Here is a 102,449-nt window from a genome sequence, read left to right on the forward strand (position 1 = left end):
GTCATGCCTAACACAGTGAATATCAGGGTGTGATCATGTCTCTAGATATTAGTGGAATTATCTGTGATGTCCATCAATAATAATGTCCCTCCCAGCCACCTAGTCCTCTGTGTCTGCACTGATTCCTTGCAGAAGCTTATACAATTCTCTTCTGTGAACCACGACATTTTCCCCTCACACTGGCTTCTGTCCTCTTCCCAAAGCCTTTTTAAATCCATACACAATGCACAGTCAGAACTGCAGGCACCGATTCCGAATGGCCGAGAGGGGCGCTTGCAAATCAGGTGGGAACTGAGCAGGTTTGGCGCGGGATGCACATTGCACCAGAATACTGTACTTTCCAGACACTGTTCAGGGAATCCCTGCATAAGGTGCGACCAAAAATAAACAGTGACTCACTACTGATCGCTAATAGCTGCAGACGGCCGCTTGTGTGTGCAAGCCAGGCACTTCCCCCCCCCCCCCCCATAGCTTTCCGTTTGTCATTGGTTAGGAGCGAGGGGGTAGAGGGAGCTAGAGTCACATTGGCAAGGCGCTGTACAATAAAGCATAATCAGTCTGGGCAGATGTATGCAAGGTAGTGACGGCAAGGCTTTTATGGGGAGTGTACAAAAGCTGTGAGAGAGACCAGCAGCTCAGACACTGCGTGAGTAGAGAGAGAGAGAGCGTGTTTACTGCTGTCCAGGAACATTCCACGGGTTTAAAAAGAAGACTGGGCAACGACATTCATTCATGGCACCCAGTAGGTTCTTTTCCCTGGGTAAGTTACAAGCTTACGTTATATTTAATACAAAGTCTAACTATCAGATACTGCTCTTTATCTCCCATTGCCGCTCCCCCCAACCCCCAGCCCTTACCCATTCTCCTGTCTCTCGCATTTGCTTTTCTTGATGAATTATTCTTTTTGTTGGCACTCATTCATTGGGTGCAGTGACAGGGTTCAGAGAGCCCAGGTTTGATGTGTTAATGCAATAGTCCGTGTTCTTGCATTGGCTTTATTTGCCTCTGCTATTCATGGAAGGTAAGGCTGGGGGCTTACTGTACCAACAGGCATCATTAGGTATGAGGGAGAACAGTCATGGGTTTTCCAACTGGATGGTTGGAATTGGTCAGCGTACACCCTGCACGTTTCATCAGGGAGTTTTTTGAGGTCATGTTAGTCATTTTCTCGTAATGAGCAAATAAATTTCCAGAGAAAGGGCTGGCATTTCTAAGCACCTTTCTTAACCATTGGCTTTACTGTCAAATGAGATACCTGCGTCTAACACAGAGCAACAACCTCAGTCTTGTGCTGGGTTTTCAGCCTGGAATTGTGAGCGCCACTCCAGGGAATCTTTGACTTTGTGAATCTAATGAGCCGCAGCCAATAAACACTCAAAGGCACACACATACACAGATACATACATACACACACATACACACACACACACACAAACACACACATACACACACACACACATACACACACACATTCATACACACAGACACACACACAAACACACATTCATTCACACAGACACACACACACAGACACAAACACACACATACACACACACACATGTATACACGGACAAACACATACACACACATAAACAAACACATATACACAAACATAGAGTTAGTAAGAACTGCCAATGGTGGAGTCTGAGATAACACAATGTGGACCTGGAGGAACACAAACACACACATATATAGACATACACAGATGTAAACACACACATACAAACATACACTCACACAGACAAAACACACAAGTGCAAACACACACAGATACACACACACACGTACACACAGATACACATACAATCAGTACACAAACCCTGTGCAAGGCATAGACAGACATACACACACAAACAACACACGCATATTACCTACACACACCTACAAGGGGCATACCTACACAGACACAGTCTCACACACACACACCCACGCACGCACACACCTGACAGTGGCATATCATGAAGCAAGATTGTTAAGACAAAGGACAAAGGTTTAAGGCAAACATAGTATGAGATAAAGAGGCAAGACAAACAGGAGAGAGTGAGTGAAGGCAGATTGAAGTGAAACAATGTAGGGATAGCAGAGAGTATGAGGAAAGAGTGGACAAAGGGAAAAGGGAAAGGATGAAAGAGGGGAAAGCAGATCCAGAACATAAGGAGAGAGGGATGGTGAGAACAATAAAGCAAGAAAAGAAAGAATAGATCAGAGGGAGGATGCAAGAGAGCAGATGGCGGTGAACAGACTGAAAATGATTGGGGAAAAGAGCAGTGATCAGCCAGAAGACAACTGTGTTGCTGCATGAGGCATTAAAAGATAATCCAGAGCAGGAAAGTGTGGAACATTACGTTCTCTCCTCGATGTGGATTCAGAAACTATTCAGGGAAGTAGTCAGGAAATTCATGAATAGTACAGGAAGAGGAATAAGGCAGGCAGCCCGTGCTGATACGGGACCACAAGAAATGATCCTGCATTGTAGAATGCATGGAAGCCGTGATATAATCTTCCAGGTTCCTGTTCTATATTAGTGACACTTGGCACAATCCACTCATGCAGCTACCAGTCTGACTCAACTGATCGACAAAGACCTAGCGAAATTTTCTGGTAATGAGTCAAGACATCAAATATATCAAACACTTGATACCAGGTAACCACATCAGAGATTCATGCTGTTTTATTTTAGTTGAATTCTGCTGTAAGGGCATTTTGTGTGAAAGTACCCATGTCAGTCACAAGCATAATTTTGGTGGTCTGTCATAATGACTGTTAACCCTCCACTTGAACACCTTGCATGTTCAGGCTAACACTTTGCAATGGGGTTCGACCAGATCTGATTTCTCAACCTCCTTGCCTTGATCCCATTATTGTCTTCCTTCTGTTTCATCTTCCTCCATATGACCCCAGTGTACACTTGTCACATCAACCTACATGATACCCAGGGTTGGTTTATCACTGGGATGTGGCATCACCATGGCTTTTCTGAGGCATCTTTGGCTCTTGCCCCTCAACTGGTTGGGGACAAGGTCTTCTCCTTGGAGCAGTCTGTTCCCCATGTTATCAAGGAAATAGTCCTGGGATTTGGAACTAGTGATGTTGAAGGAATAGCGATATATTATCAAGTCAGTATGGCATGTGGTTTCAAAGGGAACATTGAGATTAAAAGGTGATTATGTTTCCATGCCTCCAGGAGCTACTGTTGAATAAGTCTTGGCACTTTGATCCCATCCATTTCTCAGATGGTACTTCTGTTAACTAATGATGGGAGTCAATTTGTAAAGGTACAGTAGAGCTGGGATGAAATGGGTGTCCTTTTCTTGGGTGGTGTTGAGTTTAAATGTTGCTAGAGTTGCACCGAGAGACAGCTTTCTGGAGTGTGTTCCGTCTTACCCCTGGCTTATGCCGTGTAAATGGTTCTGACTTTAGCAGAGCCCTGCAGAATTCCCAGCCCCCGACCTTCAGGCGTTGCAGAAGGTGCTTAGAATCTGTATTGCCGGAGATGGCCATTGCTTGTGTCGAGTGAAACTTATTTGACTTTTATCCATCATTGTCCAGGTCTTGCTGCATTCAGAAATTGATCATTCAGGGAGGAACGCGAGCGTGAGGGGTATCAGATCAGCCATGAAAGGTGGAACAGTCTCAAGGGGCTGAATGGCCTGTTTCAGTTCCTATTTCTTATGATCTTATCATCAAACATCCCACATCTAACCTTATAACAGAGACAATACTGTTGATGAACTGTTGAATATTAGAATAGATAGGTGGTTGTTTCTGACTATCACAGACTCGATGGGGTGAAGGGCTGAGCTGTAGGCCTCCACAATTGTAAGAATATTCCAAATCTTTTATCAATTGAAACTTCAAGCTGTCCATTTCTGAACAGGTATTACTGATAGTGATTGCTCTTAGAGACTCAGGTTAAAATCAGAGCCCGTTTGCACCACCTCCTCTATCCCAAGGTCAGTCGAGGTAATGCAGATTTTAAATTTGTGAAGGAGCTTGATGTTGGGGGGTGGAGAGAGGGGAGACACCAAATCTTGGCATGACCTATAAACAAAGGACAGTCACCAATGAAGCCAATGAAGAACTCAGGTTGGCCGGAGACTGGTGATTGAAGATTGTGCCAGCTCAGGGAGTGGGTGAGGAGAATTTATGGACGTAATTCAGGATAATCTAGAACAAAATGAAAGAGGGGAAAGAGTTGCAGTTAGAATGAGGCAGACCGTGTGCAGCATATGCATTTCTCATGCTGATCTGAGTGGGTTGATTGTAGTCTTCAAGGATGTACGCAGGGGGACCGAGATGAACTAGGGCTGATATGAATGCCTTTGTAGTGTGGTGCCAGGTGTAGCAGAATATAAAGAAACCACACACTCATTCTGAAACAGCGACATGAAGTTTAGCAATGTGATCATTGGAACATTCCGCATGCACTTTTCAACACGCAGTCCTTTCAGATCTCGATCAGAAGTTCCACGTGCATTCTGAAATGGCACTCGGAAAGATGGAAACTTTCTACAGAGAGCTCTGAGAGGTGATAAATATCTAAGTAATGACATTTTCTGCTCTAAGATTAATCAGCTTCGTGTCAAACCAGAGTACGCAGCAATCTGCCAGGAGACATTAATAGCCTTATTTGACTGGGTTTTCTGTTTGATGGGAGGTGGGCATCAGTGGCTGGCCCACCATTTATTGCCCATCCTTAACTGTCCCTTCAGAATGTGATGGTGAGCTACCTCCTTGAACTACAGCAGCCCATTTTGTGTTGGTTGACCCACAATGCCATTAGGAAGGGACTCGCAAGATTTTGACCCAGCAACGGTGAAGGAACAGCGATATATTTCCAAGTCAGGATGGTGAGTGGCTGGGCAGGGAACTTGCAGGGGGTGGTGTTCTCATGTATCTGCTGCCCTTGTCCTTTGAGGGGGGGGGGCGTGGTTAGGGAAGGTGCCGTTGAAGGGAGCTCAGTAAGCTACAGCAGTGCATTCTGTAGATGGAATTCACTGCGGCTGCAACCGTGGGTTGTTTGGTGGAGGTAGAAGGTATGTGAGGTGCTGGTTAGGGTGCAGATAGACCAGGCTGCTTTGTGTCGATGGTATTCTGGACCTTCACTCCTCTGGACAAGTGTACCAGCTCACTGGTATGAGCCTAGATGGTACAGGCTTTGGGAAACATAGGAGCTCTGTACTCAATGTCAGAATACCTCCCTCTGACCCACCCTCGTAGCCACAGTATTAACACAGCCGGCCCATTCGCTGCTTTTTGTCGATAGTAACCTGAGGATTCAGTCAGGGTCGAGCAATTAAGGCAGCAATTTCGGTCACAATGCGACAGAACCACTCTTAAGATTTCCAGGAAATGTAACGCAGTTTATTTCTCAAGAAAGCAACAGTAAGCAGTCACGGCCATCACTCCTGTTTCGTTTGCCCCAGCGATTGCCAGGCACAGAGCGGTGACAAACAAGACGAAAGCACTGGGGGCCAGAGACGGGTCTAGCAGTGTCCCAGGAGAGGTACGCGGGCAGTCGGGAGTTTACTCTCTGTTACTACAGGATCGTCTCACCCTCCCTTCCCTCCCTCCCTCCCTCCCTCCGTCTCCCGGATTCCAGCCTATGAAGCGTTGCCAGGAACCTGTTGTTCTGTTCAACACGCTCTGATTGTGTTGCAGCCTGAGGAGGTCAGGCTCAGAATTGCTGAATGCGCATGGGAAGAAGCGAAGGAATGCCAGCCCTGTTGCTACTTTGTGCTGGTAAATATGCCAACCCCCTCTTCCCCCCCACCCTCCCCCCACCACCACCCCCCAGCCCCAAAACTGGGGCAGTGATTAACTTCTGATTGACGTCAAACTCTGCCCGGATCATAGGGGCATCAGAGGCTGAGCAGTGACCTTATAGAGGGTTGTAAATAAGGCAAATGACAAAGGCTTTTTCACTAGGGTGGGGGAGGCAGACTTCAAAACTTAAAGGGGAATGTATTTTTGAGGTGAGGCGGGAAAGATTTCAAAAGGACACGAGGGGCAATTTTTTTACACAGAGCGCGGTTAGTGAGTGGAATGAACTTCCAAAGGAAGTGGTGGATGTGGGTGCAATTACAATGTTTAAAAGACATTTGGATAAATACATGAATAAGAAAGATTCAGGGAGATAGAGGCCAAACACGAACGAGTGGGACTAGTTTAGTTTGGGAATCTTTATTTATGCTTTCATGGGATGAGGGTGTTGCTGACCATGCAACATTTATTGCCCGTTCTTAATTGCCCAGAGGGCAGTTAAGAGTCAACTACATTGGTGTGGGTCTGGAGTCACATGGAAGCCAGATCGGGTAAGGATGGCAATTTCCTTCCCTAAAAGACATTCGTGAGCCAGATGGGATTTTCCCCCAGCAATCAACTTTGGATTCATGGTCATCATTAGATTGTTAATTCCAGATATTTTATTGGATTCAAACTCCGCCATCTATCAAGGCAGGATTTGAGCCCAGGTCCCCAGAACATTAACCGGGTCTACTGGATTAACAATCCAACGATAATATCACTCGGCCATCACCTCCCCCTTATGGCTAGTAACGATGAAACAAACCAAAGGGTCTGTTTTCCTAGCCGTATGACTGTCTGACTCAGGCAGGGGAGCAACGATGATGTTTTTCCAAGCACTCCCCATGACCTTCTGCAGACATTAATGTCTATCAGCTCCACATGCCTTTATTAGAAAGTTGAAATAAAGGCAGAAACAAATAAAGCTGGCTGTCCCAGAGGGGATAAACCAGGAAGGCGAACAAAAAGATTAGCAACTGCAGGTAACAGAGTTCCATTTGGAAGTGTGCCAGGTGATCGGAGCCCAGGGTGTGATCATTGCTGGCAGAGAAATGGACAAGATCATCCAGGCATGATATTTTCCCCAGGGCACATGGGGTAAAGTCCCTCTCGCAGGCTGTTGGAGAGCTGGTGAGAGATGAGTCCTGCCCACCTTCATGCCAATGTGGCAGTGGTGGGACCAGGTGGTAATGACCATGCCACCCTGCCTGGCGACAATTTCCAGTGGTCCAGAAACCGACAGCTCTCGCCCCCGTCAGTGCCACTGAGCAGGCAGCGGCCTTCTGCTTGTACGTCACTGGGGATCACAGACAGCGAAGAGCTGAGGGAGGTGTGTCGCGGGAGTGGGACGTTCGGTCGGTTGATAGGGGGACTGTGGCTACACTTTCTAGGTTTTGAATGGAAGACAGCGTGGTGCCAGGGTCTCAGATGCAAGGTCAGATCTTGTTCTCAGAGCTAAAGTGAACAAAGGGAAATGGCGGGTGAGACAAAGCTGGAGCAGGGGCCTGGGTTAAATGATCAGCCGCGATTGTATCGAAAGGCAGAACATGTTTGAAGGGCCAAATCTACTCCTGTTCCTATTTTCTGTGTCCATCAGCAAGGACCATCTGTCCTACATCCTCCCTCCTTCTCGCATGGACATAGTTTTTTTTTCCCAAGGGCCATTCTGCCTTACCCAGCTGACGTTATGCCTTACTCTCTGGGATCTTGCTGTGCATGAATTTGTTGTATTTCCTTTAATGCTGACTGTATCTCCAAGAGTGCTTCCTCGGTTCTGCTATGATATCTCAGGATGCTATAATGTTGTGAAAGGGACAGTCAGGTCCTTTCCTTAATGTGCCAAGTGATTTACAGACCTTGGGTGAAGGGTTGCTCTGGTGGGGCTGGATTTAGCTACCCTGGCTCACGTCTCCTAAAGTCTGTATCTCGTTGATCATTTTGAGCTGAGCTGGGGGCCGGTTCGAAGAGAAGCGCTGACCAGATTTCCTCGCACTCCTTGAGGAACCTCTGAAACATGGTCCCATCGAATCCCCAACCTTATATTCCAGCTCCTTTCCCGCGATGTGGGAATCTCCGGCACTGACAGCATTCGTTGCCCCACACTCAGCACAGTTCCCCTTTATTGCCCCAGAATACCACTGACTGGGTTACCAGGCCATTTCAGAAGGCAACCAGGTATCGACCTTTCGCTGCAGGACGCACATATTGACTCATGGGTAAAGATGGCATTTCTCCCTTTCATCTAAACTAGATTGGATTTTACAACTGGGTCAACAGTTTAAAGATGTGAAGGTTAGATGGTTTAGCCATGCTAAATTACCCATAGCGTCCAGGCATGTGCAGACTAGGGAGGATTGGCCATGGAAAATATGGGGATATGGGGATTGAGGAGGGGAATTGAGTCTGGAGGCCTTCAGAGGGAAAGTGCAGACTGGATGGGCCAAATGGCCTGTTTCTGCACGTTAGGGATTCTATGAATCTATGAGCTTGCTAATGTTTCATTTCAGATTGATTTAGTTACATGAATTTAAACTCCTGGCCTTTTCTAATGGGATTTGGACTCCAATCACCAAACCTTTAGCCTCATGACAACTCAGTTTCCGTCAAGTAGAATTGGGTAATGCAATTATCAGGGTGGGGGAAGGGGCAGTATTTAGGTGCACAGACATCTTTCTTCTCTCTAGGGACTGATGAAACTTCATCAACCTTAATCACAGCCTCAGTTTAACACCACAGGGCTGTAGTCCATTCACTCTAAGGTGACAAGGGAAACATGCTAATCCCTGTGAATCTGGGCACCAAGTACAATCCAATACAATGCAGTGCAGCAGAGAAACAGGCCTTTTGGCCCATCAATTTGCAACAATTCTTAATCCTTATTTGGACCTACTACTTATTGTCCATGCCCCCTTTCTATTCCTCTGTTTCCCCCCGGTCATGTATCTATCAAGATATGCCTTAAACGTCGCTCATATGCCTGCTTCCACCACCTCCACAGGCAGTGTGTTCCCGGCACCCACCACCCTCTGTGTGAAACATTATCTCTGCACTTCTCCCCCGAACATTTCCCTCTCATCTTGAACCTGTGACCTCTTGTAGGTGACCTTTCCACCCTGGGGAAAAGCCTCTGACTATTCACCCTATCTATGCCTCTCATCATTTTGTGGCCCTCTAACAGTTTGGTCCTTCAGCCTTCAACTTTTCAGTGAAAACAGTCTGAGCGTATCCAATATCTCCTCCCAACTAAAACCATCTCGATCAGGCAGCATCCTGGTAAACTCTCTCTGCAGGCTCTACAAAGCATCCACATCCTCCTGGTAGTGTGGTGGCCAGAACTGTATTCAGTATTCCAAATGTGGCCCTAATTAAAAGTTTTGTACGGCTGTAACATAACTTGCCTATTTTTATAAAAACCGAAAGAACTACGGATGCTATAATTCAAGACCAAAAACAGAAATTGCTGAAAAGGCTCAGCAGGTCTGCCAGCATCCGTGAAGAGAAATCATTATTAGCATTTCCAGCAATTTCTGTTTCTGTTGCCAACTTTAATATTCAATACACTAGTCAATAAAGGCAAGTGTGCTATATGCCTGAGGTAACAAGGTGTGAAGCTGGATGAACACAGCAGGCCAAGCAGCATCAGAGGAGCAGGAAAGTTGACATTTTGGGTTGAGACCCTTCTTCCGAAAATGCTGGGCTGTGTGCCTTCTTGACTACCTTGTTCACCTGGTTTGCCACTTTCAGAGATCCGTGGATCTGTATGACCTCCTCCCTCTGTATGGCAACTTGCACCAAATGACCTTTCACCCATTAACTGGGAATGCCAACCAGCTTTGGTTCAAAGGTTTATATCAGGTTTTCCTTTACTCAGGGATCATGCAGCACAGAAGATCCTTGGGCCCATCATGACATTGATGACTACATGAAATAGCCCATCTATTGTTTTTAACTCATTCATGGGTGTTGTTGACCCAAAATCTAGCCCTAACTCACTTCCTCAAGGTCTATTAAGGAATGATGGTCCAGGTCGTGATATCCATATCATGTGAACTAAATTAAAGTCCCAGACCTCCTGCAATTTCTTTTTCTCTACAAATTAATAAATAATTGGGAGTACAGAACATCTCAAAGGAGATAGGAATTCGAAGCTCTTTATCTTGAATTTATGAGCCACTTGTGGAACACTGTGTTCAATTCTGATCTCCCTTCTATAGGGAGGATGTTGTTAAACTTGAGAGGGTTCGAAAAGATTTTCAACGATGTCGGTGGGATTGTGGCTTTGAGCTGTCGGGAGAGGCTGAATAGGCTGGGGCTTTTTCTCCCCGGAATGTCGGAGATTTAGTGGTGACCTTACAGAGGTTTATAAAATCATGAAGGGCATGGATACGGTGCATAGCCAAGGCCTTTTTCCCAGGGTGGAGGAGTCCAAAACTAGAGGGCAAAGGTTTAAGTTGAGAGGGGAAAGATTTAAAAGGGACCTAAGGGTGGTGTGTGTATGGAATGAGCTGCCAGAGGACGCGATGGAGGCTGGTACAATTACAACATTTAAAAGGCATCTGGATGGGTACATGGGCAGGAAGAATTTAGAAGGATAATGGCCAAATGCTGGCAAATGGGAAAAGCAAGCATCAATGTACCCCGAAGGAAGCCGCTGTATAAATTGTAGCTTGTTGTTTTAATTGGAGTTTCCTTTCTCTCAAATCCAACTCGTTACATTCGGCTCTTGCTGAATGATAGATTAAAATTAAACTTTAACTTTTAGTAATCCTAAATTTCGAATGAATCACCAATTTCCTGAAGAGAGTTATGATTGAAATTGTTTCTGACTCATTTCCAGCACTGCATTCCAGATTGTAACACCTTATTCTGTTAAAATGAACCTCCTTGTCTCTCCATCCTTGCTCCTTTTGCCAATTTTCTTCCATTTGAGCTCTTTGTCACGACGTCCCTCCCCAGGGAGAACAATGCTTCTCTTTCTGCTCTATCAAACTGTTATATCTGCTATAAATTAGTAAAGTGTGGTTATTCAAATCCCATCTGTTCCATTTACAGCACACAGCTGCTTTTTAAGGCACTCCTACCAAGAAGTTCGGAGCCCCATGAGTGACAGCAGTGCCGCTATCACCAGAATTCAGAGGCTGTTCACAATGCACTGAGCTCCCCAGGCAGCACTATCCCCATCTTCCAGTATTGTGCAGTGCTGAGTCCTATCACATCCACCACTGGCCCAACATGAAGCCCTGAGCTCCGCTGATAGAAGGTTTCATTCAGGCAGATAGCAAAGGCTGGCTTCATTGCTCATTGGTCAATCAGCCGTGTCTATCTGAAGCAAACAGAGCAAGGGTTCTTGAGACCGCAGCCACTCTGTTCTCAGTAAGAACGGGCTGACAGGCCTCTCAGGCTAAATGACTGCATCCTGTCATTTCCAAGAAATAAGGGTGTCAACTCTAGCCCACGTTTAAGAGTTGGGTGGGGTCAGGTTAAGGGGGAACATGGTTCCTAGAGAGGCCATTATTTGTGACTCAGTTAATAGCTCTCTCCATTTTGAGTTTCATTGTTTAAAACCCTGCTCCAGGGCTGTAAGTGGAAAAGGTGGACCACAAATGCAGGGCAGTGTCACTGTCGGAGGGTGTCTCTTTAGGTTGTGATGTGAAACTGAGCCAGTCTTTGCCTTTGTGATGACGCAAGGTGGGGTAAAAGATTTGATGATGCTTTGTCGAAGACTTCTCCCTGGGGTCCCAGCTAATCTTTATCCCTCAGTCAACCTCACTAAAAGAGAATGCCTGGTCAACATTGTGTCACTGTTTTGGGGGACCTCGCTGAGAGAGATAAGGATATCTCAGTTCTGACATTGCAACAATCGCAATTATAAAGCACTCTGAGACATCCAATGGTCACACGGGCTGCAGAAATTAACTCAGCTCTTCACAAGAAGAACGACGACTGGACCCAAGACGTTAAATCTGTTTTCTGTCCCCTCAGATACCTCCAGAGTTTCTCCAGAAATTTCTCCTTTTCAGCTCGAGATTTCCAGCAGTTCCATAACTTAACCTGCTGGTTGAGGAGCTGATGGATTTACAAGCTCTTACATCCCATCCTGTTCTACTCTTCGCGTATCAGAGAGCGAGGCAGTGCAGACGGAGCTGTTCAGCCTAGCCTGTCCCTACTGGCTGTTTGAAAATGCTATGAATCCATGGTCTCTGTTCTTTTCTCATGGATTTCCCTGTCAAGCTCTTGTCCAATTTTCCAATAATTGAATCAGCATCCCATATCCAATTGCGGCAATGCATTAAGCAAAAAATTATTTCTTTTGCCAACCCAAGACCATTTGGTTTCCAACACTTTGCCACTGGAAACACTTACTTCTTTCTGACTCTTGAATTCTCGCATGATTTTGAGCCTGTTACCTCCTGCTGAACCTACGGGGCACAGCTCCCTTCATGTTGATAAAGTCTTAAATCGCTGGGAGTACACATGTCAAGTTCCTCCACACTCTCTTGATGCCTTTTCTAAAACCCAAAGGCCTAAATAGGCTAATATCTGCAGTATGTATAAAATGCAGGCTCCCACCCAATCCCAAGGGGTTGGGGGGTGGGGGGAAGCTTGTGGTTCATGTTTGAATTGCTCCATTTGATGCTAAAACATCTCTGGAAACTGCAAAGAGGAACGACTAACCAATAGGAGCACTTATTCAATATATTTCTGCATTTTTGACTGAAAATGCATGCAGCCACAGAAAGAGTGTGCAATGCTTCATGTGTCCTTGATGAGCAAGAGCTCTCTGGATTGAAATGAAACGGACATTTGGTCTTGTGGATCTAAGAGGACACTTTCAATTTGAGGCGCTGTGCTTTTAGAACAGAAATAATGTGAATCGTTTTATCATCTCTGGGAGGGCCACTGTGTGGCTTTGAAACTCTCTGCCTCAGAGAGGGGCGAAGGTTGGTCGTTGGGTATTGATCAGGTGGAAGTAAGTGCATTCTAGCTAGGCAGCGAACTGAAAATTATCGGAGGTCATTGGGAATGTGGAATTCAAAAGAAAAACAAAGAGATCAGACATGAGCAAACGTTATGAATGTTGGAGCAGGCTCAGGAAGTGAAATCTGCTCCTATCATGTACTCTGTCCACTGCCTACACATAGCAGTATTTTGTATTCATAAAGCCCCTACAGTGTGGAAACAGGCCCTTCAGCCCAACAAGACCACACCTATCCTCAGAGCATCCCACCCAGACCCATCCCTTGACACTACAGGCAATTTAGCTTGGCCAATCCACCTAGCTTGCACATCTTTAGATGGTGGAGGAAACCCGCACAGACACAGGGACTACATACAAACTCCACACAGGCAGTCTCCTGAGGCTGGGTTTGAACCCAGGTCCCTAGCACGATCAGGCAGCAATGCTAACCGCTGAGCCACCACGCCATTCTCCTGGGGACAAGCCCAGTCTTTAGATTTCACCCCTATCTGACACATCAAGCAGATCCTCTTGCCTTTTTCCCAGTATCGAACTAACAGCACATTGCGAGATGAGCTGGGTGAGAGGGTTCGAAGCTAGGAATTCTGCAGTAGTTGAAATTGCTGTGCCGAACTTTTACCCTAAACCTAAGGTCTATCTAACCTCCACCCCTACCTTATACTATCATCCATATGCCTATCTAATAGCTGCTTAAATGCCCCTAATGAGGCCGACTCCACTACCCTCTCCAGAAATGCATTCCACACCCCTACCACTCTCTGAGTAAAGAGAATGTCTGATTAAAGAAAGTATCCTGGCTCAAGTCAGTAATGCAAACTTTCAAGTCAAGCCTCTAAAGCGTTTAAAAAGGTAGTCACTTATCATGATTGAAAAGTCAAAAGCATAAAGTCCTCCTGCTAGTTTTAAATTTCCATCCTATGATGAAATGTTCTGTTTTTTGGAGGAAACAGTCTTGCTTCCTCACTAAGGTGCACTGAATGCAAGAGCAAACGTAATAAAAATCACTGAGCTAAATGTGTCATTTATCAATAAATGAAAACATTCACCTCTTTGTACCTCCATCAGAAAGACCTATCCCATTGTTCCAAGCTTCTTTAACTTATCGATGTGGACTAAACCCATCAGAAATGAATCAGGTGCCAATTTCTGCTTAAGTCTCCTGTCACAGAATTGACAATCATAGTCTGATGCCAAAGGGGTTTTTACTAGTGTGGAGTCTCACTCCCTCTACGTTTAATTGTTTTTCAAATGTAATTCAATAGCACTTGTAAAATTTCTCTTTTTTTAGTTCTTACCCCTGATCGAACTTTTACCCTCTCTATTTCATGTTCTGTGCCTGATTTAGCATTGAGCGTGTTAACCTCACAGACTCTTGTAGCCTCTTTAGACTCTGCGCGGCACACTGATCTCTCATGAATCTGGTTGAGATGCGCAGTTGTGTGCCCTGTGCTCTAAACTTCTAGATGCCCCTGTTAGGGCATCAAGCAAGGAGCTGTGCAGAAGCCCTCCATGAGTCTATGATAAGGTGCAACTTTAACATATATCGGCAAGTCATGCAACTTGGAAAAAGACCCTTCGGTCCAACCAGGCCACACCGACCATAATCTCAAACTAAACTAGTCCCAGCTGCCTGAATTTAGCTCACACCTCTCCAAACCTTTCCTATTCATGTACTTACCCAAATGTATTTTAAACGTTGTAACTGTACCCACATTAACCACTTCCTCTGGACTTCTTTTCAACACATGAACCACATTCTGTGAAACAAGGTTGCCCCTCGTGTCATTTTTAAAATCTTTCTCCTCTCACCTTAAAAATATGCCCCTTGGACTTGAACCCCCACCCCCCCCCCTACCCACCCAACCGCGGGGAAAAGGCACCTACTGTTCGCCTTATCTATGCCCCTCCTGATTTTATAAATCTCTAAAAGGTCACCCCTCTTAAGCACTGTGAAAGAAGTCCCAGTCTATCAAGCCTCTCCTTATAACTCTATTCCCAGCAGCATCCTGGGAAATCTTTTCTGAACCCTCCCCAGCTTCATCATATCGTTCATATAACTGGGTGACTGGAACTGGACACAATACTCCAGGAGAGGCCTCTTCAATGCCCTGTACAACCTCAACATGACGCCCCAACTCCTATACTCGAAGGTAATGAAGGCAAGTATGCTAAATGCTTCCTTATCCACCCTGTCTACATGTGACGCAAGCTTCAAAGAATTATGTACCTGAACCTCGAGGTCTCTCTGTTCTACAATACTACCCAGGGCTCTCCAATTAACTTGTTTAAGTCCTGTCTTTCAACCCCCACAGCAGAGATCAGACCATGTAACCTTGACAATTCCAGACAAAGGAAACAGAGAGCTTTATAGTGCATTAAAATTTCTCTACTCTGTGCAAACAAGTAGATTTGTGTGGAAATAGGGAACACTTTCACCCAGAGCCTTATCTGATTGTACACATGGAAACAAGATTGGGTAGCAGCAGTGTCACATGTATTGTTTTACGGTTTGCCTTATCAGCAGTTCCCGATGATATGTTAAGCTCTCATTCTGGTAAACCTTGATCCTGATATGAACTGTTTTGTTCAGATTTGGGTGCAACAGGAAAACATTGAGTGTCTCAGACTCCCGGTGCAATCGAGCTGTACAGTCGACAGACCCCCCCTTCAGAAATCACAGCCCATTCATTGCTGAGTGTCTGACTCATCCAACAGCATTCCAAAATCCATTGTGCGGTGGGGCTGAATAAAGCCACGTCAGTCACAAGCCAGCGTGCAGTGAGTGTCTGATCCATCAACACTGCGAGCCCTTTGTTTTCTGTTTCTCAGCCCTCAGCGATCACAATTCATCGCTGCTCGACTGTCTGAGTAACTCGACAAGAAGGGGCACGCATTTATGCGAATTGAAGAGAGCTTACCCAGCACTTTTCGCGATCTGAGAACGTCGCAAACAATTCAGAGCATTGTTTGAAGCGCAGCCGCTGCTGTGTGGAGTGTAGGAAAAGTAGCCTTCAAATTGTACACAGCAAGCTCCCACAAGCAGCAATGCAATCACCTGTGACTGTGATGTTGTTTGAAGGATAGATAGCACAGCTATGTACCTGAACCTCGAGGTCTCTGTTCTACAATACTACCCAGGGCTCTCCAATTAACTTGTTTAAGTCCTGTCTTTCACCATGGATCAGCCATGACCTTGGGGGAAGTGATGGCCTAGTGGTGTAACACTTGGATTGTTAATCCCAGGTACTGTTGTTGGGACCTGGGTCCAAATCCCACCACGGCAGATGGTGGAATTCAACTCAATGAAAATGAATATCTGGAATTAAGTGTCTAAGATTGTTGGGTAAACCCATCTGGTTCACTAATGCCCCCTTAGGAGAGGAAACTGGTGCTGGAGTCAGAGATAACACAAGAACACAGCAGGCCAGGCAGCATCAGAGAAGCAGGAAAGCTGGAGTTTGGGGTCAGGACTGCCATCCTTACCCTGGTCTGACCTACGTGTGGCTCAAGACCCACAGTAATGCAGTTGACTACCTCTGGGTAATAAATACTGGTTAGTTAGCAACGCCTGCATTCTATGAATAATTAAAAGTAGGAAAAATATTCCATTGAAAACTAGAGCCGTTCTGAAAGGAATATTGAAACTCATGCTCATTGAATTTTCTACATCCACATGCAAGGTGCAGATAGAGCTCAGCTTTAACAACTATTCCAAAAACTGGGACATTTGACAGCACTGCATTGAAAGGACCAGCCTGGATTTTAGGCTCAAGTCTTCAGGAGTGGAGATTGAACCCCAGTCTTTGGACTCGGAGACAAAGAAACTGAACTCTGTGTGAATTAGACCATTTATTGTCAACCTGGTGGTAAATTATCACTCTGAGACGTTACATCATGGAAACCTGACAGGAATTAATTTGATGGAACCTTCCAAAGTTAAATATTTTGTGTGGTAGGAGTCTAAAGATGGTCCTGGCCGAGCTCTCACGTGCCTATTGTGTGTATGTATTAGGTGTGTGTGAGTTTGATGATTGGGCTGAAGACAGGGTTAGCTTTTGTTTCTTATCCCCATTTACAAAGGCTGCACACAGCACCATCAGTGCATTGAACAAGTGACTATCAGGGCTAAGTCCAGAGTCAACCACATTGCTGTGGGTCTGGAGTCACATGTAGGCCAGACCAGGTCAGGATGGCAGTTTCCTTCCCTAAAGGACCATACTGAACCAGATGGGTCTTTCCCCTGGCAATTAATTCATGGTCATCATTAGACTCTTACTTCCAGATATTTATATTGAATTCTCATTCCACCATCTGCCCCGGCAGGATTGGAACCCAGGCCCACCAGAACATTACCCTGGTCTACTCAATTCACAGTTCAGTGAAAATGCCAGTAGGCCGCCAGCTCCTTTAGCATTGTGGCTTTCTATGTTAACATTATTAACAATTAGATGGTCAAAATATTTGAAATCTTTAAAAAAAAGGAAATTGCTGGAAAACCACATCAGGTCTGGCAGCAACTATTGAGAGAAATCAGAATTAATGCTGCTGAACTTCGTCAGTCTGTACCTGAAATGTTAACTCAAATCCCTATCCGTAAATGCTGCCAGTCACTCCAAGTCAGGATGGTGAGTGGGTTGGAGGCGGCGGTGTTCCCATATCTTTAATGCCCTTGTCCTTCTAGATGGAAGTGGTCATGCATTTGGAAGAATCCTGTCCGAGGATCTTTGCGATAGGAGGCTGCCCTGCCTTTCAAGAGGATCATGGATGATCCAACACTCCTAACCCATTTCTTGTCACCCTAAATCCCCTGCTTATCAAGGACCTATTTACCTTGATGGCCTGTTCAACTGCATTAGCAACATAGAGTCCCGACTGTGGGGAAGCAAGTCGTTCAGCCAATCAAGTCCACACTGACCCCTCCGAACAGAGTCCCACCTCCCCAGCCTCTCTCCCTGTAGATCCCACCTAGCCTGCACATCTTTGGACTGTGGGAGGAAAACGGAGCACCTGGAGGAAACCCACATAGACACGGAGAGAATGTGCAAACTCCACACAGACAGTCAGCCAAGGCTGGAGTTGAACTCAGTTCCCTGGCGCTGTGAGGCAGCAATGCGCACCACTGAGCCACCGTGCGACGTTGAGGGACCTGTAGCCCCCAGCTCAACTGGTTCCTGTTCCTCCCCACTAATGTGAAGGGCCATCTAGAGGGTTCATCCACCCCATTCTATTTAGATAGCTCCCAGTTCCAATCATGAGCATTAGAATGTCGTTGCTGTGTGGAAGATCAACATCAAAAGAAACAATTTGATTGCAGGTACAAGTGTCAGATTTTTAATAGCAGGAGGATGTGAGAAAAGTGCAAAACTCCTGAGAAAATACACATATGTGGTTAAATTAGAGATAACAGGAACTGCAGTTGCTGGAGAATCCGAGGCAACAAAGTGCAGAGCTGGATGAACACAGCAGGCCAAGCAGCATCTTAGGAGCACAAAAGCTGACGTTTCTGATGAAGGATCTGGGCCCAAAACGTCAGCTTTTCTGCTCCTGGGATGCTGCTTGGCCTGCTGTGTTCATCCAGCTCTGCACTTTGTTGTATGTGGTTAAATTAGATGATATACAATTGGAGATTTTGTTGGATCTCACTGCAAGTTTAGGATGGATCACCCTATCTCTCCTCTGAACACTTTTCCCCTCTCAACTGTCACTGTCACAAAATCTCTCCCCTACTGCCCCATGCCTAACCTCTGCACACCCTACCTCCCACCCACCCCCCCACCCCTTCAGTGTCAGCCCTGTAGATTCTCTTCCCCTCCTGTGGCTCTCCTCCTCTGCCATCTTTACCAGTTTACCACTGAGCAGAGCCTTCACTGCTTTTCTGTTGTTGTGATTAGGCCTGGTGGAGCGAGATAAACTCAGGAGCGGATCAACACACAGACGTCCAGAGAGCGAGCATCTTTTCTTCTCTTGGTCCTCGGCTCAATCCAACAATGGAGCACATTCCCCTACCCCATCCCCAGGGGTTAGGATGAATGAGGGCACGCCTCATACTGTTGTTCTCGTACAATAACTCAAATTGTAGAGGATATTAGATAACTGGCTCCAAGCGAAAGTAAGGTTGGCAGGAACATCAGTAAAAATATTAAACCCTAGTATTGTTTTGGTGCAGGAGGAGGCTATTTAACATGCTGTGCTTGTACTGTCTCTCTGAACGAAAGTCATGACTTAGTGCCAGTGTCTGACCTTTGCCCTGTAATCTCACACCTTGTTTCTATTCAAGTGACCACCCAGTGCCCCTCTCGATTGACTCAGTTGAATTTTCCTTTGCTACATTTCCAGGCAGTGCCTTCCAGAAACTGCCCAGGGAATTTGAAGCTGAGCCCTACATATTCCTGTAAGAATTGGCAGGTTGTATTGTTGCATGTTAATTTGACCCCTTGCTGATTGCTCTTTTGATAATTGCTATAAACACATGCACTTTGGAACGAGAGTCCCTCTCATCGCTGACTATCAAAGAGTTAATCTAATCTGACCCCTTCCAGATGGCAGCAGTGTTCCTCACATGGAGCTCACTTGCTCTGTCCATTTCCTGTTTTCTTTCTTTCTTTTCATGCTTTATTTTTCACTTGTTTCCCTTTACTTATCTCAAACTGGACTCATACCTCAAGATGAAACCCAGGATGGACTCCCTTCTTTAGCACTTTAGGACTATAATGCTGAACATTTACCTTCATTTCTGTATTTTTCCAATTTATACCTATAATTTTGTACCTCGGTATCTTTGTGTCTAAAAATGGCGTCAGAAATGGCCACTTTGTACACTTTTCTCTGTACTCCTAAACTTGAGTAATGTGACAGTAAAATCTCGTGCTTATTCTAATTCTGGCTCTAATTCTAACGCTAATATAAATTACTGTTGATGCATTATTCTTAACTTTTTCTTGATTTATTGCTGGCAAATGGGGTTCGATTTATCTCAGATATCTGGTAGGCATGTGCGAGTTAGGCAGAAGGGTCTGTTTCCATGCTACACAGCTCCATGACCCTATGAAGCCAATGGAGTCACGCATGGAGCAGACCAGACCAGCAGATTTCCCTTCCTTAAAGGACACGAGTGAACCAGATGGTTTTTTACTTTGATCATCACGAGACTAGCTTTTTATTTATTGAATTCAAATCTCTGCCAAGCTTAGGATTTGAACCCGTTAGCCCGGGGTTCTGGATGATTAGCCCGATGACAATAACATGATCACTGCTTCCCCTGAACAAATTTCTTCTGATCTTGAGATCTTTGTATTTAAGTATTGCTTTTCTGATCTTCAAAACAATTCTGATTCAACACTTTCTGAATGCTTAGCACTTTGATTGATCCTTGCTCTGGACACTGCGTTGAGAGAGAGACCTGATACAATCACAGATAGCTCTGCCAGTATACCAGAAGCTATTTCTGGTGTATGGACTGGCAGAACTGTCACCGCCTTGCTTATACTGACCTAAAGGCACAGCAACTGCACACCTAAACAGAGCCAACTCCCTGAAGTGCTTGTGTAATCCAATCACCTTCAAGGCATAGTGCAAGCAACGATCTTATACAGTCGGTCCTGCTATACTGTGATCGTTCCGTTCCTCTGCAACATCACAGTATAGAAAATCGTGCTATAGAAATAACAGAGCCCATGGGAAAAAGTGGCTGACCACAAAAAGAAATCACTCAAAATCGCTCAAAAATCACTGGAAAGCCAAGCATAAAGGATAGCACAATTTGAATAAATGTTTAATTCATACCTAATAATGAAATAAAAGTAAATCTAACACATTGCCTTGAAATAATGTCAAGATGACTAGATGGGGGTGGAGGTTGTACAGTACCTCGCACAGAAAACACTTCATGACAAAGCACGAGAAGTGATCACAGAATATCCGTACGGGCCCTCTCTCTCTCAGCACTAACGTTGTACATATTCACGGCAAAGACCGTGAGATGATCGTGTGACGTTGACACCTACTCCTCCGCACACCAATGGAATTGCATTATAGCCAACATAAGTTCGTGTTTTAGAAATAGCATGCCCCCATGTCACTCGTGTTACAGCCAATTCGCACTGATAGAGCACGTGTTACAGCAGAACCGACTGTATCTGAATGCAGCAAGTTGTAGCACGCCAGCTGAGGTTACCGTGGAGGACCCTCCTTCTCTACCTCTCCCCTTGTCTGAGGTGTGATAACCCTCAGGTTAATCCACCACCAGCCACCTCTCTCTAATGAGAGGCCAGCCCTACAGTCTGGTTAGACTATGGCATCGTGACTTGGCTGTAGCACTGTTTCCCTGTGTTCGAGTTCCAAATTGGGACTTCATCACCAAGGAAGGTCCTTCCCTAATATGGCTAAGATTGAGTGAGTGTCAACTTTCAAATCCTTCCAACATACTCCACAAATGGACTATAAAAGCTGAAGAGATTCCTTGTCAATTATGTAACGGAGCCTCTAAAATCCATAGCTCCTGGTTACAACATACATGATCAAGCATACATTGCCATGGCAACCTGGTCTCCCCGAGCAAAATAAATTTGTCTGAATATACTTGAAAACAATAAAACATTAGGGCATAACTTACTAATATCTACCAACTCCGGTCCTTTGTCTCAATTTAAGAGATATATATGTAAGTTCGAATGTCATGCTGAGGTTGTATAGGGCATTGTGGTGAGGCCTCTTCGGGAATACTGTATCCAGTTCTAGTCTCCCTGTTATAGGATGGATATTACTAAGGTAGAGAGTGTCTGGAAAAGATTTACAGGATGTAGCCGGGAATGGACGGTTTGAGTTATAAAGAGAGGCTAGGTAGGCTGGGACTTTTTTCATCGGACCTTGCTGAGATTTATAAAATTATGAGGGGTATAGATAAGTAAATGGCAAGTGTCTTTTCCGTAGGCTGGGGGAATTTCAAGACTAGGAGTCATATTTTTATGGTGAGAGGAGAAAGATTTTAAAAAGGGCACGAGGGGCAATTTTGTTCACACAGAGGATGGTTTTCGTGTGTGGAATTGAGTGCCAGAGGAAGTGGTGGGTGTGGGTACAGTTACACCATTTAAAAGACATTTGGATAAGTAGATGAATAGGTGAGGTTTGGAAGGATATGGGCCAAGCGCAGGCAGGGGGGATTAGTTTAGTTTCGGATTATGGTCAGCATGGATTGGTTGGACCGAAGGGTCTGTTTCTGTGTTATATGACTCTGTGACTCTACTCATCTAAGTGCATTTCTACCATCCTTTTCTGATTCACTTTTTTTTTTATTTTTTTCAAGCCATTATCCAATTGCTTTAGCAGTGAGCTACAAGGCCTACAGCAGTGCACTGCTTTGCTCTCCTCTTCCCTTTACACAGTTCCTTATAATCTCTGCCTGTAATCAGGCTGTGGTGAGCCTGCCTTGAGCTGGTGGCTCAGGCTTCTTTCTGGAGGATGTCTACACCTCCAGTACTTTGTGTGTGCGATGCTTTCCACTTATTAATGAGTTGTTGATATACACGATTGCATATCAGAGATAATGGGAACTGCAGATGCTGCAGAATCCGAGATAACAAAGTGTAGAGCTGGATGAACACAGCAGGCCAAGCAGCATAAGAGGAGCAGGAGAGGCTTGACGTTTCAGGCCTAGACCCTTCTTCAGAAATGGGGGAGGGGAAGGGGGTTCCCAAATAAATAGGGAGATGGGGGAGGTGGATAGAAGATGGATAGAGGAGAAGATAGGTGGAGAGGAGACAGACAATTCAAAGAGGCAGGGATGGAGCCAGTCAAGGTGAGTGTGGGTGGGGAGGTGAGCAGGAGATAGGTCGGTCCAGGGAGGACAGATAGGTCAAGGGGGGGCGGGATGAGGTTAGTAGGTAGGAGATGGGGGTGCTGCTTGAGGTGGGAGGAGGGAATAGATGAGCGGAAGAACAGGTTAGGGAGGCAGAGATGAGCTGGACTGGTTTTGGGATGCGGTAGGGGGAGGGGGGAGTTTGAAGCTGGTGAAATCCACATTGATACCATTGGGCTGCAGGGTTCCCAAGCAGAATATGAGTTGCTGTTCCTGCAACCTTCGGGTGGCATCATTGTGGCACTGCAGGAGACCCAGGATGGACATGTCGTCTGAGGAATGGGAGGGGGAGTTGAAATGGTTCACGACTGGGAGGTGCAGTTGTTTATTGCGAACCGAGCGGAGGTGTTCTGCAAAACGATCTCCAAGCCTCCAGTTGGTTTCCCCGATGTAGAGGAGGCCACAACAGGAACAGCGGATGCAGTATACCACATTGGCGGATGTGCAGGTTAACAACTGCTTGATATGGAAGGTCTTCTTGGGGCCTGGGATGGCGGTGAGGGAGGCTACCAGTGTAGGGGCAGGTGTAGCACTTCCTGCGGTTGCAGGGAAAAGTGCCGGGGTGGTAGGACTGGTGGGGAGTGTAAAGTTGATGAGGGAGTCACGGAGAGAGTGATCCCTCCGGAAAGCAGACGAGGGTGGGGATGGAAAAATGTCTTTGGTGGTGGGATCAGATTGCAGATGGCGGAAGTGTCGGAGGACGATGCGTTGGATCCAGAGGTTGGTGGGGTGGTACGTGAGGATGAGGGGGATCCGTCACCCCTCCCTAACCTGTTCTTCGTCTCACCTATCCCCTCCTCCCATCTCAAGCAGAACCCCCCAGTTCCTGCCCCCTTGGCCTCCCTGGACTAACCTATCTCCTCCCTACCTCCCCACCTACACACACCTTTATTGGCTCCATCCCCGCATCTTTGACTTACCTGTCTCCTCTCCACCTATCTTCTCCTCTATCCATTTTCTATCCACCTCCCCCTTTTTCCCTATTTATTTCAGAACCCCCTTCCCCATCCCCATTTCTGAAGAAAGGTCTAGGCCTAAAACGCCAGCTTTCCTGCTCCTCTGATGCTGCTTGGCCTGCTGTGTTCACCCAGCTCCACACCTTGTTACCTCAATTGCATATTGTACTGTTCTTCACAAATCCATCTCTTCCGGAACCACACTGCTCCACCCTTTGTTCACAGTCTGTTGTGCGTGACTGCTGATACTAAAGTTACACCATGACTCGTACAGTGCTGTTCCATGGTCATAAGCAAGGCCAGTCAGCCCTTCAATGAGATCATGGCTGATCTGATAACCCACTTTCCCTGCCTTTTTTCCGAATAACCCTCGATTCCTTTCCTGATTAATAGTCTGTCTGAAGGGTAGAGTTGTCATAATCCTACCAGGCCGTAGCACTGCTGTCTCGTCAGAGAGAGAAAGAGACAGAGGCGACCAGCAGTGGTTTAACGTGAGGGTCACCAGACCTAAGGCGAGGGCAGAGCTTGAGAAGGAGAGTCCTTCGCAATAACCTCTGCTGGTCTGGGGCTTGAACCTACGCTGTTGGCGTCACTCTGCATCACAAACCAACCAACTGAGCTAACCATCTGCCTAGAATACTGTAAACAACCCCCTGTTACTGACCTCCACCTTATTATCTCCTTATGTGACTCAGCATCAACACTTGTGCACTATCGCTTCTCTGGAGCAAATCATGCAACATTAATGGCACTTTATAAATGCATACTGTTATTTTCATACAATCAGAAGAATTTATCCCAACACCTTCTATTTGGCCAGCACCATTTCTCAGTGGTTAGCACTGCAGCCTCACAGCGCCAGAGACCCGGGTTTCAATCCACCCTCGGGCGACTGCCTGTGTACAGTTTGCAAATTCTCCCCGTGTCTGCGTGTGTTTCCTCCAGGTGCTCTGGTTTCCTCCCACAGTCCAAAAGCTAAGTGGGTTAGGGGGGATTGGCCATGCCATGGTGCCCAGGATGTGTGTATTTGCTATGGAAAATGCAGGGTTACAGAAATAAGGTGAACTTCTGGGTCTGGGTCTTTGGGGTTTCAATGAGCTGAATGGCCTCCTTCAGCACTGTAGGGATTCAATGTGAATCTTATAATCAGTACCTGTTCATTGCTTAGGATTGAGACTAAGATGCACTGTTGATAAAGTGTTGGAAATGAGTTTGGACTGCGAAAATGAGCTGAGTACAGTTCCTCATTGATAAAACTGATACAGCTCAGATCTGCAGCAGCTCCAAACACATTCATCCACCACAAAACACCAAAGGGTGATCAGTCATATGCATCTAGCAGAAACCTTTCTGAAGCATGGTTTGCATTCACCACAGTCAGAGCACAATATAAACTATCCAACAGGAAGACTACTACGAACCTGTGACCTCCATTATCCAGCAGGACAAGGATAGGTGCTGTAGAGAAAAGCCATCCCTTCCTAGTCACAAAGTACATATTGACCATATCTTTGCTGTCACTGAACCAAAATCTTGGATTCCCACAAAGGAATCAGATGGGTTCCCACCTTCTTATAGGCAACTAACGATCGACATGCTGGAAACAAACTAAAGAACTGTGGATTTTTTAATTTATTCATTTGTGGGACGTGGGCGTCGCTGACTCGGCCAGCATTTTTTGCCCATCCCTAGTTGTCCTTGAGAAGGTGGTGGCGAGCTGCCTTTTTGAACTGCTGTGGATTGACCCGCAATGCCATTAAGGAAGGGTGCCGTAAATCAGGAACAGAAACAAAGTTTCTGGAAAAGTTCAGCAGGTCTTGCAACATCTGTGAAGGCAAAAACAGAGTTAACGTTTCAGGTCTGGTGACCCTTCCTCAGAACCTTCCTCAGAAGTTCTTACAGTCATGCAAGTTTCTTCCAACAGAATTATCAGTGAAACCAGATGTTTCACTAACTTTCCCTCACCTCACATTATCAACACATTCTTCCGTTTCCACCGCCCTTATGGACATTCCTAGATTCCCAGTAAATACCCCCAGACTACTGACCTCCACCAAGTCAAGTGGAAATAGAACACTTACATTCAAATCATACTCAAAGCAGTTCCTCTTGAAACCCTTATTGGATTTGTCAGTTTTTATCATCATGGGCCCTCATTTTAGACTTCCTCAGAACTGGGAACACTTTCTTTATGTCCGCCCTCGTCAAAAAACCATTAAGGACCCAATCACTCAGTCTCTTCCAGGCCAAAAAAATCCAGATCCAGTGCCAGAGCTACTTCCAATTTGGCATCTCACTCATGAGGGATGCAGGGATTCTGATCTGTGGCGATAGAATTCAGCAGCTGTCATGCCAGGGTGAGATAGGAGTTGGAGTAAGGGCCGAAGTAGCTCCCCATGTGGGAAATAGCCTGCAGCTCTGATATGCTTCGATTGATGAGCAGTTGCAATATGTCATGGGCTGTATGAGCCAACTAGAATGGTTCAAGTGTTATGTTCTAACAGAAGCTCTCTCTCTCTCTCTCTTTCTCTCTCTATGTTTCCAGTGTTGCTCCTCTGCACTCTTGTGGAGCGATGTTCAGCTATCCCAACTCTCTGTGCTCCTGGAGAAACAAACCGGAATGGACGCTGTGGTAGAAATGGTAAGGGAACTATCACTGGCACATGGTCACTGACAATAGCAATCAAACCTCTCATTGAAACTTAGAAAATAGCAACAAAGAGGAGGCCACTCAGCCCTCCCATTCAACATGGTCATGGCTCATCTTCAAACTCAGTCCCCTGTTCCCACTTTCACCCCATATGTTTTGATACCCTAAGAACTATATCTATATAATAGAACGTAGAACAGTCCAGCCAGGGAACAGGACTTTCGACCCACCATAACTGAGCCAACCATGTTGCCTTTCTAAAATAATCCCACCTGCCTTCACATGAGCCATATCCCTCTATTCCCTATCTATTGATATGTCTATGTAAATGTCTTTAAATGTGGCTATTGTATATGTTTTCTTAATTCACTCACATCTTTGGCTAGACATTTATTGCCCAGAGGGCAGTTAAGAGACAACCACGTTGCTGTGGGTCTGGAGTCACATGTAGGCCCAACCAGGCAAGGATGGCAGTTCCCTTCCTTAAAGGACATTGGTGACCCAGACGAGCTTTTGCCAACAATTGGCAAATGATTCACGCTCATTGTTAGGCATTCTGGAATTTTATTATGTGATCTGAATTCAAATTCCACCATCTGTTATCCCAGGACCTCAACCCAGGTCCCCCAGAACATTAGCTGTTTCTGGATGAATAAGCTGGTGATAATACTACGACGACATTGCCCTCCCCTACTTCTAATACCTTCCCTGAACAGGGTGTTCCAGGCACCTACTACCTTCTGTGTAAAAAAAAAACATGCCTTGCACACCTCCTTTGTAATTTTCCCTGTCTCTTCATTCGTTCAGCACGGCTGCTTTCTTTAATTGTGATTGGGTGATGAATCATTCTGAAACTGAAGTGGGATATTTTGTGCAGGGCGAAGTCATGAGAAATTTAAGCTTTTGAAGATCATAAGGCAAGGCTCATGTCTTCCACTAATCTTTACAAACACGATGGGAAATTAAGGTTAAACCAAGACACACAGTATTTATATGGAGTTAAGCCTGTCTTTCTCACCTAGCGAGGAAAGCACGAGCAAAAACAGAAGTGCCTGGAAAAGCTCGGCAAGTCTGGCAGCATCTGTGAGGAGAAATCAGAGCTAATGTTTCGGGTCCGGCGACCCTTCCTCAGAACTTAGAGAGACGAGCAGAACTTCTTCAGTTCTGAGGAAGGCTCATCGGACCCGAAACGTGAACTCTGATTTCTCCTCACAGATGTTGCCAGACCTGCCGAGCTTTTCCAGCATCTTCTGTTTCTGTTTCTGATTTACAGCATCCGCAGATAACAACATGTACAGCTGGATGAACACAGCAGGCCAAGCAGGAAATGAAAAAGAGTCTAGGCCCAAAACCTCAGCCTCCTTGCTCCTCTGATGCTGCTTGGCCTGCTGTGTTCATCCAGCTCTACACCTTGTTATCTCAGACTCCAGCATCGGCAGTTCCTACTATCTCTTACAGCATCCTTAGTTCTTTTGGGCTTTTTTTTTCAGTGGAAGAAAGCCATTTGACTTCCTCTTCCTCTTTCCTTTCTCCCAAAGTCATCCTTGCGTTCAGAGAGGGTCTGCTTTTCTGCTCAAGCCTCCCCCCTGCTCGCTGTCCACCCTTACTGACAGAAGATCCATTAGAGAGGTCAGCCTATAAAACGTGACACACCTCTCAACTGGGGAGACAAAGCTGGATAAGGCTACCCCTTAGCGCAACAGAACTTGGGCCACCAGAGAAACCCATACATCTGGCAATAAATTCCATTGGTGATTGGTTCGAATCTCACTGAGTTTTAATCTTGTGCGCAAGCCCCAAAAATACCTCAACAACCTTTGCTTCAGACTGATTTGTAATCACAGCATGACATTGTGATTGGAGCTAGGATTGACAAGCACACACTTGAAATCAGATCAGATCTCCTCATACAGGAGAGTGGCGTGTTTAGTCACTTTATCTCAGGAAAGATATATAAAGTGACCTTGGAGTGGAGGCAAAATACATTGATCAGAATGAAACTGGGGGCCAGAACTGTTTGACTAGAACAAGATTGCGAACACTAGGTCTATTTTCCCTTGGGCATCAAAGATTTAGGGATGATAAAACTTTGTTTTCAAAATTTGAATAGGGTAAATTGGGTGAAGTTCTTTTCTCTCATCATACAATCTCAGCAGTGTGGAAGCAGGCTATCTGGCCCCACCACCCTTATGAAGAGTATTCCAACCAGAGTCACACACTACTCCTATCCCTGCATTTCCCAGCACTAATGCACCTTGCCAGCACACCCCCGGACACCAGGGGTAATTTCCCATGGCCAATCCACCTAGCCCACACATTGTTGGACTATGGGAGGAAACTGGAGCAAATCCATACAGACGCGGGGAGAATGTGCAAACTCCGCACCCGAGGGTGGAATCAAACCTGGGTCCCTGATACCATGAGATGGCAGTGCTAATCACTGAGCCACTGTGCCACCCCCTCTAATGGGTTCAGCCTTACAATGAGACCTCGGTCGGACAGAGGTCCTGACAGAAAATAGCTCCTCACATTTCCTCGAGGGAGTGGAAGCCAGCATGGAACTCTCACTTTCTGTCTGTCTATCTGTGTGACTCTCTGCCACCTACATCACCTCCAAAAGCAACTCTTCAGTGAGAGCTGTAAGGAAGGGTTGGAAAAACTCTGGTTGTTTTCTCTGAAGAGGAGGAGGTAGTGGGGAGACTTAATAAAAAAACTATAAAATTATCAGATGTGTATATTGGGTTGACAGTCAGAATCTTTTCACCAGAGGTGAAACACCCAATATTAGAGGTCATGCACTTAACGTGAAAGGAGGAAAGTCCAAAGGAGATGTGAGGGGCAAGTTATTTTACACAGGGAGGGGTAGGAGTGTGGAATGCGCTGCCAGGGGTGCTAGTGGAGGGAGTTATGATAGGGAGCATTAGAAGGTCTTAGTAAGCACATGGATATACAAGGAATGGAGGGATATTGATCATGGGCAGGGAGAATTTTAATTTGGTGTCATGTTTGGCACAACATGGTGGGCTGAAGGACCTGTTCCTGTGCTGTACTGCTCTATGTTCTATGTTCAATCTGGGAGTGAACTGAAAATCTCAAAGCTGCCACTGTTTTTGTCAGAGGGTAGGGTGGGGGGAGTGCAGACTGAATTAGGAATAGATCAATGAGCATCTGACCAAGGGACAGGCCTCGGAAGGTGCGTGAGGGGCTGAGTTCTTATTACCTTCGACGTGTTAGCTTTGTTCAGGATTACAAATAACCTAAAGAAGTCATGTTGACGTGCTGAAGTCCCCGAGGTTGTGAGTGTCTGACAAAACGCTGAAGCACCCCTGTCGACTCTCATTAAATCTGTATCATTTGCAAAGTAAATGCACATGAGCATGGCTTTACCTCAGTCTAATTAAGATTCTAGCTGCATGGTGGGTTGAGAATGATTGCAATAGTCTGCATCCATGAGGCTAATCTGACACCTGTTTGAGATTTTAAGGCCTAATATTTCATTCATTTACCCCCCAGAAACTCTAGTCCTAAAGAGCCAGAGCGGCCCCAGAAACATTGGCCTCCACTTCCTGAGGTCCTGCTTTTTGTCAGTCAGTGTTTAAGCCGCGCGCCGATAGAGTCAGCTCACTGGTTGTAGTAAACACACGCATTCGCACCCATGCTGCGGGGCCTGCAACTTTGTCTGGAGGCGGTAGAGACTCCAGCAGCTTTCCCATTAACACAGCTCCTCAGAATTCCTGCCTTCTCTCACCTCCAACCTTGGAAGAATTTCCGAATTCATGGTGTGGAAGCATCATCCTCGGTGGCCAAGCCCTGGGGTAGGGCTCTAAGCTTCCGGCCCCAAGCCAGGATGCTACCTACTACAAGGCCATACATGGCCATTCAGCCCGATGAGTCTGCTGTGCTATTTCATGAGGTCATGGCTGATGTGATCATCCTCAATTCCACTTTTCCTGCCTTTTTCCCATTACCCTTGGATTCACTGTTTAAAAAGTCATCTATCTCAGAACAAAATTTATTCAGCAAGCCAGACTCAACAACCCTTCTATCTAGTCCTCTAAACATAGCTATGCGGGAGACTTACAGTCTCTATGGGCTGCTTGAGCCCCGCATCACGTCCCGTACCTAGCTCAGGGGAACAGTCAGCAGTCATAACATGCCATCTGTGATCAGATAACTTGACTCAGATTTGATAATGTGTCCTTTGAACTTCCCAAATGCTGCAGCTATCTAAATGAATCATCACAGTCGTGCAGTTGTCAAGATTTCACCTTTTACTCCCATCTCTGTGAAATAAATAAAACGTATAGGAGTAATCCACATAAATATCTGAGTTGTGGGCAGCAATGTGATCCAATCATTGTCACAATGAAAAAAAAACAATGTGTAAAATGACCTGAAGATTTAACATTGAATCTGAACCAGCTTGCTGCGATCTGACCCTCTGGGTTCGAAAGCTGTGGCCGCTACAGGAACGGAACTAGAATTATAGAATCCCTACAGTGCAGATAGATGTCATTTGGCCCGTTAAATCTGCACTGGCCCTCCAAAGGGCATTCCCCCACTCTATCCCTGTGCTCCTCATGGCTAACTCACCTCTGCCTGGACTCTCTGGGGCAATTTCCCATGGTCAATCCACCCTAACCGACACATCTTTGGACTGTGGGAGGAAACCGGAGCACCCAGAGGAAACCCATGCAGACACGTGGAGAATGTGCCAACTCCACACAGACAGTCGCCCATGGGTGGAATCGAACCAGTGTTCCTGGCGCTGTGAGGCAGCAGTGCTAACCGCTGTGCAAATGTACCACACTACACACAGGCTTTATGCTCACACTCCAATGCAGTACTAAGGGAATGCTGCACTGCCAGAAATGCTATCATTCACAAGAGGCATTAAACTGAACACTTTACCTTCTATCTTGGGGGAGATCGCTCCCACAGCACTCTATCCAAGATGAGAGGGAGACTCCTGCCCAGTGTCATGACTGATTTTTTTAAAAAAAAATTCCTTCAACCAACACATCATGTAAACTGGCATTTCAGCCATTGTTGCCTGTGGGATCCTGCTGTGCACAAAACAGCATGCCACATTTCCTGCACGGAGTGGTGACACTCCAAAACCACTCTGTTAAACATCAATCACTTGGGAATGCTCTGATGTTGCAAAGGCAGGGCGAGTGTGCGTGCGCATGTGAGTGAGAGAGTGAGTGTGTGTGTGTCCATTTGTGTGAGAGAGAGAGAGAGAGACTGCATGTGTGTGACAGAGTGTGTATGTGATGTGTCTGTGTACGAGGCAGTGGGCTAATGTGTGCGTGTGTTTGTGTATCTGTGTGTGTGTGTGTGTTTGTGTCTGTGTGTGTGTGGGAGAGTGAGTACATGTGTTTGTGTGCAAGAGATTGTGCGTTTGTGTCTGTACATCTGTGGGAAAGTGAGTACGTGTTTATTTGTGTGCGAGAGAGAGTGTGTGTGTCTGTGTGCGCAAGGGAGGGCGAGAGTGTGTGGTTGTGCGCGCGTGTGTTTGTATGTGTGTGAGAGAGAGTGCGTGTGTGTGAGACAGTGAGTGTGTGTATGTGTGTGTGTGCATGTGTGAGAGAGGGAGAGAGAGAGTGTGTGTGTGTGTGTGTGTGTGAGACAGAGTGAGTGTGTATGTGGGTGTGTGTGAGAGAGAGAGAGTGTGAGTGTGTGTGTGTATGTGTGTGTGAGAGAGAGAGAGGGAGAGAGAGTGTGTGTGTGTGTGTGTGTGTGAGACAGAGTGAGTGTGTATGTGGGTGTGTGTGAGAGAGAGAGAGTGTGAGTGTGTGTGTGTATGTGTGTGTGAGAGAGAGAGAGGGAGAGAGAGTGTTTGTGTGTGTGTGTGTGTGGGAGAGAGAGACAGAGTGTGTCTGTCTGTGTGTGTGTGTGAGTGTGTATGTGTGTGTGTGAGAGAGTGTGTGTGAGGGAGAGAGAGAGTGTGTCTGTGTGTGTGTGTGTGTGAGACAGAGTGTGTGTGTGTGTGAGACTGTGTGTGTGTGTGTGAGAGAGAGACAGAGTGAGTGTGTGTGTGTGTGTGTGTGTGTGTGTGTGTGAGCACAGCAGTGGAAAACCCCGAACAATGTGCATGGAAGTTGAGAGATTGCTGAGTTACAGAAGCAGTAATTTTGAAAAGCAGAATGTGTAACTCGGAATACTGAAGGTCTGATATCAATCAGTGTGGTTGAATAATGATATTAAAGACTGTGAGAATGAGTGGGTGTATGTTAATTGCTTTACTACAAAGACAGAAAAGATACCCTTCAGTTGTAGTGAATTTATGGTGAATATAGAGAATTTATAAAGCCACCTTCAAGTTTCTGTAACAGTGGATGTGCACACCATCGATACAAATGATAAAAAGCGTGAGAGTGTTAGTTGTGATATTTTAACATGACGTTAGCAGTTCAAAAGGCACTATTTAACTTGACTGCCATCTTTGGCAATGAAATTGTCAGCCTGTTCCCAAAGTCGTGGAAAATGTTTCCTGATTATCACGGGAAAAAAATGATAGTGTTCACAAGGTTAAGAACATGACAACGACATGATAAAGTAAAGCTCTCAGTGTGCCACATAGTTTGCACAAGTTGAAAGCTGCAGAAGAATTCGATAGAAGCCGCTGAACAGTGTAGTTGCGTTCAGCGGCTTGTGAGATTGTTTGTCTTGTTCAATTTGCCAGTGTGTTGCAGAGATTGATTTATTGGTTAGCTATGGTAGACTCGTTGGTTCCCTAACTAGCTGCTAAAACACACTAGCAAACCAGATCTATGCCCACCAGGAACTGTGTGGAATTGCTTGGGAGACACTGGGAGGGAATTAGCCGAGTTCGATTGGGAATTTAACACGGGGCTCTCATTGCCCATTGTGAGACAGTGACACCTGCTGGCAGGAATAATATAGAAACAGGAGCGGGCCATTCAGCCCTTCAAGCCTAAACTATCATTCAATTTGATCATTCAACTCAGGTCCCGCTTTCTCCCCACACCCTTTGACCCCTTTAGTCCTATGGACTATATCTAAAAATTTCAGATAAAGTCATCATAGTCCTACCATACCCTAGGGTTACTGTCATTAGAGAGAGATGACCGGTGGTGGTTTAACCTAAGGGCCACTGCACCTCAGATGAGGGGAGAGGAGAAGGAGAGTCCTTCATGGTAACATCAGTTGGCATGGGAATGGAGCCCACACTGCAGTACAAACCACCGTTCTGCCAATTGATCCACCTTGAAAACGTTCAATGTTTTGGTCTTAACCGCTTTCCCTGGTGGATATTGGCGGGAAAATGCTGAACAGCACAGGGATGGACCCGACTGTGACACCTCGCCCAGTCCAACAGCTCGGTGATGCCATCTAGTCCCACAAACAGGGCCTACAATGCATTTCCAGAGAGTCGGGATCCTTCACTCTCTCCAGTGAGAGCCAATTGCATCGAAAGGGTGTTTGGTGAGGATGAGCTAACAGGAAAAGCAGCAGATGCCTGATAAGTGGGAGACACGAGTTCAAATCCTATCCCTGACATTGGGGGAAACTTAAATTTGGTTAATATCCGTGAAGCTAAACGTAAACAATTACATTGTCAGAGAGAGGGAAATATTAACGTCTGGTTCATCAAGGCCTTTTTCAGGAAGAATGATACCAATCCACCTGGTCTGGTTTATACATGGTTCCACACCCGTAGCGACTGGTTCGCCCTTAACTGCCCTCTGGTGTAACAGGGCAGCCATTTGCGTTTAAATGTGCCTTGATGGACCACAGCAGTTTGAAGTCATCACTTTCTCAAGGGCGATGAGAATAAATTCAAGAGGTGGTCTTGTAGCACAGTGTGTAATGTCCCTGCCTCTAAACCTGAAGCTCTTGCTTCGAAACCCACTCTGGGAAAGGTGCACTCATTAAAAAAATACTGCCCAGTAGGGGAGGGTTGATATGCAAATCCTTCCAGTGCACACTAATGCGGGAGGTTCCTGGTCAGCAAAGCTACATGTAGGATGCCAGCTGTCAAGTTATTTCCTTTTTATTCTGATCATAGAATCCCCACAGTGTGGAAATAGGCCATTCAGTCCAACTAGTCCACACCACCCCTCCAAAGATCATCCCACCCGACTTATCCCCCCCCCCCCACCCCAGCTTTTCCCCATGTCTAACCCAGCTAACCTAAACATCCCTGGGCACTATGGATGTGTACATCACAGAATGATCCAACATTTTTTGCCCATCCCTCGAGAATGTGGCAGTGAGCAATCTTCGTGAACCACACAATGGACCTTCACAATGACCTTAGGGAGGGAATTCCAGGATTTTGACCCAGCATCACTGAAATCATTCTCATGAGTATCTTGAATTCCAATGAAACTCCATCTGTTGCCGTGAAAAAGAACTGCTTCTATAAATGACCATGATCACATGCCATCCAAACCAACCCACTGGCATTGAAAACCTCTTGGTGAAATGGGGTCTTGGCCACTCTTACATGCCCAGGGAGTGCCAGCATGACCCAGACTTACAACTCTCTTTGGCGGAATTGGGTCTTTGTTTTTCACTATGGCTATTTAGGAACAAGTTTGGAGAGTTGCTTCAGACCCACTGTCGTCGCATTCTTTCCTTCGTATTGGTGCTCACCCACCCAGATAAAAGGAATAAGTGCACTTGTTTGGGAGACACAGAATAAAACGCCCATAGAGAAAGACCATTCAGCCCATCATGTCATCCAATTGATCCCTCTTCCCGTCTCTTTCCCCAAAGCCCTGCAACCTTCTCCTTTTCAATTCTCTATCCTTTGGAAAGTTAGCCCTGGAAAAGCCCCCAACCCATCTTTCCAGCAGTGAATTTTGGAACACTGGGATTGGCTAAATAAAAAGGAAAACTTCTTATCCTTCCCCACTGTGGCTTTCTTTGAACAAATTATCTGAAAGCTATATCATCTCGGTCAGGGATTATTACATACATTTCAGATGCTCTGTCCGTAATTCTAGTCAAAGTGTCATTCTAAAATTTATAGTTTAAAGTTACAGTATCAACATGTGGATAAAATTAGTTACGAGTGGTGTACCATAAGGATCTGTTCTGGGTCCTCTTCTATTTGTGACTTTTGTAAATGATTTGGATGAAGGAGTAGAAGGGTGGATTAGCAAGTATGCAGATGATACAAAGGTGGGTCACATTGTGGACAGTGTGGAGGACTCAAGGTAACAAAGTGTGAAGCTGGATGAACACAGCAGGCCAAGCAGCATCCCAGGAGCAAAAAAGCCTAGACCCTTCTTGTTCGAGGTTACAAAGGGACATAGATAGAATGCAGAGCTGGGATAAGGAGTTTAACCCTGAAAAGTGTGAGGTGATTCATTTTGGAAGGACAAACTTGAAAGCAGAATACAGGGTTAACGGAAAGATTCTTGGCAGTGTGGAGGAGCAGAGGGATCTTGGGGTTCACGTCCACTGTTCCCTGAAAGCTACCACCCAGGTGGATAGAGTTGTTAAGAAGGCGTATGGTGTGTTAGTTTTCAGAAATAGAGGGATTGAGTTCAAGAGCCGCGAAGTTATGCTCCACCTATACAAAAGCCTGGTTCGGCCACATCTGGTGTATTGTGTCCAGCTCTGGTCACGTCATTACAGAAAAGAAGTGTAAGTATTAGAAAAGGTGCCGAGGAGATTTACCAGGATGTTGCCTAGAATGGAGGGAAGGTCTTACGAGGAAAGATTGAGAGAGCTAGGGATTTTCTCTTTAGAACGACAAAGGATAAGAGGTGACTTGATAGAGGTGTACAAAATGATCAGAGGTATTGATGGACAGCCAGAGACGTTTTCCTCGGGTGGAGGTAGCTTTCATGAGGGGACATAGTTTTAAAGTGAGTGGAGGTAGATAAAGGGGAGACATCAGAGGTAGGATCTTTACTCAGAGAGTGGTAGGGGTGTGGAATGCATTGCCGGAGAGGATAGTGGAGTCGGCCTCATTAGGGGCATTTAAGTGGCTATTAGATAGGCAAATGGATGATAGCATAAGGTAGCGGTGGAGGTTAGATAGACCTTAGGTTTAGAACAAAAGTTCAGCACAACATTGTGGGCCGAAGGGCCTGTACTGTGCTGTACAGTTCTATGTTCTATGTCCTAAAAAGCCCCTTTCCTACACTCCCCATATAGTAACAGAGCTGTACCCAAGTTCAGCGGCATGTTGCCCCAGGGGTTAACGCTGCTGCCTCACAGCATCAGGGACCTAGGTTCAATTCCACCCTCAGGCGACTGCCTGCATGCAGTTTGCACATTCTCCCCGTGTCAGCGTGGGTTTCCTTTGGGTGCTCCGGTTTCCTCTCACAGTCCAAAGAAGTGCAGGTTAGGTGGACTGGCCATGCTAAATTGTCCTATAGTGTTCAGGGTTAGATGGGTTAGCCATGGGGAATGAAGGATGATGGGGATAGGGTCGGGGAATGCCCTTTGGAGGGCCAGTGCTGATCTAATGTGCCAACTGGCCTCCATCTGCACTGTACTGTTTCAATAATTCCAACCTCAGTTCCTGCAGTGACAAGCGAATCCACCCACAGCTGTGTAGCCCAGAGGCTAAAATTGTGGCAAAAAGTTTCAATTTTAAGCATTCGGGTTATTTCAAACTTTGTGATGTGCAGGCTAAATGGAGTAGCCATGGGAAATGCGGGCTTACAGGGATAATGTGGGGGTGTGCAGGGAGCAGAATGAGTAGGTGAGGGTCAGTGCAGACTCAATGGGCTGAATAGTTTCTCTCCACACCGTATGGAATTTGATAAATCTTACGCAGTTTTACTAAGTTAAATGTACTCTGCTGGGTGGTAATAGTCGTGTTCAGAATGAAGTAACAACAGTTAACAAGTCTTCCTGGTTATCGCAACAGCAGTGGTTTGGAGCATACCCTGATGAAATTTGTTTCGGCATGGTTGAACCACTTTAAGCGCTCTCATTCCTGGCTCCTTTTCACAGTGAGCAGCTACAATTACAGGATCGAGCAGGAAAAGAAATGGCAGCAATGTTCACCCAACCCCATCCATTAGTTTCTCTTCTACATTACCAACAATCTCCTCTTAATCTCTGGCTCTTCCACACTCACCTTCATCAACAAGGCAAACCGAACTCGTCCTCACCCTTAACAACTTCTCCTTTAACTCTCCCCACTTCCTACAGACAAAGTGGGTGGCCGTGGGTACCTGCATGGGCCCAAGCTATGCCTGTCTCTTTGTAGGTTACATTGAACAATCCCTCTTCCTTAGCTACACTGGCCCTTAATCCCACCTCTCCCTCCGATACATTGACTGTATCGGCACCGCCTCATGCTCCCCAGAGGAGCTTGAACAGTTCATCAACTTCACCAACATCTTCCACCCCAACCTCAAGTTCACCTGGGCCATCTCTAACACCTCCCTCTTCTTCCTGGACCTCTCTGTCTCCATCTCTGGTAACCACTTCAAGATTGATACCTATTTCAAGTCCGCCGATTCCCACAACTACCCAGAATACACTTCCTCCCACCCACCTTCCTGCAGGAGTGCAATCCCCGATTCCCAATTCCTTCGCCTCCACCACACCTGCTCCTGAGATGAGGCATTCCACTCCTGGACATCCCGGATGCCCCAGTATTTCAAGGACCGCAACTTCTCTCCTTCAGTGGTCGAAAACGCCTTTGACCGCATCTCTCACATTTTCCTGCAATTCATCCCTCACGCCCCTTCCCCGCAATAACAACCAAATCAGAAATCCCCCTGTCCTCACGTCCCATCCCACCAACCTCCGGATCCAACGTATCATCCTCCGACACTTCCATCACCTGCAATCTGACCCCAGTACAAAGGGTATATTTTCCTCCCCATTCTTATCTGCCATCCAGAGGAATCACTCCATCTGTGACTCCCTCATCCACCCACCACCCCTGGCACTTCTCCCTGCAGCCACAGGAAGTGCTACAGCTCCCCCCTCATCTCCATCCCGAGCCCCAAAAAGACCTTCCACATTAAACAGATGTTCACCAGCACATCCGCTAATGTGGGACACTGTATCCGCTGTGCCCATTGTGGCCTCCTTCCTATAATGGGGCGACCAGAACTGAACACAATATTCTAAGTGTTCTATGTTCCATTTTCTATCTGCAACAAGGTGACAACCTTGCTGTAATTTGCACATTTTATGCTTTTTTTTGCTCTCTGTGGCCTCCTCCGAAACTCACACCTGACCTCTCAGGTCTTGTAAACTAGACACGCATCTTCAAACTTCCATTTCTCTCCAGCATCAAGCATACGGTCACCTGTCGAAACCATGCTCAGACTTCTCATGATTTAAAAGATGTTCATTGGTTGAACCTGGGCATCTCTGGCTGGGCAGCAGTCATTGCTTATCCCTAGCTGCCCTTGAGAAGGTGGTGATGAGTGACTTTCTTGATTGTCTGTAATATTTGGTGTAGAAACCTCATGATGTTGTGAGGGAGGGAGTTCCAGGATTTTAACCCAGCGACAATGAAGGAACGGCGATATATTTCCAAGCCAGGATGCTGAGTGGCTCAGAGGGGAACCTGTGGCGGTGCGAATACCTCATGCTGCCCTTGTCCTTCTTGATGGTAGAGGTCATGGGATTGGTAGGTGCTGCTGGAAGGGCGTTTAGTGAATGTCTGCAGTGCATCTTATAGAAGGTACACACTGCTGTGATTGAGCATCAGTGGTGGTGAGTGATTAGAGAGAAGCCAATCATGCACTTTGTCCTAGATCGAGGCAAGCTTTCTGAGCTTCTCAAGAAGACGTTAGATAGAGTTCTCAGGGCTAAAGAGATTAGAGCGTATGGGGGAGAAAGCGGGGACATTGGATTGAGTTGTATCATCAGCCGTGGTCATATTAAATGGTGGAGCAGACTTGAAGGGCCGAATGGTCTACTTCTGCTCCTGTTTTCGATGCTTCTCTTTCTATATGAACGTGAGCTGCTGTTGGAGGAGACTATTGCTGTTACTGATACAGGTATCCTCACCTTCGTTAAGAATTTGACAGAATCTCCCAAGGTCTGTCCCTGGAGTTTTCTGTGAACGCCCCAACCGCCACCACCCCCCCAACACCCATGCCCCCCACCCCACCAACACCTAAAGCTCAAGGTCAGGAAGTCTCTGGAGAAATTTTACCTCCACATCGTGAAACATGACTGTAAATAAACAAAAAAACACAATGTCATAGGGTTACAGAGATGGTTGGTCTAACTTGTCCATGCTGACCAGATATTCTAAATTAATTGAGTCCCATTTGCCAGCATTTGGCCCATATCCCTCTAAACCCTTCCTATTCATGTACCCATCCAGATGCCTTTTAAACGTAATAATTGTACCAGCCTCCACCACTTCCTCTGGCAGCTCATTCCATACACACACCACCCTCTGAGTGAAAATGTTACCCCTTAGGTCCCTCTTAAATCTTTCAGACCTCAGCTTAAACCTATGCCCCTCTAGTTTTTGGACTCTCCCACCCCAGGGAGAAAGGACTTGTTTAAACATGACTGAACATTGCTCCGGCTCTGGTTCTGTTGGCACTTAGCATCCCAATGTGTTTCGATATTGCATCTTTTCCAGCTGCGCAATCGGATTCTCCAGGAGCATGTCCCTATGGTTCAAGCCCGAAGCCAAACAATGGGAGCCAAATGTGTGTGTGCGATAAAGGGTTTCGTTTATGTCTGCCAAAAAACTGCACAAGTGGACAGCCGTACTGCAAAGGTAGGGTTCTCATGATCCAACGAGTGTCTTGCTTATTCCTGGCATTTCCCTGTTGCTTCTGGGTTAGTATTCACTGGAGATCATCTTCTTCACTTGCGCTGAAAAGTCACAGTTCAGGATGGTGATGAAGTAACTCTCTGCCCCCTTACATGGGTGTAGCTCCAAACATATGTCCCACCAACACCGTCCAAGTGACGTCGTCATACAAGAGAGCACCATCTGATTTGAAACTACATAGAGCTGTGCGCACAGCCCAGACCATCACAGAAACCAACCTCTTATCCACGGACTCCATTTCCACCTCTCGTTGCCGTGGAAAAGCTGCCAACTTCATCAAAGACCTCTCCCACCTCTGTAGTGCTTTCTTCCAACCTCTTCACAATGGGCAGAAGATACAGAAGCACATGCACCAACAGGTTCAAGAACAGCTTCTTCCCTGCTGTTATGACACTGTGGAATGGACCTCTGCTAATTTCATGTCTAACGTTGATCTTGCTTTGTGAACCTCCTGTGCAGCTGTAACCTTGTACGCCTCGCTCTGTCTAAGCACCCCATGATCTGTATGTCCTTGTATGGTATGATCTGCCTGCGCTGCTTGCAAAACAAAACTTTTCCCTGTGCTTAGGTACATGTGACAATAATAAATCAAGTCCGATCAAACCAGGACAAAGTAGCCCCAGTCCATTACCAGCAAGACTCACTGCCTGCAGTCACATGGTGGCTGTACTACACACCATTTGCAATGTGCTTTGCCAGTCTTGCTGTGGCCGAATTTAAAAGTGAGAACCTTTTTACAGAGTTTCTTCTAGATCATATATACTGCAGCTGATGGCGGAGGAGTAAGGCGACTAAATCTAGAAGTAGCGATGATGAACTAAAGGCTTTATCCCAGCCACGTTGTGTTTCTTTAGTGTTGTTCTCTCTACATTAAAGCACTCCAATTGTGAGTATTTCATTATATGGTCTTGGGAAGACCTCAGGAGCCTATCAAATGGACCACTGATTGCAGAATTCGGTTTTAGACTGGTAGGCAGACTCTCGATAGGATTGGTTCAATTCAGTTTCCTGATCAAAGATGGGAAGTGGGGTCTGCCAATGGGAATGCCATTAAATACTCATGGGAGGGAAGGGCTGGGGGCTGGGCGGTGGTGTGGGGTCCAATCCTTGATTCCCAGAGACCAGTCTAATCCCGGGGTCTTTGTATTGCGAGAGGGTCATTTAGGTTGGGGGCCACTCAATGGTGGTTGATGGGCCAATATAGGGAGAGGAAAAGCCTATTTATTCCTATATTGTCTTCTTCCTGGAGTTGGCCTTGCCTCCCTTCAGCTACCTAACTTCCCAAGACACAGCAGATCCTGCCGTTCGTCAGTAAATCTGCTAGAGGAAGAACCAAAATGTTGAAAATTCCAGCCCACTTCCTGCATTTCTGCCTCAATCAAATTCAACACAGAGTCTTAGAGACATCCAGCACAGAAACAGACCCTTCAGTCCAACCAGTCCATGCTGACCATAATCCCACACCAAACTAATCCCGCCTTCCTGCTCCTGACCCATAACCCTCCAAACCTTTCCATTCAAGTACTTATCCAAAAGTCTTTTAAACGTTGTAACTTTTTAATTTATTCATTAACAGGCTGAAGCAGCATTTATTGCTCATTGCTAATTACTCAGAGGACAGTTTAGAGCCAACCACATTGCTGAGACCCTGGAGTCACATGTAGGCCAGACCAGATGATGATGGCAGTTTCCTTCCTTAAAGGGCATTAGTGAACAAGTTGGGTTTTTCAGACAATCGACAATGAATAGCTTAATTATATCCTTCCTCTAACTGGGAGCAACCAGAATGCGCACAGCACGCCAGAAGAGGCCTCGCCAATGTCAAGTGCAGGAGAAGTGGTCAGAGACAGGTCTGAGATTTTTAAAAAAATCATTTGACACAAACCCAATCCATCGACTTTATGGGTTTTGAAATGCAGTCTCATCCGTACCACAATGCGTGACAGGTCCATGTGCTGAACTGGTGAAAGACTGTACAAAAGATTATATTTCATAATTTATTTACAGATGTGGATGAGTGCAAGGCCAGTAAGTCGAAATGTGGCCCAAACGCAGCCTGCGTGAATACAGTTGGAAGACACTGCTGCTGGTATGAAAAACAATCACAGAATGACAGAAAACATGAATGCTCAGGTGAGACATTATTAGGATGACGGATGTAAACACCACATTAGAAACCGGAAAGTTAACAATAATTATTTTTGAATGTCTGTGGACAAGACAGTGTATATTTTGTGCCCAGTGCATATTGACATGGCTAGTCTCAAAGGAAACAACCCACAAAAGATCTTTGTCTTGTGGATTCACCAATGATGCTTTAATTCCTGGGCCAACTCAGATAGATCTCCAGTAATAGCAATGCCAGGCCCATCGGCCAATCAGATTGTACAATGCTAACAGACAGCAAAGCCAGAAGTCCTGATAAGGTTTGGGTTTTTTGTAGGATCCCTAAAGTGTGGGAACAAGCCAAAAAAGTCCACACTGACTCTCTGAAGAGCATCCCACCCAGACTCACCTCCCTACTGTGAGACTCTGCATTTCCAATGGCTAATCCACCTAATCTACACACTATGGGGCAATTAGCATGGCCAGTCCACCCTAACCTGTACATCTTTGGACTGTGGGAGGAAACCGGAGCACCCGGAGGAAACCCATACAAAGATGGGGAGAACATGCAAACTCCACACAGTTGCCCACGGTCAGAATCGAGGCGCTGTGAGGTAGCAGTGCAAACCACGGAGACACAGTATTGGCCGTAATATAGGAATTGTTTTGGGTAACAGCTCGTTTATTAACTGTAAGAGTGAAATAACAATTGGTTTGTGTACATGGGAATTAAATCAGAAGTGGAAACATCTTTTATTCATTCATGACACAAATGCTCCACTGACTAAGCCAGCCTTTATTGTCCACCCCTAATTTCCCAAAGTTCAGTTAAGAGCCAACCACATTACTGTGGGTCTGGAGTCACATGTAGTCCTGATCGGGTAAGGATGGCCGTTTCTTTCCCTCAAGAGCATCAGTGAACCAGATGGGCTTTTTCCTAACAGTCAACAATGGAATCACTGGACTCTTGATTTCGGATTTTTTTTTGTTGAATTCATATTCCACCACCTGCTGTGGTGGGATTCTAATCCCAGTCTCCAGGATATTACCTGGCTCTCTGGATTAATAGTCCAGTGATTATACCACTAGGCAATAAATGGGTATTTTATGGCATCAAACAGAGTGGGGAAATGAGTTCAGGGTGGAATTTAAAGTCAAGGATGATTGATTTACCCATGAGAAATAAGTTACTTCACCTTTTAGTTATGCCTGGAAGGTAACCCCGAGGCCTGGTTTTGCTTGGGGAAAGCTAATTAGTGTGCACAGAAGTAGGCCCCGTAGTTACATTTGCCAAAAGAATTAGGTCCTATTTCTGGTCTCTTCCAAGCCAATATTGTAGGCAACAAATTTCTAACCATGAATAAGCACACATTTCACACTAACTAATGTTGGCTCTTTACCTGGGGTGAAGTGACATATTCATGAAGTAGTGTTGCAGAACCTCAGGCTAACGTTCTGGGTGGATGGTTTCAAATCCTACCAAGGCATGGTGCCTCACAGGGCCAGGGACCCAGGTTCAATCGTAGCTATGAGTGACAGCCTGTGTGGAGTTTGCATGTTCTCCCCATGTCTGCGTGGGTTTCCTCCCACAGTCCAACGATGTGCAGGTTAGGTGAGTTGACCATGGGGAATGCAGAGATACTGTACCAGGGTGGGTCTGGATCAGATGATTTTCAGAGGGTTGGTGTGGACTCTGTGGTCTGAATGGCCTGCCTCCCAGCTGTGAAATTTGCATTCATTAAATATTGACCGTGTAACCATTGTAAAAACCCATCTGGTTTTTACATACCCTTTCGGGAAACTTCCATCCTCACCTCGTCTGGTCTACAGGTAACTCCAGACCCACAGCAATGGGGTTGATTCTTAACTGTCCTCTGGGCAATAGATGCTGGACTGGCCTGTGATACCAATCTCTCATCTATAAATAATAAAAAATGTCTGATTACTTCTTAAAACAGTTTGCACTGCACGAAACAATTATTCTGTCTTTTCTTTTTAAAGCTTGCACGATATGTTTTTGGACTCTAAACTACCAGAGTTAGATATTTTACACTTTAACAACAAGGTGCCAAATTCTGCTTGTCACACATTCGAAAGTTTATTACTTGGCACTATCTCCATTGCCCAGTTTAATGTTTGATAGCTATGTGTGCCAAAAAGCCTTCACCACTGCCAATCTTACAATAATGTGCTCAAAGCAAAAATAGCAAGAAAGTTTAATCTGCAAGTCTCAGCCAGTCCTGAGCAAATTGTGAACATTCAGTTTCAAAATCTTGAGATAGAAATCCGCTGTTTAGAATGGAATGTGTGTTTTCGGTAAACACACTGCGGGGCAGGTGTGAGCTGTAATAAGTTGTGGAATAACCCTGTGATGCTAATATGTGCCTTCAATTCTCTCAGGATGTGAGAAAGAATGTTATATTCACAAGAACGCAACCAAATCCAGTGTTTCTGAGCAAATGGTAAGTTATTAAAACTACAGAAGAAAACAAAGCTCCACAACAGTTATTGTCTTGGTTACCCACGTAATTTATTATTGACTTGGATAACGGCAGAGAAGGTTACACATCCAAATTTGTTCATTGTACAACATTAGACAGTATTTTAGACAGTGTAGATGTTAGCTTGAAATGACAAAGAGGTATTGATAGACCAAGCGGATGAGCAACACTGTGGCGGGTGGAGTTCAACATAAGCAAGGACTTGGACAGAACAAGGATAGCTCAGGTTGATTTGTAAATGGTACAAAGTTAAACACAGTGGTTGTCCAAACAGACTCGGTGGTTCAGGTGCACAGATCTTTAAAATGCCACAAACGTACAAAAAGTAATCAAGGCAGCTTGTGGAATGCTGGCCTTTATATCTAGCAGACTTGACCACAAGGATGCAGAAGTTATGCTGCAGTTATACAAAACCCTGGTTAGACCACAACAGTTCTAAAGAAGGGGTACTGACCTGAAACATTAACCCTTACTTTTCTCTTATGGGTGCGAAGTCAGATGTAGACCAGACCGGGGAGGGATAGCAATTGCTTTCGCTAAAAGAAAGTAGTGAGTCAAATTGGTTTCTTCCAACAATTGACAATGGATTCATGCTGCAAGACCCACTGAATTTTTCCAGCAATTTCTGTATTTTTTTTGTTTCCGATTTCCAACATCTGCATTTCTTTCATTTTTTTTTCTGGTTAGACCCCATTTGAAGTATGGTGAGCAGATCTGGACCTTAGGAAGGATAGACTGTTCTTGGAAGAGTACAGTGTAGGTTTACAGGAATGATACCTAAACTTCAGGGGTTAAGTTGTGAGGTGAGATTATACAAATTTGGCCCATTTTCTCGAGAACTTAGAAGGCTAAGGGGTGATCTGATTGAAGTTTTCAAGATATTAACTGGAAAAGTCAGGGAAGATAAAGACAAACTATTCCCCAACTATGGTTGGGGATTCTATAACTATGGGCATAGTCTGAGAATTAGGACCAGGAGAGATGTTAGGAAGCACTTCGACATACAAAGGGTGAGAGAGGTTTGGAACTCGCTTCTACAAATGGCAGTGGATTCTGAATCTGCTGTTAATATTAAATCTCTAAGATAATTTTTTGCTAAGCAAAGATATCAAGGGAAATGGGCAAGGTGTAGGGTGTTATGCGACAGATCAGCTGTGATCGCATTGAATGGCAGAACAGGTTCAGGGAGGGGTGCTGAATGGCCTCTCCTCGTTTCTATGTTGTTGACTTGCATTGCTATAGTGCCATTCAGAATTGTAGGCTGGAAGCACTTTTAAAGAACAGAGGATGCATGTTCCATTTCTCATTGTCACATTCCCTATAGAATGGTGAATAACTCAGAAACCACAGCCCTGTGGCTAAAGTGAAGATTTCTTCTGGAGATGAGGGGAAGCAGTGACAGAGATGCACTAAGTTGACGCAGTAGGATTTTAAGATCTTGAGAGTTATGAGCAGGAGAGTGATTGAATCATTTCAAACTGTCTAGACGGGAACAGTTCCAACAACACTTTAGAGGCTTGACATCATCCAGAACAAAGCTGCCTATATAATCAGCTGCATCAACCCCCATTCCGCATCCCTTGGCTCAGTCGCAGCAGTGTGTGCTATCAATAAGGTGCATTGCAGCAACTCAGTAAGGATCCCCTGGCTGCATCTCCTGAACCCACACTTTCAGTTACCTAGAAGGTGAAGGGGCGTAGACACGTGGCAACACCAGCCCTTGAAAATTCCCTTCCAAGTTATGCACTATCCAGAGCCGGAATCACTGATCTTGCATTGCTACTGTGTCAAAATTCCGGATTCCTCCTTGCACCCCACCCATTAAACTGTGGGAGTACCTACGCCCAAAGAATGCAGCAATTCAAGAAACAACTCACCACCACCTTCTCCAGGGCAAATATGGACAGGGAATAAGGGTATTGCCTGCATACCAAGAAATATTAAGTTTGTCAAAACACACTGAGGAGAGATATTTAGCATTTCATTGCTCGTTTGAATTACAATAATAGCAACATGCAAATTAAAAATGACTTTTCCGAATCTTGTTGTTAACAGTGCCTGAACTCATGTCAAATGAAGGATTTTTACGATAAAATGTACAGACCGTTTAAGAAAGTATCAGATGAAAACAACAAAGTCGCACGGATTCTGGATAATGCAGAACGTGCTCTACGATCTCTAATCGAAGTTCCATGGAATCAAAGCGAAGAGCGAAATTCGTTGGCTGAGTTCGGTAATGAGCTCCCACTTTTCAAATCTGTGACTGTGCAGAATCTCAGTCCGCCCTAGCAGTTACCGGAAATGTAGTGTTTGTCTCCATCATGCAGTGAGACAGAGCTCTGCATGTTCAATTTCTCATGCATTGTCACATTGCCATTAGAATGGTGAACATTAGGAACTAATGGAGACCATTCAGCACCTTACTTCTTCTCAGCCATCCAATCAAAGCATGTGTGAACTGAAATTTGCTATGTGTCTTTTGGTAGGTAAATGCAGTGTTCATATAATCCCTATAGTGTAGAAAGAGGACTTCTGGCCCATCGCATCTGTGCCTACCTTCCAAAGGGCACCCCATCCAATCCCTGTAACCCTGCATTTCCCAAGGCTACCATCCCACCTTGTCTGCACATCCTTGGACACTATAGGTAATTTAGCATGGCCAACCCACTGTAACCCGCACATCCCTGGGCACATTGGGTAATTTAGCATGGCCAACCCACCCTAACCTGCACACCAGGACTATGGGAGGAAATCAGTGACGAGGAGAACATGCAAAGTTAACATAGACATTCACCCGAGGGTGGAATCAAGCCTGGGTCCCTGGCACCGTGAGGCAGCAGTGTTAACCACTGGGCCATCCTGTTGCCTAATGAGCAATGGCCCAATTGCTCTGTGTTTGATCTGGTGTCTGATCTAGCTCATTCAGCTTGATTTTTTTGAACAAAGTGTGAAATAACAGCAATGTAATCAGACACATAGAGGCAGGTGAAAGCTCGCAGCTCTCACATGTGTGAAGAAATGTTGTCACTCTAGAGATATTTTTAAAACTCGTATAATCATATGCAATTCTACTCTTAGAGTCTGAAGTGTCTTCTCAGCATTGGTCTCAGCTGAGCACTCACTTAGGCCTCGGGCCTCCAACCCCACTTGTCTTATTCCAACAAGTCCTATCCTTGGCTTCCATCAATGAGTCTCACATCTGAGTGCAATCCCAGCAGTGGCCAGCTCTCCCAGTGGCACTGCTGGGACCGAAGAGCTCAGAGATGCGGAGAGATCTGAGTGTCCTTGTGCATAATTTACAAAAGGTTGGTTTGCAGATACAGCAAGTATTTATGAAAGCTAATGGATAGTTATCTTTTCTTATAAGGGGAATTGAATACATAAGCACGGAGGTTATGCTTCAGTTATACAGGGCACTTAGTGAGACCACATCAGGAGTACAGTGTACCATGTTGGTCTCCTTATCTGAGAAAGGGTTTAGATGCATTCAACACAGTTTAGAAAAGGTTTATTAGGCTAACACTTGGACTAAGAGGAGTATCTTAGCAGGAATGGATGGGCAGCCCGGGCTTGCATCTACTGGAGTTTAGATGAGTAAGAGACAACTTGATTGACATGTTAAATAAGGGTTGATGTAAAGATGTCAAGTAGCCAGGGTAGATGAGAATATCTGGAACTGTTTAAAAGTAAGGAGTCTCCCATTTTTAACATGAAGTGAAATTCTTCCACACAGATGGTCTTTGAAACTCTCTCCCAGAAAAGGTGTTGGAAACAATGTCCTTGAATATTTGTTAGGCATAAGTACATAGATGCTTGGTAACCAAGGGGGTGAAAGGTCATTAGGTGTCGGTGCGCGTGTAGATTGGAGGTTACCATCACATCAGCCATAATCTCATTGAATGGTGGAACAGGCTTGATGGGCTGAATGCTTCCCCATAATCCATGGGCTCATGACCTGCCTGATTTCCACAAAATCCTCAGACCTCCCCACAACAAATACTTGATGCTGGGATTGCCCCCTTCCTTCCAACATATCATAGATTCATTTAGCATGGAAACAAATCCCTTCGGTCCAGATATCCTAAATTAATCTAGTCCCATTTGCCAGTATTTGGCCCTCATCTCTCTAAACCCTTCCTATCCAGATGCCTTTTTGGATGTGTAATTGGAGCAGCCTCCATCAGGAGAGCTATTACCCCTCTTTCTTATATTCATCCACATGATGTGGGCATCATCGGCAAGCCCAAGGTTCATTGCCCATCCCTAATCCTCCAGAGGGCAATTAACGGTCAGCCACATTGCTGTGGATCTAGAGTCACATGTAGACCAGTCAGGGTAAGGATGGCAGTGTCCTTTCCTCAAAAAAAATTAGTGAATCAGATTGTTTTTTCCCTGAATAATCAACAATAGTTATGGCCACCCCTTAGTCCCAGATTGTGTGCTGGATTAAAATTCCATTCTCTGCATGATTTGAACCTGGAGGTAACACAGTGTGGAGCTGGAAGAACACAGCAGACCAGGCAGCATCAGGGGAGTAGGAAAGCTGACGTTTTGGATCGGGACCCTTCTTCCAAATCGTCAGTTTTCTTGCTCCTCTGATGCTGCCTGTGCTCTTCCAGCTCCACACTGTGTTATCTCTGACTCCAACATCAGCAGTTCTTACTATCTTATGAGGATTTGAAGCCAGGTCTCCAGGACACTAGCCAAACTCCTAGATGAATAGCCAAGCAATAATACTGCCAGGCCACTGCCCACTCCCCCTTGCACAATCCAGTTGTACAGGTGAGGAGGTGATGAGTAAGGAAGTGTTATTTCACTCACTCGCCTTCCCTTTGAGCATGGCTTTCTGGCACTCACAGCGGGGAGCCCTCCCATTTGGACTCAAAAGCCCTAAACGAATCCATCTCATGTTGTGGCTATATTCGCGGCCAAATGGGAGTATGGATGCGAATGGTGATTTTTAAGCCAGAAAGTTGGAAGCCAAAATGGTGGAAACTAATAGTCAACTCCTGAATTTTTAGAAATCGTGATAAGGCGTCACATGAATCCTGCAGAACCCATCAAGGTGTCGGCACTCGGGAACTCAATGGAAGTTGATCCAGCTTTATTTACGGACCCAGTATCAGGTAAATTATCGTCGCAAAGTGCATAGCTATTCCGAGGCAACTGCAATACAAACGAACCCAACTCATTAGCAAATCATAATTAAGTTGAACCAAATCATGGATAATTTTCTGGTATTTTACAGCCTCCTGAGGTCCCAGAATTTAAAGGTCAGAGTAAAGACACAATTCCAATTGGGAATCCACCACCCATCGTACTGGGAATGGCCTTTAAAGAACTTCCTTTACCCATTCCTGTTGTCTTACGTCTCGCGAGGTTTTGCAATCCATTTTTTAGGCACAAGCTCACCATACCATCACCATATTGTAGCCTGTGGCCTCATAGACATCAAGCTTTCAGGGCCCATCTCATTTCCCAACCGCGACACACAAAGGGAAGCTTTCTTTAATGTTTACTTGAGGGACACGGTCAATTCTGGATGGGCCCACATTGACTGCCCATCCCTAATTGCCCAGAGGGCAGTTAAGGGTCAACCACATTGCTGTGGGGCTGGAGCCACAATGGGTAAGGTGGCAGTTTCCTTCCCTCAAGGACATTAGAGAACCAGATGGGTTTTCCCAAAAATGGTCATCATTAGATCCATTAATTCCAGATTTTTTTTTATTTCAAATTTCACCACCTCTGGGATTTGAAACAGAACATTACCTGAGTTTCTGGAACAATAATCTAGTGATAATACCAACAGCCATTGCCTCCAGTTGCTACAGTATGTCTGATTTGCTGAGATTGAACCCAGACTCCGAAGCATCTGTGAATATCACAAACGTATGTACATTCCAAACATGATAATAATTTTCAGCACTACATGACCCCTCCTTACATTTGCAGGAGCTAACGCAGTTATCACATTAGAGGTGTCAAAGATCAGCAGCTGTCACATCATTTCACTTTAATACCTGGAAGAGGCTCTGGGCTTTTTCCGAGTACAAATACAGGGCCTCATATGAACATCATATTCTGATAACTGCATGACTTCCCCAGTTCTGTCTGCCTCTGAGAGGATCAATGTTCTCTGCATCCTCTCCAATAGCATCTCCTAACCAATTAAAGCATGATTACTTATCGCAACTGGCACCCTCATTGCTACCCCTCCGATCTCCAAAGATGGGCACTCATGATGCCAGTCCTTACTGCCTCAGGCACATTTTGCCCATTTAGAGTTTTACAGCACAGAAACCCATCATAATCACACCAGTTAGCAAGACCCTGTCTGTCGTTTTATTTTATTCATTCACGGGATGAGGATGTTTCTGGCTCGGCTAGAATTTATTGTCCATCCCTAATTGCCCAGAGAGTAGTTAAGAGTCAACCACGTTGCTGTGGGTCTGGAGTCACACGTAGACTAGACCAGACCAGGTGAGGATGGCAGTTTCCTTCCCGAAAGGACTTTAGTGACCAGATGGGGTTTTTGTAGAGATTGGAATGAGGTCAACAGGTGGAACCCATTGAAATGAGTTTCCTAATTGGGCCTGTTAATCTGGTCCAGTCAGGGAGCCCTGGCTGACTTAAAAGGGTTAATGTTAGAGATGTTGGACCATCTGAAAGCCTGGGTCAGTGCTATTGTCAAAAGCTGTGTATTTATAAAGATAGGGTGATTGGTGCTGGGATGCTGGCTTCTGAAGAGTTATTTCACCATCCAGCCTAGATCCATTTCTAGCACTTGACCCATAGCCTCAGGAACCTCCAGATAGTCCTGTAAATGCTTCTTAAATGTTGTGATGGGGTCCTTGGCTCCACTGCCCTCTCAGGCAGTCGTTTCTAGACACCCACCACCTCGCTTGGTGAAACATATTTCCTTTCAACCCTGCCCTGGCTGTTACTTTAAACCTCAGCTGGTTTGTGGCCCCCTCACTCAAGAGACAGCTCTTTCCCTAGCCACCCTAATAATCTTGTAGTCCTCAATCAGTTCCCGCCTTTAGCCTTCTCTGGAAAACAAACCCAGACTATTTAATCTCTCTTCCTTGCCGAATTGCTGCGGCCCCTTGCTACATCCTGGTGAATCTCCTCTGCACCCTCTCTAATACAAACATTTTGTTGCTATAGTGTGATGGCCGATACTCCCTGCTCCCTCCCAATCCTCAGCCAAGTTTGCCACGGCCTATCATGCCTGGATATAACTTGTTGCCAATTTTACCTGTTGCTGGTGTTGAATTTCAGCTCAGTGGTTTGCCTCTGAAGTGGAAGGTCATCTGTTTCAAATGCCACAGAGGTGCTAATATCTATGTGTACTCCCCTGTGCAATGCTTCCATATTTGTTGGTGCCATCTGGGGATAGAGATGATAAACCAAGACTCCTCCATTGAAATAAAAACCCAAGTTACGATTTTGTCAATGGATATCAGGAGTGGAAATTCAAAGCCGGTGATACCCTTAATAGATAAATGCTCTCTCTCTCACTCTCACTCATTCTAGGAGCAAGGAGCAGAAACCCAACCATTGCCTTTATTGTTCACAAGAACATGACAACATTTTTGGACAACAATACTGTGGTGAGGGAGAAGATCCCAGCCGCACCTGAACAAAAGACAGAGGTGTTGAATTCAGCAATCATAACGGCAGTGATAACCAGCAAGACAAGAGACTTTCCAACCCGCCCCATCAACTTCACCTTCAGCCATATCAGGGTTGGTTGCGCACTGTTTCACAATAGTTGCTCTTTCCAGTGTCACTTTTGCTTTGGGAATCATTTAAAAATTAGGGAGGTTTGCTAAAACTATGCATAGTATTAGTCAGGCCACAGCTAGAATACTGTGGGCTCCTCATCTGAGGAAAGGTAGACTGGCATTGCAGGGAATGTCCACTAGACTGATATAAGGCACGGAGGGACTATCTAATGAGGGGAGGCTGACTAGGCTTCAGCCTGCCCTCATTGGAGTTCAGAACAATGGGAAGTAAACTTTGTGAAACACACAAGTTTCTTCAAAGCCATGATGTGGAAAGGTTGTTTCCCCTTGTGGGAGAGCCAAGGAGCAGAGGGCACAATCTCAGGCTATTTAGGACACAGGGTGGTGAATCAGTGGAAATCTTTACCACAGTCATTAAGCATATTCAGGGCTGAGACAGAGAGACTTTTAGTCAGCGAGGGAATCAAGGGTTGTAGTGAAAAGGCAGGAAAGTTGGGTTGAGGATTATCAGAAAGCCATGATCTCTTTGAATGCCAGAGCAGACTCAGTGGGCTGAATGGCCTACTTACGCTCCAATGTCTTATGGTCTTATTGAATAATTGTGGTACAGAGGGAGCTATTTGGCCCCATTATGTCCATGCTATTTAACACAGTGATCAGCATGTAGCTGATAAAAAGAATTCTTCAAAATGGAATTAATGTCACCAAAGCCAGAGATTGAGGGAAGTTTGGCGAGTAGATGTTTTGGATTTGCTTCCACGCCCATTGCTAAATCCTAATGGATAGAAGCTTGACATCTGCTGTCTATTCTGGCCACCTCCAACCACACCTCTACCCGCATTTTGGCATCACAGTTGGTGGTGAGGAGTGGTCCAGGTGATACAGGAAGCCTACAGAAAGCAGCAAAGTGGGCCTGCTCGCTGTGGAATGGCCGCTAGTGATCCTGGACCATACCGTGTCCCAAAGGCAATTGATTTCAGGCATCTCAAATAGCCCCAACAGAGTCAGCACCACCTCTTGCTTTGCACTTTACCTCAATCCATGATTTGGGACAGGGGCAGAGTGAAGGCTACTGCCTAGGGAGAAGTTGAATTATACAATGAAAAAAATCCAATGATTTAATTTGAATAATTCAACTTTAATATCCCTGATTGTAAGCTGAACCTCTTTTCTACTCAAAGCTTGAGGCATTAGGCAAAACCGATAAGTTACCATGTGTTCAGCCTGCTTATTTGGCCCAGCTGCTGAGGCAGAATCTCACTATGAATGTTTATTTGATCCCCAAGAACTTCTGATAGATTCTCATCTGACTGGAGAATGTTTCAGTTGTTATGGAAAGGGTGACTAACCATGTTTGTATGACAATTTTGTGAGCTTTTAATCAGCTTATCTTTTTGTTAAAATGATTTTTCTTTATCTGTGGGTTTCAGCAAGATTTAAGATTTTTGATTCAATTAAATGTTTTTCCAATGTGAAAATGAATAGTTATGTTTGATTGGATGAGCCTTTAAGAGGGGGAGTTTCTTTGATGGAAATTTGATTAGCAGATTTTCTTTTATTTTAACTTCCTGAGCATCTCAAAGACTGACCTCTGTTATGTTAAGTCATTGGTTCTTGAGCTAATAGAAACTTGAAGGGTGTTTCAAAGCCGGAACAGAAGTCAGGACACTAAATCATTATGAAATACAGGATTTTCCCTACACACCCAGGTATCTGACATTCCACACTGTTGAGTGCAGGAAAAGTCTTTATCTGATGGATAAAGTACTCTAATACATATGATCCCTTAGATTGTACTGGCTAATTTAAAACTTTCTTACCTTTAATGGACAACGCCCAATGTTTAACGTTTTTAAGTAATAACATACTTAACATTTCAAATAACACTAAGATTGACAGTTAAAGTTAGCGAAGGCTTTTAAAAATAACTGTTAAGATGTTTGCAGTGCCACAACAGACTTCTCCTAACATTCACAAACTGATCTTCCAAGATTCCCACCTTCCTCCTGAATCCGCAGAATCAACTAAACTATTTGTGGCAGGCATTTAAACTGTGAATCCAACAACACCTCAGGTGCACGTTGGATTGTAATCTGCCGCTCTTACTAACCTGAGGGAAATGATGGGCAGGGTTGATGGCGTTATGGTACAAAACTGTAGCCCTAGACGCATGCCACATGGACCTTTGGAAACTGGTTTTCTCAGAATCAGGAGGAAAAATTACAATTGTCAATGCTCTCAGGAATCTGAACGATGGCTCAGTGGTTGGCACCGCTGCCTCAGAGCATCAGTGGCCCACTTGGGTGACGGTATGGAGTTTGCACTTTCTCCCCCGTGCCTGCATGGGTTTCCTCCAGGTGCTCCAGTTTCCTCCCACAGTCCAAAGATGTGCAGGTTAGGGTGGATTGGCCATGCTGAACTGCCCCCATAGTGCCCAGGGATGTGCAGGTTAGCTGGGTTAGCCATGGGGAATGCAGGATTACAGGGTTAAGGTAGGCCCGGGTAGGGATGCGCTTTAGAGTGTCGATGTGGACTCGATGGGCTGAACGGCATGCTTCCACACTGTCGGGATTCTATGATTTATGCAACACAGCAGTGTGTACTACCTCCGAGATGACCTGCACAAACTAGCCAATAATCCTCAAACTGCACTATCCTAACCCATGACCACTTCCATTTCGAAGGACAAGGACAGCCGATGGGAACACCACCCCCGGCATGTTCCAACCGAGCCACTCACCATCCTGACGCGGAAATAGATCGCTGTTCCTTCATGGCTGCTGGTCAAAATTCTGGATCTCCCCTTCATTAGCACTCCGTGCGTGTAACCATAGCACATGGACTGCAATGGCCCAAGAGGGCAGCTCACCACCACCTTCTCAAGGGGCAACTAGGGACAGGCAATAAATGCTGGAACTAGCTAGCGACACCAATGTCCTGTGCATGACTGAAATACAAATTGTGACCAACCACGAATAATGGGCATCATTGTGCCAACAACCCCATTGTTTTAAACAAAGCCTGACCATTTACACAGTCACCTGGCAAGAGGGGAGCTCTCAGTTAAATGCAGGTATTTAAAAGCTTTTTAAAGTAGGGACGGAGGGCAACAAGAGAGAACAACAAAGACCTGTTAAAATACAGCATGTAGGCTACAATAAAAACATGCCAAGTATCTAATTGCAAGAAGCGAAGGGGTGCTGAGAGTGGAATGTGCTTCCTGAAAGAGTCCCTTGTCTTTTTTACAGGCCAATGTAAACAATTCAATAATAAGATGCGTCTACTGGAATCGATCTCTGACTGGAATACCCTGGTCTCCCAATGGCTGCGAGCTGGTATCCTCAAATAAAACTCATACAGTGTGTCGGGCATTCCACCTCTCCAGCTTCGCCATCCTGATGGCATTGAAGGTACTACTGGTCAGGTTCATTCGCTCCATTGAAATAACAGGTCCCCTAGGCTGTGAAAGTGGCACGGTAGGCAGCCTGGGTCATGGAGCAGGCGGCCAAAGGAGACTGAGCAGCCGTGGGGCTGTGGCAAGGCAAGAGGGTAAGATAAAAGACCAAAGGAGGTGTATCCCACTGAGTGGGCAGTGCCAGCAGCTGGAAGCATTCTCAGAGAATTAAACTAAAATCTGTGCCTTTGTATAGCACCTGGCATGACCACAGGATATTCCATTTGTTCATGAAATACAAGCATAACTGGCAAGGCATTTATTGCCCTTGAGAAGGTGGCAGTGCCCAGCTACAACAGAGTGGTTTGCATGAAGAGTCAACTGTATTGCTATGGGTGTGGAGTCACACATAGGCCAGACGGGGTAGGGATGGCAGATTTCAGTAGCTGGAGAAATTCGGTGAAGCAGATGGGATTTCATGACAAGCTGCTCCTTACGAACAAGTCTAGCCTTTTGTTCCAGACTTATTAATTGCATTCAAATTCTCCAAACTACTGATCTCCAGAGCACTATACATTATACCTTGTACGATTAGTCTAATAACATGACCATTAAGCTACTGTCCCCAGGAGGTTCCAGCCTGCTTTCCAGCCAGCTAAGTGCTGTAATGTCAGAAAAATGGAAATTAATTTGACTAGCACAAGTGCAGTGTCATAAAGAGCAGAAAATCTGAAACAGAGATCGATATCAGCCAGGATGCTGAGGACAATCGGCTGCTCAGCTTTGAAAATGAACATGTCAATTACAAAGCAGATAATATCAAGATTAGGAAGTTCTGGTAAAATTGCTCTGAGCGAGAGCTCAATTATAGGTCACAGAATGATAGGATATTTAAGTTCATGAATTATATTCATGTTCAATGAGATTGTAGAGCCAGGCTGGTCTAAATCTGTCATAAATATTTGCCCTTCAACACAATACACTCCATTTAACTTTCAATGATGGTGAAAATTCACATTTACATATAGAGTTATAAACTAGAATTACCCATTAAAATACTGACTGATTACAATGTACCTGATTATAAATTTTACTCCAGCTACTTACTCTGAACTAAAGTACGACTGGAACAGTTCCTTATTTGCCACAATGTCAAGACAAAATCACATAATGCTCTCCCCACGTCTGCACTGTTTACCCTGGAGGCCACTTGCTTTACTTCCTTAACAAAGTCAAATCCCTAAAGTCAAGTTGTAGCCCCATTATTTGCTGGGTTTGAGGTGTTTACTTGGCCATTTAGTCAGCGAAACAGCAATAGGCCATTCAGCCCCTTGAGCCTGTTCTACCTTTCAACGAGATCATGGCCGATCTAAGGCCTACCGCAATGTGCCTGCCTTTGGCCCATATTCCTTAATACATTTGCTTCACAAAAATGTACCTATCTCAAATTTAAAATGAACAACTCATCCAGCGTCCACTGCTTTTTGTGGTAGACAGTTCCAAACATCTACCACTCTTTGTGTGTCGAAGTACTTCGTAACATCTCTCCCAAAAGGTCAGGCACTAATTCTCAGACTATTTTAGAATCTTCAATCAATGGAAATGGTTTACCTTTGCCTGCCCTGTCTTTCCCTGTTTTTAACAGATCACTCCCTAACATTCTAAAATCTAGAGAAAACAAGCCACATTTGTATAATCTCTCCTCAAAACTTAACCCCTGAAGTCCAGGCATCATTCTTAAAGACTTGCACTGTACTCCCTCCATGGACCGTCTGTTCTTCCTGAAGTGTGGTGCCCAGATGTGTTCACAGTGCTGTAAGTGTGATCTAACGAGGGTTTTGTATAGTTGCAACATACCTTCTGCATTTCCAATCCTCGGATAGAAAGGCCAACATTCCATTAACCTTCTTGATCAGTTTCTGCACCTGTTTGTGGAATTTGAAATACAAAGAGGACACACTCAGTAATTTATCACATTGCTTGTCTGTCTCTCCACAACTAACCTAAGGCCTTTGTTCTGAGGGTCCAATATTGGAGGTTGGCTACACAGGGAGCCTGGCTTGCCCTGAGTCTGTTTAGCGAAGACCCCGCTCTGAGATTAAGACCGATCTGCAACTTGACTTTCCCCACCTTGCTTCACCCAATAAAAAGCTATCAACTGCAGTTTTCTAAATTTCCAGTCGATCCACAACCCCCCCACCCTTCCACAGCGTCACAGCATTTTTTTTTGGGGTAACATTACTACCCACCACTTCCACAAAGAAATGGTACCAGACATCGTCCCTGAGATTTTAATTCATTGTTACGTCATGAATGTGCGTGCTGAATTCAAATGGACATGAAGCCATGTTACTGCAGTCTAGTGAGAACAGCAGATGGAGATAGAGAGCCATCCAGCGTGGAATCAGACTCTTTGGTCCAACCAGCCCATGCAGAACATTATCTTAAACTAAACTAGTCCCACCTGCCTGCTCCTGGCCCAAACCTTTCCTATTCATGTACTTATCCAAATGCCTTTTAAACATTATAATTTTACCTACATTCACCACTTCCGCAGGAAGTTCATTCCACACACAAACCACCCTCTGTGTAAAAATTTGCCTCCCATGTCTTTTTTTAAATCTCTCTCCTCTCACCTTAAAAATGCACTCCCTAGCTTTGAAATCCTACATCAAAGGGAAAAGACATCTCCCATTATTGATCAGTGATAATGGGAACTGCAGATGCTGGAGAATCCAAGATAACAAAGTGTGAAGCTGGATGAACACAGCAGGCCAAGCAGCATCTCAGGAGCACAAAAGCTGACGTTTCGGGCCTAGACCTTTCATCACAGATCATTAAGGGTCTAGGCCCGAAATGTCAGCTTTTGTGCTCCTGAGATACTGCTTGGCCTGCTGTGTTCATCCAGCTTCACACTTTGTTATCCCATTATTTATCTATTCCTGTACTCCTTGTAACTTTATAAATCTCTATCTATACCCCTCATTATTTTATAAAACTCGAGAAGGTCGCCTCTCACCCTCCTACACACCAATGGAAAAATGTCCCAGCCTATCCAGCCTTTCTTTATAACCCAACAACATCTGATAAGTCTCTTCTGAACCCTCTCCGGCTTTAATAATATCCTTCCACTGACTGGGGGAGGCGGGGGGCGACCAAAACTGAACACAATATTCCAAAGAGTGCTCAACGATGTCTTGTACAACATCAACATGGCTTCCCAACTCCTAAACTCAAAGGACTGATCAATGAAGAGAGTCAAATGATTGCTGCGTAAAATGCTTTGTGGGCCACCGTGCTCCATTGAAACACTTCAATCTGTTGCTGTTCTCTCCTACAAACAACTCACTGTATTTCTTTAGGATTCCAATCCTCACAAATACTCCCAACAGGGCTCAGGGAAATGGTCTCACTCATTAATCTCCCCTTCTTCTGTTCACAGGATCTCCCAGATGTGTTGGCGCTTAAAGTTATCACTTACATTGGATTAAGCATCTCCCTGGCCTGTCTGTTACTGACGATTGTCACATTTGCCACCTGCCAGTTGGTCAATGACACTAGACGCACCATCCATATTCACCTGTGCGTGAGTCTGCTCATCGCTGATTTTGTCTTCCTCGCTGGAATCTCCCAAACCAGAAATCGGGTAAGGAATCCTCATGATTTATTCCATTTGCGACACCGCACTGAAGGGAGGTGCCACAATAAACTGTTTGCTCATGTTCCTTCCAGCCACGCTCTTCAATCAGATATTTGATGGAAAAGATCCTCTATCCCACCATGGCATACTCTACATGTAGATATCATTCAGCCCTCCGAGTCAGTACCAGCTCTTTGAAGATTGACCCACTGAGTCCCATGACCCCCACCTCTTTCTCCATAATCCTGCAGTTTTAATCTTCCCCAATTATTTATCCAATTGCCTGCTTTCACCAGACTCCGAGGCAACATGACCATAATTCTTTCCGGAGTGAAAACTTTATACACCTCTTCATCTCTCCCTGGCCTCTGACAAAATGGTCTTAATTTGGCAACTTTTGCTATGGGAGTGGAAACAACTCCTTTCTGCTTATTCTGAAAGCCTTCATACTAAACCTCCCCATAACCCTTGCTGTCTTAAAAACTAACCCAGATTTTCCCATCTTTCCATGCAACTGATTTCCCTGGTATGTTTACTGCAGAAGGTAATGGTGCTGAAAGGCTTAAAGTACTAATCTCCAACCAATCTGATGAGGTGATAAGGAAAGACAAAGGGGAAAGGTCAAATATCTAAAGATTTAAAAGAGAGGACAGTTCTGTTATCCAAGTTCTCCTGACAATCTGATTGACAATGTCTATCTTGCTCAGGTAACTTGTTCCTGATTGCTGTCATGCAATCAATTACAACCTGCATAAAATGGAAGCCTCTCCTTATCATTGACATTCTTCCCTCCCAGTGTAGACCCTGTACTCCCAGACAGAGTAGGGCTTTCCAACAGCTATCTATCCATCCATTTAGTCATAGAGTCATAGAGATGTACAGCACGGAAACACACCCTTCAGTCCAACTTGTCCATGCTAACCACAAATTCTAAACTCATCCAGTCCCATTTGCCATAATTTGGCCCATGTCCCTGTAAATCCTTCCTATTCATATACCCATCCAGATGCCTTTTAAATGTTGCAACTGTACCAGCCTCCACCACTTCCTCTGGCAGCTCATTTCACACACACACCACCCTCTGCATGAAAATGATGCCCCTTAGGTCCCTTTTAAATCTTTTCCCACTCACCTTAAGCCTATACCCTTTAGCTTTGGATTCCCCCCACCCTGGGAAAAAGACCTTGGCTGCTCACCCCATTCAAGGGTCTTATGATACGTTGGCATTGCATCCTTCCGTAACCTGGTACCACCTGTGGTTGTCTGAAGGTTCAATCCAGCTGGATAAGAATACAGGCATGGACTATTTTCTAAATGGTGAGAAAATTCGTAAAGCAGAAGTACAAAGGGATCTGGAAGTGTTGGTCCAGGATTCTCTAAACGTTAACTTGCAGGTAGAGTCCGTGATTAAGAAAGCGAATGTAATGTTGTTGTTTATCTCAAGAGGTTTGGAATATAAAAACAGCGATGTGCTTCTAAGGCTTTATAAGGCTCTAGTTAGGCCCCATGTAGAATACCGTGTCCAATTTTGGGCCCCACACCTCAGGAAGGACATACTAGCCCTGGAGCGTGTCCAGCAGAGATTCACATGGATGATCCCTGGAATGGTAGGTTTAACGTATGATGAACGGCTAAGGATCCTGGAATTGTACTCATTAGGGTTTAGAAAGTTGAGGGGAGATCTAATAGAAACTTACAAGATAATGTATCTTCCAGAGGAAGTGGTGGAGGCTGGTACAGTTGCAACATTTAAAAGGCATCTGGATGGGTATATGAATAGGAAGGGTTTACAGGGACATGGGCCAAATTATTGCAAATGGGACTGGATGAGTTTAGAATTTGTGGTTAGCATGGACAATAACAAGAAGGGGTGGACGCTAGGAAGTTGTTTCCGTTAGCCGGGGAGACTAGGACCCGTGGGCACAGCCTTAAAATTAGAGGGGGTAAATTTAAAACTGAAATGAGACGACATTTCTTCAACCAGAGAATGGTGGGCTTGTGGAATTCATTGCCACGGACTGCAGTGGAGGCCAGAACATTGGATGCCTTCAAGACAGAGATCGACAAATTCTTGATCTCAGAAGGAATCAAGGGCTACGGGGAGAGTGCAGGGAAGTGGAGTTGAAATGTCCATCAGCCATGATTTAAATGGTGGAGTGGACTTGATGGGCCGAATGGCCTTACATCCACTCCTGTATCTTATGGTCTTATAAGGCACTGGTTTGATAAATCCATTTGGAATGCTCTCTTTTCTAAAGTGTTGCAACCCACAGTCCATCTTGAGGCACAACAACTGGAGTCCGAAGTTCCAGGAGAACCTTTCCTGAGCTTTGGAAGAAGGCTATGTGCTGGGCCAGGAATCCAGCCCAGGGTCAACGTCAGTGGGCTGTGGTTTCAGATAGGCCTAATTCATGATTTAGAATGGCTTACCCATCACCTTCTTGTTTATGTGCTCTGAGCCTTTCCACCGAAGTTCAGGGACTCCTGTAGCACTTTTACTCACTGTGATAATTACATATATTGCTTACTGAGACTTAAAAAGATGTCTAAAGGTTGCCTAGGTTACAACTCAAGCAGAACCACACGTAAACCTGTCTGCTCCCCTGCACTTGAGGTTAACTATTAAACTCAATCATTTTTATGGCCACCTTTTTAAAAAAAATTACTTCCCAGGCCTCCAAATGTTAGCTATTTATTAACTCAAATCATTTTGAGCACCAGTTTTTCACCCATTAATGTTGCACAATACCCTTGAAGTGGAATTTGGGATCATGTGGTAGAGGTGATTAATTACCTTCTTAGTTCATTGAAATGTTCAGATTTTGAATGATTTCAGACAGGGTAGTTAACATGGACCCAGTAACTCTGAGTATAGGAGTTGGGAAGATATGTTGAGGTTGTGCAGTACTTTTGTGAGGCCTCTTCTGGAGTACTGTGTCCAGTTCTGGTCACCCTGTTATAGGGAGGATATTATTAAGCTGGACGGGGTTCAGAATAGAGTTGGGATGTTGGCAGGTATGGAGGGTTTGAGTTATGAGCAGAAGCTGGGACTTCTTTCCCAGGAGTGTCAGAAGTTGAGGGGTGACCTTATAGATGTTTATGAAATCATGAGGGGCATAAATAAGGTGAATGGCAAGTGTCTTTTCCCTAGGATGGGGATTTCAAGACAAGGGGCCATATTTTTAAGTTGAGAGGAAAAAGATTTAAGAAGGACATGAGGGCAACCTTTTTACACAGAAGGTGGTTCTTGGGTGGAATGAACTTCCAGAAGAAATGATGGATTTGGGTATAGTTACAATGTTTAAAAGACAGTTTGGATAAATACTTGAATAGGAAAGGTCTGGAGGCTTATGGAACCGGAGCAGGCAGGCAGGACTAGTTTAGTTTGGGATTATGGTTGGCATGGACTAGTTGGACCAAAGGGCTTATTTAAATCATTCTACTGATCATCTCCAAAGATTAATCACAAATTGATCTGAGTGACCATAAGCTTTCAGTCCCCAATGAGTGAACCATTTATCATCGTAAGGCTAGAATGTATTGTATAGGTATACTATTATCTTCAGTAGATATGCCCACTAGACACAGGGACAGAATTAGGCCACTAGCCCTTTGAGTCTGTTCTGCCATTCAATGGGATCATGGCTAATTTGAGTATACCCTGGTGTGATTATCCCATTCTGAGCTGTTAACCCTGCTCTTCATACTATGATGACTTAGTGAACTTTCTAGGAATCATGAAAAGGGAACCATTCCCACGTAGAAGAGGATGGTGACAGTAAACCTACATTGTGGGGAGTGATTTTTTCAAAAAGCAGGCTCTTATAACAAAGTGGGCAGTGGTGAGAAGGCTTGTCCAGCAGTGTGTCAATATGTTTCCCCATGACTGCAGAGATCAAACAATTGTAATCAGTCTCATGAGACCATTGTGCCTTTAAGAGAAGTTAGTTCTGTTCTGTTTTCTTTGCTGAGAATGTTGCCGCAGTGCTTTCAGAAGCAGTGGGTAAACTTTCAGCTCCCGGAGTGTTTTTTACTTCAAATTAGACAAAAGAAGCATGAGTGGGTGGAGTCAGGCTCACACAGCCCCAGGGTTTTGGTTTTGCTTCCATTTAGGGTTTGAAGTTGGCTGTTAAAGCCGAGAGATACAGCTCTCTCTCTCTCTCTGCTGCAGAAGCCAAGCTTGAGTTCTCTCTCTGCTGTGAGTTTGTTTCTTTCAGTATTGTTTTCTCCTGGACTGGAAGGGAGATAGCATGTAAGGAATATCTGTTTTGCTGAATTTGCCTTTGCCAAGGATGTGTTTATGGGATGTTGCTATATTGGAACAGTTGATGATTAGAGGTAAAGCAATATATTATTTTGTTGAGTATTTCAGTTGTGTAAAAGTTATACCAAGTCCTCTTTTCATTGTTTGTCTTTTAACTGTGCTCTAAGAATAAGGTTCAAGCTGTACAGAATATTGATGTGACCACGTTTGGAAATCTGCATTCAGTTCTGGTCTCCCTGCTGTAAGAAAGAAGTTGTGAGACTTGAAAAGGTTCAGGGAAGATTTACAAGAATGTTGCCAGAGTTGGAGGGTTTGAACTATAGGGAAAAGGCCAAATAGGCTGGGGCTATTTTCCCTGGAGGGTCGGACGCTGAGGGATGACCTTACAGAGGTTTATAAAATCATGAGGGATGTGGATAGAGTAAATAGTCAAGGTCTTTTTCCTAGAATAAGAGAGTCCATATGTAGAGAGCATAGTTTTAAGGTCTAAGTCATTAGCACATTTCTGTTTATAGGAGCTTGTTGTGGGCAGATTTGCTGCCACCTGGCCTGGATTATGACAAGGATTATACAACAGAAGTGCATCATTGGCTGTAAAGTGCATTCAGACTGAAAGAAACAAACTCACAGCAGAGAGAGAACTCAAGCTTGTCTTCTGCAGCAGAGAGAGAGAGAGAGAGCTGTATCTCTCAGCTTCAACAGCCAACTCCAAACCCCAAATGGAAGCAAAACCAAAACCCTGGGGCTGTGTGAGCCTGACTCCACCTACTCATGCTTCTTTTGTCTAATTTGAAGAAAAAACACTCCGGGAGCTGAAAGTTTACCCACTGCTTCTGAAAGCACTGCGGCAACATTCTCAGCAAGGGAAACAGAACAGAACTAACCTCTCTTAAAGGCACAATGGTCTCATGAGACTGATTACAATTGTTTGATCCCTGCAGTCATGGGGAAACATATTGGCACACTGCTGGACAAGCCTTCTCACCACTGCCCTCTTTGTTTTAAGAGCCTGCTTTTTTTAAAAAATCACTCCCCACAATGTAGGTTTACTGTCGCCATTCTCTTCTACGTGGGAATGGTTCCCTTTTCATGATTCCTAGAAAGTTCACTGAGTCATCATAGTATCCTGTGCTACACAAATAAAAGTTCTTCCTAACTTTTCTAACCCTCGTCCCATTCACTAGAATTCTGAACTGACACCCTGTCTCCTCTGTTTAGGTATTGTGTGGAATTATCGCAGGTATTCTCCACTACTCCTTTCTCGCAGTCTTTGCCTGGATGTTCCTGGAAGGAATCCAACTTTACTTGATGGTGCAAGTGGTTTTTGTCCCAAAGGTTCCTCTCAAGCAATACATGCTTTGGGTTGGCTATGGGCTTCCAGCTTTGATCGTTGCAATTTCAGCAGCAGTAAACCATGAAGGCTATGGCACCGAATCAGCGTGAGTTTATGTTTTTAAGTTCTTCTCGAGATGGGAATGCATTTACTTTGATTTGTGAAATAGGGTCAGGGAAGATTTACAAGAATGTTGCCAGAGTTGGAGGGTTTGAACTATAGGGAAAAGGCCAAATAGGCTGGGGCTATTTTCCCTGGAGGGTCGGACGCTGAGGGATGACCTTACAGAGGTCATTACCCGTCTCTTGTTACATCCAAAGCATGTTTAAACATGACTATTATTCTGCTGCTTATCTCCTGGAAACATTGATTCCTCACTGTGGGGAGTCATTAGTTCATTAGACATTCAGTGAGTCTCTGACAGCTTGACCCAATTGGCTATTATTTGTAGGGGATTCCCAACATTGTGTGTGCCAGTACATCCTGAACAACAGACAAGAGTAACATACCACACCCAGACTCCAGTCAGACGCACAAGGCTGTAGACAGGAGTGGGGACCCAATGACTGACCCCTCCTGACTATGGGAAATGGGTCCTGACACCAGTTTTAGCACCTTCTGGGGTCTAACTCAGATGGTGTGGAGATGTCAGAGTTGGACTGGGATGGACAAAGTTGGAAGTCGCTTGTTGAAGGAGCAGGGCTCTGAAAGTTTGTGATTTCAAATAAACCTGTTGGACTATAGCCGGGTGTCATGTCACTTTCTGACTAATTCAGATGAGACATGCTTTTGTTCTCAGAAAGAGTGCTTGTGATTTTCCTCAGCCATAGATGCCTTCAGAATGTGATGATGAAATTTTTGTAGTAATGGTAACCTTTTTGAAAGCAGTCAGCAGTTTTGTAAGCTGTTTCCTATAGCCATAAATGGTGTGTAATCCAAATCAACAGAAAGCTATTAGAGAATGAGTGAGTCTTACAACAGTTCAACAGCTTCCATGATACTTTCCTGTGCTTTATGATTTGCCCAGTTAAATTCAAATCCATTAGTAACTCACTCTCAGATTTAACTGGAAAAATTCTACACAATTAATCAGTTAATTCTGATTACACACCATTTATGGCTACAGGAAACAGCTTACAAAACTGCTGACTGGTTTCAAAAAGGTTACCATTACTACAAAAATGTCATCATCAAATTCTGAAGGCATCTATGGCTGAGGAAAATCACAAGCTCTCTTTCTGAGAACAAAAGCATGTCTCATCTGAATGTCTCATTAGGAATTACCACACAGAGGTACAAATTCATACTTGAATACACACATTGTATTGGAAGATACTGGACAATTATAACCATGTAGATCCTTTGTAGACACTGTTATAAAGAGAGGTTAAGGGAACTATGGGGGACTGGGATGAAGTGATGTTAAAATGGTTAACTTTCAGGATGGTTTTGAAAACTGGAGGTAAATTACAATGGGATGTAGCCTGGATTCTGAGGTGCAAGACTGTTATAGCAGAGTGGAGAACACAGCAGAGGAATTGGATAGTTGCTGGGCTTGAATCCAAACGTTCAAGTCAATATCCTGACAGCATCAGTTTGAACTTTACCATTGCAGTTTTTAGAGTTATGAATTCAGTCTGAAATTGAACGTTTACAGTGACCATGAGACTCTTGAATGTTGTTCTAAAAATCCGACTAGTTCACTAATTTTGGGAAGGAAATCTGCTTTCCAGATTCACGGCTATATAACTGAAATAGCCTGCCAAGTCATTAGTTTCACAAACAGTTAGGGTCAGGCAACAAATGCTAACCTGCAAACATAAGAAATGGGAGCAGCTGGAGAGCCAGCGGCCTGTCCCCGATTCTGTATGATTGTGTCTGACCTTGGGCTTCAGCTCTACTTTCAAACCTACGACACCTCCAGAGACCAGAGCTTGTTCTCTTGCATCCTCAGATATATTCAATGATCTAGCATTTACAGCCTTCTGGAGCAGAGGCTTCCAAAGATTCACCACCCTCTGAGCAAAGCAATTTCAGCTTTACATGTGCGGTCCCTTATCCTGAGACCAGCCCTGTGTTTTAGAGTCACAAGTGCAAACTTTCAGTATATATCCTGTGTAGTCCCTTCGAAATCTTATACATTTTCAGAGAATTTGGGCCCAATTATGGGGAGGCGATTGCCGAGTGGTATTATCGCTGGACTGTTAACCCAGAGACCCAAGCAATGTTCTGGGGACCTGGGTTCAAATCCCGCCATGGCAGATACTGGAATTTGAATTCAATAAATATCTGGAATAGGGTCTAATAATGACCACGAGTCCACTGTTGATTGTCAGGAATAACCAATCTGGGTCATTAATGTCCTATAGGGAAGGAAACTGCCATCCTTACCTGGTCCGGCCTACATGTGACTCCAGACCCACAGCAATGTGGTTGACTCTTAACTGCCCTCTGGGCAATTAGGGATGGGCAATAAATGCTGCCTGGCCAGCGACACCCTCACAGGGACTGAGTTAGCGAACTATTCTTTGTACCACCTTCAAGATAAATCTATCTTTCTCTCAAATGTCACCAACAAACCATCAGACAGTGGTCCACAAGTGGTCTCACCAAGATTCCCCCCCACCCATGCGTTGTAGCAAGGCTTCTGTATTGCTGTATTCTAATGCCTTAAAGTAAAGACCAACATGACATCCCATAAAAAAAAGCAACAATATAATCTGGAGTGAGGAATCCAGACTTGTCATGCCAATGAAGAATGTTTTCTCAATTGGAATGGGTGAGAAAGGATTTTAGAACTCTTTGTAACCCAGGGAACTAGGGGAGCTGTTCAAATGAACCTTATCAAGAAGGTCGGTGGGGGGGTGTCAATTAACCAACACTTGTAGCAATTTGGATAAATGTAAGGTTATTCACTTTGGAAGGCAAGTTACTATCTGATGGCTGTAAATTGGGAGAAGAAAGTGTGCAGTGGGATCTGGATGTCCTTGTGCCCCAGTTGCTGAAGGTAAGCATACAGATACAGCAGGCAAATGGTATGTTGACCTTTATTGCGAGACGTTTCCAGTACAGGAGCAGGGATGTGTTGTTGCAATTATCCAGGGCTTTGGTGATGCCACATCTAGAATATTGTGTGCAGTTTTAGTCTCCTTTTTTGAGGAAGGGTGTTCCTACTCTCGAAGCAGTGCAGCAAAGGGTTACCAGGCTGATTCTGGGGCTGGTGGGTCTGACATATGAGGAGAGAGTGACTAGGTCGGGATTGTTTTTGCTGGAATTCAAGTGAATGAAGGGGGATCTAATAGAGACTTACAAAGTTCTAACCGGACAGGACAGGGTAGATGTGGGGAGGATGTTCCTGATCGTGGATGTGTCCAGAACCAGAGTTCACAATATGAGGATTTGGGGTAGTCCATTTAGGGCAGAGATGAGGAGATATTTCTTCACCCAAAGGGTGGTGAGTCTGGAAATGATTACCACATGAAGCAGTTGACTCTAAAACATTGAGTGTATTCAAGAGGTGCCTAGATATAGCTCTTGGGGCAAATGGGATCAAAGTTTATGGAGAGAAAGGAGGATTAGGCTCTTGAGTTGAACAATGGTCTATGATATTGAGGAATGGCAGAGCAGGCTTGAAGGGCCGAATGGCCCCCTCCTACTCCTATCTGCGAAGTTTCTATGTTTCTATGTGATGGAGTGTAGCGTTATAGGAGCCGGGTGCCTTGCAAATAGCATTACTTTTGATCACTTTTGAACTTTGAATTGCAGGTGTTGGCTCTCGACGAAGAATTTCTTTTCTTGCAGCTTCTTTATGCCGGCTCTGCTGATCAGCATTGTAAGTTTGACTCAAGTTTCAATCCAGCCTGTTATTGTATTGACCTGAGTTTCTAATCTGAGCCTTTGGCGAGTGGGAGGTAGAGCGATGGGACAAAGGACGGTGGAGAAAGGGAATGATGAGGGCCAATGGAGAGGGAGAAGTGGAGAACAGCATAAGTCAAAGCTTCTGCTGAGCTACGTGTATCTACAACACCGCAAGCAATTTCCCCTGTAATGGCCATCAGCTCAGAACAATTTCATTGAACATGTATCTCAGACAGCAATCCTGGCTTTTGCGCTATGATGTTCCACTGCAATCGGGCAGCAAGCATTTTAGTGCAGAAGTTCTGTTGAGTACAATGGTCCTTTACCTTAAATAGTTCAACTCGATTGCCCATACTCAAAGACAAGGCACATAAATAAAGAGCTTCCTAGTGTGCAAAGTAATGTGCCTGACAGAGTTTGCTCAAGTAGTCTTCCAAGGTCTGGTGACACATGAGGCAGAGAAAGCTTATGTCTACATCTGTGGCTGGCTTTTCTCTGCACAGGTCACCAGTGTATTACCTATGAGCAGGGCTTGAGCTGCCAGAGACCTATCGGAAGGACTCACAAGTTAGCGCTCAGCCTCTCACTCAGCTGACCCTCAACCTGTCTGCGTTCCAAATGGAGCTGCACTGCACATCAAGTCCTTGAGTGAGATTCAAACCCACAGCTTCTGGCTCACTGCTACCCACTGTGCACCCTTTATATTGGTCTCATCCAAAAAATGCAATTTTTGCAAGATCGGCTGAATGCTCCACTCCTGAAACTCAGCATCAATGCACTGCAAGGAGTTCAAGTTTTCAATTTTGTTGGCTTCTCTTCCTCTTGAAGGTAACAAGCCATGCCCCATTGCTAGTGGGGTTCTCCTCCAGTGTATCAACTAAATGGCATTTGTTCCTTACCTCAGCTTGCATGTTGATTGTAGATGGATTATTCAGTTCCGTACCTAACCCTTAATTCCTTCTCATTCAACCTTTGGCCATCTTCATTTCTGTAAGGTGTTTGTCAGGTACCGAGCTGTCCACTTATTCCCCTCTGAAACAGGGATGTCAAAACCTGACTGTAACATTCCATTACCTCCCAACTAAGGCCAGCCAACTCAGTACTTTTGGGGAATGACTCTAACACCTCCTGATGTTTATGAAGATTAGCGATTTACGGGATAAAATCACTAACCCTCCTATCGGACTATGGGATATCTTCCAGAAACATTTCTGAGTACTCTTCTGATGTTTAATATTGTATATTATCTTCATTCTTAATTGCAGATCAATTTTATCTTCCTTTGCAAAACATTAATGACCTTGAAAGAGAAGTTGTCAGATGTCATTTCAGAAAAGAAGACACTGGGGAAACAGAGGTAACTGGTTTAAATCTGCTTGCCACAACTTGTCCCTTCTGACCAAATGTCAATTTATATTTCTAAAGCCTCATGTGAGTTTTATATTTATTCATTGTCCTCTCCATTCTTCACACATATTAAGCTGCTGTCCCTCTTGGGTTAGTGAGCAGCTGAACTACTGCTGAATATGTCCAACTCTAGAGCTCCAGATGTTCGCTACTTGCCCATGTTTAGTGTTACATTGCAGCCTAGCTTCCAAAGTATCCAGGCACTGTAGCTTTAATACAGTTACATAGCATCTCAGCATGTGGCATTCTGGTATAAAGATACTTTTCCTGTCTCCAGTCACTCTTTCCTTGTAGTGTGTTCAGTCAGTCAGCTATGTGAGTGTAATGTCCGGTAACATCAATCAGCACAGAACCCAAGACCATGGCAATCTATCTTTGCATCTCCCAATTAGGAATCATCATCAAGGCATGGTTATACCCATTGGAACAAGTTATAGAAACACTTAGATAAGTACATGAATAGGAAAAGTTTGGAGGAATATGGGCCAGGAGCAGGCAGGTGGGACTAGTTTAGTTTGGGATTATGTTCAGCATGGACTGGTTGGACCAAAGGGTCTGATCGGTGCTGTAAGACTCTACATGTTTATGCGTGTGATATTGCAGTTGTGAAAATAATTAGGTTTGTTAATGAACTCCAAGAGGCCCGTCTCAACTCTCTGTTTGTTATACAGGCTAACACATTCAAAACCCACAAACCCCATCACTCAGTGGAGTGTTGTCTTAGTTACTCCAGGACGTTGGCATTTCAATGCAGCAATGAGCTAGTGTTTTTGGAAAGACCCATCCTCCCAAGGCCTTGTCTTCCCTGTCAGATATAACATCCCATGACGCTGCATCAGAGAAAGGCGAAGAGTTCTCCCCAGGATCCTGACTAATGTTTATCCCTCCATCAATGTCACAACCGAAAGAAAGCAGGATGATCTGATTATTATTACACTGCTGTTTGTGAGACATTTCTGCGTGTAAATTGGCTGTCGACAACAGTGTTGCTAGTCCAAAAAAATTTCATTTTTTAAGAAGTGCCGCGGGAGCTTCTAAGAATGTTAAAGGTGCTATATAAACATAGCTTATTATTTGACTGTTCAGAACGTAGGGAACAAGCAACATCTGTTTAGGTATAACCATTCTATCCTCGTAAGGTGTGGTGCCCAGGTCTCCTCCAAGTGGGGTCTAACCAGGGTTTTGCATAACTGCAATGTCCTCACACTCCATTCTTCTTGATATAAGGGACAGTATTCCATTAGTTTTCAGGATTATTTTCTGCACTTTTTCTCTGGCTTTTTAAAGACTTATGCTCCTGAACCAACAAGTTTCTTTGGACAACCACTGAATTTAACTTCACACTGTCTAGACAGTAACGTGATCTATGCTCTTCCTGTTCAAAGTGGATAGCTTCACACTCACTTACATTGAACTCCATCTGCCCCAGCTTTGTCCATTCACTGAGTCTATCAATATCCTCTGTAGCTTTATGCATTCACCTTTTGTTTTAAAGTTCATCTCAGGATGTTGGCTGGCTAGACCAGCATTTATTGCCCAGAGGGCAGGTGAGAATCAACCACATTCCTTTGGGTCTGGAGTCACATGCAGACCAGACTGTGTAAGGATGGCAAATTTCCTTCCTGAAAGGACATGAGTGAACCAGATTTTTTTTCTCTCCCCCCCCCCCCCCACAACTGCTGACAATCAGCAATGGATTCATGGTCATCATTAGACTCTTAATTAGACTCGTAATTTCAGAATTACTTCCCCATGGCAGGATTTGAACCCAGGCCCCCAGAAAATACCTAGCTTTAAATTGAGGGGTGAAGGATATAGGACAGATGTCAGGGGTAGTTTCTTTACTCAGAGAGTAATAAGGGAATGGAATGCTTTGCCTGCAACGGTAGTAGATTCACCAACTTTAGGTACATTTAAGTCATCACTGGACAGGTATATGGACGTACATGGAATAGTGTAGGTTAGATGGGCTTGAGATCGGTATGACAGGTCGGCACAACATCGAGGGCCGAAGGGCCTGTACTGTGCTGTAATGTTCTATGTTCTATTTGTTCATCAATGGCATGGCCAGGGGCTTGTTCCCCATCACAGAATTTGTATAGCACAGAAGGAGGCCATATGGCCAGTTGTCTCTGTACCGGCAGTCTGAGTATTTTGGCTTAGAGCCTACTTGGTGCCATGACCCTGCAAATTGTTTCTACTTAAATAATCAGTGAATGTCCTCCAGAATGCCCCATTAGAACTCTGTTCCACCGCACTTCCATGCAGTTCAGTTTAAAATCCAGACCACTGGATGTGTGAAAAAGTATTTTCTCATTTGCTTCTTCTGTAAAACTCTTTTAAAACAGCGCCTTTTGGTTCTCGATCCGTTGACAAACAGGCAGTTTAGCCGCTCTGTTCTAAACTTCTATGAAATCTCCCCTAAGCCTTCTCCTCTCCAAGGGAAACAGTCCTCAACCTCCATCATCTACCGTCGTCACTGAAGTGGAATCATCTTTTAAGCCTTCAATGCATTCACTTCCTTCCTGAAGTGTGGGGCTTAGAACTGTCCACCATATTCCAGCTGACCTCTAGCCTGTGTCCTATGTAGCTTGGTTGGTTAGATAGCTGGTCAGATATTAACAGCATGGGTTCAATTCCTGCACTTGTTGAGATCATCATGAAGGCTCCTATTTCTAGGGAGGCATGGTGGCTCGGTGGTTAGCACTGCTGCCTCACAGTGCCAGCTCCACCCTCAGTTGACTGTTTGTGTGGAGTTTACACGTTCTCCCCGTGTAAGATATGCAGGCTGAGTGGGTTAGCCATAGAAAATGCAGGGTTACAGAGATTGGGTGAAATGGTCTTCTGAGGTTTGGTATGAACTTGATGGGCTGAATAGTCTGCTTCCACACAGTAGGGATTCTATGATTCTTCCCCCCACCTGCAGTGTGGTGACTCTCAGATTAAGCCACCACCAGTGTCTCTCTCTAAGGGGGAATGGGATGGTGGTTGCTTTTCTTTTACTTATATAAACTCAGCATAACCTCCTTGCTGTTATACTTCATACCCCCTATTTATGAAGCCTAGAATACGGTATGCTTCATTTCAATAATTCTCTCTAACTGCCCTGCCACCTATCACAATTATGCCCCCAGATGATCCTACTCCCACACACCCTTTAGAATAGCCCACCTTATTTAGTAACGTCTCTACATGTACATTATATCATCATTAAGCACCTCACAATTCTCCACATCGAGCACCATCTGCCACCTCTCCACCCATCCCATCAAATTGTCTATATTCTTTAGAGTCTCTACATTGACTTTCTCACACTTTGCAATTCCTCCAAATTTTGTATCAGCTACAAACTTTGAAATTGTCTCCTGCGCAACAAGATCTCGATTATTAATATGCATCAGGAAAAGCAAGGATCCTGATATTGAGCCCTGGGGGAACACTTCTGCAAATCTTTCTACGGTCTGAAAAATATTCCCATAACCAATTTCATATCAATGTTGCTGTTTAGTTGAAGACTCTCCATTGTTGTGTGGCTCTAGATTGAATGCCTTTTAGAAACTCTTCTAGGGCCGTTTCTGTCAATCACATTGTTGTAGGATTGGAGTCACATTTCAGCCAAGTTAAGTGAGAAAGCCAGACTTCCTTCCCTGAAGGGCGTCAGCAGGTTGGACTTTTGGCAAATTGAGAATGGTTTTATGATTGTTGGGGCAAGTTTTTAATTCCAGATATTTTGAATTGAATTGAGTTTAAATTCCACCATCTGCCGCGGTGGGATTTGAACTCAGGTTCCCCAAGCCTTCGCTTAGTCCTTTTGATTATTAGCCCACTGAAAGCTGAAGGTGCCACAGCCCCATTCTCTCATTAGAGAGAGGCGCTGGTTTAATCTAAGGGTCACTATGCCGCAGGCTGGTTTTGCGGTGTTGTGGGGGTGGAGTGGCGGTGGGGAAGGGGGTTGATGGGAGGTTGAGAAGGCAGATCCTTCATGGTGACCTCAGCCAGTGCAGGAATTGAACCCACACTGTTGGCATAACTCTGTGTCAGAGACCAGCCTTCCCAGCTAACCAACCCCAAGTCTGCTGTACCACCATTGCCACACACCAAGAGCTATCACGTTAGTAATGTTAGCACTGAGCGCTCTGTTGCTGTTTGGTCTATCACTATTTCTGAATCATCTGATTATTGATTTTTTTTTGTTTTACAGAGTGTTTACAATGACAGCCTTTGGTCAGTTAGCTATCCTGGGCTGTACGTGGATGTTTGGAGGGTTATACATTCAGAATGCAACCATTCCAATGATGTATATCTTCACCATATTAAACAGCTTCCAGGGAATGTACATCTTCATCATGCATTGCCTGATGTATAAGAAGGTTAGCACTCCTTCCTTTTGTTAATGTGGTCTTTCTCCAGAACTCTGGTTTCATCTGCATCTGCGAAGCCTGCCTGAAGAAACTGTTTTTTCCCGGAGTAAATCTTATCCTTACTTTTGGAATACTGCATTTAATTCTAGTCTCCCTGCTACAGGAAAGATGTTGTGGAACATGAAAAGATTTACAAGGATGTTGCCAGGATTGGAGGGTCTGAGTTATAGGGAGAGGCTGAATATGCTGGGGCTATTTTCCCTGGAGCGTCAGAGGCTGAGGGGGTGGCTTTATAGAGGTTTATAAAATCATGAGGGGCGTGGATAGGGTAAAGTCCTTTCCCCAGGGAATGGGAATCCAAAACTAGAGGGGCATGGGTTTAAGGTGAGAGGGGAAAGATTTCAACGTGGCTGAAGGGGCAACTTTTTTCCATAGATGGTTGTGTGGAACGAGCTGCCAGAGGAAGTGGTGCAGGCTGGTACAATCACAACATTTAAAATGCATCTGGTTAGGTGCATGATTAGGAAGGGTTGAGAGGTATAGGGGCCAAATGCTGGCAAATGGGACTAGATTAATTTATCTGGTCGGCATGCAAATGTTGGGCTCAGGGGCCTGTTTCTATGTGACTTCTGGAACTTAACAATAACCTTCAAGTTTTTCAGTCATTGATAAATCCAGCAATGGATTCAAGAGAAATATTGTTACTCAGGGAATGATGCAAATAGGGATTCAGTACCTTGGAATCCACACGAGTGAATAAAGAGATCCAGACATTGAAAAGCTGGATAAATGCTTGTGGCTTAAAAGGGTTAGACCTAAGAGGTTCATGTGGAGTAGAAACTCCGCTATAGAGTGGGTACGTTGTTTCTCTGCTATTCTAGATAATTCTACATGGTATATATGTTGTCCGTCATATACTGCAGATGCTGGAAATCTGAAATAAACTCAGAGAGTGTTGGAAAAACTCAGCAGGTCTTGCAGCATCTGTGAAGAGACGATCACAGGTTTTAGTCCTTCAGAACTGGACTCAAAATGTTAGTTCTGCCTTCTCTGTCTACAGGTGCTGGCAGACCTGCTGAGTTTCTCCAGCATTGTCTGTGTTCTTACATTGTGTTAGAAGCATCCTTTGCCTGCAGGAATGCTGGTGTGATGGTCGTATTCCCTGGACTGGTATTCCTATAGCCCAGGCTAATGTATTGTACATGTGAGTTCACATCCTGGCATGTCAACCATAGGAATTTAAATTCAATTCATCAATCTAGACCATGATGCTAAGCTGTCGGCTATCATTAAAAATCTATTTTGTGCCCAATCACAACAGAGCTGACTTTTAATTGCCCTCCAAAGTGGCCAAGCAAATGGGCGATGTCAGTGATCCCAGAATCCCATGAACATAATAATGTAAGAACCAGGAGCAGGAGTGGGCCATCAGGACCCTTGACCCTGCTCCACCATTCCATAAGATGGTAGCTGATCTTTTCATGGTCTCAGCTCCACTTAGCCACCCTCTCACCATGACCTTTAATTCTTTTACTGTTCTTAAATCTATCTATCTTCCCCTTAAAAAACATTCAATGAGGAAGCCTCAACTGCTTCACTGGGCAGGAAATTCCACAGATTCACACAAACCTTCAGGTGAAGAAGTTCGTCCTCAACTCAGTCCTAAATCTGGTCCCCCCCTTATTTTGAGGCAATGCCCCCTCATTCTGGCTTCACCCTCCAGTGGGAACAGCCTCGCTGCTCCTATCTTATCAAATCCTTTCATAATTTTATATGTTTCCATAAGATGCTCCCCCATTCTTCTAAATTCCAACGAGTACAGTCTCAGGCTACTCAATCTGTCCTTGTAAGCCGACCTTCTCAACTGAAAGAATGGAGGAAATGGTAATGATCTAAATTTCATTCCTTGTTAGTAAAGACCAGATATGCCCAGCAGAGGGCACTAGATCAGAAGCAGAGTCCCCTTTGAGCCTCTCTCCATTGACCAACATTGTGAGCAGAAACCTCAATGCAAACTGGCAGACAGATGTGTAACCTCCCCTGTACGCCTCTGTCACTAAATAAATATGTTGAGATCCTGCAGAGAAACTGCCTCATAAGGGGGATTGCATCTGGAGTAGTGGTTCGCACTGCTGCCTCACAGCACCAGGGACCCAGGTTCAGTCCCACCCATGGGCGACTGTCTGTGTGGAGTTTGCACATTCTCCCTGTGTCTGCATGGGTTTCCTCCGGGTGCTCCGGTTTCCTCCCACAGTCCAAAGATGTGTAGATTAGGTGGATTGGCCATGATATAATTGCCCCATTTGCGTCTGGGGTGGGATGCTCTTCAGAGGGTTTGTGCGGACTCAGTGGGCTGAATGGCCTGCTTCCACACTTTAGGGATTCTATGCATCTGTCCAATCCCAGTGGTTTTCTGTGATAAACCAACTGACAAAGACTGAAATGTAGTTTGTTCATGTTTTTCATCTCTCATATCCATCTACTTTTACAAACCTGTTTGTCTTTCCTTTTTCTAGGTAAGAGACATATACATTCGATGCTTTAGGAAGTGTTTGAGGAAACCATACATATGGACACCCCTTTCCACCTCCAGCTCAAGGACATCCAACCAGGTAAGATGGAAATACAACTTGTGATCAGTCAGGGGAATCCAGGGTTCCAGGGAAAAGATAGGAAAGAGTGTGTGAGGAGTGTCAGATCAGCCACAATCCTATTGAATGGTGGAGCAGATTCGAAAGGCCGACAGCCTACTTCTGTTCCTATTTCTTATTGTCTTATAGTCAAATTCTTCTTGCAAATCATGAATAGGAAAGGTTGAGAGAGTTATGGGCCAAACACAGGCAAATGGAACTACTTCAGTTTAGGAAATCTGCGGGCATGGACGAGTTGGGCTGAAGGGCCTGTTTCCATGCTGTATGAAGTATTTATGACTGTATAAATCCTTGCCACCAGTCAATGTCTACTATAATATCGAATAGAACTTGTGTGAAACACTAGGATGTCCTGCCTTCACACTTCCATAAATATAGCTAACATTTTCAATATAACCTACCCAAGATTGGAACCAGATGCTGGTACACTGCTGCATCATATCTGACAGCAAGATCCCAGTCATTCTGTAAATAACACTCACAACAAAATCACACCTTACTCAAAAAAGACACTAGAATTTCACACTTATAGTTGTTCGATGTTTCTATTTTGGTGTCAGCCTTGAATCCATCCATAGCATTCAATGCTAGAAGAAGGGAGCACAGTTTAACGATAATGGGAACTGCCATTTAACAGGGATATTGAGTTATAGAGACGTACAGCATGGAAATAGACTCTTTGGTCCAATTCGTCTATGCCAAACAGAAATCCTAAATTATTTTTGTCCCATTTTCCAGCATTTGGCCCATATCTCTCTGAACCGTTCCTATTCATATACATCTACATGCCTTTTACAGCCTTCACCACTTCCTCTGGCAGCTCGTTCCATACACTGACCACACTCTGTGTGAAAAAAGTTGCCCCTTAGGTTCCTTTTAAATCTTTCCCCTCCTCTCACCTTACCATCTAGTTTTGGACTCCCCTACCCTGGGGAAAAAGACTTTGACTATTTACTCTATCCATGCCCCTCATGGTTTTATACATCTCTATAAAGTCAACCTTCACCCTCCGATGCTCCAGGGAAAATAGCCCCAGCATTTTCAGCCTCTCCCAGTAGCTCAAAACTTCCAACCGTGGCAACATCCTTGTAAATGTTTTTTGCACCCTTTCAAGTTTAACAGCATCTTTCCTCTATCAGGGTGACCTGAATTGAATGCAGTATTCCAAAAGTGGTCTAACCAATGTCCCATACAGCTGCAACATGACAACCCAACTCCTATATTCAATGCACTGACCGATAAAGGCAAGTATGCCCTCTTCACCATCATGTCTACATGTGACTCCGTCTTCAGGAATTATGAACCTGCATTCTGAGGTCTCTTTGTTCAGCAACGCTCCCCAGGACCTTACTATTAAGTGTATCCATTTAGAATAAATATTGGTCACCAGGAAGGACATGCTCACTCTTCTTTGAATAGTGGACATGGGGTCACTTGCATCCACCCATGAGTGGATGAGCTTTGGTTCGAAACTTCACCCAAACCAGAACACCTCAGACAGTGTAGTGCTCCCACAGTACCACACTGGGGAGTGTCAGCTTAGCTTTCAGTGTACTCATCTCAGACAGCTGGGTTTAAAAATCACAGCTTTCTGATTCGGAGGCAGAGATGAGTATCACTGAGACACAACAGACAGTTCCAACCACTTTGGTTAGAACAAAAGACATCACCTTAAGAACTTCCTTTGCCTAACTCATTGTTTCCATCTTTCCTCTCTAAGGGGCAGAGAAGCGTCCAGGAGACAGAATCGACGTCCGGGGCAGTTCAGTGATGTAGCTGTGAACATATTGGGCTGTAACCTCTCGCCGTACCTCAGTTAAGGTGGCTTCAAGTTTTACCACTTGCTGCAGCGAACTCATCAAGCCCTGGACATCCTTGTTTCTACCAGACCAGGGCTGCACGGGGTCACTTTCTCTCTGAATTGTTGTATCACACTGCTCATTCCCAAACACTGGAAATCCCAAAAATGGGCTAACAGTAGTGTGGGGATATAATACGGGACTAGCTGCCAATATGAGTTCTCCCTGGTTAATCTAAAATAGCGTTCGTTGCTTAACTAATTTCTAAAATCAGATTTAGTTTATTGTTGTTTTAGGGACCTTGTTGTGCACAAGTTGGTAATTGTATTTCCTTCATTCCATTGGTGACTGTACTTTCAGAAGTACTTTATAGGCTGCAAAGCATCCTGGGGCATCGCTAGACTAGCGAACGCACTATGTCAATGCGACTTCTTTCTTATAGTGAATTTTGAAAATTGTTGACGTCTCTACTGCACTAGAAACTGTAACAAATAGCTGTGATTTGCCTCCTTTTGTTTTCCTTTTTTAAATGATATTTTCACAGTAGAGATGCTAGATTTTGAGATCAGTAGGCACAGGAGAGATATGAAGGTAAAAAATTTAAGTGGTACGTAAAACTCCCAGGATTAGGGCTCTGATATTTGTCTCTATAATATATGTCTCCGTCGTGTCTTCTTCATTTCTGAAGAAGGGTCTAGGCCCAAAACGTCAGCTTTCCTGCTCCTCTGATGCTGCTTGGCCTGCTGTGTTCATCCAGCTCTACACTTTGTTATCTAGGGTTATGTCTCTGTTGCTGATAACTCAGATTCAGGCTGGACACTGAAGGACACATAATTCTCTCATACAATGACCGCTAACCCTCGATCCAGACAGCCTGAGTTCAGTCCTACCAGGGCGTGTTTGAGAGTTTGAACTCAGTTAAGAAAAATGGAATGTCACAAAAAAGAAAGTTGTTAAATTGCCATAAAACCCCAACTAGCTCATTGAAGCCTTCCTGTCCCAATCCTATCTGTACACAAGTTCAAAAAACTAACAGTGGGTGGTATTAAATACTCCATCGACATCTTCTTCAGACCACCTGGGTGTGGACAATGAATTTCCTAAAGATGTTCAAATCCAAGGGTAGATAATGAAAAGTTGTTTATTCTAGCATTTTCCCAGCTGAGTGCAGCAGTATCAATGCTCAGAAATCTCGACACCATCCGGGACAAAGCAGCATGCTGGCCAGGCGCCTCATTCAGCACCCTCAGTAACCACTCCCTGCACCACTGACGCTCAGTAGTGTGTACCACCTACAGGATATACTGCAGCAACTCACCTTCCAAATCTAGTCACCACTTCCAGCTAGAAAGGCAAAGGCAGCCAGGCACATTGGAGCACTATCCCCTGTATGATCCCCTCTGAGCCACTCACCATCCTGACTTGGCAATATACCGCTGTTCCTTCACTTGCTGGGTCAATCTCCCGGGGTTCCCTCCCTAAGGGCATTGTGTGTCAACCCAAAACAGATGGTTTGGATCTACCACCTTACTAAGGGTGAGTATATGTTGGCCCAGCCACGATGCCTACATCCTGTGAACAAATATATAAAGAAAAGCTCATGTGGACAGTAAGTGTTACTGGAACTAGTATTTCCTTGTACTTCATCCAAACAGCCAGTCTTCCTGAATAGGCTGATAGAGGATCAGCACAATGAACAGTTTGTCTCGCCATTAAATTTGATCTTAGGTGACTGCCAGTCTAATTCCATTTACCCATATAGATTCTGTAATGCTTCCTACTCATTTCATCACTAAGGAGTGTTTCATTGTTGGGACCTAACCCTTTCTCCAAGTGACAGTCACATTTCTGACATTCATAATCAGATATCTGCGATAAGTGTCAGGGATCTAACCGCACTATCATTTCTCTCCAGAACTGAGAACTGCTTCAGAATTTCCTGTTGATCTTTACATAGAGGAGATAAGAGAAGGGCCAAACATAAGAGTCATGGAAAGGGAGGGAAGGGAGTGTGGATTCGTTCAAGTGAATCATTGTTTCTTGAAGTGGCTTGACTCATTTATCTGTTAGAGTCTGAAATTAGAAGAGTGACGGATGGTTTGACACCCGAGGCTAAGGTAGAAAAGAAATAGGCTGAGACTAAAACGATGGAAAGTGGAAAAAATTTGAAAAGCATGGAAAATATCAGACAATTCTAAATGCTTACAAAAAATACTTCTGTCTAATAGCAATGGCAAGGAAATTTGATCGTGTAAATATGAAAGAATCTGGTACTTGTCAAGTAAGATTAAATATTGGTAAGAATGTATATTTGTATGATAGAAGATTCTCTATTAAGGTATTAACTGTTATTTCACCAAAATGCTGATATAAACTGTGCCTCGGGAATGGAATAAATATAGATTTCAATCTACATGTTGTGTAATTGTTCTATAATACACAAACATTTACAATTTTAACACATTGCAGAACTACATAATACGCAGGTATATTGCACAACCATCAAACATTGTGTTAGAATTTAATATCACGAGATATTGCAGCTCTGTTTTTTATATGGATGCATGTACATTGCATTACTACACATCTATCATGCACATTATCATACAATAAATGACATTTATCAATATCATGTAATAATATGTTATCACACAGACATATATATGGAGGTTACAACACAGATTAAACTCTTATTATGCAAGCAGGAATAAATTGAGCCCAAATTTCACCGTCACCACAGCGGCAAAATATACCCAAAAGCATATCTTGGGCATGAATTCTTCTTTATCATCATGGTCATTTGAAACTGGTGTGAAACAGGGGAACCATCAAGCAATGAACACCAGTGATATCATCAATCAGGGTGAATAACCATTCACATTGAAGAATTCTCACAGACAGCAAACCAGTTGACAAAACTCTATTCGTTTAAGAAATAAAATGTCATTTTTGGTCAAATTTTTTACAGAATGAAACGGGCATTGGGACAAAACCATATAAACCGTGAAATAGAAACCGAACTATCATTCCAAAAAGGCTTTGTTTAAAATAAGGACTTCTTTATCACAATAGAAAAGCTGGCATTCCACAGTGTATAAAATTAGTTTCACAGGTGCCAGGGCTAGCTGTGCAGAAGTGACTATGAACTTGATTCTCTCAAGGCAACGGGCTCTATTTTCAGAGGCCTCTTGTGACACAGTAGTAATGTCCCTACCCCTAGACTAGCAGGCCCAGGCTCAAGTGACACGTCAACAGGGTGATGACATTAAAGAGGTTTAAAACTAAATGACATATCGATCAATAAGGTGTAAATTATAAGTTTTGTGATGCATTGAATACTGTTACTATGGTAAAAAGAGAAAGAACTGTGGCATGATGTAAATCAGAGACCAAAAAAAATAGAAACTGCTGGAAAAGCACAGCAGCATCTGTGAAGAGAAATCAGAGTTAATGTTTTGTGTTGAGTGACCCTTCCTCAGAACTGATGGCAGCTAGGACAATGTTGTTTTATATGCAGAAGATAGGGTGGGGGAAGGGGGGCAGGAGTAAGCGCGAGGTGGGTTTAGAGTTGTCGCGGTAACACTTTCCAGCTCAAAGATTTCTAATTGCTTGCATTGAGCCTCAGCAACATCTTCAGAAGGACAACAACCTTTCAATTTCTGCGCACGGGAGGTCTCCAGAAATTTCCACTAGATGTAGAAGAGTCATGAGGATAGAGGCTGGTGGTTTCCATCAGGCAGAGACTTTCGGTCTGCTTACCCCTCTCCCCCCCATATTGGGTCATCGTTCTGAGAGGGATTAGGGACTAGGCTGTGGGACTGAGGTGCAGAGACAACCACGCTCCCTTCAGAAAGAGAACATTTAGGGCCCACACAATATGAAGAGCTTGCGGCGCAACCTTGGAGGGAGACGTTTGCTCAAGAGGATAGGGGTAAAAGCGACAGGAATGATGACATTTTTTTTGCAGGAAGAGCTTCAGTTCTAGAGTGCGGTGCGCTGCCTGAGGGTACGGTGGAGTCAGGTTGAAGTGAGGTACTCTAAAGGAAGTCTCATTGTGATTTGAGAAGGATTGATGGTTGGCAATGAGTGAACGCTCATTCAGAAGGCTAATGCAGCCACAATGAGCCAAAAGGTCCCCTTCCCCACTGAGTTAATTCTGTGATTATCCCTGTATATTATTTTTCTGCCTGAGAAAAACCCTCAGTCTTTATCCCCATGTCCTCCTGTCCCTCAGGCACAAAATCCTGGAGGCATAAATGACTCATCGCAGAAGGGCACTTTATTTCTTTTAAGCATTTTCACAAAAAGAAGAAGCTTTGTGCCCTAACGATTTCAATGCCTGAACAACTGTGTCACCATCCAACAACGACAGCTTCCACCTCTCACCCTCACATTGGGTAATCACTGACTAACATTCACAAAGGAGTTACAGAGTCATAGAGGTTTACAGCATGGCCACAGGCCCTTCAGCCCAACTTATCCATGCTGCCCACTTTGCACAATTACTCTAGTCCCACTTGCTACGCTTTTAGACCTGTAGAATGATAATTATTTTTTAAAAATTCACCGCAACCAAAACCATGAAAATCGAGAGAAAAAAAACAATCTTTCCTTTCCTGGAAGACCAGTCATGATCTCATCGAATGGTAGGACAGATTTGAGGGGCTGAATGGCCCACTCCTGTTTATTTATTCCCAAATAATAGTGAGGTTGAGATTTTTCTTCCTGTCAGTTGGCTTGTGTGGAGAGTTGAAAATGGACCAAGGGCATCACAAGGGCCTCTCTCAGTCCAATCTGATGGACCGCAGTGTTATTTTCCACTTGATGAGACACCATGTGGGTGAGGTGCCTTTTGAACATGCAAACGGAGCTGTAATGTTCTCATGGCTGGGCTCCCTGATCTATCAATGGATCTAAAGCCTGAATTCTTCACCGTTAAACCAAACCATCTAGAAAGAGGAGCCGGGGTCAGAAGAGGTCAAACAAGCTTGAAGCTCGAAGCTACAGAGCTTGGATTCCTATAAGCAAGACAGACGTCGATGTACTTCTCTCTCCCACATAGGAACCTTTGGCCCTTTCTTGTCTTGGGCCACTTCTCATCAGTCCCTGACTATGATCCTGGACACAGTGTTTACTTTGGCATCTTGGGGAAGCTGATCAGTTTCCTGTTGCCTGACCCAAACCATCAGGGATATGCCCCACCCCCACCCCTCCCCCCCATCCCCCTACTAACCATTCAGGCCATGCTGACGAAATCAGACCAATAACAACGGGTCCCTGTCTGCCTTCTGCAGGCAAATCTCTGACATTGCTGCATTCCATCCTGGCCATTAACACCAAGTCTAAAACTCTCTGTCTCTCTCTCTCTCGCCGTATTTCTCTGCAATCTTTCTTTACTCGTTGACTCTTACGGGGCTAGATGCTCCCGCATCAGTGGGTTTCAAGGTAGACACGTGGCTGGTGCAGTGTAGCTAGCAGCCCACACATTTGTTCCGAATCTGTGTCCCACTTTCTGGTGGCATGGGCAATGTCTGTCACCAACTGTCCAGGGCTCACACTGTGCCCTTCAGCATTAAGCTTGTGCCTAGGGAAGGTGAAGCCCATGCAAGTAGCCTGTAGTTCCATGGTTTGGAGCTGGGCTAGGGAGGGCATGACAAGTCTGTCTGGTGAGGCAGATTCCTCATGAGGAACGTCCTTCCTGGGTTTACCCTATCTCGTCCTGTTAGAATGTTGTAGGTTTCTCAGTATTGTAAACTCCAGTGAATACAATCCTACCAATCTGGTTTCTCTTTATTAGTCCGTCCTGCCATCCCAGGTATCAGGGAGATTAAAAATTTCTTCCACTGTGCTCACTCCCCACCCCCACCATCATTCTTCTAAATTCAGCCCTGCCACCCCAGGAATCAGTCTGATACACCTTCATAGCCAGCATAGCCAGAAACTCCCTTCTCAGACACAGAAACCAAAACTGCACACAATACTCCAGCTGCGGTCCCAGCAAGGCCCTGTACAGTTGCAGCAAGACCTCAGTTCCAAAACTGGATAAATATGGATGCTGAGCATCTGAAATAATTTAACAGAAGGTGCTGGGAATATTCTTATTGAAAAACCAGTCCTGCATCCTTCCTCTCTTCAAAACTTTTAAAAGTTTCAAACTCTGCACTCACCAGGCATGTGGCTATGTGCATGGAAGATCCTTCCACAATGCAAATTGTGGGAACATGTTCCCAAACACCCACTTCTTATATACAATAATCCCATTCCTGACAATGCATTGGTACAGTCTCTACTGTGTAGACAAAGGAAGGATGTATCCTCTACCAAGTAGCTAAGGAGAAGGGGCCACAACCTAGAATCTGATGAAGGGTCTCGGCTCGAACGTCAGCTTTTGTGCTCCTGAGATGGTGCTTGGCCTGCTGTGTTCATCCAGCTTCACACTTTGTTATCTTGGATTCTCCAGCATCTGCAGTTCTGATTATCGCTCTCCTAGTCACCCTGCAGCCTCTTAGCATCCTCCTCACAGCACACACTGCCACCCAGCTGAGTATCATCTGCAAATGTAGAGATATGCCATTCAATTCCTTTGTCCCAATCATTAATGTACATTGTGAACAGCTGGGGTCCCAGCACTGAACCCTGTGGTGCCCCATTTGTCACTGCCTACCATTCTGAAAAGGACCTGTTTAGTTCAGCTCTCTACTCCCTGCCTGCCAACCAGTTCTCTATCCATGTCAATACATTACCATGAGCTTTAATTTTTCTTACTCACCTCTTGTGTGGGACCATGTTAAAAGTCTTTTGAAAGAAGCCCATATACACTGATCACATCTACTGATTCACCCTTGTCCATTCTATCCGTCACATCCTCAAAAATTCCAGAAAATTTATTAAGCACGATTTCCCTTTAACGAATCCATGCTGACTAGGACTGATTCTGTCTGTGTTTTCCAAATGCTCAGTTATTTCACACTTAACGAGTGAAACCAGCACTTTCCCCACCACTGATGTCAGGCCGTACAGCCTATAATTCCCTGTTTTCTCTCTCCCTCCTCTTTTAAAAGAGTGCTGGAAAATGATCACCAATGCATCTGCTATTTCTCGGGCCACTTCCTTAAGGACTCACGGTTGCAGAGCATCAGGCCCTGGTGACTTATTGGGTTTTAATCCCATCGATTTCCCCAATACCATTTCCTGACTAATAAGGATTTCCTTCGGTTCTTCCTTCATGCTGGACCCTCTGTCCCTCTAGAATTTCCGGGAATTTGTGTCCTCGTTGGTGAAGACAGATCCAAAGTATTTGTTCAACTGGTGTGACATCGCTTCTTCATCCATTCTGAATTCATCTGATTCTAATCGCTAGGGAACAACATGACTTCCTGACTCTTGTAATCAATTCCCCGACCAATGAAGGCATCATCCCATACCCCTTTTTTGCTGCCCTATCTAATTGCATTGCCACTTTCAGGGAACTACCTTTATCTCCTTGACTAAGAATTTGCTCACCAGCGTTGAAAGACTCCTCAAGTGATTAAAATTCGGTTTGGTAACATTCCTGCGGATCATCTTGGGAACGGTTAACTATGCGTCTGGCGCTACATAAATGCAGGCAGTTGCTGAGGCAGGCAAGGCAGCTTTCCACGAGTATGATTTCCAAGCGATCTATCAGTCGGAGATGACGGAGAGCTGCTTAAAGCCAAGAAGGGTAAATGTCAAAGGATTCTGAAGGACGTGTGCTTTTTTTAAAAACCCAGTTGGAGCTACGTATTGAATTTCAGTGACTCTTCGGCCTTTCCCTCACTGTGTGAGCTCATCCACGAGACCTCTGTCTTAGTTACGGGCTCATTCACGGTCTTGAGTATCTAGGGCAATAAAATATGACAGGTTTTTAGATCTTTACTCTAGTCATCTTGTAAGGCCTAGTCAATGCAGCATCGTTGTTAATGCTTACTCAAGTTACATTCCTGTTTTAGTCTGGGGTCTACAGGTAAGATGGTCTCAGGCCAAGCATCCAGCTGTTTCTTTAAATGTTCATTGTCTAGCACTGTCCCTATGATTCTGTGTGGCATGGTGGCTCAGGGCTTAGCACTGGTGCCTCACAGCACCGGGGACCTAGGTTTGATTCTGCTCTTGGGCAACTGTCTATACAGAGTCTGCATGCTACCCTAGTGTCTGTGTGCTTTTCCTCTGGGCGCTCCAGTTTGCTCCCACAGTCCAAAGGTTAGGGTGGATTAGCCATGGGAAATTGCCCTATAGTGTCCAGGCATGTGCAGGCTGGGTGGATTGCCAACACTACATTGTCCATAATGTCTTGGGTTGTGCAGGCTAGATGGGTAAGTCATGGGGAATGCATGGGTACAGGGGTAGGGTAAGAAGTGGGATGCTCTTTGGAGAATCAGGGTGGCCCCCTTCCATACTGTAGGGATTCAGTGAGGGAGGTAAAGGATATGAAATGGAAGTTAGATGATAGAAGAAACCTTGCTTTGAGCTTGTACCTGTTAATCTGAATTGTCCATTTTTCTACTTCAAATAAAGGTAAAGTTGCCATAATCTTACAGGACTATGGGTTTGCTTTCTCATGAAAGAGATGACTAGTAGTGGTTTGACCTGAGGGTCACCCTTTACTTTAAATACAATACAAGGAAAGGTTACTCACCGTATTCATTGTATAAGAGCTTGATTCTGGCACTTCTTGTTTCTGCAGGCTGTAAATTTTGTTGAACAACTTGTGATAATCCTTCCTGACCTGGTAATGCGAGACACCGTGGGAGAAAACTGGAATTATTTTGGCCGAAAGAAACATGGAACTAGAAGACAAAACCACCCGCTGATGCACGTGAAGGCTAAAGCCAATTTTTAACAGTACATCAACGAGCAAAATTAAACCAATGGATACGAAATTGGATGTCATGTTAAACTTTGACCTCTATTTGTGTATTGTCAGTCACCACAACGATAGACTATCGACAGGAGAGTCACAGGTTCGTTTCCCCAGCATCACATTCATGTTCAGGCCATGCTGACTGCTAAATCAGTGCTGGGGACATTTATTTAGCAAAAGGAGGCCATTCAGTCATAGCCTCAGAGATGTACAGCATGGAAACAGACCCTTCAGTCTAACTTGTCCATGCTGACCAGATATCCTAAATTAATCCAGTCCCATTCGCCAGCATTTGGCCCATATCCCTCTAAACCCTTCCTGTTCATGTACCCATCCAGATGCTTTTAAATACTGTAATTGTACCAGCCTCCACCACTTCCCTTGGCAGCTCATTCCATACATGCACTACCCTCTGAGTGAAAAAGCTGCCCCTTGGATCCCTCTTGAATCATTCCCCTCTCACCTTAAATTTATATCCTCTAGTTTTGGAATCTGCTGTGCTGGGGAAAAGACCTTGGCTTTTCACCCTATCCATGCCCCTCAATCCATTAGGGGGACACTCTATTCTGTGCCCAACAGTGGCCTGCCATAGGGAGTTGCTCAGATTGAGATGAGTCAACGTACTTTTCTTGGCAAGAAAATGATATCCGAATGCAAGCTTTCCGACAATGGGTCATGGAGATCCGCAGTTGTCTTCCCAAAAAGATTGTGAATGCTGCTGGCATTTGGAAGTTTGAAGACTGATATTGATAGAAGTCTTTTTTTGGGGAGGGTGTAAGAATATTAATATTAGCAATAATGAGGCTGAATGACATAACAGGCAAGAACATACACATGTAACAGTGCACACACAAACATATGCATACTTGTAAATACACACACACTCACATGCACACAAACACACATACACATCTATGAATGCTTACATACTGGGGCACACACACATACACACACACATGTATACATTCACACTAATCCACAGTTGCAAACATATCCAGACACAGGGACATACGCTTCCACCAAAAAAATACTATTTGTATCGCCACACAACATCAAACCAGGAATGACTGTAAATATATCTGCTACTTTCTACTTAGAGCAAGGCATGTAAGAAATTTAAAGTTGTCTACCTGTTTGTTGAGCAAGCAGTAAACGCAGAAAATGAATACATCCTGGGGTACATTCAATATAGTGAACAGGTAGGAAAAAGCAATGGTTCCCTCCTTAAACTGAAACAAGCCAAAGAACCAGAAACAGCCCAGCACAATAAACTGGGTCATTGCTTTGAACGTGAGTATCCTGTGAAGAGACAGGAGGAGATTTTGGGTTAGAGCTTCTTATTAATCCTTCCAGATGTTGATAGAAATTTTCCTATTCCATCCTGAAAATGCCGATTTGCAGAGGAGCATAGGTTTAGAAATAACAAGCATTCTCCAAGGTCATTCGGAAATGACCCTATTCCCTGAGCAATGGACAGCCCATTTGACCATCCCAGACATCCCAATAAAACGATCCTACTCATAGCAAAATAAAACAAGGGGCTGTGGACACTGAAGATCTGAATCGAAAACAGAAACTGCTGGAGAAATCTGAAGAAGGGTCGCAGAAATCAAAATGTACGATGAACTGAAGTTGAGTGCTTCAGCTTCTGTGGTGAAATGTCATCTTGTGTATCTAGAGAATTGTGTCAGGATCGGAAACAAAACCAGTATACTTCTGTACAAAAGCCAAATCAGATGTGAGATATCAGTTCTGTTTCTCTCTCCACAGATGCAGCCAAACCTGTAGAGCTCCTCCAGTACTTTCTGTTTTTGTTTGCTTAAGTCTTATTGTAGATCAATATCCAATTATCTCCACTGGACCCTCTCCCACCTGATTAAATACCTTCTGCCACTTCAAGGGGAACAGGCATTAACTCCTACCCTATCTCCCAGGACTTCATGCAATCTCTCCATCATGGAAGCAGGCCATTCAGCCCATATTGACCTTGTAAAGAGCATCTTACACAGATCCCACCCCCTAACCTATCCCTGAAACCCCTGCATTTCCCATAGCACATCTTTGAACTGTGGGAGGAAACCAGAGTACTCGGGGGAAACCTGCGCAGGGGGAGAGCATGCAAACTCCACGCATATGGTTACGTGAGGGTGGAATCAAACCTAGGTCCTTGGCGCTGTGAGGCAGCAGTGCTAACCATAAGCCACCATGTCATGGGCTATGTAATGGACAGTCCACGTTGGATAATTGTGTATCTATGTTGAGAATGAGCATGGTCCCAAAGAACTCACAGTCCTACGATAGACAAATGATGCTATACCCATTTACCAGCAGTGCTTTAACACATGGTATTGTGGGTCAACCCACAGCAGGAGGACTGCAGCTGTTCAACAAGGCAGCTCACTACCACCTTCTCAAGGGGTGGCTAAGGACAGGCAATGAATGCTGGACCAGCCAGCAATGCCCACATCCCACAAATGAATAGAGAAAACCTACCTGGATTCCTTAGTAGTTGAAACATCTGCATTTAGACTGGAAATCTTCTCTTTCAGGATCCAGAGTGATATTGACAACAGAATGAAATTTACCTGCAAGATAGGATTGTTCAGTTGACTTTGATGATTCCTTGTTCGAGGTATGTTGATTAAATTCACATTGTTAATAGGCCATAAGCTGCAAGGGAAGAGAAGATTTGATTGGTATGGGACTCATTTCTGAGTCCTCACCTTTTTTTTATTCATTCACAGTGTGTGGGCATTGCTGATGAGGCCTACACTTCATTTCCCATCCCTGAGTATCCTTGAGAAAGTTATGATTCACCACAGCCATCTGAAGTGGTTTGCTGGGCCATTTCGGAGGTTAATGAAGAATCAAGCAGCATAGCAAAAACCGAGATCACTGCAGAAACCCGACAGGTCTGGCAGCATCTGTGGAGGGAGGGAGCAAATGGAGTTAATGTCTCGAGTCCAGTATGAGCCTTCTCCCTCAGGATTACTGCTGTGCTTCACTTCTGAAGAAAGGTCACTGGACTCAAAACGTTAACTCTGCTTCTCTCTCCACAAATGCTGCCAGACCTGCTGAGTTTCTCTAACATTTTCAGTTTTATTTCAGATCTCCAGAATTTGCAGAGTTTTGTTTTTATCCATGTGTAGGCAAGACTAGATAAGAACTGCAGACTTCTTTCTCCTCAGGGTATCAGTGATATACTTGCTTTAATTTTTAACAATGGTCCCAGCATCCTCATTTCAGTTCTCTGCATAAACTTATTTTTTATCCCAGATTTATTCAACTCAATTTAAATTCCCTACATCAAGAAGAGGAAGGAAGTTGACTTAAGGTTCAGGAAGCAAGGATTGGACAGGGCTCTAGAGGTCCACTAAGTAGCCAGGAAGGAACTGAAGAATAGGCTTAGGAGAGCTAGAAGGGGGAGGGGGGTATGAAAAAGCCTTGGTAGGTAGGATCAAGAAACACCCCAAGGCATTCTATACTTATGTGAGAAACAAGAGGATGGCCAGAGTGAGGGTATGGCCTATCAGAGACAGAGGAGGGAACTTGTGCACAGAGTCAGAGGACGTAGGGGAGATTCTTAATGAATAACTTGCTTCTGTATTCGCCAGTGAGAGGGACCTTGTAGTTTGTGGGGACAGCGTGAAACAAGCAGATACACTCGAAGTGGTGTTTGGAAGGAGAACGTGCAAGAAAAACATGAGGATAGATAAGTCTCGTGGGCCAGACAGGATATACCCAAGATTACTACAGGATGCCAGGGAAGGGATTGCTGCCCCTTTGGCAATGATCTTTGCGTCCTCACTCTCCACTGGAGTAGTACCAGAAGATTGGAGGGTGGCAAATGTCATTCCCTTGTTCAAGAAAGGGAATAGGGATAATCCTGAGAATTACAGACCGGTCAGTCTTACTTCTGTGGTGGGCAAATTATTGGAGGGGATTCTGAGAGATAGTATTTATGATTATTTGTAAAAGCACAGTTTCATTTGAAATAGTCAGCATGGCTGTGAGAGGGGGAGACCATGACTCACAGGCCTTATTGTATTCTTTGAGGATGTGACAAAACACATCGATGAAGGTAGAGCAGTGGATGTGATGTGTGTGGATTTTAGCAAGGCATGTGATAAGGTTCCCCATCGTAGGCTCATTCAGAAGTGGAAGGGTGGGTTAGTAAGTTTGCCGATGACACCAAAATTGGTGGAGTTGTGGACAGCGTAGAGGGCTGTTATAGGTTGCAACGGGACATTGACAGGATGCAGAGCTGGGCAAAGAAGTGGCAGATGAAATTCAACCTGGAAATGTGTGAAGTGATTCATTTTGGAAGGTCACCACTGCCTTCTCAAGGGGCAACTAGGGATAGGCAATAAATGCTGGTCCAGCCAAGGTTACTACGGGAAGCAAGGGAAGAGATTGCAGCGCCTTTTATGCTATTCAGGGGAATATAGAGCTGAAAGAGCAGTCAGAATTTGTGCTGGGATAACTATAGTAAGATGGCTCAGTGGTCAGCACTACTACCTCACAGCACAGGGACCTGGGTTCGATTCCACCCTCCCGGGAGTAGCTATGTGGAATTTGTATATTCTCCCTGTGTCTGTCTGGGTTTCCTCCAACAATCCAGAGATGCGCAGCTTAAGTGGGTTGGCCATGCTTAATTGCCCATAGTGTGCAGGCTAGTTGGGTTAGCCATGGGAAATGTAGGGTTATAGGGCAGGAGGTTGGGTTTGGGTGGGCTGCCATTCAGAGAGTTGGTGTGGGCTGAATGGCCTGCTTCCACGCTGTATTTCTGCCAAATGGACGTAGAATGGCTGCCTTTCAAAGGCCAACTCCAGTAATTAAAACCTTAATTTGTAATGAGTTTGTTTCCAATATGTTGGCACCATGCCAGCTCAGGGCAACATCCTTTGGTGCAGGGAGAGTGGCAGTTCCACCAGAGCCAAGCTGGCAAGAGCAGGGGGTCAGTGGGGCAGAAGAGGGGGGGCTCCTTTTCTCAATGAAGAAGCCCCTAGCAACAGTACGTTCTGCGGCGGAGACCCCTAAACACTGGCTCTGACAGAGCTTCCCAGCCGCACCCACCCCGAATCCACCCTCTTGGCACTTCCTAACCTGTGGCTTATTCCTCCATGTTCAGGGTTTCCCAGCATGCCTCAGCAGTGCCCTCCTCTCCCCGTGGGGACGCCTGGTCTCTTCAGCTGCCAGCTCTGCCTTAATAGGGATGGTTAAAGCAGCTCCCCCAGTTCAACTCGCTGAAAACCATTGGTTCAGGACCCCTTTTATTTAATTTATTCATTTGTGGGATCTGGGCGTCACTGGCTGGGCCTAGCATTTATTGCCCATCCCTAGGTGCCCCTTGAGAAGGTGGTGGTGATCTGCGTTCTTGAACCACTGCAGCCCACCTGCTGTCGGTTGACCCTGAGGGAGGGAATTGCAGGGTTTTGATCCAGAGGCAGTGAAGACACATCAATATATTTTCAAGTCAGGATGGCGAGTGGCTCAGAGGGGAACTTGCAGGGGGTGGTTTTCCCATGTATCTGCTCCCCTTGACCTTCTAGATGGAAGTGGTCATGTGTTTGGAAGGTGCTGCCTGAGGAAGTTTGGTGAGTTTGGTTTTGTCATTGAAGATCTTTGGAATCATAGAGCTCCTACAGTGTGGAAACAGGTAATTTAGCCCATCCAGTCAGCACCAACAATCTGAAATGTATCCCATCCCTGGACACACCCCTAAACACTATCGGGCAATCTAGCATGGCCAATTCACCCTAACCTGCACATCTTTGATCTGTGGGAGGAAACTGGACCACCCGGAGGAAACCCACCCAGATATGAGGGGAACGTACAAGCAGGTACCAAAAGATGGAATTGAACCCAGGCCCCTGGCGCTGTGAGGCAGTTGTGTAAACCACTGAGCCACTGTGCTACTGTTTATCCCTTGTGCTAAATCCCGCCTAGGAATCCAAATCACTTGTCCAGGTTATCGCTAACTTTGGATAATCACTGTGCTACAACAATACACATCCAGAAGGAAAGGTTGAGGGGGGGGGCGGTGGAGAAAAATGGAGATATTATAATGACACGGAACTAATAAAGCAGGGCTTCAAGCAAAACCTCAGAGGACGTGTGTACAAATCCCATCACTGGAGCTGTTGGAATTGAAATTTAGTTAATGTATGTAAAATATAAAGGCAGTCCCAGTAATATCACCATAGCTACAATCCACTGCTTTTGTTAAAACTCACCTGGCTCACCAAAGTCACCTTAGGGAAGGAAATGTGCCATCCTTACTTGGTCTGGCCTACATGTGACTCCAGACCCACAATAATGTGGTTGACGCTTAGCTGCCCTCTGAAATGGCAGAGCAAGTGAATCAGTTTCAAGGCCAATTAGGGAATGAGTAATAAATACCAGCCTTGCCAGCAATCTTACAGAAGGATATAATGTTCTAAAGAAATGCTGAAGGCCATGAGCTGCATAAAGGGGAGTGTCATAGTTCAATCCAGTGAAGTGTGAAATTGACTTTCTATGTAGGCCCATATTTTGAGGAAGCCAAAATATACATCAAAGATGTTTGTGGGATTCATTCATCTTAAGATGGCATTTCTGTTTTGTTATATTTCATTTGATTCTATCCCTCTTTCTTCATACACAAAGCCATGGGCCCAGAATCAGAACTCATGACTTAGCTCTGTCAACTAGTTCTCATTGTCTGCGAGATGCCAGCTGAAGTGTTCAATTGTTCTGCGCTCAGTTATGTGGGTCGGTTCACAGTTGATGGGCTTGATTGGTCATACACGGGTGTGGGCTGAGACAGAATAATAGGCGAAGCTGCAGAAAAATCTGGAGGTCTGAGCTGGAAGCAACATCTTGTGATAGCAGAGATGTTTCAAAGGCCTTGTGAAGGAAGATCTGACATGCATCCAAACAAATATGACCTCTGCTTTAGATCTCAGATATAAAGCATAGAACAACAAACTCTCCAGTAATGTCCAGGAATTGAAGGTGAATCCCCGGGATGGCGTAGTGCGCAGTTCAGAAGAAAAGGTGATTTGCTTACTATTACTTAGTCCATTGGTGATAAAATTATCCGAGATGGGGAAAGGATGAGTTGGGGGGTGGGGGTTGCGGTGTTGAGGAAACTGGAGCTCAGAGGGTCAGCCCCTTGCCAAATTTGACTAGATTTAGCGAAGCTCGGTGTCACATTATACCAAAGCTTTGCTGAATGCTGGTCTCTGAGAGGTGGTTGGCATGATTGTCTTTCTGAAAGGACAAGAAGCAAGGGGAACACAGATCCTCATTCACCCAGCGCTGTCCTGTGCTCCCAGTTCACAGGACAGGGAATCATTCTGTTTGCAGCATTCCCCATGCTCCCAGAGACATTAAGGAAGACACATCAAATCAGGAACATATATGAAATTATCTGGATGGAGGGAACTGAATATATCATGGCTCAAAAACTTTCTAAAGATAATATTTCAGCAAGAATGATGAAGGTGAACTGTCTTAAAAGTCAAAGAATTAGAGAGGCTAGAGAGGTGACCTGCAAAAACGTTGTCTAATGGAGAATTCTATTTAAGATGAACTAATGGATAGGCTGTTTGATTTGGAACAGAGGTGGTTGAAGGGAGATCTAACTGTAGTGTATTAATTTATGACTGTCCAGCACAATGGATAGGAGGCTCCATTTCTCATGGACTGAGAGATCTATAACCAGGACAGACTGGATTTAGGATAAAAAGCAGCATCCAGTGGATGGTTTGGAATCTGAAATTCACTGCCTGAAAGAATCAGAGAGACAGAGACCCTTGCCACATGTCAAAAAATTACTTCAATTTGTACTTGAAGTGTCATAAACTGCCAGATGGCAGACCAAGCACGGGTAATTAGTTTTTGATCACTTTGCTTCAGGTTTGTTAACATCTTCATTTAAGGTGAGAGGGGAGAAATGCAAAACAGTCCAGAGGGGCAACTTTGTCAGACAGAGAGTGGTGAGTGTCTGGGATGGGCTGTCAGGGACTGTTGTGGGAACGAGTACAATTTTGTCATTTCAGCAACATTTTAACAAGTTATGTGGATGGGCTGGGTATGGAGAGATATAGACCACACAGGCAAATTTGTGAAAACTGGGTGACATGGACAGGTTGGGCTGAAGGGCCTGATTCCATGCTGTAGACCCCTATGACTCTACTTCAGACCAACAGGTGGAGGCTATTAATTGGCTGAGCACCCATTGGAAGCAAAAGGAGAGGTGTAAGACTGAGCAAGCCAATAAACTCTCTCCACAAAGAAAGATGTGTGGTTGTAATCTGAAATGTTCCCACTGGCTTAGATTCTGCTAACAAATGAGATTATGCTAGAGGACTATTTGTTGGCCTAGGCTGTCAAAATGGGCCAAATGGACTCCTCCCATAAATGTGTGTGCTTTCTGAGATGTAGATTATTGATCAGCAGACCTTGCAAAAGGGAGCCAGAACACCAAATTTCCATGACTAACCTGTTAGCCTTCAACAAATCTGCCAATACTTGACAATGATAGTGACATAACATGAGGGAAGAGTTTATTATGGATTTGACTGTCAGTTTCATCACTACATTTTCCATCTGCTGAGCTCTTACCAAAATGATGAAACGCAGAGGTCCCAGGAAACTCCAAAAAGCCTTTCTCCACCTTTAACCAACAGCTGTAATTAAAGGAACAGTTTTAATCCAGTATCGTAATTTCAAACAGAATCATAAATTCCCTCCAGGGTGCAAGCAGGCTATTCAGCCCATCAAGTCCACACTGACCCTCCAAAGAACATCCCATTCAGACCCATCCCATCAACCCTGCATTTCCCTGGCTAATCCACCAAACCAGCACATCTATGGGCAATATGGGCAATTTACCGTCGCCAATCCACCTAACATTGCACCATGGAAGGAAACCCACACAGACACAGGAAGAATGTGCAAACTCCATACAGAAAGTCACCCAAGGGTAAATCAAACCTGGGTCCCTGGTGCTATGAGGCAACAGCGCTAATCACTGAGCCACTGTGCCACCCATAATCTATTATGTATTTTCATTTAAAATCACCTTGGATCCATCAATCTTTCCCAGTCTAAATTCCTACATCCAAGTTTATAATACATACAAATGATTTTGACTTGACGAAAGGAGGGTTGATCAATAAGTTTGTGGATGATACAAAAATTGGTGGGGAGCTAAGCAGAGAGAACGAAAGCCTTTGATTACAGAAGAATATAGAACAAGTCAATCAGATGGACTAATCAGCGACAAATGGAATTCCATCCAGACCAATGTGACATGTTGCACATGGGCAGGACAAACAAGGCAAGGGGATACATGATGAATGGTAGGACCCTGGGAAGCACTGAGGATCAGAGAGACCTTGGTGAGCAGATCCATCAATCCTTAGGGTATCAGGGCAGGAAGATAAAGTGGTTAAGAAGCATATGGAATGCTTGCCTTTATTAGCTAAGGCAGTGAGTTTAGGACTAAGGAGGTTCTACTCGAACTGTGTAAAATTTGCTTAGGGCACAGGAAGAATATTGTGCGCAGTTTTGGAATTATAGGATGGATGTGATAGCATTGGAGAGAGCGCAGAGGGAGATTCAACAGGATGTTACCTGGGCTGGAGAGTTTCAGTTATGAGGCGAGAATGGACAGACTGGGGTTGTTTTCCTTGGAGCAGAGGAGATCGAAGGGGAACATAATTGAGATGTTTAAAATTACGAGGGGATAGATAGGGTAGACTGGCAGAAACTCTTCCCCTTGGTGGAGGCATCAGCGACCAAGGCACAGGTTAAGGTAAGGGGAAGGAGGTTGAGAGGGGATGTGAGGACATTTTTCACCTGCAGGGGGGTGGGAATCTGAAACTCACCGTCTGCAAGGGTGGAGCAGGTAGAAACCCTCAGGGCTTTGAAGAAGCAATTAGTTGTGATGCCAAGGCATACAAGACTATATGGCTGGTAGTAGAAAATGAGATTAGAACAGTCAGGTGGCTGTTTTTGACTGTTTCAGACTCAATGGGCCAAAAGAGTTTCTGCAATGTTGGCATTTATTTTGAGAGGACTTGAATATAAAAGCAGGGATGTACTACTGAGACTTTATAAGCCTCTGGTTGAGCCACATTTGGAGTATTGTGTGCAGTTTTGGGCCCCATTTCTCACGAAGGATGTACTGGCCCTGCAGCGGGTTCAGGGGAGGTTCACGACAATGGCCCAGAAAGGGAAAGCTTAACATATGAGGAGTGTTTCAGGACTCTGGGCCTATACTCATTGGAGTTTAAAAGGATAAGGGGGGATCTCATTTGATATTTACAGAATACTGAATGGACTGAACAGAGTGGATGTTGGGAAGATGCTTCCATTGGTCAGGAAGTCTAGGACCTGAGGGCACAGCCTCAGAGTAAAGGGAAGATCAGGAGAAACTTCTTCAGTCAGACAGCGGTGAATCAATGGAATTCACTGCCACAGAAGGCTGTGGAGGCCAGGTCATTGATTCCATTTAAGTCACAGATAGGTAGGTTCTTGATTATCAAGGAGATCAAGGGTTACAGGGAGAAAGCAGGAGAATTGGGTTGAGGACTTATCGGCCATGATTGAGTGGCGGAGCAGACTTAATGGGCCAAGTGGCCTAATTTCTGCTCCTATGTCTTATGGTCTGTGCTATAAATCTCGATTTTATTACCAAGACAAGCCTGTCTCACTGTAATTACACCCTACTGCCATTAGGGTGAGGCATTTCCCACTGTAAATTCGTACATCCAAGTTTATAAAATATATTTGTATATCTTATAATGGTTTAGACTTGAATGAAGGAGGTTTGGTCAGTAAGCTTGTGGATGCAACCTGAAAAATTTACCGTACTCCAATCAGTGAATAAAATGTTCACCAGGCACTGACAATAACTGATTCTCAGATTCCAGATCCACCTGCTCCCTCATCATTCAAGAACTCTCCCACCCCAGTTATAATCTGTTCCAAACTCTTCTGTCAGGTAGAAGATACAGAAGCTTGAACGCACGCACAAACAGATTCAAGAACAGTTTCTTCCCCGCTGTATTAGATTTCTGAACGGACCTCTCAAATTTTTAATCTAATGTTAATCTCGCTCCTTGTGCACCTTCTCTGCAGCTGTAACATTGTATTCCACGCTCTGTTCTAATCAAAACTTTTCAGTCTCCCTGGACACATGTGACAATAATAAATCAAATCAAAATCAGTCTACACTTTGATCTGTGCAGTGATATAACCCTCCCTCCACAGTGCCTTCACTTCAATGCACGTTGTCAGAAACCACACAACGCCAGGTGACAGTCCAACAGGTTTATTTGAAATCACAAGCTTTCAGAGCGAAGGGTCTAGGCCTGAAACGTCAGCCTTCCTGCTCCTCTGATGCTGCTTGGCCTGCTGTGTTCATCCTGGTCTGCACCTTGTTATCCTAGCTTTCAGTGCGAAGGGTTTCACCTGACAAAGGAGCAGCAGTGCTCCAAAAGCTTCAAATAAACCCATTGGACGACGATCTGATGTGGTGTGATTTCTGACTTTATCCCCCACCCCAGTCCAACACCGGCACCCTCCACATTGACACGGATGCACTAGGCTCGGGTGCAGCAGGCACGGGGCTAGCGTCCGTGCTCACAAGCTGTCGGTGCCGTAGCCTTCAGCAAACACCGCGGCACTACAAGTCACAACCAACACCGGGCACCCGTGGCCGATGAGGTACATCAATCTCTGGGGGATGACACGGTTGTGGGAGAAGTTCACTACTTTGAGGTTGACTACCATGAGGCAGAGCTAGACAGCTTCCAAGGACATCCAAAAGAAGGCAGCCAAGAACAAATAGTGCAATCCACCAGCGACGATGAGACACAAAACCTGAAGAGAAACAACATGAACACGGTTTGCTCAGTCACCAGGTTTCACCAGCACTGGGTACAATGAGCTCGATCCTCTGACTCTTGCCATCTCGTGACGTTCGCATTGCCATCGGCATGGCAGGGGATTGCTGCTGACAGACAAACATAGTCGACGAGCCACCCTCTCCTGGGTGCCTGAAGTAAAGGTGGTTTCAGAAAAGCTTTTTTCTCACACGGCAGGCGGTTAGGATCTGCGCTGCAAGAGCTCGATTAAAGCAGGGGGAGAGGAAGTTGTTACATAAGGGTCCTAAAGGGTACGGTGTGTCTTAAAAGCCACAATATCAGATTGTTGGCACTGCTGCCTCACAGCGCCAAGGACCCGGGTTCGATTCCACCTGCCTGTGTGGAGTTTGCACATTCTCCCCGTGTCTGCGTGGGTTTCCTCCGGGTGCTCCGGTTTTCTCCCAAAGTCCAAAGATGTGCAGGATAGCGTGGGTGGGCCATGCTAAATTGCCCCACAGGGTGCAAGCCAGATGGATTAGTCATGGGAAATGCAAGGTTACAGGAACAGGGTAGGGGGCTGAGTCCGGGTGGGACGTTCTTCAGGGAGTCGGTATGGAGTCGATGGGCTGAATGGCCTGCTTCCACACTGATGGAATTTTACGACCTTCTTAGCAGAAACATGTGCTTGTAAGGCACAGCCTTAAAATTAGAGGGGGTAAGTTTAAAACGGAAATGAGACGACATTTCTTCAGCGGGAGATTGGTGGGCTTTTGGAATTCATTGCCGCGGAGTGCAGAGGAGGCCGGGACATTAGATGCCTTCAAGGCAGAAATCGATAAATTCTTGATCTCACAAGGAATGAAGGGCTACGGGGAGAGTGCAGGGAAGTGGTGTTGAAATGCCCTGCCATGATTTAAATGGCAGAGTGAACTTGATGGGCCGAATGGCCTTACTTCCACTCCTATGTCTTATGGTCTTATGGTCCGTCACTCTGGTTCCACATGCATACTCGCTCAAACATCTTAATTGGATGCTTCTCATTTCTCCTTCCACATTCCGAATGGAACTATTGGAAAATTCCTCTCAAGCTTGCTCAAGTGACGGAAGCACGGACCAAGTATTCTGATAGTGACACCTGGTCCTCCCCAGTCTGTCCAACCCTACCTATGATCCTGGAATTCGCTCTCTGACAGCACTCGGGGTGTACCTACGCCACATGGACTGCTAGGGTTACAAGATGGCAGTTCATCACTGTAAAGATAAGGGAAATTTAGCAATGCGCCATAAAGGTTCTTCAGAGGGCTTGACAGTAGACTTATGGTAAGGTCACTTCCCCCTTGTGGGAGAGTCTAAGGCCAGACGGCATCATCTCAGATTGGAGAGGCATGGTGGGGGGGCGGTGGTGGTAGGTCAGCCACGGAATAGATCAGGAAAGATTCTTTTTCTCTCAGAGGGTAGGGAGGCTGTGGAATTCTTTGCTACCGAGTGTTGCTTTTTCCCTCCAACCCTTGAATGCCTCAATCTGTCCATCTCAGTCTTGAACGTTCCTAGTGATCCAGCCTCATCAGGTCCCTGTGGTAAGGAATTCCACAGACTCTCTACCCTCTGAAAGAAGAAACTCCTCCTCATCTCCGCTTTGGATGGGAGACGCCCTATGTTAAGATTGTCCCCTCATGGTGTTTTGAGAACGATGGTTGATGTACCAGAATCAGACAATGTGAAAGTAATTTCGGATGTTAAGAATGGCCATTGATAAGACAGCATTATCAGGGTGAACGGGGTCAAATGAGTCTTATCATGCATGTATCGATGGAGTTTGTGATCAGGAACAGCAGCTCTGCCAGGAACAGGCACAGGCATATGTGTTCCTTAATGCTGGTGTTCATGTTCTGAACGGCCTGGAAGCAGAAAAATGTCATAATTGACACCAGGGGGCACAGCAAGGATAGGGGCAATCCCACAAAGGTGATCAAGCTGAGCATGTTTTTGTGGACCGGGTCCTAGGAAATAATGAACGTAATTGAAGTTAAATTAAATGTGAGAAGGTGGGTTGTACAATTCTATTTTTTTTTATTCATTCACAGTATGGTTAGACCAGCATTTATTGCCCATCCCTAATTGCCCAGAGGGCAGTTAAGAGTCAACCACATTGTTGTGGGTCTGGAGTCACATGTAGGCCAAACCAAGTGAGGGTGGCATTTTCCTTCCCCAAAGGGCATTAGTGGGTTTTTACCCCCGACAATTGATTCACAGTTTATCATTAGACTCTTAATTCCAGGTTTCTTTTGTTTATTGAATTCAAATTTCACCATCTGCCGTGGCAGGATTCAAACCTGGGTCTCCGGAACATTATCTGGGTCTCTGGATTAACAGCCCAGTTACAGACCATCACCTATATCCCAGCTCAAATCAAATGTGGTTGTGGGACATTTTCTGAATTTGTAATCCCGTGGCATTTTATTTCAAAGAGGAAGAACAGTATGGCACAGGAACAGGCCCTTCAGCTTATCAAGACTATACCGATATGATGTCCTTCCAAACTAAAAACCTTTTGCCTCCACGTGGTCCGCATCCCTCTATTCCCTGCCTATTCCGTAATCTGTAAAGGTGCCTCTTATACACTGATATTGTATCAGCCTCCTCCAC

The 102,449-nt window shown here is 44.9% G+C and overlaps 1 protein-coding gene across 4 annotated transcripts; it reads left to right on the forward strand.

Annotated features, from left to right (window-relative positions):
- The first annotated feature begins 517 nt into the window (after nt 1-517).
- LOC125447444 (adhesion G protein-coupled receptor E2-like) lies at nt 518-81,477 on the forward strand. Of its 4 annotated transcripts, none has more exons than XM_048521787.2 (16): nt 519-760; nt 26,139-26,234; nt 39,805-39,945; nt 42,010-42,135; nt 44,509-44,570; nt 46,665-46,842; nt 49,631-49,735; nt 52,146-52,357; nt 55,606-55,767; nt 59,194-59,397; nt 64,874-65,094; nt 68,754-68,820; nt 70,112-70,203; nt 74,455-74,623; nt 77,131-77,226; nt 78,986-81,477. In XM_048521787.2, the coding sequence occupies exons 1-16, from the start codon at nt 733-735 to the stop codon at nt 79,034-79,036; spliced, it is 2,010 nt and encodes a 669-aa protein (XP_048377744.1). In that variant the 5' UTR covers nt 519-732; the 3' UTR covers nt 79,037-81,477. The 4 variants fall into 4 exon arrangements, with proteins under 4 accessions (XP_048377745.1, XP_048377744.1, XP_048377743.1 ...); XM_048521786.2 differs by lacking the exon at nt 519-760 and adding an exon at nt 2,536-2,644; XM_048521785.2 differs by lacking the exon at nt 519-760 and adding an exon at nt 5,652-5,742.
- The last annotated feature ends 20,972 nt before the right edge of the window (nt 81,478-102,449 follow it).

This window comes from Stegostoma tigrinum, chromosome 35 (assembly GCF_030684315.1).
Source record: "Stegostoma tigrinum isolate sSteTig4 chromosome 35, sSteTig4.hap1, whole genome shotgun sequence".
In the NCBI taxonomy this organism is placed as follows: Eukaryota; Metazoa; Chordata; class Chondrichthyes; order Orectolobiformes; family Stegostomatidae; genus Stegostoma; species Stegostoma tigrinum.

What these genes read in the sequence shown, in the direction of transcription:
- LOC125447444 (XM_048521785.2), top strand. Translation starts at nt 5,691, where the DNA reads ATGCGCATGGGAAGAAGCGAAGGAATGCCAGCCCTGTTGCTACTTTGT. An exon ending in ATTTACGGACCCAGTATCAG is followed by an intron (nt 49,736 to 52,145) that starts GTAAATTATCGT and finishes CACTCATTCTAG; the next exon opens with GAGCAAGGAGCAGAAACCCA. An exon ending in CCATCCTGATGGCATTGAAG is followed by an intron (nt 55,768 to 59,193) that starts GTACTACTGGTC and finishes TTCTGTTCACAG; the next exon opens with GATCTCCCAGATGTGTTGGC.